General features: G+C 34.1%; 1 protein-coding gene across 2 annotated transcripts; it reads right to left on the reverse strand.

Moving 5' to 3' along the window:
• Positions 1–27,338: 27,338 nt before the first annotated feature.
• Positions 27,339–109,366, reverse strand: LOC139092369 (uncharacterized). 2 transcript variants are annotated; one of them, XM_070642724.1, is made up of 8 exons: positions 108,975–109,366; positions 75,000–75,361; positions 50,908–51,026; positions 50,673–50,789; positions 50,217–50,363; positions 31,727–32,231; positions 30,189–30,339; positions 27,339–29,922 (listed from the first exon to the last, which is right to left on the reverse strand). In XM_070642724.1, the coding sequence occupies exons 2-8, from the start codon at positions 75,130–75,132 to the stop codon at positions 29,778–29,780; spliced, it is 1,317 nt and encodes a 438-aa protein (XP_070498825.1). In that variant the 5' UTR covers positions 75,133–75,361; positions 108,975–109,366; the 3' UTR covers positions 27,339–29,777. The 2 variants fall into 2 exon arrangements, with proteins under 2 accessions (XP_070498825.1, XP_070498823.1); XM_070642722.1 differs by having other exon boundaries at positions 27,339–29,925.
• Between the last annotated feature and the right edge of the window lie 26,218 nt (positions 109,367–135,584).

Consider the following 135,584-nt stretch of genomic DNA (forward strand, 5'->3'; position numbering starts at 1 on the left):
ACGAAATCTTGCGTATACGAAATGTAACTGGGCACTTTGCAAGGTATATCAGATCTTATGAATTACTCGTGTCTTTGCAGAACGTGCTCGTGGTTCGGATCCAACTTTAAACTGTATGTCTAAAGGGTGTGTTACAACAGATTGTTAATTGCAGTGACTCAAGCTCATAAGGCTGGATTTCAAGCATTATATTATAAGACATTGATTACAAAGAACAGGGACGTAAGAAGGACATTTTTTTGAAGAATCTCTCAACCTGGCAGTCATATGCATGCCACAAGGAAAAGCCCCATGTCAGAACCTTCCTCGTTTATTTCCCTCGCACAAGCATTGCTGTTGCGAATTTAAAAAGCATTTAATATTCCATATAAAAAAGCCAAAATCAATGCCTTGAATGACAATCTTAAAACAAGAATTCAGTAAAGATTATTAATGACTTCCGAATTTCAATGAACGCAAATTCACCATAGCTATACATTTTTTTTGTTCCTACCATAGACATGTCAAGTGTGTCCATTAATATAGATTGAAGTGTAGAAAATTGTGTTAGGTGTCAGCGGGTATAACAATAATAATGGTGAAAAAATAACACAATAGAGCGAAAAATAATCCATTGTATTAAACTTTTGAGCACGCACAGTCCTCATATTACAAATCAAATCATTTTACTAGGAATATAATAACATTGAGTAGCAAGAAAACAAAAACAGCTCAAAATTGAGTCAAAAGGAATCTTTGTAACGCATAATAAAAATAACGGCTATAAAAATCAGTAAGCATAAAATAACAATAAATTTCTTTTTCACTTCTCTCGCGTGTGCGATTTTCTTGAAATTTTTTTGAAACCAAAATATTTTGGGGATATAAAAATGCGTTGAATACATTTACTTTTAGAGTCACACGGTGACGAAATTTTAAAACGTTATAAAAAAAGACCAGGATAATAAAAAAGACACTTTTTTTGGATTCTATGGCTTTTGTACACACATTCTCAATAGCTCCATCAGGAATTGATACAGATGAATAAAAGCTTTTTGATCTAATTTGACATACCTCGTTGGTTTGATCGAATGAGGTAAAAAGGAGGTACTTTTTGTAATTTTGTGACGTCAGTAAAGCATTTTTGGATAAATGGGTGAGCATAGTCTGAAGGTAGTCTTTTTTAATCTTCCCGAAACCCGAGCGATACAAATGAAGAAGTTTGAATTAAGGATAACAAGATTCAGCGGGTTTTAAGACTAAAAGGGTGGTTTCGAACCCACCCATCCCACTAAAAACGTTTCTGCTACTCCATGTTAGTTCTGTACCCTCAAGAGTATCTCATTCTCTAGTTGTTAAAGCTATTAAACAGCATACAATCACCAAAAGAGTTCATTTCAATCACATACATCCAACCGAATTTCAGTGAAATTGCATAACTTCAAGGAGATCAATTTCCACTCCAACAAACTCCAAGCTTGAAAAAAATTAATTTTCACATAGGAAATCCTCAACATTTGCTTTTAATTAAATTGAAAAAATGTGTCAATGACAATTGATTCATATTGTTTAATTAAGTACTTCATTTCAGAAAATTTAATTTAAATCTCAATATGATTAATTTTTTTTTATTCATTCATATTTACGAATGCTTGGTGGATCCCTAGAAGCGTGGGCGTATACGCACAGTATGACAGATATAAATACATTTATTGACTGCTGAATGGGAAGAGGATATAAAATAAAAAATGATAAAATAAGCAAAACCATTTAAAATGTTATCGATGAAGCGTATTGTAAATATTTGGTGATGAGTGGCTTGGACTAGTGGTGATTGTCAAGGATGACAGGGATGTTTATTGATTTTTTTTTTCGTTGATTTTTGTTGATTTTAAGTAGAATAGATTGATGGAAATTTTTTGAGTTTTTAGCGCATTTTTGAAATTTTTTTCAAAAAGGTAGCTTAATAAGACACTTTGTTCGTTCGTTTGTTCGGCTGGAACGCGAGATCTCGAAAACTAGACTTCGTAGAGAGCTCTGGTTTGTTTTAATAGCTTTGTTCTGTCAAGTTATTGGGTTATCGGTCATTTAAAAGTTTCAAATCAACGCATAAATACTATAATTAACAATTTTTCATTTTCATATACAACAACAACAAAAACATCAACACGTTTTTTCATTGTTCTACAGTGTTTTCAATGTTTGTCGATGTTTTTACAGTGTTTACTGAACAATGTTTGAATTTTTTTTTTGACGGTTATGAGGTTTGAATTATGAAAATCCGTTAAATGATGAAGTTCTTAAATTTATGGAAGTTATGTATGAATCTTGTTTTCTAGGCCTAAAAGTGACCTGGATCTTACTGGATCTTGGTTTTTAGGTCTGGAAGTTACCTGAATCATACTGGATCTTGGTTTTAGGTCTGGAAGTGACCTGGATCTTACTGAATCTTGTTTTTGACGTCTGGAAGTGATCTGGATCTTACTAGATCTTGGTTTTATGTGTCTGGAAGTTATATGGATCCAACTGGATCTCATTTTAATGTTCTGGAAGTGAACTGGATCTTACTGGATCTTGTGTTTTAGGTCTGGAAGTGACTTGTTAATCAATTACTGATCGCTGGGACAAAAATGCGCTCAAGTCCCTCGATCAATAACACGAGGACTTTTGTAATTTTTTGTTTATTTTGACACTGTAAGGATGGATATGACTTTTGAATATTCAATTTTAAAGCTGTGTAGCTTAGTAGCTGAATCACGAACACTGAGTCGTATCGGCACCTTAGCGACTACGTTCTTGTAAGGTACCTGACATAGAAATGATCGAAAATCAGTTCCAAGCTGGCTTAGCTCTTTCTTGAGGTCGGATTTCATCGAATATCGTCAAAAATTCAGTCCCAATCTAACATGACTCTGGTTCTAGGCCAGATTTGATGAAATCCGACCTCGAAGAAGGACTAAGTCAGCCTATGGACTGACTTTCAACCAATTCTTCTTCGTATTCTTCCTGGGATATTGTTTGTTGAATTAGTTTCCAATCCTAGAACAATTTCCCTTCATCCTGGATTTTTCCTACAAAACTCTATTACAGAATCTTAAAATCATCTCTGTAGGATTACGAAAGATTACCAAAATTAATCCTGACACCCCTGATTACCAACAAAAATGATCAATAAATCCCTAAAAATAAAAGAAAATTCCATCATGCAAACATAAATTGATTTATTGTTGCTTCAAAAGGATCCATTTTTATCTTATTTTAAGCAAACAAACATAAAAAGTTGAAAGCAAGTTCTTCCCTATTATCAATAAGACGTTTTCCTTCTTCTTTATGCATCCGTCGAGACGAGAATACAAAAAAAAAAATGAGGAGTGAAAATAAAAATCGATTTTTTTATTGTTGCTTCATATTTTCCACATTTCCGAGAATGCTATCGATAGTCTTAATGCTTTTTTGAACGTATTTGATGACCATAAATAGACTACATATGAGATATTTGTTATATTCACAATAATACATGCTTATTTTTCATTTCCTCAATTGCACACATGCATTAAATATAATCGTAAGGCATTCACAGTTCAACACAAGCTTTTTTATATTTTTCTGCACTTGCTTCCTTCTTTTTTTCTCTGAGGACCATTTTTTAGAGCAATTTGCTATGGCTGAAGAGGAAAAAATGATGTTATATCCATTTTGTCTATTTCTCTTGTTTCAACATTTTGATGCTTATGAGGAGAGAATCTTTTCTATTATGCGGAACTAGATTTAATAGATCCTATGGGGATATGTCGATATAATAAAAAAATATTGTTAGTTCTCAACTTTTTGTCAATCGCATGTTCTTGAAGAGGATTCAAGAAATTTCAAATTCTCATGTCTGAACACGATAAAAAGATGTTGAACATTAACATTTCGATGCTTTATAAAAAATTAATTCATTTTTGTATTTTTTATGTCTGAGCTGGAATGGAAATGACGGAGAAATTGCCAAAAATCAGGTCCCAGGGCAATTTGCCTTTAGTCGAGGGTCGAATCTCATTAAATATAGTCTGTAGCAAGAGTCACGCTTGCATGGGGCAACATGCGTGAGACACAATTCGGAGATTCGGTTCCCAAGAAGCACATGTCATTTAATTAATCGAATGTCCGGCTCAGGTCAAATTTACTCTGACCTAAGGCCGAATTTCATCGAATTCGAACCTGGGGTCAGTGTCATGCTGGCTTGCGGTAGTAATTTCAGCAATTTATACCATGCGCCTTCCGGAATACATTTCAATCCAATGATTAAAAACCTTAAGTCTGGCTTACCAAAATTATATGCGCTTCTCTATCTCCTTCCTTACATACTTACTTATTCCATCCAACATTCTCAAAACGATAGGCAGTGATGATGATAATAATAGTAGTAATAATGATTATTATCATCAGCAATGAAATAAAAATAATAATCATGTTATACATGAATGTTATATTTGGCAATATAAATTGCAGTCATATTATGTGATCTTGGGATTGTTTCGTGAATTGTTTTTGAAAGATGAAATTTTATTGTAAATGATTTGACTGAATTTGTTAGTTTGGCTTTATTAGTTTGGAAAAATTAGAGGATTTGGGAGATGGAATTGATTTTAGGCAGCATATAATGTGGCATAGGAGATGGAATTGGTTTAGGCAATGGAAAATATGGCAGAAGTATTGTTTTCCGGATTGAATAGGCATCCATTTTCAAAATCTTGACCAAAGTCGGCATGCCTATGACTTGGTAGCTGAATTAGCTACAATCCGACATCATGCCAGAATCAGGCTAGTCTTGTGCAGGATTTTGGATCGATTAACCGATTTGTGCTATTCAAGATCATTGTGAAGGACATTTGAACCTTAAAGTGAGTCACTCATACCCCAAAATCCACGGGACATAACAACAAAATCTTCCCAAAATCATGACTATGATCGAATAACTTTAAATTTGCCATTTGGCTTAATTTTATGCTGTCTCATACTTATCAATCATAAATTCATAAAATATGACGACACAATAAAATGAAAAGCAGTTTCTTCCGTCCTTATTAAAGCATAATATATTTTAGTTGTCATGAGTCAACGACAATCCATCATTATATCAACAATGAAAAATTTTAATGCCAACATACACAAAAAACGGAATCTCCTTAAAATAATATTATTAGCTAATTAATCCATCAAAAGTTCATATTTCAAGTCAAGCATAAAAAAATTATATATTGGAAATAATGTTGTGTCGCATAAATATCATTTTCTCGTCTTGTCTGCATGGAATATTAGCAATGGCTTGTGAATACCAGCTAATTACAATTTCCTATTCATTGATATTAACGTCATTATCGATTTGGATTTGATATAATCTTGTGTTTAATTATGTTGAGCTTTTTATGGATGTTTTGGGGTTTGGGATTCTTATTACTTTCTTGACAATCAAAAGAGCTGTTTATGAGGATGTCTGTGGAGGTTTTTTCAAGGTTGATAATACATCATTGACTTTCCTGGGATTGGATTTAGGAGAATTTAGAAGGAAATCAGGTATTTGATTGAATCTACACTATATTGACTGAAAAAAAGCTTATCTCTCGTAGATATTGCCTTTATGAATGCAAAAAGTTCCTTTTACGTATTATATTGTTGCTCTCTTTGTACAAGCTATGATGTATTATCGGCCTTGAGAAGCTAACATTGTAAATGGCCGGTTGTAAACCTTGTTATCCTTAGCTTGATTGTGGAGCTGCCACTCTTCAGATAAGGTGTTTTGGATAGGCTTTTAGTCTATCCATAAACGAATTTGTCTAGGTATTTCGCTCGGTCGACAGCGGTGTGTTTAGCGAAATTAGAGAATAGCATGAGAATGTGATTTGACATTTGGTCTTTTTTGGAGTCAGGTTTTGACTTTTCCCATCCCTAGAGCTCATTTTAAGCCATATCTAAGTTTTAATTGTGGCTAATAGAAAGCTACGTCTATGTTGATGAAGCTAGTAAATTTTCCAAGATTACCTGCCCAACATCACTAATCTAAGTTTTAATCAAAAATGCTGCTGGTCTGCTTACTTTAAACACAAGAAATGCAAACTTGCTGGTTTTTGAGATAATCCTAAGAGTCCATACACTTATTACATGCATGGAGAGCAAAAAGAGTGAGGATAAATCTGAATCAATGGAAATTCTGAGAATTGTGCTGTAAATCCGGTCTACATGCTTCCATAAAAAAATGAAAAAATCCAAGCGTTCATTAACATATGTCTACATACACCCCTGCATCCATCCACACAAAATCACCAACTATATCAAAATAATTTTCCCCCAAAAGAATTCCATACCTCACATACCTTTCATGAATAGCACATATTCATCTACGTGACAAGATGTTTAAATCATGAGCTTTATTAAGTATGAAGTAATTAGTTAAATACCATAAATTCTCCTTTATTTTCCATTCTCATTTTGACATTTCTGCATGAAGTCGACATCTTTTACACCATACCAAGCAATAGGCCATGAATGTATGAAGTCATTAGAATTCCACGGCATTCTGACTGTAATTTCCATTTGGAGCGTATAAAGTTAGCATAATGAACAGTAATTATCGTACCATGAAAAGGAAATATCTGTTTAGAAAAGATTCTTACTTCTTTTCTGTGTGGCACCAACACCTTCGCTTTCAACACAAAAATGGAATTAATGTCCTTTTTTGTGAATTTATTTGTATCCATTTTTCCTTTCTTTTGTTCATGTCTAATTAAAACGCAGTTATGCTCATTTCATGTATCTTAAAATTTATTTTTTCATGGTCGTTGTAGCGTTGGTTGTGCCTTAAAGGCGACAATAAAAATTAAAACAAAAGTCATTTGGATGTATAATTTTTTGGTGGGGATTCTATTTGTCTGTGTATGGGTGTTGAAGCATGATAAGATTGGGCGTTCTTAGGGCTAGACAAACTTACTTACTTCCTTCCAACTTCCTTCGCTGGTCGTCCAGATCAATTGTGATCCATGACCTCCACTAGATGTCGGCTGAAGCTGGCGTCAGCGATTGTCTTCAATCTGCAAAATCCTTCCACTTTTGAACTAGTCAAACAAAGCCTGTCCACATGGGTGATTGCATAATTTTCTAATAATTCTGAGTCGAAGTGTCTCGGTGATGTATTGGCTTCGTTATTTGGATTTTAGTCATTGTACATCGACTAAGTGTTCATGGGTACGAGACTCAGTATGGAAATATACAGTAAGAAAAGTCGTCAGAGAAACAGTTCGGATGTCATTTTGAACTGTAGATCTACAACGATCTGTAGAGTGCGGTGATTAGGTTTGAGTGCGAGAAGCTATACTCTGGAATTTGTAGGCCTGAATTATTAAAGGGTCCATTTATTACGGGACGTTCTTAGGGGAGGATTGTGAGGGTTGAGAGATTCTGTTAAGTCGTAAGCCTTAAGCCTCAAGCACACTTGTTACTAGAGGGGAGTGGTTGTGTCAAAAGTTGATTTTTTGCAATACTTAATGAGTGAATGGCCCATATAATTTATTTTTTTCGTATATTAAGTAGATATATCCATAAAATTCAAGAGCATTTGAGGTTAATGGTCTATTTTTTGACTCATTTTAACAAATTTTAATGGAGATTCTGAGATGATTAGTAGCAACGACATTACAAACTTCCAATTCATTTTCACAACAACATACCATCCACCCTTCCACTCATCCTACTTCCCCCAATATCAGACGATAATCTATTTTAGTAAACCATTTCCATTTCAACAACCACCGTCTGTTTGTATTGGTGAGTTTTGAGACACCAAACAGTAAAGAAAATTAAAGCAAATTTAAACCGACAGAAAGTAAAAGTCTTTAATTTAAAGTAAATACTCTCCACGACCTTTTCATTTCCTTTTCATTCTGATTTTCATAAATATAAATGAATCTCGATGGCAAAAATCAAGTAGAATTTCTGTTTCCCGTGCTTTGATGACTTTTGCCTCGTTAAGCATGAAAAAAATTTCTCGTTCCTTATGTCAAAAATTCTTCTTGATTCGCATGCTATAATTATGAATCGCTTAAAATTTTCATTATTAATAACCATGAAGCCCCTTCCTTTGCCATCAAGGGAGACATGGTAAAAAAAGGGTTGAAAAAATTGAAATCATGCCAAAACGGAAATGAATCCATTAGTAAAGCATCAAAAAAAGAGTCTTTTCCTCAGTGATTTTGTTAAAAAAATTTTCGATAAGAATTGGGGATTGTTTGAACGATGATGGAAGCCATTGAAGTGTGAATATATAGCAGAGTGAATATTAGTACAAAAATATTGGAACAGTTAATTAGAAAAAAAGGGATCAAGACTTGCCAATTATTTTTCTATTTGTCTACGCTCATCAAAATTAATTTAAATTATTTCTTTATTTTTCTTGATAGTTGGAAGGATTGTCATAAGTAAGTGGTTTGAAATTTTGAACCCTTTTTGGAACTTAAATAAGGAATAAAGACATTTTAAGAGAATTGAAAGAGCAAGGATGTAATCAAAATGTAGTGGGATGCTAATGGATGAGGAGGGGTTAAGGGGATTGTGTCAAATACTCTTTAAGGCTATTATGCATCGCAATGAGGAGTTGGATGAGTCAGAGTTCTTGGCAGAAAATTAATTTTTTAAACATATCTTGTCACAAAAATCAGCCAGGGAACTGAGGGAACTGAGATAGAGGTCAAATTAAACAACCCCTTTGGACAAAACCTCTTAAAGTGCTTTTTAGCAAAAGTATTAGCCAAAATTGTAATCCTCTCCCTTTTCTGAGGCAGTTCATTTTTTATTTAACTCTCTTTGAGATTTAGTTAGGGGAAGGAAGGTGCCAGAAAGTCAATTTTTCGTGTTCCGTAATAAGTGAACCGCTCCTTATTTGTTACATAATTTCCGAAGAGAAATTTTGAGAGTCTAAATCCTTTCTTTATAAAAAGCTCAGGAAAAATTCGATTTGTTCCTGTGAAAATCCAACAATTGCTAGAATATCCAGCAGACAAAGAGCGTGCTTTCAAGAGCAGAGCAAGCTAAAAGCAACGATCACGAGCATGCTCATCTGGTTTGTTTAAGATGAGTAATCTCTCGAAAGTATGTTCTTTGTCTGTCAGGGACAGATGCAGACATTCCTTCTCGAGAGCACAGACCTCCATTAAAAAGTCTCCTTTCATCCCCGCTAATCAAGTCTTTCCCCGAAATTGTCATCTTCCAAAATCTCCAACTTCCCTTCCAATTCCTCAATTCAATCATCTTATCTAAAATATCAAATTATCCCCTTTAGACTTGAGTTTAAAACTTTTAATTAAGTCATTACTGACTGCATTGAAAAATTTCCGCTGCATCCTTTGCAATTATATCTAATTGAAGACATTTCCGTTCACTGACGATATACCAGATTGAAATAATCTCAGAATAAGTTAAGGAAGAAGTTCTGAAACTAATTTTATTCGTGCAGTTGCTCATTTTCATCTTGAAAGTTCAATTAGATCGAATAAGTAGGATGAAGACGTGATTCACATACATCCTTTAGGCTGATTAATGTTCATTTGCCATTTGTTTGTCATGTTTGTATGAGTGTGTGATGCTGGTTGAAGTTTAGGATGAGTAATTGAGTCGTTGCACCTTTATTTTGTTATTTTTTTGGTTCTAAGATGTGCTGGTAGGTATGGTTATTGAGTATTGGGTCTTAATGCGTGTCAGATTGATGCATCTTGGACATTGTCGCTTCATGTCTCCATATTAAGTGTCATGAGCTCTTTTGATGCAAATAAACACCTAAAAAGCTGAAAACCTGCAATTTAATTCAACATTAAATCCACAAAACAGCGCTTCCTCCCCTCAGCAGCTTTAAACCGACCTCCAAACTCTCACCAACCTTCACAAACATAAATAATTTCATTACAAAATCATGACTTCCCTTTTTTTTCATTTTCAACTCATTTCATGATTTAATCTAATTCCATGTTCCGTGTTGATGTACTACAATGAAAATAGCGGCTAATGAAACGTCTGTAATGAATAAATTTTCTTTTATTTAATGTGCTGAATGTGAATTGAAAGTAAAATTAAAGGAGTTGTTGGAGTTGATATGAGAATTATTTTAAGGGAAGTTTATCAAGAAAGAAGTTGAGTTAATGAGGAAAATGGAAATTAATGATGAAGGACCTTGTAATTTGGACATACAGGACACACTGGACTTGAATACTGAATGAACCGGGTAACTTGGTTACTAGAGACTTAAATACTGATACTGATATTGTTACCTATCTTCCAGACGTTCCATTACCAAATATTTAATTACGTTTTGACATTCATGAACTCTGTCTTTAAATTCACGACCGAATTAATGTTATCACAACACCCATTAGAGATTACAACCGATTATAATCTTACCTTATACAATAACAATTCCTAGACAGCAATTTAAAGGTAAGCCTAAAATTAAAGCTGTTTAAAAGCTCTTTAATAGGTTGCGGAAATTTATTTCAAACTCAACATGCTTCAAACTTGAGTAATCCCTTTCATCGACACTCAACACTCAAAAAAATGAGAAATTTTTAATGACTTTTAAGTAGGGTTGGGCAAATATTCGAATATATTCGAATATATTCGAATGTGAACAAAAAAATATGCGAATATATTCGAATACATATTCGAATATGCATTATTCAAAAAAAAAATCCGTTGTATTTGAATTATTCAAAGAATCATTTCTTATCGCATTTGTGAAGTATGTAATTTCATACAAAATTTGATCAATAATCCTTTTTTTGCTTATTTTTGGCAAAAATGATAAAATCTTAGTTAATTTGTGTTAAAACATGTATCTATGACTCGGAATAATGTTCTTATGAAAGAATGATGATGCATTAATGCAATTTTATTAAGAATTTCTAATTTTTTGCCTAAAATAAGCAAAAAAAGGATTTTTGAACAACTTTTGTATGAAATTACATACTTCACAAATGTGATTAGAAATTGCTCTTTGAAGAAACCAATTGCAACGGAATTTTTTTGAATAATGCATATTCGAATATGATTCGAATATATTCGCATAAAATATTCGAATATTTGTATTCGAATATATTCGAATACGATTCTGCCCAACCCTACTTTTAAGCTTCTTTTTGCGTTACTGACAACTTGATGTGATTTAAAAATTGTGTTTAATATAATTAATTCAATTTAATATTGCCACTTAGGAGGTCGACGTAGGAAGACATTTTTTGAAGCATTAAATTTTAATCAACTTGTATGAATGTTTAATGAAAATTTTCAGATAAATCCTCTCCACAAGCTGCTTTTTAAATTTGAAAATAAAAAAGTTTAAAGTCTTTAAGATGAATTCTCAAGCATTTAATAATTCAGAACAAAAGACACAAAATTATCGAAGCGACAAGAAAATTTCTGAATTTTTTCAAAGACAATAAATTTTTAAGACAGTCTTTAGATATTTTTCTGCTCTGTAATTGTCGATTTTATTCAAAATTTTGCAAAACAATTTGAGTTTGAGATTTTTGGTGAACAGAAGATTCTTTAAAGCAAGAATTCAAGTTTTTGAAGCTTGATTATTAGCTTTTGGTTCAGACTACATTCTTTAATATGATCCAAAATAGAATTGATGAAAATTTTAAGCATAAATTGAATCATTTTGATCAATCCTTTCCCGAGTGACATGACATTAGTGGACTTTATGACTAGTATCATACTGGTGTCGCGAAGTTTAGTTTGAGAAACATTTTTATGGGATATTATCGGATATTATGGGTAATCTAAGCAGCGGAATGTATGCACCAAAATCCCGTTACGTCATTGCCTTAATAGCAATAAATCTCAACAATTCTCACTCCATTAAAACCACAATTCAAATAAAAATCAGTTCCAAATCTAAAATTCCTTAAAAAATTATAATGCACGCCATTCTATTCCTCTGCATTCATTTAGCAAAAAACTATTGAGAACATAATAAAAAATGCTTCATAAATTTCAATCGAATGCTCCGATGCTAATGTGAAATGTAGAAGAAGATGGAGAAAAATTAAAGGAGGAAGGAAAACAGTTTTTATGTCATTTACAGTCGTCAATCTATTTCACTCGACGGGTTTTCTTTTTGCTGTATATTTTATTATCCGACAATTTCTCATCTGCACTTTTTACAAAATATTATTTTCTCGCTTCCCGACTAATGTCAAAGGGAGGAACTTTTTTTATGTTTTTGTTTGTACTTTTTTGGAGTTAACGATAACTCCCTGTGCTGCTTTGTATATTTGGGATTTGCTGATTTTATGGATGCGAAAAGTTCAATCTTTGACGCTAATTTTATTCGATTTATTTACATTTTGTTTGAGTTTTGATATGAAAAAGTTTTGAATTTATTGAGGTTAATTTGAAATATTTTGTTATGGATCTTGTGGATGTTTAGTAAGAATTTATCGGAATTTGACTATTGGACTAAAATGAGTTGTAAATTCATCAAAACATTCATTTACCACTATTTACCTTTAAAAGTCCTTTAAAATTAATACAAGACACATTCTCAGGGTCATTGACAGTTAAAGATAGGTTATAAGGAGTGGAATTGTAAACCCGTGTAATCGCCTTCCGGTCCTTCCTGAACTCGCCTCTGCACCGACAAATTCACCAAAAATCCTTCAAAATTGTTATAAAACACAAATACAGGAGTAAAGCTAGAATTTTTGATATGCTGATAGGTACGGTAGGGATCAAACTCGGATAAATCTCCACATCAACTCGGGATAAAGCCAATGCATCTAGAAATTCATCAAAAAGTATTAAAATCCATTTAAAATTAATACATGAGACTTCTACAAGAGCGAAGCATGAAGTTTTTTGAAAGTTTGGGGTGGGGGAAGGAGTGGGAAGGTAAGTGTAAGTTAGTTGTGAGCAAATTCCCGCAAACTCACACTCCCCGGAATACGCCAAGCCACTCACAAATTCATAAAAAAAAAATCTTTAAAATATTTCCCTCAATTCCTAATCCAATCCACATCTTGACAAGTTCATCAAACTTGTAATTCACCATCAACTTGTCGTATCTACCATGACGAAGATTTTGTGAATTAATAAGCTCTAATCTTGTTAGACAACGAAGCTGAAAAGTACACAGCCAATATTACATCAATCCTATTATGAAGCTCAGGAGATATTAAGTCATTTCTAGGCCTCATTTTCTGATAATCTGATTTGTGGCAAAGACAATGCGCCTTTTGTCTTTAGAATCCATTAAACATTTCATGCCTTAAATCTCGTTATTTAAAATAATGTGCATGCATTCCGGAAGAATGAAAAAGTTTTTCTCTTGTTTGCTTGCTTGTTCCTTTCTCCCCTGAAGTGCTCACTTTTCGTTTCCGTTGTTGAATTAAATACAAAAGAAAAAGTTTTTTTTTTTACTCGGTGTACAGGAAGAATAGGAAGTGGATTTGATGTCGAAAAACTCAAAATCCCTTCCATTCTTCAAAAATTATTGATTCGTATTTTCTGTTCCTTTATATTAATCTCACTCTTTAATATTGGATTCGAGTTTATCGGAATTTCACAAACTTCTATTTATTAGGCAACAATGCAGTTGGGGATTTTTGAAATTTTTCATCTATAGACATTGCTGGGATTATGAGGTACGATTGGATGGCAAGTAAAATGGATGTTGGAGGTCAATGTAAGTCTTTGGAGAGGTTTAAGGCGCTGTTATTGGAGATGATGGTGAATTTTGAAGGGATTGGAAGTTTTTGAAGCATTTTTTATTCTTAGATCCGTTCTGTAATATTGACCACTAATTAAATGGTCATAGGTGATGTAATGCGTGGCTTTTATAGACCCCCTGATCTGTCCAGGTTCTGTAACAAAATCATATGTTTAGTAACCGATATGTGACCATCTCCTCTTAAGCTGGGCTTAATTTGAAATTATTCCCTAAATGACTTGATGCGCGCTCCTTACTTGGACAATCCAAAGAATAGGGAAGAGATGGGGGGACGAGCAGAGGATTGGTTGAAAGCTTGTCTAACCTTCAGTCCTTTTTTGGACAAAATTCATCAATTTCCCACAACTTCCTAAGAAAAATGACAAAATCCGCCCTAAATGCTGTCGTTTCACACAAAAAGCTTCAAACTCCCACTCAAAAAATGTCTAGCTATGCTTCCTGACTTACACCATGAAACTCCTACGAACAACTAAGATTCCGACAAAATGTCAACCTTCAAACACCCAAAAAAAGTAAGCTTCAATAAAATCGAGAATTAATAATAAGAAAAAGGGTCAGTCGATGTAAGGAAGTCAAACAATAGATGGATATAATACCTTAACTAAGGCACATGATGAAATTTTTTAAAGATAAAATTTTCAACATTCATTCTGCCTATTTCTGATGTTTTATGATATATTGACTTTTAAGGAATTGATTCGAGCAAGAAATCGTTTTGAAGGTGCCAGCATTGTCAAAGAAACTCACAATTGCGTGGGATTATTTTTACCTTTTTCACTTCCGCTTTTTTGAATTGAATTAAATTAAATTTACAATAAAAATGAGAAAGTCAAGATATATTTTCAATATAGGCACTGCGATTGTTCGTGTTGAATAATGTCAATGCTGTTTTTGTAATGTTCCTTAATTTTCGTGATAATTAAGGAATAATTATTGGAAATAGGTAAATGTGATTAAATAAGTGGGAATAAAATTTGGTTATTTTTGGCTTTGTGGCATGCACAAGTAGCACAAGTCGATCAACAATGTGGTACCAGATCTGCGCATCGCTGACCTAGTCCCGGATTCAAACCCAATTAGGCAACAAATCAGAGCAATAAATCAGAGTTACGAAGGCCAGGGGACGGTTTCTCGGTAAACACCTACTCCTACATCTAAACATGATGCATACTCTAGGGTAGGACTCTAGTAGGGTAGGACTATACTGTGTGTAAGGATAGTTGTATGCCAAGAAATTAATCCCTTGGACCAGATTTTTGATCGATTAGCCAATTTGTGTTGTTCGTCAAACTGATTCATGCATTTGGTATCGGTAATTGATAGAAGGAAGAAATCGATAGAGCCAGCTTAGGGAGAATTCTAAAGGAGGTCATGGATCGCAATTGATCCGTACAAATGACGAAGTAAGTAAGAAAGATCCAAAATTTACATATGGATGTGGTCAGAGGTTTTTGGTTGTTCCCAATGCCGAGACTCGACTTCCAAGTTAGTCTTAGTCTTGGTTCCGAGAAGAAATTCTCAGAGCTTAGACCAAGACTTCGGTTAACTCTCCTTGCAATGACTAAAGTCAATAAAGTTTGACATCACAAGAAATTCACTTGAAAAATCCCCATAGAATCAAAATCATCATCAAGAAACAAACCAAAATTTTCTTTTTACCAACATCCTGCATATAAATTTCCCAACATTATGACTTGAGAAATTATTAATTCATTTAGATTATGCATAACTTTACTATTTTCATAACAAATTCATGAAAATTCATTTCATTTTCAGTTTTATGCTGTTTGCACATCAACAGAGAAACTATTTACCATTAGCTTAATAAATGAATAAATGAATGACTAATTTAGAGTGTGGTGAAATGCTTCCATTTTTGTATAGTTTCTTGCTTGATTTTTATGAGAATTTTCAAAAGATTTTTCATGTTGATTACATTTACATAATTAATTTGAAGGATAAGAAGAGTCTTTAAAAGATGTCAAAATGGTAGAGTTGACACAAAATATCAGCTTACAGGTGGCTTTTGCTCATCATGGCTGTTGTCATTAGCATCCTATGTCAAGTCAAGTTTGTACTTTTTAATTAAAATTTTTTGAATTGATTTTTCAATGTTGGATGTCAGAAAAGTTATGTATGGTATTGGAATATAATTAATTTGCTTTAAGGGATTTTGGGGCTTTTTTGTGATGACGAGAAGGTTTTGGTATTTTTGGGGAATAAGAAGTTTGAGAAAATGATTGAATTTTATGCCTTCTTGGAATTGAAATGTCAATTTTTATTTGAAACGAAAGTAAAGAATTGAACTGAAAATTCATTGGAATTAATCTTAACGGTAGGGTTCGAACGTGGTCAATACAAAGAAGGATACAAATGAAGAAGGTTCCGTTTAGAAGGCTTTACCATTTCGTTGAAGGTCTCTTATTAACACTAATTGAAAGACATTTTCGGATGGCATCCAAATGTATGCCATGGATGGCAAAAGATCACGAGGGCATCCAAAGAACTCATGAAAGGAAGCAGTCGATAGACATGGTAGTGCGCTTGGAATCAGGAATTAGGTAGCCAGAGATAAAGCTAATTTTAAGCGACATCTATTAAAGATCATAGATTTAATTTGTCCCGTATTGTCAGCGAAGTAAGTAAGTAAACGAGAATTGGCACTCGACTTCCTACTTTGGCACTCCTACTCTTAGTTTGACATGCAAAAAGTACTCAAAAATCGGGTTGGATGCAAAACCAATGAGTATTCCAAAAAAAGCACTTGAATCTGACTAGAATGTCTATTAACCAACCCAAAAAGCATTCATAAAGATGAACATTTTACTATAACTTGAATGCAGCTGCATTAAAACTCAATTCCTCGTCTGAATTGCCACAAGATTTTAAATCATTTTTAACCTCACCTTAAACTCTCATTAAAAATATCTCATACATCACATCCAACTGCTACCAAGACTCTTAACCTAAAATCATTCATTCAGTTCCATCCACATGGTTTTTCATCTTAAAAAACTGTAAAGCAGTAGAAAAAAGTTTCATTTTAATAACATTGCTTAGTTGCTTAGTTATGCATTCATAAAATTATGCAAAAGATTTAAAAATTTCATTTCTGCATCAGCAACACTCACAGAATATTTATCGTATCAATGGGTTATGTATGGAGATGTAGATGAGTTTGAAATTTTGTAAATATGTACAGATGATAAAAATGTAAATTAGCATTAACATGATGTTTGTGATGTAAAGATGAAGAAAACATTTTTATTATTTATGACTTGATGAAATTGAGATGCAAAAGAAATTGAGATTCATGTGGAAAATTGATGAAAAGATGCTTGATTTGCTCCATATTGGTGATTTGGAATAGAGTTAATTGAGATGTGAATTCATTTGATTTGTTGGGATTAATTTTAGAAGTGTTAAGTTGATTGATACAAGATGACTAAGGGCTTATTCAGGGTGAGGAGAATGGTTTGGGTTTGACAGTCAATACTACTACTTTTTGGACAAATTTTTCCACACTTTTTCAAAACCGACCTCTCACCTACGCCTCTAATCATACACGTAACTCGATCAGCGCAACCAGAATGAAAGGATGCATAAGTAAAGTTTCACTATGCATCAATGCTCTTCACGTATATGTTATCTTTAGTGTATTATCTTAATATTTATAGTAAAAAGCCATACTATAAAATAAGAAACTTCCCACAAAAAATTTATAAACAAATATAAAATTTCAAATTGTAGATTGTGATGTTCATCATGGAAAAACCTCGAGCAACATGTTGCAACGAAAAGCAGTTTTCGATGTTATAATGATTTGAAGTCAGTGATCAGGATGCTGTCAGGACGTATTCAGAAGGGAGTTTTGGGTGTCAGGTGCCACCTTCTCCTCCCCTTTTTATTAAAAAACCAAGCTTCTCCTCAAAACATGTTTGGATACGCCCTGGGCAACTTCCCCCGGTCCTGGGCAACATCACCCTGCCCTGGGCATTATCACCCAGGCATCTTACTCTCATCAAACCTACCTGCCAAACCATTACCAAATACATTGTGCTGTTCGGTTATATGAAACTCAATTCCTCGACAGTATCTCGTGTTCTTTAAATAATTGAGTTTCTCATTTCAACTTTCTCAACGTGATGAAAATTTTCTTTAATGTTTATCATAAAGCTTTCATATTTTTCATCACAAACTTTATTTTTTTTTATCCTTTGTGGATGAACTTTTGCAGTTCTTTTTTTGTATCGAAAACAAAGACAATAATAAGTTTTATTGGATGGGTATCAGGGATGGATGTTGTGGAATTTTTGAAGGGGAATTTGATGGATTTTGTGGTTTTGGAATCAGGAATTGGAATGAATTTTTGAGTTTTTTGTAGGATTGGTCTAAATTTGCAGGCTTAAAACCTTGAACTAACAAGAGCTGTAGGTCTGCGCATTTAATATGCAGGAATGCGATTTTTGATCGAAAATTAGGGATTTTGCATTCTGGCTTGCTATATTTTGTATGAGAATGTCAAGTTTATTCAGTCTGACCTCATCCCTAGCGGCATAAAGGAAGAAGGCTCCGTCAAACCTCTTTTTGGTGTCAAATTTGGTGCCTTTATGGCTGCCAAATTTCTCTGGATCCATTTAGTGTTAGTAAGAGGTTTAGGGAGCCTGAACATTTCCGTGGCGGATCCTTCTTCATTTGTGTCACTCGACCATTCCTCCTAAAGATCCACCCCTGGACAGATAAAAATAAATTATATAAATGCACTGAAAACTTTGATGATATCCAATTTTTTTTAATAAAATTAATGGAGGTTGAAAAATATTGCAATTTGCTGACATTGTAAACTCAATCTAGATGGAAATATTATTGGCAAAATAATGACATTGTGTATCGCATATCCACAGACTATGGCTGTGATTGTTGCAAATATTAAAGCTTTTAAAGCATAATAAATTTTCATAAACTCGGCACTAGCTTTGCAAGTATTACAAATTCCATACTAAATATTTACTCATCTATGATCAAATTGTCGAGTATTCAATAATCACATTCTGCAATAAAATCATGCATAAATGAATTTTATGAATATTAATTCCGTTTCAAAGGCTCTCATCTGAATGTGCTTCAATTGTGGAACTTTTTCCTTCTATTTCCTATCTGAAATTAAATTTTTTTGTCGGATTTTTGTTTCTGTTTGGACTCAAAAAGAATTTGCAGTCACAGCATAGGAATAGGAAATGCAACTTTTTTTTTTGAATGAGATTTTATTCAATTTGTTAGAAATAATTATTTGTTGATAGGAAAGCTTTAGTCAAAGCTGGTGAATGATTATTCATACCCTAACAGGCATAGAGCGTGCTTTTAAGAGCAGAACAAACTGAGAGCATAGTTCGTGAGCATGCTGGTTTAGTTGTTGTAAGGAGAGCAAGGTCTCAAATGCATATGAGTGGAGTTCTAGCTCTTCTCTAAGCTACTTACTTACTTTCTTAGCTGGAAGGTACGTGAGCCTATTTCCGCGTGACGAGAACGTCTAAAGCCGGCTCTATCCTTTGAGAACTTCAGAATATTAAGGACTTCAGCTCTAAATCGAACTTAAGTACTAACTCCCTTTCATGCACGAGCACAATAACTAACCTCTAAACATCAGCATCAAAGCAATTCCAACAAACTTCGAGAAATAACCATAAATACTTTCTATTTTGGTGAACCAAAAATTAACCCACGATTCTAATGTTTTACGTGTTCAAAGATCCTTTAATAGTCAAACCTAGTCAAGAACACAGAAATTGCCAAAGGTAAAATTTTCCATATAATAATATCAAATTTGCTACAAATTAAAATGTGAATGTGAAGTGTACTTAACAAATTGGATAGATTTTATGAAGAAGTAAATTTTTGCCACATTTCACATCCATTTTCATTTTCAGACACACAAACCTTATCTCTTAGTCATATTTCAATTCCTCTTTGGATCATTTTGGAATTGATATAAAAGTACTTGCATTAGTTGATGCTCAAAAGAATGAAGCCAAAAAAATAAAATCTTTCAAATGAAGTGGATGAGTCGAAATCATGAGTAAGTGAAATTTGTGAGCTTGTGCTCTACTTTTTATGTCATCAAAAAATAACTCAAATTGCAAAAGAAGATGAAATGAATGGAAAGGACTTTTGATGAAGTTGAATATTGAGGAGTAGATTGATATTGAATGGAACTAATTTTCAAGAATGAAGATGAAGTTGAATCTACAAGTAAGTATTGAGAAATGTGAAGCATGTTTCAGGGTTTCAAGTTTGTTTTACTTTTCTTTTTGATTGTTTGGCTGCTTAAGTAATAGATGAGCATTTGGAATTAATTAAGGCTTATGATTCGTGCATGTGATCCATGAAGCTTCATTAAAAGTTTCTAAATATGACTTTAAAAATGCATAAGATCACGTGGACGGTAGAAGAACTTTTTGGGTTTTCGATGTGTTTTCTGAATAAATTCTTCAGACCTAGATTGTTAACAATACTAAAATATGTCTAAAGGCATATTCAATGGGACGGGAATCGAACCAGTTAAGTTAGAGTCAATAGGTAAACACTCTAAACACTAAGCCACTCCTGCTTGTTTAATGCCTAGACAAAATATTCTACATAAAGTAAAAAAATTGAAATTCTTAAATTTCACACATTTTTTACATCACATAGTGTCCTACTTTTGTTGAATATTGATTGGACATTTACATTATAAGCAAATATTGCAATTTTGTTGTCATAATTGAAATCAAATGAAATATTTGTGAAATAGAAGACAAAGCTTTTTTGCTACAAATGAAGAACAAATTACATTTCATGAATTTTTCAATCCAATTATTGGATATCCCTTTTTGTTGAACATTCGATGGATTAGTTCTAGTTTTGTTGCAATTGTTCTATAGCAGAATTTGCAATATTGTTGGCTATTTTTATACAAAAATGGTAATAAAAATCGGATTAGATGGAAGGTGCACGGTGTAGAAATGAATGAGAATCTGGAACTTGTTTGGGTGACTCAAAGGAAGAGGATTGACTCTGGATTTAGGTCACAATTACGCTGGCATGAGGTTTAATTTCTGGACATTCCTTTATCGTATGCTGAATGTCTTCAAAGGATTTGAGAATTTGAAATACTTTGAATATTTTATTGAATTTTAAGATTTTTTAGGTTAGAATCCTAAAATTTAGAAAGGGGAGGGGGAGTGAGGGGTTGTTCTTCAAAACCCCTCAAGTCACTCTTCTGTAACTTGACTCCTGCCTGAAACATAAAAGCAAAATAAAGGATAAAAATTTTAAAAAAAGAATTATTTTTTTAATTTTCAAAAGAAATATTTTTTTTTTATTAATTTGAAACAAAGAGGAAAAAATTTATGCTTTTTTTTACAATCCAACAAAAGGAACAAATTTATATATTTATTGGATCTTTTTTTGGGTTAGTTTGCAATGGCTTTTATCATTTTTAAATTTGTTTTGTGTTACACAATTTTTTAAATAATTTTTTTTTTGTTATGTGCTTTTTACATGTGAATAATTTTAATCTTTTGTTAGAAATTATTTTTTTATTTTTAAATGGGATTTTTAGGGATTTTTGTGAAATTTTTTTAAATTTCAATTTGAATGATTTTTTTTTTCAAATCTTCAATTCAAATTTTAATTTAAATTCAAATTTAAGTTTTGATTCAAATTTTAGTTTAAATTCAAATTTAAAATTTAAATTCAAATTTAAAGTTTAAATTCAAATTTAAAGTTTAAATTCAAATTTAAAGTTTAAATTCAAATTTAAAGTTTAAATTCAAATTTAAAGTTTAAATTCAAATTTAAAATTTAAAGTTTAAATTCAAATCTAAAGCTTGAATTCAAGTTGAATTTAAGTTTGAATTAAACTTCTCAAATTTGAATTGAATTTTTCAAATTTAAAATAAATTTTTCAATTTCAAATTTATTATAAATTGTTTAAAAAATCTCACAAAAATCTCCAAAAAACGATATTTAATGATTTTTTTTTTAAATTTTGCTAATTTAATTTAATTTAAATAGACTTTGACATGATAAAAAAAAGAACAAATAAAATTTAATTTAAATTTTTTTCATATTTAAAATTACATCTAGAACAGTTAACACCATCGAGCTTTTTTTGTTTTTTTATTTAATTTAATTTAATTTAATTTTTTTTTTATTTTTTGTTGTTACCAAAAATTTACGTTTATTAGTGAAATTTCACTTTGTTTTTGTTATTAAAACCGAAAAAAATAAATAAAAGTCGCATTTTTTGTATTTTTTTATATTAAATTTATTTTTATTTTTCAACATCTAAAAATTTTTTCTCTTCCCTTCCATTTTCAATTTTTCCTTTAATTTTCTCTCATTTTCATTAATTTTCACTTGCGATAAAATTTAATTGCATAATAAAAGTTTTTCTCACTTCTCTTTAATTTTTGTTAATTTATTTATTTTCTTCTTCTTTAATGCCACATTTCTTCAATTGTTATGGCTTCGTCTCCTTCTTGTTGCTCTCTTCTGTTCCTTTTTTACTTTCTTGTTCTTGTTCTTGTTTGTTTGTGCAAAAAAACATTTTTTTTCTTCTCTCTCAATTTCAATTTTTCTTTTTAAAAAGGAAAATATGTGCAAAATTTGATATAATTCTTTATGGGATGGTTGTCGTTGTTGCGCTTGGTTTGTGCTATATTTTGATGCATTTTAGGTAACTTTGTAGTTATGTAATTGAGGAATTGTACGAAATATTGACTAGATTGATTAGAGCTTGAAGTCGAGTCAACTTGATTCGACTTTTCCATACAAAATCCGACTCGATTTCGAGCTCTAACATGATGCGATGTTGCCCTTACCACATATCGTGTACTGACTAGAATTGTGCTGCTTGAATAAATTTTGGGCAGAAAACCTTATAGCAGATCTCGAATTTTGTATGAAAAATTCGACTCAAGTCGACTCGACTCCATTCAAATTTCAAGTCTTCTTCAAGCTCTCCTTTAAAGTTCCATCAACCATCCACTCCTCACTCATCTCAAATGCACACAATTTTCCCATTATCAATGCAAAAAATACAGCAAATCATCCACATCTGCTCGTAAATATTGACAAAAAAGTCGACCTATAAATTCCACCTATATCCAACAGATGCAAAAAGTTCTTCAAGTTCTTCATTCAAATCCAATCGAGATAAAAAAAAAATGGGAATAGGTAAACAGTTCCATGCAGAACATTGTGCAGATGATAAATTGGAAATTGCTTTTGAAAAGTTTTCTCAATTTTGTTTTCAATTTACTAACGTCATTTTGAATGGATATAGAAATGAGATTGTCATATGATGACATAAACATTTGAATTGAATTGAATTTTATTTATTTTAGCGGAAACGCGGGACAAACTATTTTTGCCTATGTGCTGATGGAGTTTTTTTTTGTACGGATGTTAATTTGACAAATTGAAATTAGATTTTAGTTGACAATTTTACAAATTTTTTTTTATATAAATTCAGTGGACATTTGTAAATTGGTGAGTTTTATGTGTTTTCTGATGAATTGGTTGACCGATTCAGAGTTGCACTCAAAGAGGGCCAAGAAGGAGGCAGAGGGAATAGAGCGGGAGGTCTAAAGCGTTTCTTTTTGGTAATGAATCTTCAATTTGATTGGTTTTTGATGAAAAACTTCCAAACCACCTCTTAATTTTTGCGATCTATTAAAAAACATTTTAAAGACTTCCTTTAAGGGTTCCCGGTACTGAGACCGAAACCGAGGATTCCTGGTTAATCTGAGACTTTCCGGATATCTCGAGAATTTGTCGAGACTTCGGGAAATCTTTCTAATTCCATCTAAGACCCCGAGTCTGAACCAATTCCTAATCAATGACAAACTTCTCAGCTTATGCCTGAGTTGTTGACCAAGACATTCAATTTGGAAGACCTGTCGAAGCTCCAATACACTAGATACTTAAATCAAATTTTGCTGATGCCTAAAGAACACTAGAAGTCCCCAAGAACTCATGGAGAGGAGTTGTCAATAGAGATAGCATTGGTTTTAGGTTTCAGTAATTGACAGATGGAAGCCTGCAAGAGCACCAGCTTTAGCACACATCTAAGGGAGGTCAAAAGGTCACGAGAACGTCCAAAGAATTCTTGGAGGGAAGTTGTTGGCAGATGCACAAAAGACCAGTTTCAGGTGACATCTGAGGGAAGCCATGGTTCACTTCAATTGATATGTACTTCCAGCTAAGTAAGTGAGTAAGTACAGGAGGTCATGGACAACTTATTGAGCAACACTGTATTCCAAAACATTTCAATTTGTCAGTAGCTTCCCATTGATTCCCAAAAAGCGGCACGGAAATTAAAATTTCAACAATTATTCGCACTGTCATGTCATAAAAACTGTGAAATTCGTGCATTTTAAAGCTCAAAAAAGACTTTTTCATTGCAATTTTATTATTTGCGCTTCTGTTTCGGCTGAAAAAGTTTTCAATAAAATATTGTTGGAAGTTCGTTTAATTGCTCATCCAGCCACAAATACACATTGCGAGATAAAGTTTCATGCTAAATGCTGTTTTTTTCGGCAGCGCAAAGCTTGCTGAATTTATGGAAAAAAGGATGAATTTTTCGGAAACAAATTATGCCTTAAAGCATGAGCAGGAAAAGGTATGTAGAACAAGTTTCATTTCGGATATATTGAAAGGGATCAAAAGTATCACAAACAGAGGAACTTACACGTTTGTTGCTTTTTTTTTGTGGATGTACACAAAAAAAAATAGAACATTCTTTCATCCCTTCTTGTTTTTACAATTCGCTTCATCCAATTAATCTTTTATTTGCCATGAAAACAGGATCAACTTTTCCTTTTGACCTTTTAAATTAATTCCACCTTGGTGAGCATGCATGAAGATGATGCAAATATGTATGAATAAATGGAATATAAATAAAGAGTTGGTAGATGTGAATGGAAGTGATGTTTTTGGTTGCATGATGTGTGGACTTGGATGGTTCGTGATGTGATTGAGAAGGAACTAACCTTGCAAGGCCTTGCAGCAGTCTGGAACGAATTTTGGAATCGTTTTTGGGAACTGATATCCAAAATTATTCATAAAATCCAAGAATTTTAAAGATTTTTGCGGAATTGAGTACCTGAGCCTTTTTTAGGAGGATTTTAAGGATTTTCCAGTATTGTGTACCTAAACATGTTCCAGAGTCTGTTGATAGAGGTATACATTTGGTAATGGTACTTATCACAAGCCCGAGTGGACAAAAATACGTTAAAACCAGTCAAAGGCAACTTAACTCTAGTTAATGACTTGTTCTAACAGGTTCACTCTGACTTGTACACTCGAGAAGCCAGCCAGGTATTAAGCCAGCTTTTGATGCCACCTAAGAGCGGCCATGGACCACAATTGATCTACTTGATCCTATTTGAACTCAATAAGCAATCTCAAGCATTCATTCCTTGCCAGAATTAATTTTCCAAAATTACCATCTTAAATTTTCTTAGAAATTAATGGCGTAAATGCCCTCAAGTGCTATGCTTTGTTGATCTTATCTTTATGGTCTGCTTCGCATTTCTTTTGTCTACGATGCATATACACACAAAGGCGGCAAAGTGTCTGACTTGATGACACAGAGTCAATTTTCTTAGAAATTATCTTAAACAGACATGATGTGCTGTGTTATTTAAGCTGCTTTTTCAGACTGTAAATATGAGTAAGTATGAGTTTGTGGTTGATTTCATTGATTGATTTTGAGTCGCGACGAGATTCTAAAGGTCAAGGGTAGAGGCGAAGGTTGAGGAATTGCTGAGAATCTCAGTGTTGAGGATAAATAGTGAAGTGGAAGGTTATCAAGTCTCTCAATTAAGGTTACCTGAAGTCTTTCGATGAATTTTCGAGTTTGAGACCAAGGTCAAGACTATAAAGGAGTTGTTGTCGATTAATCTCGAGAACAGGACTGGAAAGGACCAAGACTCGATCTCATAGTATCCCTTATTCCCCAAATACTCATCAATCCCAACTCACATCAATAAAAACTCCATCCAGAACATCCTCAATCTCCAAAAATTTCCATTGTCTTCCTAACTCATTCACATAAAGTAAACCCAATTTAATTCAATCTGTGTTGTCGAGCCTTTTTTCTCTCATCCAATAATTCTTGCTGCCTTTTTTGATAGTCTCATCTACTATTCTCCATTCTTTAACCTTACCAATCTCATATTGAGGAAAATTCAGCTTCATCCTTAAATTCAACAAGTTTTGTATTTCCCTTTTTTTTTGCTGCTCTTATGCCTATCTCCATCTCCTTTACACTCCTAACTAGGTTTATTTTCTCATTTCTTTTGGTATTGCACAACGTGTTACATTGAATGAAGGATGAATGGGATGAAATTATAAAGTAAATGGAGCTTGTGTGACTTTTGATCCTAGACTTCAATCTGTTCATGTTATGACTTGACTTTAATCATATTGTTGGAATGGAAATATTGTCTTGGAAATGCTCCATTCAGAAGTTATTGCTGAAATTGATTTTTTTCTATTCATTCATTCAAGAAACTGCGGATCCACTGACTATGGGATAAGAAGTAAACTTAAAGAAGAAAATTTGATTCAACAATGAAATTTAATTTCATCAAATTTGCTGCTTGTCTGCTTATTGAGAATTTTTTTATAATGTAATTCTCCTTGAAAAACAGCAATATTGTCTACAATGAGAGTCAATTTGTATGCTTGGACAAAGATTTTGTTTCTGTAGTTACGACATAATTGAATTTAAGATGCACACAATGTGAGAATATCGAGAGGATGCTTAAAAATTCTGCAAGAAATGTGAATGATGTTGTTGGGAGCTGAGGTTGAGTTGTGGTATGAGATTGAGTATTTTGAGGAATCAAATTCACACATCAAAATTCAAAAGTCAAAATTTTTAATTTCGAAGATTAAAAACTTAAATTTCGAAAGTTCAACTTTAAAAATCAAAATTCTCAATTTTAAAATTCAAAATCTTCAATTTCGAAAGTAAAAATCTTCAATTTCAAAAGTCAAAATCTTCAATTTCGAAATTCAGAATCTTCAATTTTAAAAGTCTAAATCTTGAATTTTAAAAGTCAAAATCTTCAATTTCAAAAGTCAAAATCTTCAATTTTAAAAGTCAAAATCTTCAATTTTAAAATTCAAAATCTTCAATTTCAAAACTCAAAATCTTCAATTTCAAAAGTCAAAATCTTCAATTTTGAAAGTTAAAATCTTGAATTTCGAAAGTCAAAATCTTCAATTTCGAAAGTCAAAATCTTCAATTTCGAAAGTCAAAATCTTTAATTTTGAAAGTTAAAATCTTCAATTTCGAAAGTCAAAATCTTCAATTTTGATAGCCGAAATATTCAATTTTGAAATTTAAAATCTTCAATTTTGAGAAGCTTTTATTCAATTTCGAAAGTTAAAATCTTCAATTTTGAAAGTCAAAATCTTCAATTTTAAAATTCAAAATTTTCAAAATTCAAAGTCCAAATCTTCAATTTTGAAAGTCAAAATCTTCAATTTCGAAATTCAGCAATTTTGATTGCAAACATTTCACCTATTTTTTCACATAACTTTCGATTATTAACTCAATTTCTATCCGAACCATTAAAATTGTAAAAAATGTTTCAGACATGATCGAAAAATATCAACAACACAAATTTATTTGCTGTATTTTTCTCCATTTTCATAGAAGTTGAAAATTCTCATAATTTAAAAATCAAACCAACGTAGCACAAACAACAAAACAACCATGTGGTTCAATGCTTTTTTATCCCAAAAAAACTTTATACATTTTAAATGTGAAAATTATAAAATTTTGTGTAAATTTTTAATCATCAAATTGTTTTAATTGCTGCGTCAAAATATTTTCCTCGCATAATTTTAATTGTTTTGAGAGTTTTTTTTTCAACTATTTTACATAATTATCATAAGCATAACATTGAAAATGATTACATCATCTCGACAAAGTTATTCAACCTTAATATATTTAGTAACGAAATATGAAAAAAAATTCCATCAATGCGATTTTAAAGCTTTAAAAATTGTAGAAAATGTGTTTAACCTTCATTGCCGTGTTTTTTTTTTTTTTGTATAAAATTGTTTAATTTGCTCATAAATTTTTTGTTTTCTTGTTCTTTATGTCATTAAATTGGCATTTATTCTTTTTGATCCTGTGCGGATGTTTTGTGGGAATTTTAGGGGAATTTTTGGAATTGAATTTTAAATGATTGAACATTTTCTGGTTTCTGAGTCATTTAAAGGGATTCGAATAGCACAAAATGATTAATCGATGAAATGTCCAGCCCAATGTTGGCGTAACGCTGACTTAGTACCGAATTCGGTTTAGCAAGTGCTATTCTGGCTTTTATGAACTTCATTAAGCTGATTTTGCCTAATTTGTGTCATTCAAGTCATCCTAACTAGCAAAAACCTCAATGAAACCCGACGCTAGGTTTAGAACCAGACATTGTTTGAGTTCAAGGTTGGATGACTGCTTGTCAAACCATTTGGGAGTCAATCCCCTCTGGAGTCAATCGATTCCTTCTAGGGGGTTCAACAAACAATCATCCAACCCCTGAACAAACCCCTAGTCAGGTCCATATCAAGCTGGATTCAGTATAGTATTTGCTCTAAATCGACATAATGCTGTCCTCTAGCTGTTTTTTGACCCTTTTGAGTCTGGCAATTTAGAAAATTTCAAAAAGTCCGCTCAAAAACTCCACAAAACATCCTCAACAAGGACACACTCAAAAATATTCCCCAAAAATTTTTCTTTTTCTTTTCATTATATTTCTCCAGTTTTTGTAAAATGCTTGCCTGCATACAGCCTTAATCGTTAATTTCGTGCTAGCTTTAACAAACACAAAAGAGTTAGAGAGAGAGAGAAGAAAAGTTGAAAAAGGGAGGAATTTTTTTCTAAATCATAAATCCTCTTTAATTTCACTTGTGTCTGCATATTTACAATGGAAAATGAAAGGAGGGGAAAGAAAAGAGTTATCTTGTATCGTTTGGGGCTGTTTGCTTGTTACGTAATGCTGACAAGGGTTGGAGGGACGGGGAAAGGGATGGCAAGTTACGTCATATGCTAGTGTTGTCCAACCTGTTTGTCTCAAAGCATTAATGCAGTAGAGGACAATCTTTGTGTCACGAAGCACTGTTACAGTTTTGTTTAAACTGAATACCGCAGGCTCCAAAGCACTAGTGCTTTGATTGACATCCTGTGTACCGCAAAGCACTATTGTAGTGGTGGAAACCCTGTGTGTCACGAAGCACTAGTGTAGCGTTGTCCTGACTGTGTGCCATTGATGCGAAACACTAGAACAGTGTTTGACAACATTTGTGTCTTAAAGCAGTGTTGCAGTGTTGTCCAAAATGTGTATCGCATGAAACGAACACCAGTGTAGTGATGGACCACTTGTGCTTGTCCTTGGACAGCAAAAAATGTTTGGAAATGTCATAAACCATGCCATGTGCACTTTCGGTCCATTCTTACCTCTAAGGTGTGTCTAGGCACAAAACAGTTTGAACAACATTACCATGAACAGTAAAAATTTTGCTAAGGAGGAGTGAGAAGGATGGCAAGAGTTACATAACAAGCAATCGACCCCATCTCTTAAATTTCTCTTTTTCTGTATTCCTTCTGTAAGCCTTATACACGATTACGTACATCAAAACGAGTAAAATTTCTTTCTGTGTGTAAATGTAATTCTCTCATCGAGATTCTCGGGGGTTTGAACGACAGAGACAGAACAAAAAAAAAAAGAGGGAAAAGATGAAAATTTAATCCACAATGTTGATTTTTATGAGAAACAACCAAAAAAAAAGGTAAAGAATTGAAAAGGAAAGAAAAAATGTAAAAATTTACGCCCGAAGCGACCGAGCTAACATTACATTACGAATATGTGTATCAATGTGAATCGTTGAGGAGGTCCAGGTCCACCTACCTACCCAACAAATCATTCGTGCGTATTATTTTCTTTCTGTCTGTCTTATGCTGGTTCAGCGGGGTGACATTATTGATTTATGCACCCTGTAGTAAATTTTCCTGTTTGATTGACTGTGGATTGTGTGCCGTTGATGGCTGTAATGTTGGTATGGCACTATTTGCGTGCAATACATGCTCCAATGTGGGTGGTATGATCAAAGGTGACGCTAGAAGCTGTAGACTACTGTAAAAAAAATGTCAAAAGAATAAAGGAATTATGTTAAGATGGGAATATGTCAATTTGTTAGATTTATTGGATATACGATACAAAATAATAAGACATAAAGGAATTCCAGTCAATCCCTCAAGACATAATTTCATTCCAAAACAATATTTTTTTATTCAATTGACAAAATTAAAAAATTTTTTTTACACAAAACCAAAAAAATAAAATTTGTTCCTCAAAAAAACAATAATCAAGTCAGTAACATTGTGACATAAACTCACTCGGTAATTGATGGACCGTTTGGATGGAAGCCATGCAATGCATTTGCGGCTTTTGCGCGGGCTAAAAGTGTCATTACTGTTCGTTTTGTTGGATTTGTTATGTTGTTGATTGTGCTGCACAATAGCGGTCTCTTTCGTCCTATTGAGCCGGCTGTTTGAGGGCGGAAATGGATATAATTAAAATAGAGAGAATATTAGATAGTTTGATGATAGTTATGGACGTCGTTTTTGTGGTTATTGGTATGAGTTTGGCAGTTGTTGGCATTGGCAACTATGTATGGCTGTTAATGGAACTGGAAGTTGATAACTATAGCTGTTGATAGAACTAGAAGTTGAGTCGAATTGCATATGAAGTTGAGTCAGTTTGTCCGTACAAAATCGCAGAGAAATGAGGCATTTTAGATCAATTCTGATTGAATTCGGGTCAGTTTTAGTGAATTCTGGGTAAATTCTATTAAGAAGAGATGTAAAGGCTTCCATGCACAGCTGCATCAAAGGTTAGAATCTATTCATTTTGTCTTACTAACTTCAGAGCTTAATAACGCTTTAAATTAGCATTTTGTCGAGCACTTCAGCAACCCTTGATAGCTTGGTGGTAAGAAGTCTTGCCACGGAAATCGTGGGACGTAGGTTCGATTCCCATATGGAACAAGGTGTATGAAAAGTGTCCCTTTTCTTCTACATAGTCAAGTCTTAAGTTTTTAAGTAGCCGAATGAAGCTTTCAGACTTAATCAAGTCATACAAAGCAATTGACACCTATATTCATCTTGAAAAAATCTAGACAAGGATTTGGTTATTGGATATGTCTAGCAGAGCTCAAAATCGGTCCAAATTTTGGATAGACAAGTCGATTCGATTTTGGCTGAAGCTAGACAGTATTTAGTGGTGTTTGTATGGAGTTGATGATATTGTCGACTAATTTTTCAGCCTGAAGTCATTGACATCTTCATAAACCTCCAAAAATTCCCACCCAAAATTATCAATCCTTCTTCATAACCTCTAAAATGTCATTAACGCTTTTGGTACCTTTTAAATGTCATTTACAAAATAATATATTGATAAATTCTGTCAATCTGATATGAAAAATATAAATTTTATTTGACATGGGTATGAGCCTGATAAAGGTATTGGCATGAAATAAATTTCAACTTCTTTTGTACACACCGAAACTGATTACGATGTGATGAAAGACTGAATAGAAATTTATTGTAATGTCTTTTTTTTCTAGCTATAAAAAATACCACAAATTGTTGACATTTAAAAAGAAATTGTAAAGCTGCCAAGTTGTTGGTTTTGAAGGTAATTAATTGGAAAGTCAATCAAATGTATTTCAGCAGTAAGTATGAAGGCAGCCTGACAATAGATGTAGAAAATTACAAAAATCTCATAGAAAAATTGACCAAAAACTCGAATTTAATCTTCAATGCCTTAATATACTTCAACTTCCAAACTCCTACATTAAAGCCTCATTAAACCCACAGCCGCACCGACCATCATAACAATCCACAAGTAAGTATATAAAAAAACAATACATTACCAATATTGACGCCTCTCAAAAGAGCATTTTGTTGATCGATTAATGTTACAGCAGCTGGAACGGCTTCTACGTCATTTCCTATATCCAGAGGTGTTGCTTTTGCTGCTGTTAATGGCTGATTATTATTTTTTATCGTATCACAGTTATTATTGTTAATTGCTATTGTGTTGTTATTGTTATGTTGTTGCGGTTGTTGAAGATGCTGCTGTTGTTGTTGTTGTTGTTGTTGACATCCATTAGATATAATTGATGATGCAGCCGAAATTGAACTACAATTGTCCATGCTGTAACAATGTTGATCTGTTAACATCCCTGTTTCACTGACAGCTGTTGATGACGCCCCTGATGATTGTTCCATAATAATGCTATTATTATGCTCATGTGTGTCATCTGTGCTGCTATTACTGTTGCTACTGCTCGCACTACTTAAACTGCTGTTTTGTGTTGTTGTTGAAAGTGCCTGCATTTCCCATTTTTGTTCTTGTCTGATGTCATCATGATGATCCTGTAAATTAAATTTAAATATATATAGTTAGTTAGGCATACAATGATGATTTGTGTGCTGGATAATTTTTTCATACGGGTGCAAACAGGAAGGCACAATGAGTGCGAGAAAAAAAATAAATTTTATATTTTCCTATGTTCCGTTCGTACATAAAACATCTCATTTTCCGCCTATGAGCCTGTATAAATATTAAATTCATTCATATCCACTCATTCAAGCATATTCATTATGATTCATCACATATTAAATAGCATTTTATATCTTTATTTCTGCTGGCGCGAATTATAAAATGGTACAAAGTTTCGGTTTGTCATACCCGAGTGACACAGGTGAAGACGGGTCTACAAAATTGCTTTTAAGGCTCTGCTTAAGCTCTTTTATTGACAACAAATGGAAGTTGCCTCCATTAGTCATGTATATGGGTGCTATTTGACCCACAAGACTACCATTAGATCCACATGACTGCAATTTGTTCCATATCACTGCCATTTGGTCCACATGGTTGCCATTTGGTCCATTTGGCTGCCATTTGATCCACACGGCTGCCATTGGATCCATAAGCCTATCATATGATCCACATGACTGCCATTTGCAATCAACGTGGCTACCACTTTTCCTCTTCATCATTGACCCTTCTTCATTCCTGTCGCTCGGGTTAAAGGCACACATATTCATATCATATGATCATTTTTCATTTATTCCACATATTTTTGTATGTTAATGAATTATGAATAACTCTTTTTTTTGTGAATAAAATTTTCTATTTTTCAACTCATACAGTCCTTTGGACTTCCGCCGTCTTTTGTTTAAATACCGCGAACGTGGAAATGTAAAATATGAATTATTCTGGACTAAACTTTCTCATTGTTCCTTTTTGATGTGTGTTAATATTTGTTCTGGCTTTTTGCAGGGGAATTTCAGTAGGGAACGGATTGTTTGGTTTATGACGGACTGTAGATCGAGCTATATAAATGAATAGGGTTTCTGATGCCGTTAACGAAAACGGAAAACGGGCCGTTTTTTCGAAAAAATAAAAACGGAAAACGGCCGTTTTTTGCTAGCTGTTTTTCCGTTTTTTAATATGAATTTTTCTCTGAATACTTGGAAAATTTTCAAAAATTTTATTAATTTTTCGACTCACAAAAGTTTTTAAATAATAATTTAAACTAAGAAAATTAATATTCGTCAATTTTTTTGGCCTGCAGTATACTTTTAGAGCAGAGTTGTCACCTATCGATTTGCTATAAAAGGCAAAAATCTATCACAGGCATTACCTATGTAAAGGCAAACAAATTTGCCTACTTGTAGGCTTACCTAGCCAAAGGCAAAATCTAGACAAAGGCACTGCCTAGCTAAAGGCAATAGTTTTTGCCTTTGCCTAGGCGCTGCCTATAATAGGCATGCCTGGGGCTAGGCAAACCTAGCGTAGATTTAGGTAGGTGCCTAGTGTTTTTAGTAAAAATGAGAAAAAATTACGCACCTACTCAAATCTATGCTAGGTTTGCCTAGCCACAGGCATGCCTATTATAGGCAGCGCCTAGGCAAAGGCAAAAACTATTGCCTTTAGCTAGGCAGTGCCTTTGTCTAGATTTTGCCTTTGGCTAGGTAAGCCTACAAGTAGGCAAATTTGTTTGCCTTTCCATAGGTAATGCCTAGACAAAGTCAAAAGCTACCATGATACAGTTAGGCACCTACCCACAGGCACCTATCTGACAACTTTGACTTTTAGAAGTAAATTTTTCGTTTATATATCTTGGCAAATCAAAAAGGACTTCAATTTGAATGCAACGTATTGTTTCCCTTTCATTAAAAAAACGGACCCGTTAACGGCCGTTTTTCAGAAAAAAACGGAAACGGCCGTTTTTTAGAAATGCCGTTTTTCAGAAACCCTATAAATGAAGGAGGCTCTACTGTGGAGGTTTAAAGGCTCCCCACGTGTGCTTTCCCAAACACCAAATAGAAGCTGCTTTCATTTGGCAGTCTTGACTTGACTCAGACCTGGCCTAGAATCAGAATCACTCAAGTCGTCAGGGACTCGATTTTCTGCTAATACTAACCCCTTCCGGGTTGGATACATAACTCATGAAATGAACTTACTAACATGCCTGTTTTAGTCACCGCAGTGCCCACTCTAGATTGTCAAAACGGAATAGTAACGACATTGACTCCAAAATTACAGTACAAATTCTAACTATCCTCAAAAATCCATAAAATGAACAAATTAATCTCCATTTCTATGACCACAAATACCATTATAATACATCCAATTTAGATAAGGCGCCAGCTGCTTCAAGGAAATTTCTTGTCAATTCCTCTATAATTTTCATTGCTCTAATTTTTAGGCAATTTATGGTGGTTGTAATGCTTAATTTCATATTGCTTAGCATCAAGATTTATGAACACAAACTTTGTCGTGTGCTGGATGTGCAAATAAAATTTATTTTATGGTTTCTATGGAAAAATTACTGCGCACGTGGATATTATTTGAGAATTTAAGCTAGAAATATTTAATAATCGTCGCTTTAATGGCTTCATCTGCATTATCTTTGAAAGTTTTTGGTGTAGCCTGAGTGATGCAAAGGAAGCCTTGAACCATGACTTCTGTATGGTCATCCAAATGACTGCCACTTGGACCATGATTGTTAAAGTTCATCAACAGCTCAAAGACAGCATTAAATCACTCAATAATCATCCAATTAACAGTATTTTCAATTTTCATCCATGATTCTCCAATAAAGATTAAATGGAATGTCCAAGACACTCAAATCTAAGTCCATAATTTTAATTCCATAGTTAATTTCCATAATTTTTCATTGTCCATTCCTACATGCTGCAGAAAAGTCATTGAAATGCTCATAAAAACATTAAATTTTGTGTCCAAAATTCGGATTCTTAATGCAGATTCTCTGACATGAACTTATTCCATTATTTTTATTCATGTGACATGTTCCATTCCAGTCGTACTTATTTACATTCATTATACTATTCAGAACCGTCATAACCCAGACATTTTTCCAGCACAGCATTACTACTTTCCATCCATTTTTATTAGAATCCATGCCTTTTCTGAAGATGAAAATGCCTGCAGGAGTCATAAAACTATTTTACAATTTTACATAAGACAGGCATGAATAGAGGAAGATTTCGGGTGTGTGCCGCCATAGTATTTCAATTTTTGAAGTGTATATAACCATTCATACACGTTTTATTATGATGTAGGAACGAGAAGAAAAAAATGTTCAAGCATCGACACAACATATATTCATTCAGCTTACAATAGCACTTAGTTAGGCATCCATAAAAAATATGTATGCTATGTGTGCAGTGTAGATGGAAAAAAGCCCTATGAAGCTTCTAAATCATTTTGTAGAACATTGAAAAACTTCTCACCGCATTTGCATGGGATTTTTGACGGCTTTTTTGAGTATGTGTTAGTCATTGGGGTTATTTTGTCAGGATTTGGTGGTTAAAATGATAGATTACGGATCTTAGTGGTTTGGAGGATAGGGTTCACCTCAAAATTTTGGCCTGCAGACAAAAAACGCAGGACTGCAGCATTGGACAAGCTATAAGGTTAAGTCAAAAATTGCAGGCAGGTGTCTAAAATGCAGGCTTGTAGTTCTTGACAAAATTCAACTTTTAGAGTTTATTACGGATTGGTCAATGTAAGTTCCGTCAGCCAGGTGCCGAATTTTGGAACGATTCACCATCATGAGCTTTATTGATCCTAAAATTCTTCAAAATTAGCTAATATCTACTAATAGGCCAAAGAGCAACAAGAGATCAAATAATAACAAATCTCAGTGGATAACTAAAGAGCACCCAAGGGTATACATACGAAGTATCCATGCCATTGCCTAAAACAAATAAAAATCCATTCCAGAACGGTCACCAGCCTCTCATTAGTAACTCATTCCGTCCATTTAAACATAACCAAAGCACATTTAACCTATTTAAACCCTCATCCAGACAAAATTTCCCCAAGGGAACCGAAAATAACAGCAAAAATAGCAAAACATCTAGAAGTAAGTGAAACAAGAGGAATAAAAAATACATAACGACCAAGAACAAGAAGATAATTTAATTTTCTGGGTGAATGATGCTCATCAGCAATATTTCTACCATAAAAAAAACTCTTTCCCTATCCAGTTATCCTTTATGCCATCATGCACCGACCATAAGTCTGAATGCGATAGTTTTATGGACACTTGTATGGCAATAATAAATGCTAAGGGTTATAGATGATCCTTTTTTTCCGTTAAAAAAGGAGGATGTATGCCATAGATTTGTCTTATTCGCCTCAAGCTATCCTCTACGGCATCCACAAATTTTTGGTTTAAATGTATACAAAAAAAATATCATATAATAATATTTATTTTCAGGTAGAGGAAATGCTGTATGCTTGAAAAGATACTTTAGCTGATTTTAATGGTCATGATATATATTTTACTTCCATTTCCATGTCCTATTTCGACCATCAGCTTATGTTTCATTTCGGTCGAGAGGAGAAATGTGGGCAACAAGATAAAGGCACAAAAAAAATCTCGACATTATCAAAATCTTAATTCTTATCCTGGCTACATAAAAATATACAGCCTCTGTATAACATAAAAATATATATCAAATAGCAAACAATAATTGAGTAGGGGTTATGGCATTTTGAATCAGTTATTGGATTGAACTTTATATGTAGAGTTTTGGCCGTAAAAAAATATAAGAAGTGGAAGGTAGGCACAGAAAAAAAAGGGTTTAATGTCTTCTTATTATTTTCTTTATGTTCGCATGCCAACAAACATTTTGGATATGAATGTAATGAAGCCGTTTTTGAATTGAAAATGAAATTGAAAAAATAATGATAATGTTGCTTTTTTTGGGGGGAATTGAGTTTGAAAAATGTTGGGAAATATGGAATGAGTGGTGAATAACAGCAATCTGGAGCTTTAGGTCTCGTCTAGTCGAGCTGATTTGGCACATTTTTGCCAATTGACTTGATTTGAAGTTAGTATGAGTTGGTTTGTCGTCGATTTAAGATGATTTGATATTCAAACCATCCATTAACGACATTACTGCCTGTAGAATACAAACGGAAGCTGTGAGCCGCATTTCCAGTGAATGAAAAAGGACTAGTGAAGTATTTCGCGTGTCAAGATTCGAACCCATGATTATTGAGTTGGTATACGATGTTCAAGTTCTCAAAAACGACAGAACTATGCAACTGAGCCACCTAAACTCAAAAATTTGGACTAAGACTTGGTTAAAATGGAAACAATTGGATCAAATCAGTTGTACAGTTCAATTATGATCCATGGCCTCCCTCAGATAGCACCTAAAGCTAACTCTATCGATGGCTTCCGCATAACCAATGCCAAGAACAATACTCCCTCAATCAACAGCCTCCTTCCAAGAATTCTTCGGAATTTCAAGCCTTTTTCCACAAAATTTTTCAAACCTCGATCTCCCCTTCCTTCATTTGAATATTCCAACATAAACTGATTGTATGTCAATTTTTTTTAAAATCAATGCGGCATATTATTATCTCACAAAAATAATATGAATGTTACACAAAAATTTTCCCACATGCTTGCCTTTTGGGGTACATTTCAAAACGATATTTTTGTTAAGCATACATATTTGACATTTTGTACTTTTTTTTCCAATCAGATTGAGATGGAGGAAAAAAATTTTCCATTTATTTTTTATTGGCAGTTATTTTATTGTGTAATAAGGATTGTGTTTTATGGAAGTCACATTTATGGAATCATGATTAGAAAAATTGCGTATCAATTATTTTTGATTTTAAGTGATTTTTGTAGATTTTTATGAGGGTTGATAAATATTTATAGTCAAATGAAGTTTAATTGATTGCAATAATGTTATTAGAGGGTGATAATATTGAGATTCCATCAATAATTGAGGAAAGAGAGGAGCTAGGTGTGAAATCTACAATGGAATATTCATAAAATGTTGATAATATTCATAAGAATATGGTTTAATTGTTTCCATCTAAGGTGCATGTGACTGAATTGGAGTCAGACAAGATGAATATGGCTAAATTGCAGACAGATCATGTGAATTTGGCTGAATTAGAGCCATATCTGTTGAATATGCCTGACTCGGAGTCAGATTTTTACCATTTTTACATTATGTCCTTTTTAGAAGTATTGATTATGAATAAAGTATCAATCCCAGAGTCAGGATATAGTCTATTAAAGTTTGAAGCTTAAATAATTGTTATTGACATCAAATACGGCCAATAACAACCCAACAAGACTGTCATGCAGCTCTTCAAGCACATCTTAAACTAAAAAAATCAATATTTATCCCTCCGACTACCCAAAAAAGCTCCCATAAACCATAAAAATCCATAGGACAGCTAGAAAATCTCTCAAAAGTAAATCCAGTGGGATTTTCAATTTATGTATTAGAGCTTAAACTATTGTCTATATCATTAAAAGATTTATTTGACTGAAATTTCTTCATCAAACTTTTCCTTATGTTTTAAGCCAAGCCAGAAGCTCCAGTAGTTAGGGATAAAAACAAGTCTTAATATTTGTAGCAAAAACACACATTTAAAAAAAAGTTTTTCAAAAGTTCTTCAAAATGGAAAGATTAATTTGCCAGTCCAAAAGATTTATAGAGCGAAAGCTCTTCTCGTAGAGCTTATCTATTTTATTTTGTTGAACCCTTTTTTGTTGCTGCTTATGTGTCAAAGTAGACGAAATGATATAAATTGAAAAATTGCCCAAATGTATAAAAGATAAACTCATTGTGTCTGTATCCGTACTCAAAAAAATATAAAGAAGAAACTTGACATGACTCCAATTGGACATGAAATGTTTTCATTTGGGATAAATTTGTACTTTACATCGAATTATTGATGCATAAATTAAATATCCATGTTATTCCTCATGTAATGTTAATGGATGAATTACACGAAGTTGAATAGGCAGGCACTAACATAATCCATAAGGAGGAGGAACAAGAGAGTCAAGTTAACAACTGTAATAAGCATAGAATAATGGATGAGAATATTATCCTTTGCCCCCCTCCATCCCATGATGATCACTTATTACTTATATTGTAAGTGTGCTGCTTGTATTACATTCATAAGCATGTACATGGGTATTAAACAATTCACAATGAACATTGACTTGGTGGAAATATGGTAAGTAAGGTTAGAGGTTGTGTCTAGTAGGCTACTTAAGCGCAACAAGGCATGGTATACGGTTGTTCATGGAATTTGGCAGCACATTAGTGTGTCGCGACACACAGGTTAACGACCACTGACTTAAAGTGTCGGAGTAGAGAGCCCCATCTGGGGTTTCGAGCCATGTGTAGGTAAATCTGTCACTCTGTCGCATTTGTGGCCGAGGACTTAGATAGTCGATCTGCAATTCTCCTTTGATGTCCACCAGATACCAATCTATCAAGCCATGACACATGGAGCTGTCAATATGACAATAATTCGCACATACTACATTACCCTAACACCAAATCACTCAATTCCAATCTATCACACATTCTCAATGTCCAATTTCCCATCTCAAACAAACCATCAATCCCCAAAAAACAAGAAGAACCCAGACCGACAAAACTCGTGCTCGATTTCCTTCCACTCCATAAAATCTTGTCTACACACACAAAAAAAAAACTGTGACATTAATGTTGTCTTAGGTCATCTGCCTAACATGTACACGTAGATTGAATTAAATGACTTCTATTTTTATAAGCTATTGCATGTCGTCGTACGATACTAGACGTAGAAGAAAAGAAGGTATAAAGACAGGAAGGAAGGACGGCATTAAGCTCATGTTACATCTATAGCTGTGGCATCACACATAATAGTGTGTTATAATAACAATTAAGGATCGACCACAAATACTATGCATGAATATTTAATACAATGAACATTGTGATTATTATCATGAGAATGTACAGATATCATGAAAGTGCACTTATGTATTCTCCTTAGAATCCTGTACATTCTATGTTCCTTTTGTTTCCATTTAATTCATGTTAAAATTTTCTCGAGGATGTTCAACTCATTCTTATATCCCTAAAGAAATATTATGCATGAAAATTAACTTGTCTTGTTCAGCATCTTCTTATTTAAATAAAATTTGTCTTGCCTTTATATGCTTTATCTTATCATATAAGATGACGATATAGCATAAAATGATATGTGGATATGGAAGAAGACATGAAGAGAATGAGAAAGAAATTAGCATTAATATCAAATATATTTTGTGATTAAGAAGAGCAACATGCTTACTTGGAATCATAAAAATGAGCATTATAGAATTAGTTACTGAATTTATGTGGTTGTTGCTCTTGTGATGATGTTGTTGTGTTGGTGATATTGGAGGAATAATTTAGTATTGAAGTGAGGGAGGAGGATGGGGGCTCATTAATTAGAATATTAGGAAGACTGCAATAGTAATCACATTTGGTCTGAAAATTATGAATATTAAGACTGAAAGACAAAGAACTGAGAGGTCGATGTCGACTTGAATTCGCTCTAGTTAGCTAAAAATCGATTCAAATGCACTTGAAGACTTTTCTGTTTTGTCTTGTGAAGTATGTAATTTCATACAAATTTCAATCGGTATTTGAACAACTGAAGCGAATTCGTGTCGAATTCGCCTTCTGAGACCAGCTTTTAAGCTCCCAAACTGCACAAATCAGCTAATTCCCGGATCAGGATGATGTTACTTAAATTTGGTGCCAAATAGATTTAAATCCAGCAATATACCAGAATCTCGCAGCCCTGGTGTCGGATTTCGAATAATTAAACTATTGAACTGAGCCCTTAACCTAGCTATACCAGCTGAAGAAACACAGAAAACCATGTCAAGATCACAACATTCCATTCCATCCAACAAAGCAAAATCCATCCCCAAGCATTCTTAATAACCCTTCAAGTATCTCAAAACTAATATTAAATGCAAACAATTTCATAAGCCAATTCCTCATTGTATCATCAATGACCAGAATATTCAAGTATATTGCACATATAATACAATTTTTCAATGACCACACACATTCAAAGTTTACGTTCAGCATTAACAAGTCATTCAGGTCAACAGACATGCCATCATAATGGTATCCATAAAATCCCATTGACCATAATAGTGTTTGTCAAATATGTTTATGCACTTTATGGACCGGACACTTCAATTTATATATGTGCATTGAATATATTCATGGTTGTACTACATATAATAAATGCTTGGATTGTATTCAAGGTAGAAAATGCCATAAATAATTTTATTTGAATGTAAATTGGCAGGATTTGTTAAAAATATTTTTTATTCGATTCCAATGGAGGACTTGACATGAGTGGATTGAAGTGGAGGGAATTGTGGATTAAAGGTGACTTAAATCTAGTACGGAGAGCTTATGATAGAGTTATAGACGCCAACTGAGAGAGACCACGGATCACAGATGATCTGTAATGTCTGCGAAGTATCTATATGCAAATCCCTGCGACATTCTGCATCAATTCCCGACTGCTGACCTAAAAACAACCGATTTGGTTCCATCAGTGCACCGTCATGACATTCAGGCGTTTTGCCAACCCAACGACTGCATAGCATTGCTTTAAATACTACTTAGTGCCTGTCGGGATATAAACTTCAAATTCACCACCAATTCTTATAAATCCTCAACTTCCATAACTCACCCAACCACAAACTAACCCAGCAACAGCGTATACTTAATTAAAAAGTTCCCCCTAGCACTACATTAATCTGCTTCTGTCACATTTTGAAGTAAATGACGCAAATGATTTTTTTATTCTCTCAAAATTCGCCATAACAACAATAATCTCAACCGTAATCACATGCAGATGACTCAATTCGATCCATGAAAAAATGGCGAATGTCAAAACCAAATTCACAGGTTTTATGAAGATCCCGTGGCGTTTTGTGTCTGTTGAGATGGCAATTAAATTATGATGCGAATGGTAACAAACTCGTGGCATATTTGCATCTGCCATATCGATGCTGGTGGCATTTGTGGCTGTTCAATTTTTTGGGAAAAATTAAAAAGCTTTATAATGTTGAAGTTTATGGACGCGACGGAAATTAATTATATTTTATATGAAATTTGGATTTTGGTCAGTAAATTGATTTTGGGGATCATCCATGAATGACGTCTATTTGTCTTAGCAACTCCATACATTGACTGACTTGTCCCAGGACCTAACAAAGCTACTCACAGTCTCAAACCATATTCTGTCTTCAATATTGAACGTCATTGCTGTGTTCCCAACTCTATAACCACATAAGTATGCTCCATTAATTAATCCACAGCTCCACAGCCCAGAAAAATCGTAAATTGCACTTAACAACGCAGAAAAACAGCATCAGTAATTTAAATTTACTGTCAATTTCAGCTATCGATGAGATAATCTTGAAAATTTAATTACTGAGCACACACAATCCACTTAATAGTCCGATAGATTCTTCAAAAGGATAAAAATGCAAATAAAAATGTTTTTTACGTAAGGCCATCGTCATGTAATTAAAAATATCGAGTGTCATCTACGATAAAAGCTTTATTTTTACTATAGTCATAGAAAGTGCTCATGGCAGGTCATCAGAACCGAGTGAGACAGGCTGCATTGAGTCGACTCTATGTGTAGTTTCATATTAACATGATCTGTCGTGGTTAGTTCCACAAGTCACGATCAATGACGTTGCCTGAGCAAGAAGAGAGACTTGTTGGATGCAGTTCTCCTATTTTGATCAAAATTCTTCAATTTTCCCTGATTTTTCAAGTCCAATATCTCAAAACCCATCCTAAATCCCCAAAACATCGACCCATCCCACTCTGTGCCACTCGGGACACTAAATGAAAATTCCACACGAATCAAGAGAATGCCATTGGATATGTTCATCTACTATACTATCGAGAATAGCAACGATCGGTGACATTTGACCAGGTAAATGTCATGCTTAATCTACATATTTGTGATGCTGTAAAAATTCAAACATATTCTTCCTTTATTTCATGAATATGCTCTCTGACACTTCCATTAAATATCTTGTTAAGGTTTCGATATGGATGAAATGGATGAAATTTTTGTATTGTTGGAGGATTGCGAGTGACATATCGCCTCGAAATTGTATGGAAATTGTAATGGAGTGTCAAACAATGTATTTAATAAAGGAAGTGGAATTTTGGATTGTGAGGAAAATGAAAGGTTGTAAGGATGCAGTTTTGAAACTGTAAAAGTAGAAGTTGAATCAAATTTTGGATGAATTTATTCGAATTTTCGATGCTGAAGAGCAAAATACCTCAAGCTATGCTTTAATAGGCAATGAAAGGCCAATTCATGGGATTTTCAAAAAAATGGTCATCCAGTTTGAAAAACACTAGCATATGTAGTGTATTTAGGCATCTATGGCATCGAATACAAGCCTGATTCTGTGAAATTTGGTTCCACGGTCTAAATACTAGTTTGTAGTAAGTCTCGAACTAATTCGCACTCGGCAAACGGTTCATGACATTTTCCATTAACGTGGTGCAGCACACAGGTTCCCCATCACTGCATTAGAGCGTTCATAGTAGCTGCACAGTCCAATAAGTAATTTCCAAGCACATACAAATATACATAAAATCCTTAATTAAGTCAACAACACAATAAAATATTTAAATACCAGTAAAACTCTGCCCAAACTCCCCTCATCACTTAATCATTTCATAGCCAAGCTTACAAATTAAATTATTCAAATTAAATTCAACAAAATTTGTCTAAAAGTTATGAGAAAGTCGTTAAAAAAGAACTTTTTTTGTGTCCAATTCCGAAATCAGAAAGCACAAAAGAGACTTTATCATCTAATTGTATATCCCCATCGAACTATAAAGTTTTGTGACAAGTTAACAGAAACTATAAATGTGCTTAATTTACATAAAACATTTATGAAACATAAACACAATAAATTGAGCATATAAAGAACCAAAACTTTTTTTAAAACTTTATTCCACATTTGTTGCTTACTTTTTCATTTTTGAGTCGTAAAAATGAATCTGGCACAATGTTGTGCCTCGTTTATATCCAGAATAAACTTTTTCTGTGACTATACATTCATTTTTATCATATTTCAAGGAAGCCTGACATTGTAACACATTTTGACAACACGGACGAGATAAAATTCGTCCATTTTTATGTCATAGTCGGTGGATTTAACGTAATGTAACTGATATTAATGAAACTGATGACCCAAACAGTCAACCATGGTGAAAAACCTCGTAAATAAAGTAAATGCTGTGGACATTATTACTAAATTACTCATCCGCAGTCATCAGAGAGTGAAAATGATAAAAATAAGTACGAAGGGTTGGTTAATCTCATCACTTGACAGACATTCTTTATATGAATGACTTTATTAACCTTGTGGACAGTCCCATGTAATAACTGTGTTGTGTTTATATTTATTATTTTATTAACGTTGTCTATCCATTACATTAGTGATGGGTAAACTTTATGCCGCAATCTGTGTATGTTTTGTACCTTATCGGTCGAGGTATATGGATGGGATTGGGGTATCAGAAATCTGGGTGATGACACCGTTGGCCGAAAATAGCTGGTACAAAGAAAGCAACATAAGGTAATATGGAATGAAGTAACCACGACGATCCAACACAAACGACAACAAAGCTGTGCCGTGACACAAAAAAGTTCGATAATACTGTATCAGAGTATATCCTAAGGTTTACCCGAGAAATCAGTGTAAATAAGCAAATAAGCACCGACCGTCACACGCTTGAAAATTATCCACAGATCAGTCAACTAGACAGTCTGATTATACATAATGTATACCAGTCCGGTAACGTTCTTACTGCAACTAGTTCCTCACCTAAGTCATTAAAAATCTTCCAAACTGTTCTAAAACTTCAAAATTCCTTCAAATTTCCCATAAAATATTCGACAAAATTGCTCAAAAAACTTTCAACTCAAAAAACTTCCATTCCAAAAATTCAATTCACATGCCTAACATGCTGCTTTAACAACAGAAATATTTCATATTCATCATCTCATTTCCATTCAGTCATATTATGTAAATATGTGTTGCTCACACATTCCTTACAAAGAAATTCTTTATCATCAGCATTATCATCATCCCCAACATCAACATCATTACTTTTTCCACATACGTAAATTCCCTACGGAGAAAATGTAAAATGTTTTTCAACTTCAGAGCAGCTAAAAGAGCAAGTTCCAACTTTTTCACACTTTTTTTTGTGTTCAGTTTTACAATGAAATAAATTTTATATACAAAGGAATTCATAGTAAGTACGTGTGCATGTGTACACTTTTTAATTGAAGTTGAGACAAGAGATCAAAGAGTGTAGAATGCAAATATTGATGCTTATTTTTGATGTCTTTGAAGTTTGAAGTTGATAAGTTTTGTCAAGATAAATGATTGTGGTTACCAAAGTGATTGCTGAACTTGCTGGAAGGAATGTTTTATGGATTTTGTAATTTTAGAGACTTTCATGTCGTAAATGAGGTTTGGATTGGGCTTTGCTTGTCAAAAAGCACCTCATCCCAAGCAGGAATCGAACCTCGCACTTCTCGATTGTCAGCCAAGTACTCAAACCACTAACCTATTAGGAATCGAAGGCATCCAATAGCTCAAACGACATACTAAGTCAAATCTGATTAAAAGTCGTCAAATTGATTGCAATCAGCCGTAAAGTCACACTTATGTCTTTCATAAGTTTGTCCTTAATACGACGTCCACTATCGCTTACATTTTTTAATCCCGGGATTGAAAACCCCACAAGTTAGCAGCAGTAAAATTCCAGTAATTACTTAGAAATTAGAAGAAGGTGCTATGACACTTCAGTGTGTCGTGGAACATAGCTTCAGCAGCACTGCCCTAGCTACAAAATTTAAATTTCCAACATTCCTAAAAACCCAAGAAAAACAATTTAATTCCTCATCAAAAAAGGGACTTTTAAGCCTATATTAATGTAATTTTATTACAAACATCCGTGAACTTTACTGTCTCATAATTTACTTCCTCCCGCAACGAATTAAAAACCGCATACAAAAATATTTTTCCAACTTTCTCTTTTATATTTTCAATTTTCAGCATCAACCTTTTTTTTTGTGTGCCTTTAATGTAACATAAGTGAAGTAAAAATGGCATGTCTTGTACATGAGACTAAATGGATATATATGTTTTGTATGATGAGAAATGAAAATGACATTCACGTCATATACATTCATTTACACAATTTTCAGTCTTATAGCTTGTTAGCACTCGACATTGCTGTTACTGTACATTCAACATGCAATTTTGATGTGTCAACATGGTCGTATGCTCTCACTTAAGCTCCTCGTACTTCTTCTTCGTTTTTCATTTTGCTATGGATAATTACAGCTACTCTAAAGCATCTCCTAAAACTCAAACTCAAATGAGTGGAAGGAATTAATTAAAACGATAAATCAACGAGACGATATATGATACGTATGAGAATGTATGAAGCACATATTGAGTTTATTGTTCCTTTAGCATTAGAAGTGAATTATAAATTTGTCACATGGGCGACAGTCGACGACTAGGAAGAGACGACTTTAATGTTTATGTTCGAGAATAATATTACATGCCTAACCTAGCAATTAGATTTAAAGCCTACTAAAATGACATCTGGTTTTACAGAAGACTGAGTGATAATTAAGCTTGAAATAAGAGTTATTGGTTTGGCTTTAATTAATTTAGAGACACTTGATGGCTTTATTTCTCTGGGATGTAAGGTTTTTTGAATGGAAAATGATCGGATTTTCAATTAAAAGTTTTAGTTCCGATGCTTGCAGTTATTGACTGATTTGCAATGCAGAACATGAGTTAGTTTATAACTGTAGGATGCTCGGAAGGCTTATGGCTTAGAAATGGCTGAAAATCCGTTTCCAGAACAGCGTTACTCCAGATCTGCTCAAAATTCGATCAAATCCGGACTCAAGCTAGTCAAATTGGCCTCAAAACTCTCTTAAATATCCATCATTATTCCCATAACTTCAAGCCACATCCAATCAATTCTCTAATTTACATTCACAGCTTTTAAAGCCAACACACTTCAGCTATTAAATAAAATTTCAATTTAAATTCTTAATGAAAACATCTGTTGTGTAGTTCCTTATTGTCAAGACAAATTTTTGTCTTCATTCATCGCTCTCGTTTCTAAAAGAGATTTCCTAATTAAGAAGTTTTTAATCTGACGAAATGTCGAAAAAAGTTTAAGGAAGAATTTTTAAGAAGTTTTTTTGGGTGTTTTTGCGTTAATTGACGTTGAAATAAGACTTTAATTTATTTGGAAGATTTAAAGGTTAATTTGGAGGTGGCATTAGATAGACGTAACGAGATCAGGTTTTAATTCGAGGTCTGAGATACGATGGATTGAGGAAGAGGTCAGAAACTGGCAGATTAGTGGGATGCAGAGGAACAAAAGTTACTAGATTACCTAAATATTGGAATATTGTAGAGATAGAGTTTGACTAAGAACCGCTAATCTGCGTTTCCTGCAATTTAGATGAGCAAGCAGGCAGTTATAGACTGTACTTTTAGTTTCTCTAAAGCTGCAAGGTCTGCGTTTTTTGTCTACAATTTTATACAAATCCAAGAATATTGATAGAACCTCGGATTAAACGGACCTGAAGGTACCACGTAATGGCAATCAAAGAACGGAACGAAAACTGGATCATTTGACAAAATCCATGGATTGCTCTAGGTATTCTGATCTGCAAAATCTAGAGCTTCGTATTAAATCCGCATCAGGATTAATCACAACTTAACAAGTGAGTGTTCGTCAAGCTCACTGATTTGTACTCAAGCCTACACCTACACCTACATAGTAAAATTCAATTTAATTCATGACTTCCATACCTAATTCCATAGCATTAGTAAGCAAATATTCAATTTACACCAATAATAATTCAAAATTAATTCAATTCATACTCAATATCAAGTCTAATGATCCAAAATACCCTAAAGCATCTACAGCATCAAAAAAAACTGTTAATCTCCATAATTTTCACCTCAAAATAAATCTCTATTATCCTAAATTCACATCCATACAGTGATTTGTGTCAATAAATATGATATTTTATCTAATATAGCAAATTATAACCACCTGTTTAAAAATTATCCACAATTTACGGTTTTGAAAAAAACAAACTTTATCTATTTAATAATGCTGCCACCAGGCAGTGCTAATATCATAAATATTAGAGTCTTTTATAATAACAAATAATTGACAGTCTATGTCGAAAAATTGTGAGCATTTTTTTTTTAAATATCCAATTTATTTTCACGATTATATAGCACATCAGGCATTAAATTTATCTAACTATAGTGCTAGATATATTAAATAAAAATTTATGAACTCTGAAAAAGTTCACACCATAAAGTTTTTTGTCGATGCTGATATCAGATCCATGATTATATATTAAAATAATTTTACACATTAAAATTTGATTCATTTTTCATTAGCATGATATATAGTAATTTATACAGGATGTTAAAATATTAGCTGTAAAACTGATACAAGTTGAGTGATGTTGAGGAAATTAAATTTTAGCTCAATTACGGGATTCATGCAATATGTTGGATAATTTTGTTAATATTATTGTACAACATACATACACACAGCAGTGAATAAAAACGTAAGGAAATAATTTTCTATTGTTAACAAATTCATCCTCGTTTCAATTCTCGGCAGATACCTCAAAAGGAGGATTATTTTTTTGGGGAGCGCATGAAATGCGAACTTCGTTTAATGAAGTTAGGGTTAAAATGTGAAATTTACTATCGAGAGCGCATATGAGCTGTGTAGGGTTAGCATACTTGGGATTCTATTGATATTGAATTGTAAAGGCAATCTTGAAACTTTAGTTCCTATTTTTCCTGCCTCATTTCACTCTATAGCAATTAAACCTCGGAACTATCTAGATGGAAGTGACGTAAATGTTGAAAACAAAGAACTTGTGGCTATAGTTAAACAATAAGACCAAAAAACTCCTGGAAGGAAGATGTCGATAGAGATAACAGTGCACTTGGTAAGTAAGTAAGTTTAGCTATAAGTGCCAGTAACTCAGTAAAATCGTTATTATCAATCACATAAGGCCACATCAATCATTCAAACAATTCCTGGAAGGTATAAGACGTAGAAATGGCCAAGAATTCAGTTTTAAGCCAGCATAATTCTTCCTTCAGTTTAAATTAGACGAAATCCGACCTCGGTCCATAGTTAAGTTGGCCAATAATCGTATTTTCTGTCATTTTTACGAAGTATGCTTTTTCGGGGTTTACGGTCTCATTCTTCAAATACCTTGTATGTTTATGTCATAGTTCCCAAACTTAAATACCAAACCCCGAGAGCAAAATGCCTACTTATTAAAGTTGTATGAACAAATTCTTTCATTCAACACTAAAAATTTGAATTATATCGTTCAAAGTGGACATAAATACGTTAGAACTAGTCATCAAATGAGCATTAACTTGCAATCAACTAGTTATAACATATTGTTACCCAATCTAGTGTATTCTATTCCTAGACAGCAAGACAAATCAGCCAACAACTCCTCCCTAATCACCAAAAATAAATTCTATCCAACAAAAATTCCCCGAAATGAGTGAAAAGAAATGAAAATGAAAAGATAGTAATCAGCATTTTGATCACGTAAAAGGATGGATGAAACTTTTTTTTTCTGTGAAACTTCTCGCTCGGATCGCTGGCAGTCTTAAATATATATTCATGTACTAATGAATGAATTAAATTTTAATATTGGCATGAGGCTGTATAGACTTGTTCCTACATAATCCTATTGGCATAATTTTAAAAAATTTGAGAATATTTTCATAGAGGGTCGAGCTATGGTTGTCCATATCTCATTTCACATTCAAACAATCATCATAAAAATAATAATAATAATAAGTAATGGATATGCAATAATCAGGTAGATAAAATACTTACGGGAACAAGAAATCGTCTAACTTCGGCTAGAGCATAAGCAATTCTTGCATGAGCTTCAGCAGGTGGTGCAAATGTTTGTATCTCTACGTGCAGGTCCTCTGATAAATGTGAATATTTGTATTCTCCACTTAGTCTCAATTCTTCTTCCTGCACATAATCAAAAAAATAAGAGAAAATTGGAAAATTTCATTTAGTCATAAAATGTTTTTAAGAAAATTGGAATAGATTATTATACTGATGGATTCCAGTTTAATCAAAGATATTGCGGGTAATTTCGGTTAATGTAAATTCTGATGAAAATGTTGAAATGCTTTAAATAAGCCATGATACAGTTCAGAGAACTGAACAAAATGAAAATGTCATGAGAATTGAACTTTACAAGCTTACAGCAACATCCATAATTAAATACCAAATCACAATTTTCATTTCCTGCATCATCATTATTTAATTACTCACCTTTTTTCTATCCCTCATCGATCCACGTCCAAGAACTGACATTTTACACATTGTGTCTTCCTGTAGTCTCTTAAGTGAGTTGCCTTTTGGTCCCAATAGCTTTCCAACAAAATTAAACTGCAATGGAACAGCATGTAATTACGGTGAAAATTCTAGTATATAGATTCGGATCATTGAACTTGGCATTTATGCAACGTCATCATAGCAATCCCCTAAACATTACATTGCAACTTACCTTTGGATGGTCACGAACGGGCACGGCAACACGTACAGTTATCTTAATCGGTTTGTCACGTGTTATGTCTATCATTTTACTCTTTTCGTATGGTATGTGAGGCATTGAGGACGGTGAACCTAATAATATAAATGAGAAAGTAAAAAAAAAACATGAATTTATGTCAGATTTATGTCTCATTCTTGTCATCATAGCCAATCAATTGTAATGGATAGGAGGACTTTAAGAGGAGGTGTTTGCCTTTTTCGATTTTGACTTCATATTGATGCTGTATTATTCAAAAGGGTTTTTTACTTTTGATACATGACAATCTCTTGAGGTTAAGAGTCTTGTTTTTGTCTTGTAGATGTCAAGTTTTACAGGGTTGAACAGGACTAGAAGGACAATTTGTTGATTAATTGTTGATTTTGTAGATTTGAGAACTATGATGCAACTATGAAGCTCTGGGAGATCAATGCGGTGCCGTCAGAGCCAGTTTGCGTCTTATGGTTAATGCAGTCATGCAGGGATGCCCTTTATAGATGGAAAAAGGGCGTGAGGGCAGCTAAAGAGCTCTTAGAAAGAGGTTCCTGATAGAGACAGTGGAGCAAAGGGCAGCCAGCGATAGAGTCAGGTAAAGACGTCATCTAAGTTAGGCCATGAATCGAAATTGATCTGTATGAACAACGAAAGACATAAGTAAGTATGAGGTGCCCTAGCAAACACATTATGATGCTTGGAAATCTTACATATCTTTACTATTTTTGTCATAAACCCACCTAATCTACTCCTTGATCCCTTAACATATTCAAAATAAAACAACCAAACTCCTGACTGACCTCTTCCTTCATTCAAATTCCTACAGCTTTAATCAACTCGTAAAATATTATTCATCCTGATTTTTATCACATATTGACTCAATTTTTCCCACAAAATAAACTTTTCAGAATATTTTCATCTTGATTACAAATGGAACTGAATTTTTCATTTTAATCAACAAAATGGCTTCATCAGTAGTCATTCATACTATTTATTTACATTGTGTCGAGAATGCAACTTAAATAAAATATTGAAAAATTGATGAAGCAATTCTTTACAATTTTTACACATCCACATACGTTGAAAATAAAAAATAGAATCCGAAGTAATTTTTGGTTTTTGATAAGAAGGGTAAAAGAAAGGAATCATTCATGATGTTCGATAAAATGTAACGAGAAAAAATGCCATAAAGAAGATGAAACATCTCGTTTAGGCTTGAAGCAGCAAATTCTCTTCTTTTCAATCTGCCTGTCAATTCCGATTGATAAGAAAGAAGAACAAAAAAAAAACAGAATGTAAAGAATGGATACAGGAATGTCATTGACAACATCAGATGCAAGGGAGGGAGGAATGATTTTGTATTTCTGCAGATGAAGGATTTTTTCTTTGAGAAATAGCAATGCTTTGTTTCTATTTTTTTGAAGGGGAGATTAGAATGTTGACGTACTTGAGGCTGTCATGTAATGGATTATGAAGATGTCGAAATGGAGGAATGTAAATTGCTGTAAGTCTCTGCAGGTGATGGATTTGAGTGGGATATTTCGTCGATATGATTAGTATTGTTTATTTATGGATCTAAATGGCTGAATAGCTAATTAGGAAGGCATATAACGTAAGAAAGATGGAATTATTCCTGGAACTCTTGTTCTGAGTCGAATTCGGAATAACTTAATTCCTATTCTGGATCCCATGGAGTCGTGGATAGCTTAACTGTTTCGAAGTAATAGATCCAGTTCGAAATAGCATAACTTTAATGCCTGAATAGCACAAGTCGGTTAATTGATCCAAAATATGACGTCATGTCAGCATGACTCTGGTATGATGTTGAATTTAAGTCAAAGTTGACACTAAGGCAGAGTCATGGCTGTTTGGGACCGGTTTCTAGATATACACCTACTCTTACACCCACACTTGATACATACCATTTATTATACCTCAGGGTATGGTCAGTTTGGTATTGGGGAAGGTGGAGGATTAAGTGTATATCGATAAATCGGTCTTAAGCCTCCTAAATCTGCCTTGGCGTCAGCTTCGGTTTAAATTTGGTACCATATCAGAGTGACGTCGACATGACGCCATATTTTGGATCAATTAACCGACATGCACTGTTCAGGTTCTCAACACTACACAATCTAGCAATCTTCGTACAATTTTACTTGCTCCACCCAGCAGTAACTTAACACATAAGTCATAAATAGTTGCAATGAGTCGCATTACCCTCTTCAGTCATAAACTATCAAAAGTACCACAAACAAAATCTTCAAACTTTATAGTTTTACATTTCCACAAGTTAATCTACTCCCATTCTCCTACATCTCATTTCCTCTGAATTATTTCAGTGCCATTGTCTACAATTGTTAGTTTTAAGTGGCATTCTTAAGCATCTCTCAGCAAATTTAATTAGAGTACTTATCAACAATGCAGTAAGAATTAGAAGCAATCAGAATAAAAAAAGCTCATTCCAGTTAATTGTAAGGAATTAATGTAAGAAAATTATTGAGAATAAGTTAGTCTGGAGTGTTTGCTCCTTGAGACTGATGAATGTCTTATAACAAGACAATAGCTTTCAATTTAAAGCATAAAAAATAGCATCAGAACGTAAACATCACTAAATCAATATCAGACAGCGATAATAAAAAAATTATGCAGGAAGTAAATCAATATCTCATAAATGCCAATGACCTTCGAAGGAGAGAAAGTTTTATACAGCATAAAGATTTATATCGGTCGATTCCTATAAAAAATGAGAAACCTTTCATCATCTTACAAATAAGCACAAGCTAGGCCTTTCTATTATATCTGATGATGTATGTGTAACTACATTACATCGCCTCAAGCGACTTTTTCCTTCCCATCCACTTCCATCATATATTGCTGACGAGATATAGTTATGCATATAGAAACAAAAACTTCTTCCCCTTTTACTCAATTGCTGTTCTTTTATTCTTTCATCGTTTTATCATACATACGTCGATGAGAAGAGAAAGAATTTCTGTTTTTCCTTTACATGTCGTCATGCCATCAATGCCAATGCATATATTATTGTATAATAAGATAGAAAAACGAGAAAAATTGTAACAGAATATTCACTGAACATTGAAATATGTGCTTACAAACAACAAAGAAGTTGGGATGGTAGGAAGGGATAGTTGTGGTTTGTGACGCATTGTTTTAGAGGAGTTTAGGGTTTGAATATTGGTGCAGAGTGGGGTCTTAGGTATGCTAATAAGGTGCACACTAGGTATGCACTAGAATGCAATAATACTCATGTGTGATGCCCCTAATACTCATTTAAGACTCTGTTACTGTTGAACATGTAATTGAAGGGTTTAAGAGGAAGTTTAAGAAAGATAAGAAGGAAGGAGCAGGCGCCGAAGTGCAGGACTTGTTAAAAGGAAGCAATCTTAAGTCAGGAACTTACATCTGATTTTCTAGGTGACTTAGATTACATAGGAATTCATGGAATGGATGTTTGGTGTTAAAAATAGTATTTTAGGTGATATTGAGGATTAGCAAGGAATATCCAGCATCAGACAGTGTCTAAAGAATGATATTAGCAAGCATAAACCAAATTCAGGTGGCTTCTAAAGGACGAAATTGGTCTCAATTGATTTGTATGGCCACCAATTAATATAATCAAATAAGTAAGTAATCTGCAAGTGTAAGCCAAAGGCTTTTGTAGTTCCGAGGTTAAGCAAGAGACCAAAATTGTTTAGGAACTCCTAATTGTGAAGAAATATGTTCGATTCCCATTAAAAATTCAGGTGTCAAACCACAAATCTAAAGAGTTATTTCAACTCTTTGATCCATTACATTTAAATCTGTATTCAGGATTACTTACAAGACAGAGCATAGCTTAACATTTTTACGAGCAAGAACCTGAGTCAGAGAGTATGACTCTCCTTCCAGGATGTCACAAATGAATGAATTCCCAATCCAATGACATCTATATCCTCAAAAAAAAAAAAAGATAATTCCTAACATGAAACAAAATAAATCATGATGCAGTTCCTGTATGTTTGTATCACACATGAATGACATCAGTTCCCATAAATCTCAAAACAAAGCAGTAAAAACAAAAGCGACAAAATGCAGTAACTCTTGCATCATTTATCACAAGATAAACTTTCTTTCTCAACCACAAATAAACAAGAAGTTGAAAGAAAAAGGAAAAGAAGAAATATGAGTTGCCGTAAAAGTGGCATCGTCTAAAACAACAATGGAAATCGATTTGAATGGTTGAAAAGATACACAAAAGAAGAAGTAAGGATGGAGATAGATATTGAGTGAGATATGCGAGAGTATGTTGAGTTATCTGCCGATTAAATCACATTTATTGGATTCTAGAATTCCTTTTTGTGGTATCCATGCTGCACAAGCTTCCTTCCGAGCTTTTGTATAAACATCTTTATCATTTTTCCATTCATTCCGATTAGGATGAGATATATATACATGGATATTCCAGAAAAAAAAGTAACTGCTGTATACCGTCATTATTCATACACAATGTATGCACAGAGAATTTAAAGTACAATTTAATCTCAGTCCGTTCTGTATACTGCTGCTTTATTATAGATTGAAGATCATATATAATATAATGGAAGCTCTTAACATACCGTTTAAGCTTTACTCACTTTAATACCCTCATTCTTTACTCAACATAAACTCAACTCTAGGCAAGGATTCACTGCAGGATGACAAAAAGGAGGGATTTTGATTTTTGGGGTTTGTTCAAAAATGCTGTCAAGGAAATGAAGGTGGTCTATCTCAATAGGTAGCCATAGTCAGTGGTTGAGGACAATTTGAAATATACTGAGAATCAGGGAAACTCTGGCAATAATCTGTCAAAGTCTGCCAAGAATCTGACAAAGTCTGGCATAATCGGGAAGGAATCTGTCAAAATCAGTCGAAAAACTGACAATGTCTGCCAAGAATCTGTCAAAGTCTCCCAAAAATCTGACAAAATCCACCAAAAAACTGTCAAACGCATTTTCACGTCCTTCAGTCATAGCCTTTTCATACAGTGTCACACAGCTTAATACCCCTCATTTTCTACAACTCTATAAATACCACACATCATTTGCAATCCAATCCTTTCCATCGTATTGACGTTTCTGCTACTTATTTCATCCCTCCTATTTACCCTCACACACACACACAAACACAAATTGTTGCATTCTTGCTGTGCTTTTGTTATTCAAATTCCAAAGTGGTTATGGAAAAACATACACAAAACCGCATTTTACATTCTCACAAATTGTGAACATGCAATACAACTCCTGCAAAATCAAGTTTTCTTTTCTATTTATTTAAATTTGTACTTTATGTATGTAAATATTTTGGTGCTCAAATTTTGTTCCTTCACTTTTTCGCTTTGTTCTTTTGTTGAGTGAATTTTTGGTTCGTTTCAGTTGTTACGTCCTTTAGCAAAAAAAAAATAAGCTTTGAGAATTGCATATTCAAAAGAGGAAAATAATTGAAATGATAAAGCAATGCAACATGTTATTGTGAATTATGCTTCACAAAAGAGCTTTTGAGTAATTACTTCAAAGTGCTTTTTTTTTTGCTTTGATAGATTTTGGCTTAGTTTTGTGTGGATATGAGAGAGAGTTGCTTTTAGACATGTGCTCTGTGATTGTAGGCCAATTTAGTGGCATTGTTGCAGGGGTGGAAAAAGGGCGAAGGGCTGATTCCACAACCTATTTGGATTCCCCAACCATATTAATCCACAACCTCACCATACACTCATTCACTCAGAAATTCTTTTCTCCAGATATTCCTAACTACACCTCTGCATGATTGATAATTGGAATTGAAATTTGATTAGCTTTTGAAATCGTTAAAGGCACATTTTGTGAATGAAAAGTGAATAAAGTTCATCTTTTGAAGCAATTTTGGAATAACTAGCAACAATTTAGTTCAAACTCTAATCAAACAAATTACTAAATCATCAATAATAGATCAGGTGAACCCTAATCAGCCATGTGGATGCAAAATTTAGATGCATTACATTTGGTGTTTATGAAAGAGTTTTAGCGGAGCCTATAGGGTTCCATTCTGGGAAAGAGGCTGTTTGTAAAGACAATTTAGCACTTGACAATTGGCAAAGTACAACCAGCGATAGAGCCAGTTTTAGACGTCAACTGAGAAAGGCCATAGATCACGGATGATTTTTACGACCACCAAAGTAAGTAAGAAAGTAGAGTTCCATGACGTAGCCTTCTGCATTTGTGACGTTCGGGAAAAGCTGAATTACTTCCAATGAAGCTAATGCTTTACATCTTGATGCTAACTTTTCTAATTTAAAGATTCATCAACAAAAACAAGAACCATTTCTCAAAATTCCACGTATAAACGAAGCAAAACTTATCTAATCCATCAACTGTCAGTTAAAACCATGCCACAAAAATGCTTGTTAACGTCAAGACTATGCAAAATAATTTGAAATTTATATATTTTCACAGAACATCCATTTTGTACAGCTACAGCATCGAAATTAACCCACCATGTACAAAAAATATGTATAAATTTTATTTTATTTCCCTCTCACATGCCTGATGATGTCATAAGTGTCACAATTAATAAAATATTTTACATGTGCACTTCTTGTTGGCACTTCCAACTCGGTCGTTTGCCATAATGCACTCACCTATATAAAAAAAAATATTGTACTTATTGTCGTACGAAAGAGCCAGAACATTTATGAGGAAAGTTTTACTCGTCTTTGATATGATTAATGATGACACAAACAGATGTAACAGTATCAGACAGCGATGCAATATGTTGTCACTATAACTGTATCTGTATCATACGATGCCATATTTATTCTACATGAATGCACTCACAAAGTGCCATTGTAAATGATGCATTAGATGTACTTTTTAATGTTTGTCTTACTCAATCTTTTTTATTTAAAGATATTAGAGTGAGTTTGAGGATTATTTGTGGGTAATGTGGTATTATAGACGCATTAAGATAGTTGGAACATGAAATTGTCTTTTAAGGATGTGAAAATGACTTGAAAATTAGGTATTTTGTTATTATAGAAAAATAACGAACTTTTGAAATTCAAATTTCCAAGATTTCAAAAATTTTAACTTTTGTCAATCAAAAAGCTATCATGATACAATCTAGACACATTCAGACATTCAGGCACTGTAGAACAGTGGTGCACAACCTTTTATTTTGCAGCAAACCTTTTTGGTAAGCCGTGAACGGAAATCGATCAGAGCATACGATTCATGACATTTTAGCAGCACACAAGTGTGCCACACCACACATGTTGTCCACCTCTGCAATAAATCATAGAAAACTCTTCAAAAGCACCCATAATTACACTCACATAATCATACCCAATTAAGGCAACAATAAAGGATGCAAAAGCAGACGGAAGTTTCTAGTTTATGTCTCTTAATGGAACAGAAACTATCGATAGAACAGAAGAAATGCTTCCTGGCAATTTAACAAAAAGGCAATTAAAAGGAACAAAATGACAGGAAAAACTTGCTGCTTAAAAAAAGGGCTAAATTGAGGTTATTATAAAAAAGAACTCACTTCCTCTTCCTCTTCTGCGTTATTTATCCGCGTGTATCGTTTCCATGGAGATATTATAGAATTTCACTTCCGTTTTTGTACCTTTTTTAGAAACATTCTTTTCAACGCTTCATTTCTTTTCGATAGAAAAAAAATTTCTTTAAAGGCAAGAGAATTTGAAAAAAAAAAATGAAAAACTTATCTGCTTCTCATTCCAGTCATTTTAAAATTCTCGTAGCTATCTATGCTATATTTCTGACTTTTTGATATAACTTTTCGATGCTGGTATGCTATTGCATTGTTGTATTTATGTCGGTTTAAAGGTATATGTGGGTTAAATTGGCACATTTGTTTTGTTGCTACAACAGATGAAATGTTTGGATGGTTTTAAAGAGATGATGATTTATTTAAAGCTATGTTGTGCAATTGAGAAATTGGAAATTTACTAATTTTTGAGTATTGTGGGTCTAGTCGCTTCTAGCCTAATTCTAGCTCCACCATGTGCCAACCTCGTTCTATTCCCACTTGGGATCCGTTATTCTTATCGGCCAATTTTAAAAACCAAAATTTAAGTCCAAAAGCTCTTCAAGCTACTTAACATAAAACAGTGATGAAAGAATGTGCAACAGACGGAGAATTGGCTTAGGTTGCTCAAAGTATTTGCCAGATTTCGAAGTCGACTCGGATTTTATATGGAATAGTCTTGAGCTCGACTCGACCTCGACTTTCTGGTATTTGCTACCTAACTGTTCAACATTAGAATTAATTCGTCAATGATCAGCATCAAAAAACACAGCATTTAAGTCACATTGTCTTCAAATCCGCCTTGAATCATTTAATTCCCTCTTAAAAACATCTGACAAAAGTTCATCCATTCATTATTCACAAAAACTTTTATTCCTTCCTGACTGAACACATTTCGTTTGCCTCCATACTCATCAATTTATGAAATGAAATGTGAAAAAGGCAAGAGAAGAACAATTTTTATCAGACTAGACATGAATATAAAAATAAATTTGATGATATTTTCTTTTCTTAACGAAAAAACATGTTCTTGATATTTTGGAATTAAGTTGGAGTGAGGCAATCACTATTTGCTTAAGATTTCTTTCATTAGAATGCTCGAATTTTCTGTGAGGTTTCTTAAAAATTTTCAATATTTGAAAATTGAAATTAAAATTTTAAATATAAATAAGATTTCCTTTATTGCTTTTGAATTGGAATATTTTTATGGGATGTGAGGTTTTGAAATTAAATTTAAATTGAGTCAACAAAAGGAAAATTCGTGGAAATATGCGAGGTATTGCGGGAGTTAATATTGATTTTTTATTAGGCGTTGTTATTTCAAGATTAGATTTCAAATTTGAGTTTGTTTGAATAGACTTGATGATTAGTTTCTTTTGATCTAGTTTGAATTGTAAGGCATTAATTAAACGGTTGAATGGGTTTATGATCTAGGGGTGAACCAGATACTTCTGTTGAAATTGTTGGATTTACTGCTTGATTCAATATAACGTTGATAGCTGTGCAATGAGGACTATATAGAGAAGGAATGCTTAAATTGGCACTTTGCCATGTTCCTACAGATTTCCTGATGTCTAAGGAGGTTAAAGCACCGGCGTGACTCTAACTTGGAGCTATATTCGGTTTTACGCAATCTGCCACGATGTTTGAGTTAGGATCCTGATTTCAAGAGTCCGTGACTCAAAGAATTCTGACCGAATTCGACTCAAAGTTAAAGTCACGCTGGCCAGAGACTGTATTTTTGATAGATTAACCGGTTTGTGCTATTCGGGATACAATGTTGAAAATCTGTCAAAATTTAAATTTTTGAACTTTTCTTGCAAGAATTATTTCTTATTTCCTGAACTTCAACAAACAATTTTGCCACTCATTTCCTCAACATTCCTCAAGAATCTCAAGTCATTACCTCCAAAATCTACCTCAAAATCAGCAAAAAAAGGCATCTAATTCAATTGAAGATTCACATCCATAAGCAAAAATAACCACAAAAAAATTCTTACAAAAATATCCCAAACTTATTTTCACACAGGTAAGACAGCAGCAAAAGAAGCTGCAAAGTTATGTGATTGCTTTTACTCAATAAATTCTTCCCTAACATTCCAACTTTGGCATTAGATGAATTTTTATGAAGAAGCTAAAACTACTAAAAGAACTAAGAAGTAATTTTTTTGTAGGCAGTAATAAGACCCAAGTATCGCCAAGCAAGCAATAAGGAACTTTGGAAGTAAAGGAAATATCCATAAAAGAAAAACACCAAAATAGTACATCATGGATAGATGGGAGCAGTAAAAGTGAATGTTCCTCAAGTATTTTATGTTGATGTGAAAGGAACGAAAGGTACGAAGAAGAACAAACAGCAACAGAAGTACAAAATGATGGAGAAAAAAGGTCAACAAAAGTTGTTTCGAGATGAATTTTTTTTGTTTTTCTTGTGGTTGCTCCTTCCAGCCAATAATATCGTGATGTATATTCGCATTCACAAGAAATTCTATACATTATTGAATCTGCTGACTCATGATTAAATATTTGAATTTATTTTTTATTTTTGCGTATAAGCTGCATATTTTCAATTCGTTTCCTTTTCTTTTTCGGTTCTAAATCAAAATGCTTCTGGCTGAATTAATTCGAATATTTTCATCATTCGGCATTTCAATAAATTGTTTTCTTGTGAAATAGAATTTTTTGCTTGCTTCTTTGTGGGGGCTGTTTGGATGTGGTGGAGCAGATTCGGCTTCAAAGGCTTGACAATCTTGAAGTATGTATCTGTTTTAAGATTTTTCAATAGATTCACTTAAGACAGAACTAAGGGAAATTTGAGGAGGATTGGGGAAGCCAAAGCCTGACTCCGAAGCTGATCTAGTACCAAGTATACCTTCTCGTGGCATATTCTGGCGTCGGAGCTATTTGCTAAAATTAGTTCATTAAAGAATAGAGTAAGACTATTCAAACCAGCTCGTTGACCGGTGGCAGCCCAACAATACTATTATGAATGGTTTACAATCGACTCAGAAAGCAATAAAGCAACATAAGGAAAACCTAAAACTAGAGTCAGGCCAAGAACCGCGGACCTGCATTCCCTTCATTTCATATGAGCAGTGCTGCAGTTTACGGCTGTACCTTTTAGTTTGAACATTGCTTAATTCCTGCAATTTTGTACTAATATTAGTTGAAACTGGATTTTTTGGAATTCTATCATATAACATGCATCATGGTTGTGCCCTTTGATGCCCTTCTGATTTGTCAAATCCTAAATCTTCTCTTTCTACATCCCACAACATCCAACCGACCCCTCATCCAAAAATTCATTTCATATTTTTTCAAATTGATTGACTCAAAAGAGATAAAAGGGAGAAAAATTATTCATCGTTAAGTCTGCATGCTTCAACGTTTTGTTCATCTCTTTTTATTTAAATAGGAAAACAAGATATATTTTGTCATCAATGATGTATTATTATTGTAATGTCGAGTTGTAGCAAATAAAGCGAACATTAATAGCATTATGAGTATGACGTGTGTTGTCTATGCTTAGGATAAGAACTCGTTCTTTTTTAATAGAATTTATATGTGGGTTGATCAAATTTTGATTGTTGTATTATTATTTTTTGAAGAGGATGTACAGAGGCTGGTTTATGATTGGAGAATTTGATATTAATTCAACTGAAGCTTCATGAATAAATTTTTTTATTTACTTTTGAGATATAGAATTGATATGGCTGTGGGCATTGAGAAATTGATGAATGAATCTAATATTTGATGATTTGGTTGAAATTGGGGATGTTTGGGGTCATAAAGCGATATGTTCTCATTTTGTCTTACACTGAAATAGCACTACATTGAGAAAAAGAGTGGAATTAGCTTGAACAGTCAAGTAACATGCTCATGAATTTAATATTGATGGTCAATCGCCAAAACGAACCCAGAACGATCACTATTTAAGGTAGTATGAAACAAACGTTGCAAGATAGGTATTGTTTTGGATCGTAAACAGCAAAAGGTAATTCTCAGTGAATAAATAGGAACTAGTTATGATCAAAACTAACCCTAATATCACAAATCAGTTAATCGATCCAAAATCCGGCTTTAAGATGACGAGACTTGGATTTGATGCTGGATTTGCTTTAATTCGGCATCATGATATAGGTACGCCAGTCTAATTTCGAAGTTTGGATCAATCAACCGACCAGTGCTACTCTGAAAGCTCAATACTGTCTCTATCAACAGTATGAAACTCATCAACCTTACCCCATCCAATATTCTCTGCTATGTCGTTAACTAAGCATACCCTTTCTAATAATCATTAAATAAAATATATTTTCAATACTTCCTCGTCCTTAAATTTCTTTCAAGAATTTAAAATACTTTTTTTGAACTCACATCAATCCTCATGACCCTCCCAGTCGATAACAATGCTAATATCAAAAAATTACAGTCAAGGAAGACTTTTATTCAATAATACCCAATAAAACATCCTCTTGGTAAAATAATATGGACGACCTCTTCCTCCTCTTGAATATGTTTCCTTTTTTTATATCCCATCCTTTTTATTCTATTATTAAGGACTTCACTCATAGAATTATTTAAAGGCAAAAAGTATAAGTAAGGAAGAAGACAATAACAATAAAACATTATTCCATAAATTCATGTTAACAACAGCAGAAAAAAATTTTTTATCTTATTTGTAAGGCATAACAAGATAGTTGAGTAGGAGAGGAAATAAAACATGATAAAAGAAGTTGAAACAACTTTTTATTTGCTATGGGACACAGAACTTACTAAGTATAGTGTTAAAAAAAACTGGCATACAAATGCAGATTTTTATTCTGTATTCTTTTAGCCCAGTGGTGGACAAGCTGTGTGCTGCGGGACACAAATATGCCGCCAAAATCCTATGAACCGTACACCGTGTGCGGTTCGATCCCAGAGAAAGTCTAGTCGGATTTGGGTGCTTTTTCGCTGTTTCTAGGCACATCCACTCGGTTTGTGTATTCGCGGCACACACATTGTGGCTAGGTGCATTGCATTGGTATATCCTAAGCCATGCAACTGTGCAGAATTGCAAGAAAGCAACAGCCATTTAGGACCAATCATCAAGTATGCCGTGTGCGGTTTCGGTAGAGGCTTATCACTAAGATATCCCACGAAAACCAAAAGGTTGTCCACCACTGCTTTATACATTACAATACTCTTCAGACGGGCCGTCTCGAATGACTTGTTAAAAGTACGTCTTTCCATTCATTTCTTTACTTATTCTTCTTTATTGCTTCAGGAGAGGACACAAAAAAAAGGGAAGGCAAAAAGTTCCTCCGATGTAACTAAAAGAAGCAAATTTGACAAGAAGGAAGCATGTTTGTGTACGAAATGACAAATTTTTTAATGATTGTTGAAAGCTACTTTGTATTATGGAAAAGTTTTGAAGGACTTTTTTTTTTATTTCGTTGGACATGATGATAAGGAATGGTAATAGAAGTGATTTGGAATTTAATTTAGAGAAATGATGATTTTGAGTGCCACAGAAATGAAGAAAATGGAATTTTATGAGGAGAGTTTGAAGTAATTTCTTAGAATTGAAGGATTTTGATTCTGTAGGAAGTAGCTTTGTCAAATTTGAAGGATGTGTACTTGAGTATTAAATGATAATGCTTGAAATATTGTAAATTTGTGCAATGGAAATGCTATTTTTATGGGAATATGAAGGAAAATAACTCAAGAAGAGACTTTGTGTGTTCCGCATGATTTTCATTGTAGCGAACGTGACTGCTAATCGTTTGATTGTTTATCTCCTGAGCTACCAACTGTCTACTACTGCTAAGCGAAAGTCACGTGTTTCTTACTATGTTTACTAACAGACAGTGAGCACATTCAGCTAAATGAGCGTGCAAATTAATACATTCAATCAATATAGATAAACATGCTCAATTTTAGGAACATGCTTCTCGAATACCCCCTCACACTTGTCTCCCTCGTTTCCCTCTGAATACAATTCTGTCACCCGATTGATTTAAAGCTCTACTTTTAAAATTTTCTGAATTTTTCTCCGGAAAAAACTCAATTAAGAAGATTAAAAAATGTCAATAAATTTATTTTTTCTGATGAAGCGCCAAAATGGAAAGTTTTTTTTTAATTCATATTGATGGGCGTATCCCAATGTGTTCATTAATCATTGAAAATTAATATTGATCGATTTATTACTGTGTAAATATTTTGTTCTAGTTGTTGCTCGCTATGGATATGATATAAAAAAGTGAAATATAAGCAGCTCGAATTGAATTAACTGATAAAGTAATATTGGACTAATAATGGATATGGATTATCATCTTATTGATTAATAATTATTTTGGGGGGGATTTTTGTAAGTTATGGTAATGTAAAATTGGATTTTATAGGTTATAAAGGTTTGTTATATTTGTTGAACTTATTAGAATAGCACAAGTCGGCTAGTCGGTCGAAAATCAGGTGCAAGGCCGATGTGACTCTAGCAGAGGCCTGAGTACGAAAGGCAAAAGTCTTAGATGTGGCAGAAAGTCTAGCCTCAAGCCGAAATGACCGGAATTCATCGAATCTGGACTTAGATAAAGTTATGCTGCCTTGAAGTGATAACACTTCTTATAACTCAATTCAACCTTAAACGTGAACGTTAAAGTTAATGAATCCATATTATTGCTACATAATGCTCTCTAACCATCCAATAGCCTTCAATATTGGCAATAAAACCAATATTGCTCATCATTTCTCTGAATACAAAATTTTACAAATTCAACCCAACAAGTTTTACATCTAAAATATTCCCTAAAATTGCCAATTAAAATAAAATATCGACCACAAAACATTTTATTGAACTAATCGTCCATTAATTACACATTGAGCATTTGAAAATTCAACATGCTGTTACTATCATTTGCCTCTTAGAATATTAATGCTACTCAATTAGTAATAAATTATTAAATAATTCAATCCAGTTGTGAATTTTTGAAAAATCTTTTTTTTCTTGAATATTTTAAATTAAATACTTCTGTTGCTTCATCCTTGCTTAATGTTTTTCAACACAAAAATAATTTAATGGCTATATACAATATTTCTCAGCCAACATAAAGTATTTATTTTAAGAAGAAGACGATAAGGAAAAGAAAAATGTTCATTTGTTCTTAATTGTTTTTATTAAAATGCCTCTTTTTAATGGAAATGCCATTTTCTGAGTGGGTCGATAATTTTATTTAAATTCAGGGTTGGGATTTTGGTGATTTTAATATGGAATTGTGTGCGATGAAAGATGTGAGCTAGAGTGGCTCGATGGATTGAAGGTTTTGTGAGTTAGTGACTAGAAATTAAAATTTTTGGCTCAGCAAGCCGAAGTTCGAATCTCAAGCATGATCGTTTTCAAAAAAAAGAAGCTAATTTCTATATCCTGGATTAATCTGAATAACCCAAGTCGATTAGTCGATCCATAATATGGCACCAGTGAGTCATAATTCTGGCATTAATTGGAATTTAAACCAAATTCAACACTAACTCATAATCACACCGACCCGTTGCCAGACTTTTGATCGATTAACCGATTTCAGGCCTTCCATGGATAGCAAAAAAGGTCAATCATTAAAAAATCCGATTCTAGTCGGCCGGCATGACTCTGAGTTTATGCGGGATCCGGTTTACCATGCAGAGTCATGCCAGTTAGGTAGTGAGAGATAAACCGACTTGTGCTAGGGTCAACTCTGCATATAATCGGATTCAGTATGGAACTGGCTCCTTATTATCAAATACTTCCTTAACACCACACTTCCGATCCGTCGTGTGTCATCCAAGAATTAAGCAACAAAATCAACAAATCATTTAAAATTCACCCCCTACACAAAAATCATCAACTCTGCACCTTAACTTTCATTAGCGAAACAAAAAAAAAAGGCACACAAATGAAGGAAGCTGAGAAGAAAATTCATTTTGTGAGATATTAAAAATGTATGTGCTGTCGGCTATTAAGAAAATGTTTAACAATTAACACTCTAATTAATTAGACAATTAACGTATTTTTTCGGGGTACTTTTTTTCGCACATCATTAGACTTTCATCATATGCAATTTGGCCTATTCATTCATAAGACTAGACAGACGATCCTCAACTGGCGTGTTTGAAGTAATGAATTATTGGTATAATGAGGCAATTTCTCTCGAAAGGAGACAGGCAACAAAAAAGTAAGAATCTACTAGAAAATTAAGACATTTTTTTGTTGTTGTTTGGTTTCAACAATGGAAGTATGAAGATGTATCTTCTGTGCAAATATTTGATTTCATCACTTCGTTATCTTCTTTCATACTTTTTTTTGTGTCTTCCTTTCTTCTTTGCTTTTGCTACTGCACGACTTCAACCGGTAACAACTGTGTATATTCTACTTCTTTTCTGATGCTTGCTCGTGTACCGGGGACTGTGGCATGTCTTATGTGTATCATCATTATCGTTGAAATATTTCCTCTCATACATTCATTTCACCTTTTTTTTTTTGCAGCAGCAGCAATCACACAATGTGTTCAAAAAAAAAGAAAAGTTTGAAAAATGTCTACAATTATGAAGCGCATCTGCTACTTAAGTACGTCATAACAATATAGTTTGCTTGTTTATGGTCAATTATGAAGGGGTTTCTTTGTCCAGCATAGATGATAATGTAGTCATAAAGTTCAAGATAAGGGAATTATTGGAGGGGGATGAATGATAATTATTTGGGTTATTGAAACTTTTACTGAGTGGACGAAAGACACATTCGAATGGCACGTCCGATGACCCTTTTCAGAACAAAAACAAGATTATTTATGGAATGCAAGAGGATAAATGTTTTTGGATGGAGAAAAAAGAAAAAAGTTTGGTCATTTTTTTCGGAATTAACGGGACGATATTTTGATCAATTAATCACTTAAAGTAGACAAATTACCCCAAAAATTAACAAAACAATTAACTCAGCTATTCTAATTCATCAAAGACAATTTGTTAAATAATTCAAATATATCAAAAGTCAAGGAGACAAATCACATGAAACAGAAAACACGAAAAAAATCTGTGAGATGAAAAAAAAGAAATCACACAAGTGACAGTGCATTACTCTTTCATTTTTATTATCAAACACTTTTAGTGCGACATATTCAAAATAAACATTGTCGAATTTTACGAGAATCACAAAATAGAGAAGAAAAAAAGTCATAAAATGTCTGAGATAGAAAAAATGTTTTTTTTTTATTACTGTTATTTCCACTACAAACATTGTGACTCTATGTCTCATTGGAATTGTAGTTTTTTTTTCTAGTTAGGAAAACAATGAAATGTGATTGTGGATAATGATGACGTAGAGAATGAGATATGAAGATGTAGAATAAAGAAATAAAAGTTTAAACATGAATCTGTGGGTGCTGAAATATGTCATCAATTTTCATCCTTATCTCGAAAAAGTTTGGTGATTTTTTTTTCATACTTTTTCACCAGAATTCCATTTGTTTTGTTAAGGGGTTGATTGTAAATGATGTCGAGCGTCTCTCTCTTTAATGGAGAGTTGCTGATGAGCTGATTCAGAGTTTGGAGGACTTTGAAGGTTCAGACTCTAATTTAGATGCCTCCACTTTGAAGTCCTGCCTACCCTGGTCTGGTAATTGACTTTTGACTCAAAACCAGGTCATGTTTCGATTTAAGAGCTCAAAAAGCAGTAAAATTGAAGAATAACTGAGCTACTGTGTCAATTTTCAACGTAACAAGCCCTGCCTCACTGAACCTAAAGTATGATGCAGAACTGATCAGTTCCGATTCTTCCTGACCCTCCCGCCCTGCATTTATAGGTTTTTCACGAATGTACAACATCATAACCGACCATCTCCCCACTCCCCCCAAAATTCTTAATCAAAAACCACTCAAATCCAACATTTTCAAGTGTACAGGCTCAACAGTAATGAGTAAATAATGTTAAACGATGACATAAATAAGCGAAAAAGGAAGTTGAATGAACAAAAAAAAGCATGACAACAGACAGTAGCTGACAAGAATGGATGAGCAGGCAAAACAGTCGAGGAAACGTCAATATGATAAGAATAAAAACGACATCAACGGCAGTTTAAGCATAAAAAAAATGGAAAGCGGAAAAAATAGAAAAATAAATTCCGGTTTGTTTATCGCAAACAAAGCATGGATAATTTTCGTTTTTTTTTCATCATCGTGCGATATTGTTTATGGTCGAGAGGTATAATAATTCTGAGGGGCGAGAAATGAAATACGGAAATAATAAAAATGAAAAGTCAACTATTAATAATATATAAGCTGGAATGTACATATTGTAATGAAATAAGTCGTGGTTGGATGATTTCATTTAATTAGAATTTATTGCTATGGCGATGAGAGATGTTTTGGATATCTGGAGAGGAGCAAAGACGGGATTAAAAATTTTAAGGGGAGTCATCTTGTTCTTAAACATGTCATTTTATCCAATTTATGACCTAGATTGTAATAGAATGACCTAGAACTCTTATCCTTAATGTCAAATCCGACATAATTTAGCATTTTAGACATGTATCTAGTGTCTTGCAGACGGTGGCAGGCTCAATAACAGTTCCAAGTAGAACCCGGCTTCACATCGACTCCTAGTTACATCATACCAGAGCTTGAAGTTGTCTAGATTTTGTATGGAGTCTTGTCTGAATGTCCATACAAGATACAACTAAGCTTCTTGCTCTAAACTGTACAGAATAGCTTAAATGAACAAAAACCCGGTCTTTTATCCGCATGACTTTAGTATTGTGTCTGATTTAAATCGATTCCATTATCATGCCGTCTTGGTGGTTGGGTGATGATCGACTATCCGACTTGAGTTATTTGGGATACTGCCCGGAAAGCACACGACGTAAAAATGACCGAAAATTCAATCCTAGGTCATCGCTACTCTAACTCAAGGCCAAATTCGATGAATCCGAGTCAATTTTACGTCTATTTCTAAGCTGTGTGCTTTTCGGATTACTCCCAGAATTATGATAGCATTAAGACTCATAATCTTTATTTTTAAAAAATCATCTACCGAAGATAATCTGTATTTATTACAATTATCCTATTCAAAATTATTTGGCATGAGCCACAATCTACACTCATAACTTGATGTTATATTTGTCAGTAAATTTTCCATGCTTCTGTTGTCAATGTTTATTGTCTAATAGAATACAAATTAATTTTGACAAATTTTAATTAAAAATATTAACAGTAATGGGCTTTCATGAAAATGCTTTTGCCTCATGGGTCATGTGTCAAATTATTGTTAATTAAATGGCATGTTAAATAATGTTAAATAATTGATATTAAGTGCTACATGTGTAATGGAAGATGATAAGGGCTTATGGAAAATTGACATTTTTGGAAATTGAGAATGCCAACCCTTGTTGTGTTGTTGTTTTGGGTGAGAATGAGTGTGAAATTTATTTTTAATTTCTAACGGTCATTTTTATTTTGAATTTTTTAAAGAAATTGGAATTAACAAATTCAAATTTCTTTTGACCGGTATTTTTTAATTTTGTAAAAGTTTGATTTCTAACGGAATTTTTAATTTGAATATTTGAGCTAAATAAAAAATTGAAAATTCAAAATAATTTTAACCGTTATTTTTTAAAATTCATTTCTGATGATTTTGAGCATGAAACTCGACTTTTTCACAACCGTTTATCAGAATTACATCAATAAATTTAATCATTAATTTCTCAATATCCCATAATCTATCCATAAATCATTTCAATAGTAAAAATATTGAAAATCGTAAAATTTTTCACAGCCTTTGTTGATTTAACGATCATGAATGTCCGCATTTTGCCAATATTCTTTGCAATAAATACCGAAAAAAATTAATGCATTGACGTTTAAAGATCACAAACCCACAATTTTTTTTCTCCGAATAAATATCTGTCAGCTATCCTCAAATAGAATGCAAAATTGTTGTTGGACGATTCATCGATTTTCTTTCATTTTTTCGTGTTTTTTATCAAACAAAACTATTATTTATTGAATCATAAATCATCAAAATCATCAATTTCGGTTCTTATTTTTTTTTTCTGCATTACACTTCAAAGAAATGAGAAGCTGATGGGCATTCAGACGCGTGCGACTGTGCTGAAAATAAATATTCTTGCTTTTTTTGATGACTAATAAATGGCTTGTGATTCACATTTTAAGGCACAGACACAAAAAAATTGTAAATTGTAAATGTAAAATCGCTTTGAATTGTTGCGTTAATTTAGAAAAAATGGGAATAAAATTGATGGATAATAAATTAAATTTTGGCAATGAAATTTATGGATCATAAGTTGAGATCAAAGGAGATGAGTTCTATTGTAATGAAAAATTTTTGGCAATGATAACCAGTAATGGTCGGATATGTAATAAAATGTGAGAATTTTTATGTGAATCAACTTGTTGATGTCGATTTTGGGTGAATATGTAGGGTAAATTAGAGATCCTTTTTAAGATGCTTGAACTCATTAGAGAGGCATGCTGTGGAAAATCTGATTGCTTGCTTGTTTTTAAGACATTTTATTTCTATAGCATCTAAGCTTTAAAGAGATTGGAGTTTAAGATGATTCTATAGCAGATTCTCAAAATCTACTCGGATTTTGTATGAAGAAGTCAACCAAAGTCAACTCGACTCCAGTGCAAATTCGAATCGACTTAGAGCACTGTTATTTAGGAGTACACTATGACTGGCTTGACCTACCCTTGAAAGCTTGCCCACAAGAGCAGAGTAGAGTGAATGTAACGCTTGTATGCATGATCAACTAGTATATTTCCGGAGACCAAGCTCTAGAAAGCATGTTCTTTGCCTGTTAGAGCTTTACTTGGTGTCACTCGGGTAATAATCTCGAAAATTCAAAAGAAAAATTGAGAATCTTAGCCAGAAACTTTTTCAGAGGGTTTTGAGTAGATTAAACAATTTTTATATGAAATCCTATAAAATTAGGAGTATTTGGAGGGTGGCAGGATTTGCCGGTCATTCTGTTGTCTCCAAAAATCCAAGCAAATTGAAGAATCACACTCGCTTGTCCTTTAATATGCCCTTACTAAGATTATAAACTAGATATACTGACACCTAATCAAGATTCATATCAATTACCCATATCCATCTACTAACTATCCATAACTCATTCCATTTCAAAAGGTGTACGTCACCATTTCACTCAATTACAGCTCAATTGCTTAATAATAACCTTCATACACCTAACTTCAAAGTCTTATTCAAATCTTTGATAAATCTTAAACATTTCTACCTGAAAATTCAAATTGTAAACAAATGAGATCATCAACCTCATTTAGTCTAGCTCCATAATTAAGTCTTTAACCAGCCAACTTGTTGACATGATGGAAATTACAAAAAAATATCAAAAAAATGTCATGACTTGACGATTGAAGCAACTGACAAAATTAAAGCAAAAACGTTTCTTATATGATAATAAATTATCATCATGTGCCATCCGCCAAAGTATACAATGAATTTTCAAGCTATTTACCCATACAGATAGATTGTGCATCGCAAGCAAATTAATTTCTCATGACACTTTCTCCTCTTCTTTTATTCATTATTTTTCATACGTCCGCGACTATTACACAGCATCGAAATTATGTGAAACTGCGAGTATGAGTCTGAAGTTAATTGATTCCTTGCCAACTTATGAATTCATTCGTAAAAAACACACAGTCAAGAGATAAAAAAAAATGTTTTTCGCTTAATAAAAATTGAGGGAAAATGAAGATAATTTAATTTAATTTAAATTTCACAGGTACTACGCGCTTTTGCAATTACCATGAAAATTACAGTCGTTTTGCAGTTGCTATTTTATGCTTAATACTTGATTATATTACATTAGATTAATTTTGCTCATTTCTTTATTGCATGCAATGGAAAATTCTTCATTTTAATGCGATATTTCCGTCTAAAAATATTATTCAACTCATTTTCATGCTCATTTGAGAAGAAAAATATGATAAATTATTGGAAGAATGTAAGAATTTTGCTTTTATGGCGGAGATTCAATTAGCATGTGTACTTATGTTTATGATGTTACGTATTGTAGATGATTTTTCATAGAATTTATGAATTTTTTTGAAATTATTTATAATTTAGTATGATTTTATGATTGATTATTGTAGGAGTTAGAAGTAAATGCATGGATTTAATGGCTTACCGTGTAGGAATGTTGTTTAATTGCTTTTTAGAAGACATTCTTGAAGATTTGAGGTACAAACTTGAAAATATTTATTTTTTGAAGTTTTGTTGATAATAAAACTATGTTTTACTGCTTTTGTGCTTGATTTGTTTATGAATCTTGAATAATTTGCATTTTAAAACCTTCTTACACTGTATTTAACAACTTTTTCCCTAATTTAATACTTTAATTCTTCAATAATTTAGTAAATTTCTGTGTTTACTATGATTTTTTGCACAATTTTCTTTTCGTAAAACTGAACGAAAAACTTTGAAACCGTACAAATGTTTCGTCAAGATCAAAAGTTTATATGGTTTTGAGAGTTTGAATTAAATTTAACCGTTAATCCCAAAAGAACTTAAATTTAAATAAAATTGCTAGAAATTCTGTTTTAAATCTCATCAAAATGAATTGTAAGACAATTTAAAACCTCCGTCTCATCTAAAAACGGCTGAAATTCAAATTAAATCTCAAAAACATGAATTATGCTTATGAAATTTTAAATTGAGAAAAATTTTCACCATTTTTCATCATTTACATCACTCCACATTCCCTGCGCCGAGACATATTAACCTAATAAACGTCATTAGCACTAATATCATAAGAGGAGTGAGTCAGACAGAGAAGAAAATTATAAAAGAATATTCAGAAAGCAGAAACAATTTTGATTTCATTTCTTTTTCTTTCAACTCAATATTCAAAGCGTTTTTCGCATGAAAAGAATTTTCATTCGTGTTTTTCTTCATGTATGTAAATTGATGTATGTGGAAATTGTCGCGAATGCTATTTCTCGCAACGTTTACGTTCATAAACATTTTTTCATTCTTCTCATAAGGCTTTGTAAACATTTTTTTTATTCCTGTTTCGTATGCATTTACAGTAGCATATAAAAAAGTTGTGTGACTATATACAGGCAGGATAAAGTGTTCCGCAATGCGATTTTTTTCAACACTAATTCTCTCCTTTTCACACAAACTTGTAAGCAATGTGAAAATTACCATCACTTTATAGTTGATGATTCAATGAATGCAAGAGACACACAGTGAGAGAGATTATGTAGCGGTTATGGAAAAGGCCCAAGGATATCTTAACAATGTTTATTATTGCGACAATGATGATGATGATGGTACGGTGACGATGGTCTTACGTAATGGCAAGAAGAACATTTTCATTTACGGATCTTAATGGCTTTTAGGCGCTTATAGATAACGAACGTGGATGATGAATTAAAATAAGTGAATTAAGGATGAATGAACAGCATTTTTGGATGTTTATTGGAAGATTGGTGTTGTTTTTAGTGTTTGTAGCGCTTAGTATAATAGAATGCAGCAAAACGGCTGCAGGAACAATTTTTTGTTGGAATTTCCTTGAGCATCACAGTTCGCCATAATTTCGTCGTTATTGTCAGTTCAATATAGATTTTTAAGAAGCTTTAGTTTGAAATTTTGGAAAAAATGGAAGCAGTTTAAGAGTTTTGTCTCATAAAATCCAAGAAACAATGAATTTGGTATTTTTTGGTCCCCAAAATTCACCTCAATCTGGACGCATCATATTCAGGAATACACATGACGTAGAATTGGTCAAAAATCAGTCACTAGGGCAGCTTGACAGTAGCACCAAGCCGGAATAAATGAAATCTGGACTCAAGTATTGCTCAAGTCACAGTCAAGTCGGTCTGAGGCCTGATTTTTGAGTTTGTCTACATAGAAACCAAGGAGCCAGAATAGGAAGAATGTTTTGTGATTAGCAGTTGCAACAAATAGTTGATTGGCTTACAATTCATTGCCGTATATAATTAGCATTCACTGCCTAGCGGATATTCTTTTGTTTCTAATTAAACTGTCCGATTAGCCGTCATTTAGACAACATTCCAATTAGTACCTATCGAGTATGAATCCTTCAATCAGTACAGCTACAAATTCAACATTACCCATAATTGCAGCATAAGTTTCTAATCACATATAATTGCCTTGTCCCCCCATACGACACATATCAACCATATCATCAATAAAAAGTCATTTTATGCCCCACCAATCAATCAAGTGTCCCCCAACCAAAGACAAACAATAGACAAATAATAGCCAATATTTACCAGAAAATTACACATCGGTGTGAAAAACACATAAAAGCAATCAATTGACACTAAATGAAATAGAAATTTCCATTGAATCATTGAGTATAAGACAAGTCAAAAATCGAAATCGACAGGATTGTAAATGGAGGAGAAATGTATAAGATTACAATCAATAAATCAACATTAAAGTGGCTGAGGGCAATTTAGGGCATCTACTGGAAATGAAAAAAAATCAATAAACTCACTCGAATTACTGCTGCTTCCGTTCTTCATTATGCGCTCGTCATGACTAAATGATCCTTTCAGATGACCTTGTCCATTTGTAAGTGCTTGTCCATTAAGGATATCCATCTTATTTGATTTGAAATTTTGAAACATTCACTAAATTCTAATTAAGCTAAAAGCAGCAGATCTACACACAAAAAAACTAGATTTTTTTGTTTATTTTACTTTATTTTTTTGTTTATTTGTAAATAAGTTTTTCGGAGTTTCTTTCTCTTTTTTATTAGCTCAGCATATATCCATAAATCTTTCTCTTAATTTTATATTCTGTGTAATTTGTTATTTGTTGTACATGTGTTTTTTTCTTACTTCATCTTAATCACATCTGTAAATAGACGAAAAGAAAGTAAAAGAAAAAATATTAGATTTTGAGATATGAAAATGAAGATCATTAAATTGTTTTCCCGTGCGACGTGTTCCGTCAGACTCAAAATAAGATAAAAAATATGTATATAAAAAAGTTTTCCTCTTCTTCAGGGATGGAATCAGGCATTTGTATGTGAGTAGCAGTAATGTTTCTAAAAAATGATGTTTTTCTTAACCTGGAATGCATTTGGCGTAGTTAGGGGAAAAATCCAGTATCAGGTAGCCCGGATTTCATCAAAAATGATCTAATCTCAGAGTCACTTCGACTTTGCACCCGAAGTCCTAGTCTGAGAATAGTCTGGATCCAGTTTAAGAAACTCCAAGTAAGTAGTGGTCCAGATCCAGTTTAAGGAGATCAAGGATAGCCGGTTTTAGTTCAGGAAAGCTTTTACACAATTCAAGAGGGTCTTTACATCATCTAAGAGGGTCTTGTCACCGTCCATGAGGATCTTGTCACTGTTAAAGAGGGTCTTGTCACTGTTCAAGAGGGTCTTGTCACCGTCCAAGAAGGTCTTGGCACCGTTCAAGAGAGTTTAAGTACATCTTAAAGCTCAAGCCGCGGTAAACCGAATCGAAACAGAGATCAAGTTGCTCTAAAAACGTTCAATCGAGATCTAAATAGCCCTTGATGGCATATGACGTCGAAAATTTCAAAAAGTTGACTTTTTTCATCGATAGAGTTTCATATAAATCTAATCATGGTACAAAAAGACTTAAGAAGATTCAGTCAGAGTTCAAGAAATCAAAATCCACCTATTGTTCCCCCTAGCTACACCCCTGCACTCCTTCTTCTTCCTCATTCTTATTCAAAACATAAATAATAAAAGAAATCAAAATAAAAAAAAAATTTGCAATTCAATTCCTCTCCTCCTTCCTTTTTTGAAGATATTTCAATCAATGAATGAAAACGAAAAGTTAGTGAAGTGTACTAGAGATATGGAAATTTATGTATATATCACATGATATATGATGCAGAAACTTTTAATTATGTTGATTTTTTAGAATATATATTTGCATTTCCTAGAAAATTATTTAAGATGAAGGATGTGAAGGAATGAAAAACACTTTGGGACGTTATGCTAAAATTTATGGAAAAAATATTAAATTTTTGAATTTTTGAGACGAAGGAGTTTTTATTGATGTTATGTGGGGGGCGTTGTGGTGTCTTAGGTAACAATTGGTATGATGAAGGGACTAGAGATGCTTAGTGACTGAATGATGCTCTGTTTCGTTGGATTTTTTAAATTTTTGAAGACAATAATGCACTTTTAAGGAGCAATTCACTAGTTGAGCTAGTGATAAAGCATTAAGATGGCCAAATTCAAGTCACGCAGGTGCGATTTGTGCCAAAATCATGCAAACTAGTCGAAATAGTCAAATTTTTAGATTTTGAGCTGATTTTGAGTGTCTTTTCTCTAAAATTCCTAGAAAATTGATGAATTTGGGGAATTTGAGGGGTTTGACCTCCAACCTACCCTTCTTCCTCCTGCCTCTGAATACGCTCCTGTAGTCAAATGAGAAATTCTGTCCCAGAAAGCAAGAATGGGGAAAAATACAACATTTGGTAGACGTCCAGTCCTTTTGAATCTAGATTCAACAGAGACCAGACATCAAGTTAATATAGCACAGTCCCCATGCCACATTCAACACCATGCATTAATCGATCTCAATCCCACACACACTCTTTAAGTTGCCTTCATCCTTCATCCTTCCATCCACTAATCTATTGACTCTGATCACTCTTTAATATTCATCATATATCCTCTCCAAAACAAAAGAACCTTGAGAACATACATACACAACAGACTAAAAAGCAGACAACACGCTCCACCCTTAAGAGAATTCCCCAAGAAAATTTATGATAACCTCGACGAAGAAAATCAAAATTTATGATTCAAAACATGAAACTTGATCCAGTCTACAGCATAACATTTAATAAATGATTTTTATGATTTTCATGTCAGAAAATTTTTAAGGCTGAATTTAAAACATTTTTTTCTATTTTTAATTTTCATTTTTTTCTCTTAAAATTTTGTTATTAATCTGTGCAATTAATCAAAGATGATGGAATATAAAACTAGAAGTTTTATGGACTTACTTTATGTATTTTATGATATTTTGAGAGAAACATTTTCTTCAACCTACGTGTTTTGTGTTTTTTATGAGTCTTAAGTTTCTTTATTGATTGTTTTTAAGACGAAATTTTAGCGATTATATGCGTGTCAAGATGCTCCCTGGAGGGTATTTCGTATGGTTTATTGGGTATGATATGGAGATTAGCATATAGAGGCATATTTGTAGAGTTAGAGGTTGAAAATTGAGGGATCTACCAGACCACACAAATGAGAAAGGTTACATTGTGGACTTATAAGCAAGGGGTAACCCGGTTCACTCCTTGTGGCTCTATATGGGTCCTGCTTAGGATCAATGTATGCATTCGTGGCAAAAACCTTAACGGAGCCTTTTCGTTTGTGATTTTCGAGCTGCTTAATTTAGACACAAATTAAAATCAACCCCGAGCAGCATGATGAAACAATTTGGGCACCACTACTTCACTATGTTAACGGCAGGCCGTAGAAGTGACCCAGGGACGTATTTAGGGAATGGGGAAGAAAGAGTCAACCCCTCTTTTCTCAAAATATTTGGGTTCTATATCAAAAAATGTTTAAGCTGCCCTAAAGGCTCTCCTTGGCTACGCTTCTAGCGTACCTTTAGTCATACTAGTGCGTCGTGTCACTCTAGTGCGTCGTGTCACTTCGCTTCTAGCGAAGAAGACTCTCATGCTGGAGTTTTTCGAGATAACGGCTATATTTGGCTCATTTTCACGGCAGCAACGAAATTCAACGCATTGAGCTGTTCTGGAATAATTCTAGAAATCTTTGAACCATCAAAAATATGCAATATGAAACCAGAACAGCTATTTATACAGCACACACATACCAAGTCATGCTTATTCACCCCCTCAATAATTCCACATCACCCTTGGAATCCATTTTATTAAAAAAATTCTGGAGAATGTCAAGTTGACTTTGAATATTCCTTATTTATAGACCCAAAACCTCCTTCTTTTCCATTCCATACCACCGCATATCTTAGTAACTAAACATAACTCCTACAATAAATTTCAATATATCTTGCACAGAAGAGTTCCAATGTAATATAATCCTTCAATTATAATAAATAATTTTTTTGTAACTTGATAACTTGATATTTCCCTTTTATTGCCGAGCATAGAGCATGAATCAATTATAATTTATTGCCATTCTCTCAACTTACATGCATGTAATAATAAATGCAAAGCAGGAAGAAAGTTTTATTTCCAATAAACGAAAGAAAAATAGGCCAAATAATAATTTATGTAAAATTCTTTTGTACTTTACATTAGCATGAGAGGTTTGGGCAGGGATGGACGATCTGTGTGTTGCGGAACCATCATTCTAGTGCGTGGTGTCACTCTAGTGCGTCTTGTCATTCTAGTGCGTCATGACACATTAATGCATTGTGACACATTAATGCATTGTGACACATTAATGCATTGTGACACATTAATGCATTGTGGCACACTAGTGCGTCGTGTCATTCTAGTACGTCGTGTCACTTTAATGCGTCGTGTCAAACTAGAGCGTCTTGTCACTCTAATGTGTCTTGCTACTCTAGTGCGTCGTGTCACACTAGTGCGTCATGTCACTCTAGTGCGTCGTGTCACTCTAGTGCGTCGTGTCACACTAGTGCGTCATGTCACTCTAGTGCGTCGTGTCACTCTAGTGCGTCGTGTAACTCTAGTGCATCGTGTCATTCGAGTGCGTCATGTCACTCGAGTGCGTCGTGTCACTATAATGCGTTATGTCACTCTAGTGCATCGTGTCACTCTAGTGCGTCGTGTCACTCTAGTGCGTCGTGTCACTCTAGTGCGTCGTGTCACTCTAGTGCGTCATGTCACTCTAGTGCGTCGTGTAACTCTAGTGCATCGTGTCATTCGAGTGCGTCATGTCACTCGAGTGCGTCGTGTCACTATAATGCGTTATGTCACTCTAGTGCGTTGTGCAACTCTAGTGCGTTGTGCCACTCTAATGCGTCGTAACTCACCAGTGCGTCGCAACACACAAGTCACCCACCCCTGCCTCAGTTGTTTATGTTTTTGCTCCCTTCCATCCAGTTTTAACTGCCACGAAAGTTAAAAACAACATCAATTCATAAATTTTATAACAGAAAAATTGTCGGTAGGAGTTTGAATATAATTTGCATAAGTCATGTTTGTTGTTTATGCCTTCATTGCCTAACTGCCTTCATTTTCAAAAATAAAAATAAAAATAACATAGGGAAGTTGAAAAACAAGCAATGATGACGATGATATTGTTGAAAATACACATAAGAAGCATCAATTGATGAGATTGTGCAAAATACACAGTCATTGTTGTTGTTGTTTGCCGCTTGACTCATTTTTTCTTACGTCTCATTCGTGAACTTGCTGTTTGCCATTTGATGATGAAAATAATAAAGAGTAGCAATTCAGGTAATGGGACGAAAAAAAATTGCTTGTTTTGTGCTTTTAATATCATAAAGATGTGGAACTGAATGATAATGTTCTTAAGAGCATGTTCAACACTTTCTGGCTTTTAAGACAATGTGGAAAGTTTTGAGACTAATTTATTGCTGGTAGTTGAGCAGTAAATTGTGACATTTAGGTGTTAAGATATGTTGGAAGGAGTTTAATTTGTGGCTTTTGATGATTATTAGGGTTCTAGCTTTAATTAGCTACAGCAAGAATGTATGCAGTTATAGGCTGTAGATTTTGGATGATTATTAGGGTTTTTGGCTTTTATAAGCTACAGCAAGTATGTAAGTAGTTATAGGCTGTGGATTTTGGACCCAAATAGCATGTTTCTCAAATTAGGAGAAGGTTAGTTGGAGCTTTAGACACAAGCTCCTTCTTACAATGGATTAAAGTGAGCAGCAGTCGAGGAAGTAACCCTAGCAACACACTATGGTCAATAGTACCCATTTGAGTCGTTGTGTTGATGATAAGACGTTCAATTCCCTTGACGGCAATATGTAAGCTGCTTTTGGGAAAATGGGACAAAATCAGCCATCATGGTGTCGTCAGGAGAAGCTACTGTCTTACCATTGATACATCATCATAGCGGTACCTAGGCGAACATGTTGTGCGGATTGTCATTCATACTTGCTAATGACCACACGGCCACGAACAAGAGCAAGAGAATCTGATTTGTCATTGTGACGGAAACAAGCTTTAGGCATCATCTGAGAGAAGCCATGGACCACAACTAATCTGTTGAGTAATGTTTGAAGTCAACCTTCAATTTACCAAAATAAACACATCATTTGTGGATGTTCCCCTCAAACAATTAACCTTTTAATCCGAATAAGTTCAGCAATCTATTCTCAACATAATTCATCCACACATCACAAAACTTTTACCAATAAATCCCTCAACTGCCAAATTATTAACAATCCATTTCCATGACACACAAAAAAAATAATATTAAACTCAAGATTTCAGCACCGCTAATGGATTGAAAAAATTTTCTACATTACATTATGGATATCCATTAAATATTTATCGATTCACTCCTTTTTGATATTATTTCATTTTCTGTTCATTTATTTTACGTCTCACATAACCGCTGCCGCTGCTTTAAGTGTAAAATGAGTACTCTATCAGCAGTAGATGTGCTGCTAAAATACCACATTTGCCGCACAGCATGAAAGCTTTCTAAAAATTCAGAAAAGAGTGTTTCCTTTCTATTTTTGCTTGACTGACTGACTGAATAGTCGGAGAAAGGTGTAATTTATTATGTTGTGCCTGTATGTTCAGCTAATAATAATAACAATATGCAGCGCTAGATGTAGAAGCAGGGGGAGTTTAAATCCCCACCCAAAAAACACATTCCTGCTTTCATCTCAACTCGACTGCCTTAAATATTGATTTTTTGGATTTATTCAGTCATTCATGCTTTGTTTCCTTCCACATGATGCTCAACACAACTGCTATACACATGTAAATGCATGTTTGAACATATTTGAGGATGAACATGAGCCACATTTGTGTTATGATCGAAGAAATCAAACATTTAGCTGATTTATTCATTCCTAAATCCTTTCATATTTAATTTCTCATTTACAGTTCACTTCATTCCTCTTGATGCTTACTGTTCGTGATGTTTTTAAATGGATTCGCGGTTTTTAAAGTTGTGAGACATGAAAGACGTGAAATTTATGCTTCGAGGTTTAATTTTACTTCAGATAGAAGTTTTCAATTTTAAACTCGATAAGAATTTGTGTTAATAAATAGAACCTGAAGGCATTTGTAAGAAAGTTTGATAACAAGTTTAAAGATTTTTTGAGAATCTCATTAATTATTTTGGCTTTCAATGTTTTTTTGAGGTTTGCTGTTGATTATCAATGAAATTTTTCATTTAATTCTCGAAAATTTCCGATCTTTATAATCCGATCTAAAGATGAGAATGGATTGAGGGTTTGAAGTTAAAGGTTGAGGATTAAAGGCTTTTCTGGTTCAGAATTTTTGTAGTTTAGTTTATTTTCCAAAAAAATGAGCCGAACAGAGCTGAATATAGTCGAGTTTAGTCGAGTTGATCCAAACTTAGTCAAGTCGAACTGAGCTAACCCGAGCCTAACCGAGTTGAGCCGAACCGAACCGAACCGAAACGAACAGAGCCGAGCTGTAGAGTAGAGTAGAGTCGAATCAATTCGAGCTGAGCAGAACTGAGCCGAGCCGAGCCAAGCTGCGCTGAGTCGAGTAATGCTGAGCAAACCCGAGCCGAGCCGAGCAGAATTGAGCTGACTCGAGTCAAATCAAGATGAGCCAAGTCGAGCTGAGTTGAGCAGAGTCGAGTCGAGCTTCGTAGAGTCGAATCGACCTTCTAAAATAGAATATTGATCATAATCATGGTGTACAATCAGCATAGTAAGTAAATAGTCTACTAAGCTTGATAAACCATTCACATGTTCTATTCAAATTTTCCTCTTTATTTCCGACACAAGAGAAAATTTACATTCGTGCCTACCTAATAACTCATAAAATATATTCAACCAATTTTCAACATCCATTTTACATGAAATTTGTTGAAAAATATTTAGCCTGAAATGATGATGAGGTGTCGACGAATGAGAATTATGATTGAAACATATTTTTTATTATGTGGCAATCTATCATCAACAATTTACTGTCATTATTAATAATTTTCCGTTTTTTTCACATCTCTTTTTTTTTATGAGTCAGAATTTACGGATAACAATTTAAATGTAAATAATTGTCTGTACTGTACTGTACTGTATATATGGATGATTGTTATAAAAAATTGCAGGGAATTTTCATTTCTTTTACGATTTTCACTGATTTTTGATCCGACGGAGTTAATGTATACATTATATTGAATTTATAGGCAGATTTACTGGCACTTAGCCATGTGTTAATAATTTCAAATCATTACTAGAAATAGATTAATTGAATTATTTCTCTCATGTAGTGATTTTCATTTTGGTTAATGCTGTGAATTAAAAGAAATATATTGAAGATAAAGGGAGATGGGTTGGAAAATCTAAAATAATTTTTTATGCGCTTAGATTTCAAAGAAAGAATATTTAGTAGTGATTAAATTGTGAAATATTGAGCATTAGTGCTGGGTTAAATGTTATAAATTGGAATTTTTCTTTCTAAAATAAGATTTATAGTATTTTTGTCTCGGGTATAGGCGTTTTAATGTAAAAATGAATCAACACAGCCCGACTTTACTTAGCTAGACTTTACTTAGCTCGAGTTTACTCAGTTCGACTTTACCTAGCTCGACTTTACTCAGCTCGACGTTACCTAGCTCGACTTTACTCAGCTCTTTTTAACTCAAGTCAGCTCGAATAGACTCGAAACAGCTTGACTCAACTTGGCTCAGCTCGATTCTGCTTCTGTCAGCTTAACTCGAATCAGTTCGGCTCTGTTTGACTCGAAAATTAAATTCTTTTTATAAATTCTTGAATGTACCTTTAATAAACTCAATTTGAAATTGAATCAAATTTGAAAAATCTAATGACAAACATGCTTTTAGAAAGTAAATTATTCCTCAATATGAAATGACTTTTCAAACTTCTTTACTTCAAATTCACAAAGATTCTAAATAATTTATTCATTTTCAGACAAACTAAATTATCCATTTTCAGATTTCAAAAGCAAAGAACATCCATACAGTCAAATATCGTTTCGCATCTCATCTCATTTTCCTTAACAAATTGCAAGTTACCTGCTTGAAAAGCAAAATCATTCGAGACTAAAACTGAATTTTTTTCCTGTTTAATTCATCTTTGTAACGAACTGCACACGAAATGTCAACTTGTGACAAAATAAAAAATGAAGTACGAATCAGTCTCAGGAGGAAGAAAAAAATTTCAAAATTCATTTCATGTTTAGCAAATGCTGAATTTTGCATCATTTTTCAAAAGAATCGCAGTATAAACTTTACATTTTCATGAAAATCATGGCTCATATTTGTGTAAATAAACATAACAGCGTGAAATGTAATGCAGTAGCATTGGATGAAGAAGGCAAACTGTGCACAAAAAAAAGTATCACATGGAATTATAATTTAAAATGTTTATATGGATGTAAAATTAAGGGGTGTAACTAGGAAGTTGACACTGGGGTAAAAACTGGCTTTAAGACAGTCGTTTAGCCAGTAACTTTAAGAATCTCTTGCTTGGGCATACAAATTAGATGCCATGCCATGTACCTAAGTGTAACTGCATGACAATCCACTTCCATCCGTGTCTAACACTCTTAATCTAGTGGTGGACAACCTTTTTTACGCCTCAACTCTAGGAAAATGTTCACAGAAACGTACCGCGGATCACAAGTTGTCCACCACTGCTTTAATGTCAACTTCCTCCTAAGCCTGGAGTGTCCAAACTATATGTCGCGGTACACCAGTGCCCCTAACATGGTTAGATGGTGTTATAGACATTAAGCTTGCTCATAAGTATGTTATCGCTCCTTATCTGTTCGAGAGCATACCCTCACCACATCCCTGTATAAACATGTATGTAAACACATACATCCATCTCCCAGCTATCGCATGTTACTACAATAATATTTGTACTTCATTCCTTCAACTCTTTCTTTTCTTCTTTTACTTTTATTTCTGAATTTAATGCGCTCATGATTGCATGCAATATGAAAATCACATCATATCATTTCTGTATAAAATATGTACTTTATTTATTTCATAAATATGAAACGCGAGGAACAGCAAATGTTTGTTTTCGCTTGTTGCATGCACATCGTAAAGAGAATGTTTCTTATAAAAAATTTCAACATGCTATTTTCTTTCTTTTATTCATTACGATGATCAGTGTGTGCATTAACAGTTTTATTTCTAGTTTCATGTCATCTTTTAGTAATTTTCATAATTTTCATAATTTTTTTTTAATGTTGAATTAAGTTGACTCGGGGAATTATTTAGAGATGGAGTTAGGAAGGTAGACTGTTGGGTGTTATTTAGGTGATTTTAATGAATTTGACTTATGCGGCTGCTATAGGGTATCTATGCGACTGTCATATAGTGTCCATGCAACTGCCATATGGAGTCCATGCGAATATCGTATAGAGTCCATGTGGTTGCCATAGTGTTTCCATGCGACTGCTATATGGAGTCCATGCAACTGTCATAAAGTATCCATGCGGCTGCCATATGGTGTCCATGCGACTGCCATGTGGAGTCCATGCGAATGTCATATGGAGTCCATGCAATTGTCATAAGGTTTCCATATGACTGCCATATGGAGTCCATGCGAATGTCACATGGATTCCATGCGACTGTCACAAGGTTTCCATGCGGTTGACATATGGAGTCCATGCGACTGCCATATACTGTCTATGCGAATTTCATATGGTGTCCATGCGAATGTCATATGGAGTCCATGCGACTGTCATAAAGTATCCATGCGGCTGCCATATGGAGTCCATGCGAATTTCATATGGTGTCCATGCGATTGTCATAAAGGAAGCAGAGCTGCTCATATGAGCATATGAGCATAACCCCTCCTAAATAACTCCCTGTTCCCTCTAATTCAATGACTTTAATGCGCCATCACCACTCACATCTCATGCGTCACATTTTCCTGTCTAATTTTTCTTCAAAGACTCTTTTCGTTTTTTTTTTTTTAATTTTTCTTTTATTTACTCATAATGTATGAATTGCCGATAATAAAACCTGTCGCTTCACAAATAAAAAAGCAATTTTAGAGTCATAAGAAGACGAGATAAAAATATAGAATCGCATGAAGAGATCATCAAGGAAAAATAAAAAATTTTCTTTCTTCCTCTGCAATATTTTTTATGACTTTTTTTCGTTGCCTCATAATTTTTTTCCTGCTTCTTTTCTACCTGCTACATACATAATTTCTGTCTACACCCTTCCCCCTGCAGCAACAGAAACACCAGACACATATTTTTTTCTTGTATGAATTGGGGAGAAATTTTATCTCTTTTATTGATTACCGTAAATCATTTTAATTTTCTGCTTCCTATCTTATTTTCCTCTAAGTTTGCTGCGAGTGGAATTAAATTAGTGAAATTTGGGGTTGTTTGGATGTTAGGTAGCTTTGGGATAAGTCACTTAGTCGCTAAGTCGAGCTCTAGTTGAGCTATAGTCGAGCTCTAGTTGAGCTATAGTCGAGCTCTAGTCGAGCTCTAGTCGAACTCTAGTCGAGCTCTAGTCGAGCTCTAGTCGAACTCTAGTCGAGCTCTAGTCGAACTCTAGTCGAGCTCTAGTCGAACTCTAGTCGAGCTCTAGTCAAGCTATAGTCGTGTTCTAGTCGAGCTCTAGTCGAGCTATAGTCGAGCTATAATCGAGCTATAGTCGAGCTCTATTCGAGCTATAGTCGAGCTCTAGTCAAGCTATAGTAGAGCTCTAGTCGAGCTATAGTAGAGCTCTAGTCGAGCTCTAGTCGAGCTATAGTAGAGCTCTAGTCGAGCTCTAGTCGAGCTATAGTCGAGCATTAGTCGAGCTTTAGTCGAGTCTTGTCGACTAATTTGTCCCCTAACATCCAGAGAACCCCCTTCTTCTTTTCATAACTCCTCATAATTCTTCTCAACTTCCCTTAATCTCTGTTTCATGTCAGAATGTATGAAAAACACACACATACACTAACAAAACTTATTTTTCAGAAGTAAATGAAAGTAACACGTAAAAGTTTCAGTCAAAATTTATGCTTGTTTAGATGATGATGAACAAAAAGAGTTTCAGATCGTAAAAATTTTCAAAGCTATTCTTTTAATTAAAGACTTGAGTCTTGATACACACGAGAAGAATTTTCATTCATTTATCTAGTCATAAATTTACGGATCTTCGTTTTACATCCATCGTCTCAAAAGTTTTATTATTGGGATTCAATCTTCAATGAATATTCGAAGGAAATTTATTGGACTTCTTTTGATATGTTCCTTACTTCTTGGAAAATGGAGAGAAAAGTTTGCTTGTTGATTAATATTACTTGTAGATTTATGAAAAGGATGTCTGAAGATTCTATCGCTTTAGTTATGGAGTTGGAAGGGTTTTGAGATTCTAAATAGTTTGCTTCTAAATTATGCTGTCTTTTAGTCCTCAAATCCGTTAATCTGTTTGCTAGTCAGTCTGTAAGTCCGTTGATCCGTCTGTCTGTTCGGACAGTTCGTCTGTCACTCCGTCTGTTGGTCCATTTGTTAGTCCGACTATCAGTCCGTCTGTCATTTCGTATCTCAGTCTATCTGTAAGTCCGTTTGTTAATCCGACTCTTAGTTCGTTCGGTAGTCCATCAGCTAGTTTGTCTGTTAGTCCGTCTGTCATTCTGTTTATTAGTCCGATTGTTAAACCGACCGTTATTCAGTCTGTGAATCCGCCTGTCAGTTTTTCTGTCAATCCGTAATTCAGTCTGTATGCTAGTCCGCCTGTTAGTTCGTCTGTCAGTGCGTTTGATTTTCCGTGCGTCTGTTAGTTGTTTTGTCCGTCTTTCTGTTTGTCCGTCTTCTGTTAGTCAGTCTTTCTACTAGTCCGTCTGACGGTTTGTCTGATTGCCTATTAGTCCATCTGTCTGCCTATTAGTCCGTCTGTTTGTTAATCCTTCTGACAGACTATCTGTTAGCTTATCTGTCAGTTCATATGCCTACCCTACCTAGTATATGACTTACATATTCCCTGTATTAACCTTTAGAATTCTGATCCTAGACACATAATTCAATTTTAAAGACGTAACAATAAGTTGAAAAGCACTTAACACACTACCTTTCATAGACAAACTTTATAGACCATAATTCAACTAATTTCCTTTCTTAACCCTTTCTTAATCCTACATCCCCCTCACTCCTCAAGTGTTCATAATCGACAGAATGATTCCTTACGAACACCTTAAACTACTTAATCATTCTAAAATTGTCGGCTATAAATTTTCTGCTAAAATCAGACCAAAGAGAAAGTTGTTTAAAGGAACCTAAACAACAAACAAAAAGTAATTAAGATAAACGTACGAAAAAAAAGAATGTAGAGGAGATCTTTCAACAGCTTTGCCTCATTTTCATAGCAATTTTTTTTGTTCCTTTACACAAAAAATAAAATAAAGTAAAAAACTTTTTTTTTCTTGTTCCTACACCCCATATTGAGACTGCTACACATTGTAAGTGCTTAGAGGAAGCATTAAAGCGAGAATGTTTGCGTTGAAAAAATAATTGTTTTAAATTACATTACAAAAAAATAAGTTTATTTTCTAATACAAAACTTGAATAGCTTAGCTATTGTGGTCGAGGCATAATTACATGCTGTATTTACTCAATGTCACTCGAAATGTGACCGGAGGCAATTTAAAAAATATTTTGACAGAAACATTTGTTTGCTATTTAGAAGCTTGTTTGTAGTATGAGAGATTTAAGGTAAGTTGTAAGCCGTTGTAAGTTGTAAGTTGTCAGTTTGTAGCACGATTGGCACCTTAGTTACGATACTTAGTAATGCTTACAGTTAAATAATGTGAGAATTCTTCTGCTTAATTCTTTAAGTGCTTCAATTTTCGACATCCAGTTGATGATTTTTGAGACTGAGACTGGGACTAAGACCTAGACTAGGATCAAGACCAAGATTGGAACCTGAACAAGATTGGGACCAAAAACGAGACTGTAATCAATACTTAGACTGGGACCAAGACGGAGACTGAGACCAAGACCGAGACTGAGACCAAGACCGAGACTGAGACCAAGACCGAGACTGAGACTGACACCAAGAACGAGACTGGGACTATAACCGAGACTGGGACCAAGACCGAAACTGGGACCAAGACCGAGAATGGGACCAAGAACGAGACTGGGACCATGACCGAGACTGGGACCAAGACCGAGACTGGGACCATGACCGAGACTGGGACCAAGACCGAGACTGGGACCAATACCGAGACTGGGACCAAGACCGAGACTGAGACCAAAACCGAGACTGGGACCAAGACCGAAACTGGGACCAAGACCGAGAATGGGACCAAGAACGAGACTGGGACCAAGACCGAGACTGAGACCAAAACCTTGACGCTAGACCGAAAATGGGGCTAAGACCGAGTTTTTAGCCAAGACCGAGACTGTAAGGGAATTCTTCGGGAACCTTTACTGAATTTCTGCAGATTAGGGTGTCAAACTACACAAAAAGACTAATTTGACATGATGTTTTACAGCCACAAAAATTTCAAAAAAATCTCAAAACAACTCTTACAAAAATGTGAAATTCATCAAAAACTTACATAAGAGCACTTACTTAACATCAAATCAACGTCAAGAATCTTATTTGAAATATGATGATGAAAGATAAGAAGATTTTTCTGTTCCTCATGTACGAGAGAAGTATGAGAAGATGAAAAATAAATAGATATGGTGAGGCATACAGGAGAAGTAGATGAAAGTGAGAAAATGATAATGGTGTCATAACTTATCTCCTTAAAAATATATTTTTTTCATATTTTAGTGTGCGATGACTTTCTCTTCCATTACTGCGACATTGTGTACCCAAATATATTTCATCTTTTAAGTCAGTGGTGGGCAACCTGTGTGCTGAGGCACAGAAAATTTTGGATTTGTCATGAACCGTAACATTCGGAACTGGCAGAAATTGTCAAGAGATTTAGCCGGCTTTAAACGTTCTGTACGCGCGGCAATGGAACCATAGCCAAGGATGTAAGTAAGGATGTCATGGTGTCGTGGTCTAGAGGTGTTCCGCGAAGAATAATAGGTTGCCCACCACTGGAAATGCCAAGAACCGTATGGCATTTCCAATTTCAGTGGAAGCTTCCCCCCCCAAAAAATGTCCCATAGCACACACATGTTCCCCACCACTGTATTCTAACTTTGTAAAATAAATTTCTCGAAAAAATATTGGCTTTCTTTCCTTGCTGCTTCCACCTTTGAGACATTAAGACTGCCATCTTCAATATTTTCCAGAGTAAAAAAACATAATTCATGTTTAACGTCCCATTTTTATTTTTTTGTTGAGTGTCTTTACCTTAAGGGTAAGCTGAATGTTTTAAAAAATATTTTACATGCTTTTAGGTAGTTGTATATTCAGGAATTTCAACTAAGACTTGTGTATAAATATTTTATTGCATAAAAGTATTGTTCATGGATGTAATTTTAACAGAAGATATAATGAGATGTATATTGGCAGATATTGGGTTTCAAGGGGAGGTGGGTCTATACAAGTCTTTTAAGATTGAATATAAATTCATCGATGATGAGTATCTTAATAAATTTCTGCTTGATTGCTTAATCAGGTTTAGTGCTTGTTTAAGGTTTTTGTATTTTCTAATTTATAGAGTCATGCAGGGTCGTGAGCATTGGATGACTCCTTGTCATATAGACGATGTACTTTGGGATTATTTAGAGATCATCCTCTCATAAGAATTGAACTGACGACCTTTTAGAAGGCGAATGTGCAGATTTACAGTCTGTTGCCTAACCTCTCGGTCACAAAGCCTTACTTCTGCTTTGACAGATTTGTCCATATGACTCGATATCTCGAAAGAGCGTGACTTACTGTCACCATATTCTTATATGGAGCTCAGGATACAACAAAAGGCTTTGCATCTGACTCTGTTGCTGGATCTGTCACCTAGTTGGTGCAAATTGACTTTCTGCACATTAAGTTGGCCCTAACAGGCAAAAAGACCCTATTTAGGTACCGTAGTGGTATTTCTGTATCATAAAACATGCTTTATGCCTGTTAGAGTGACATTCTCTCATCGCAGCTTGGCGAAAAGCTGCTTTTAGAGCTCTTGATCGAGATTTTTCCATTTTTATTCCAGCCAAGAGCAATCTTGTGTTTCTGTCCCAGCAATGATATTTTCTAATTGCTCTAGAAATTGAATGAAGCACCTTACAGTCATCATCAATAATTCATTAAATTTCAAACCAGTTTAACTTCATTTTAAACTTTAAAACTTCATTCCTATCTCATTATAACCAATCTCATTACTATGCATTGCACGATGCAGTAATGATTCATTAAAACGTTTATTTACGAACAAAGCGATGATAACAAAGTGGTTTTATACTAACAACAAAAGCATAGACCCCCCGCAGTAACAATACATAATTATTATTTAATCTTCCGTTCGAGCATGCTTACATACATATTGAAAATATTAGCATTAATGCTCAAAACAACAATCAAATAACAATAAATCTCATAAGCTTCTCTAATGTATGTAGCTATTAAATTCTAATTATCATCATCATCAATAGTTGCAAGTAATTTTTTCGCATTTGCATTCATATGATATTGTTACGGTGTGCGATGAATAGGAATTAAGAAGCAGGATGACTGGTAATTGATGATTAATGGTAGGATGGATAATGAGGTTGGGGGGTTTTTGAGATGGGAGGGCTGTGAATGGTCGGGGGTAGGTTGGAAAATAGGTGAAAATCTTGGATTTTGGTAGGTTATGTCCATTGGCTAGCTAGAATAGGCTCATTTTCGATATTTAAGATGAGCAGGGGCATTTTCAGGGGGAGATGGAGGTAGGGGATGGTGATTTGGGAGTCATGGAGGTATTGGATGATGGGTTAAGAGTAAGGGGGTAGAGGATGGTGGTTTGGGAGTCAGGTGGGTATGGGATGGTGATCTGAGAGTCAGGAGGGTATTGGGTGGTTTAAGAGTAAGGTGATAGAAACTGATGGTTTGGGAGTCAAGAAGGCTGGTGATTAGGGTGTTTACTGACTGAGATCCTGTTCAAGGGAGAGTAGGGTTTAGGACTCAGTTGTGTTGGGTTTGGGGCTTTCTGAACTCTACTCCTGAATCACCTAAATGACATAAATTAGTCCGATCAGTCTTACAATGTCTTACAAGATCTTAACAAAGTGTTCGAGGGGTGTGTGTTCAGGATAGAAGTGATTTAGGAATCTGGGGGCTGAGTTTGGGTGGGAAAACTGGTGAACTGGGGATTTAATCGCTACGCTCCTACTCATGAACTATCTAAATGACTCAAAACATTCCGTTCTGCCACCGATGTCCCACAAGATCTTGACAAACACCCATTAATCTTACAGATAATCGCATTCAAATTCCTAATTATCACGAATATTTTACATTGATTCAAATCTCAAAGATTAGCTTAAATTCATGACACAAAACAAAACACCAAGCATAAATCTTCTCGCACAGAGAAATCACCTAAACATTATCAAGTGATTCAGCAATGTAAAAAATCATATAAATTGTTTAACTTAATTACTAACAGAATTAATCCCGAATATTTCTCATACTCGTACGGTAGACAAATATTCATTGTGATTCGAAGTCATGTGAAGCAATTAGCAAAAGAGAGATTTTTTTGTGTGACGAGAATCAAGTCAGAGACTAATTTTATTATTATTTTCCTTCGCAATAGACCTTACAAATTGTGAATATATATAAAAGCCCACTCACTCAGGTGTCTATGAAGATATTTTTAGGAAATCCACTCGTAAAGAAATGTGATATAGATAATCTTGGACAAATCAGATCACAGTGTATCCACATAAAGTTGAAGAAAAAATATTTAAAAAAAAATAAGAAAATTTGACATTTCAACATATTGTGGAGATTAAAGCTGTGAGTGGAATGAGCTGTGAACGAAGAAAGAAGTCATTGAAATTGAAATAAACAGAAATAAGCTTCATAAATTTTCGCATGATTGCTCCGAGATTTTGACATTTGATTCGAATGGCTGTTTGACTTAGTTGGCAAACTTTAAATTGTATAGATTTTATGAGGAGATTTTAAGATTTGGAGGATTCGGACTTGAATTTCGAATAATTCAGACTTGAATTTCGAATGATTTGGTTTATAATTTTGGATTATTTGGATTTGAATTTCGAAAAATTCGAACTTGTTTTCGAACTTAATTTCGAATATTTTGAATATTTGGACATGAATTTTGAATGGTTCTGATTTGATTTTCGATTTTAATTTCATTTAATTTGAGCTTAAATTTCTGAATTCGAACATAAAGTTCGAAAATTTTCGAAAATCATTATGGACTTTTAGTCATCCAGTCCCCAAAAAGACCAATCCACAGTCTCGCCTTCCTAATATCTTTCATTCCCTTCCATTTCATTGAAGATGATGACAAAAAAATGAAATTTATTGGAACCAGTCCACAAAACATCAACAAGTCTTTTTTTCTCCGATATTAAAAGAAAAAAATCCATGCCAAAATTGACAGTGCGTGAAACGGGAAGAAAAAAAAAATTCCACTATAATTGCTTACAGATAATCTGTATAATGAATTCTTTTCTAAAAATATTCACAATTTTTTTTCTTTTTTTCTCATTTCTTTAAAGAATATAATTTCTTTTTTATATGTTTGACTTAAAAATAATTTTTTTCTTTTCCTTCTTCTTGCTCATAAACCAAATGAGTGTGTGGGGCTTCAAAATTTTCATATTTTTCTATCCATTTTCCTTTCCTGTTTGGTTCAAAATTATCTCATTCATTAATCTTTAGATAATAAATCATTTAAATGAAAAGAAAACAAATGAGAAGTGTTATGAATTTGAAAATATTTCTTTTTAGAGGTTTATAGACGCATTTTTGTGGTTTTTGGGGTGGATAGAAACATGTCGACTTAGTAGTTCAGAGATTAAGTGATTTAATTAAATGCATTTGTTTGGTTCAGGGTTCGAAACTCAGCAAGAACTCATATTTATTTAATTAAAATTTGAAGACTAATTCTTACAGGCTGAATTAAGCTTGATATTGGAAATTGACAAGCATATATCAGTGACGGGCAACCTGTGTGCAGGGGCAGACTAGTATGCTGCCAAAAACGTCTCACTTGTTTTCTCTTGAATTATATAGTCAGCATTAGATGTCATCTAAGGAATGCTTTGAAGCATAACTAGTCTGTTCGGACAGTAAATCAACCATAAGTACACATTGCATAAAAATGACTAAAAATCCAGCCTTAGACGAGCGTGAATTTGACTTAATTCCAGATTTGGTGCAATCCGATCTCAGTTAAGAGCCTAGTCAACTGGATTATTAGCCATTTCTATGCACTGTGTCCTTCGGAATACATTACCGACCTTACAAACTAGTTGTGATTCAAGGTATTTCTTTGATGGCATCTAATTTATTCGCCATGTGCTTTCCAACAAACCGGACAAGAAGTGTCCGGTGAAGTGTGCAAATTCTGTACAATTATTCAGAAACTTTGTCTTGAAATAGCTCAAATTGGATAATGTACCACAATCAACTTCTACCAGAGGCATGCCTAGGAGGATGCTAATGAGAAAGAGTGAGGGGTTAGCTTCAACACCCCCTTTTCTCCCCCTTTCCACGATTTGCACCAAATTATTCAATTCCTTAAGGTTTTATGATGTAATCAATAAATTTCTGGATTTATCCCTTCCCACCCTCTATACTATGTTCCTGTCTTCCACAATCTTTACTAAACTCAGAATTCCCACCATCTTTCAACATATGAATCCCCTTTTTGAATTTAAATCCACAAAAAAAGTATAAAAAAATATTCAAATCAGTATTCATGACAATACGCTTCCCGAAAATTTCAACAACTTACATCACAATAAAAAAATGCGTGAACATTTTACACGCAGCAAAAAAAAACTTCCTTACACTGTGGTATAGCGATTAACCCACATTCGTGCGTGTCTGCAATGACAACCGAGTCTGAAAAAATATGAAAAGTTCCCATACCACATGCTATATATTAAATGAATATTTAATTCGATTAAAAAACAATTACAGCATATATATCTCATTATATTGATAGTTTGTCATTTTAACATACTTTATAATTTATGATGTTGTATGTTTTTCTTGATGCTTCACAAATTTGTGAACGTAATGAAAATGAAAATAATTTATGGTGACTGATTTTCGTCTGTCTTTTCTATTTCTTGTGTGATCAAAATGATTTTAAATGATCTAAGAAAATATTCATCAGAAACAGACACTTCGGTTAGGTAGAAGTAAAGTTTTTATTATGTTTTTTTATGAGTGGGCATGTTGGGTATTTGGAATCGACAAGAGAGAAAGGAATGGAATTTTAATTATTGTAGTTTTAGTGATGCAATAAAAAATTATGACAAATTATGTGAAAATGCTATCTGTTATTTGAAATGTCTTACAAAGTATAGGTATGGGAGATATGGGGGGTATGGGATGAATTATGTTGAAGTTTCAAGAAGTAATCCCATGCCAGAAGGGCTAAAGTTAGCAATTTTGTAAGAATTTCCATTTTGAGACAAATTATTATGTTGTTGGAAATTCGGTCGCAGGCAGAAGTGACTCTGACTCCGGATCAGACTCTGTCTCTGACTCAGGCTTTGTCTCCGGCTCAGACTCTGTGTTCGGCTCGGATTTTGACTCCGGCTCAGACTCAGGCTCCAGTTCTGATCCCAGATTTCAATTAATTTACCGACTTGTAACATTCGGGATAAGCAAGCAATTCAAAATCATGTCAGGCTATTTACGCCATCAATAGAAGACTGGACTCAAATAGGATTCAAACTCATCTGCTTCTAAAATCAGGAAATTCAATCCAGGGGAACGCATGGCTTCATTTGAACGAAACACAACATTTAGAGATCACTAAGATTCGGTAGAATTCAATACAGATTCTTTTGGATTTGTATTCTCATCAATTAGGTAAGAGCATGCTTTTTGAGCATTAGAGTATGTTACAGCTTTGCTGCAGATAAAGCTTTTATTCGACTCAAAAAAGGCTTACTTTTTCCTTTTTGCAGATTGGTCTACACCAATATATCAATACATCATAATATACACATTAAAAATTATGATCCTTCCCCTACCTGAATTATTTTTCTATCTAACTTCACTTTAAGCTGCCTATAATGTGCCTTTTAACCTATAATTTTTCATAAATTCTACAACTCGACATACTTTCCTTGATATATGCTCATCATTTTACCCCTCATTTAATCCAACAAATCTAATCAAATGAAAATGACGGCTTGCTCCAATTGAACACGAATGATGCAATAAATAATATTAAAAATTATTTCAATTCCTCAAACTCTTTCCATCAATAATATCAAACTAACTGCTTTGAATGTCGGTAAATGTTCCGTATCAAATTAAATAACATTCTTTACATAAGCTATGCCTTATTTCTATATATAACACCGAGGATTTTTTTTGTGTATAAAATTCCATAATTGACGTTTCACGACTGCAATCTACACAGCACATGAATATCGAGGAATTCTTTGCTTTTTACGTCGAAATTTTTGTAAGTAAATCGAAATAAAAAAAAAAAACATTTTCTTCAACTTTTTCTTGTCAAATTAACAAGTCACGTAAGCCTATTTTCACTTCCTGCCTTTCATCTATATACTCGATATACTCCACCACCCCAAAGGGGTTGTTGATTCTTACTTTTTTGAACAGAAATTTAATTTTGAATTTATCAATATTTAAGTCGATGTCTATGTTGAATGTGTTTTAAAGGAACATGACAGTTTAGAGTCATTGGGGAATTTTGAAGAAAATGAAGAAATTAATGGGACATTTTGTGATGTAATGGAGCTACTCGGGGGGATGCATGGCTCATTGGAAATGCTGTATGTGATGATTGTTGATTTTTGGAGCTTATGGAAGGCTTTCGAGGCATGTCTTTTTTGAAATCGATTGATTGACATTGACAATGTTGCAATTTAGGATGTAGAATCAAGTTTTATACTTAGATGCTGTTTCTAGAGACTGCTCCTTTCGATATGGTAAGGAATAGGCAAATTTCCCCTCTCCCGATCTCAATAAGTTTCTGGCTATCTCTGGCCACTAGATAGAGTCATGTTTCAAGTATCAAGAAGTGATAGCTACCTTTCCAAAAAATTCACATCAAATAAGGCATACCCTGAGGTAACATTCCAACAACCTTCCTCGATAAAGCACAGTCAAATCCAATAAGAGTCGAATTCAATTACTACAAATACTTTAAAACTTTACTACATCCTCACGAGAACAATGACATGAAAGAAATATGCTATAAATTGCCCAAAATCCAAGCATTTATCCCAGCTTTTCTCTTCATCCTTTAAATATTGTAACGAAATATTGCTTTAAAGGATCCCGAGTTGCACAATTTTGTGAGCTACATGTTTTATCTTGTCAAAATCAGATGCCGTCCGGGCAAATTCGTATCTTACCCTCTAGCAGGCAAGGAACGTGCACTCTAGAGCAGAACAAGCTGAGAGTAACGCTAGTCAGCATGCTCAACTAGCATTCATACTTATTTCCTTGACTAAGACGCATATAGGCGAATTTCCGTGTGGATAGAACGTCTAAAGCCGGCTAAATTCTTCGAGAATTTCTGCCATTTCGAAATGTTAAGGACAGTAGCTTTCTTTTCTACACATCCAATCCAGGAATTCTTTGGTCTCTCTCGAGATGCTCAAAAAGTATGTTTAAGTAGAGTTAGCTCTTGATAGCAAGCATTTTGCCTGTTCAGGATCGTTAATATGGTGACCAACCGATGCCTTAGCATATACAGTGTGCTGTTCGGGACAACTTAAAGTTACTTTTCATACAATTTCATTTAATACGTCACGTCAAATGTGATTTAATTTTCAATAAAAACAAAATCATGCCAAAATTCAGTCTTGATTCGTAAGACGTGATTAAATAAATAAAAAACAAACACGAAACGTATTTTTTTTTCTTTTACTTTTTTCTAGCATGAAACTGCAAAAAATATATATCATCCTGAATGCCATTGCCTTGGATTAATTTATTTGTTTTTTTTTTTTAAATTTATAGTCTCGTGATTGAAATTAATAATGTCGATTGAATTTACAGCATTAATTGAAATGATTAATCATTTTATTGTCGAGGATTTAATTGAAATTTTATTGGATATTAAGTATTTCATTTTTGATTGCGGAAGTTGTTCCTTTTTGCTACTTTTATGGGCAGTTTATGTGAAAGAGTTATGGATTTATGTAGATTTTTGGGCTGTTGATTGGATTTTATGGGTTTTTGGGTTAATCTTAAGCTTAGTTGAGTTAAGATAAGGATTGATGGCAAGAATAAATGGATATAGAATTTGAAGGCACAAGGCATAGAAGCACAAAGTATAGAAATGACCAAAAATCTAACACTAAGCCAGCTTGACTCTAGTCCTTAGCCAGATTCGATAAAATCCACCTCAGACCAGAATCAAGTCAGGATGGGTCCGGATTTTAGGAAATTGCTATTTCATGTGCCTTCCGAGTCAGTCACTTTGACAACTAGTCAGTAGAACTCTGAAGATGTAATGACTACATTGTCCCTGATGTGTCATTCATTATGTTTGCAATTTGGAGAATGCATTCTAAAATTTGATTTTTGCGACACACCATGAGTGACTCCACCTATTCTTCCTAACGATCCTTAAGAAGATATTCCCCATTATCCCCATAAATCTCCCAAATTTTAGCTGACGTTGCATTAAAATTCACTAAAACTCCTAAGATAATCACAATAAATTGACCATCGTAAACTCCAATCTACTCCATAAAATCCACCAAACCTCCAAAGCAAACCAACTCCAAAATCAGCAGAAAAAAAAGAGAATTCAATTCACAGAAAAAAAAAAAAAATCTTCATCTTTTACGACACTAAGAGTATCCATAATACAATTCCACATCGTAATCTGAACAATTTAATCAAATGTCCTTCCATGAATAAATTTTAATCCACCCCACAGTGAGTAAGTGAGGAAGAAAAAAAAATCACAAGAGGAAAAAGATAAACCTTCTGTTCCACTAATTCCGTTAAGTAGACAATGTTTCGCATGGAAATAAAAAAAAATGTCCATAAACAACTCATTCATTGCTCTTTTATGATTGCGATACATTAAATTAAAAAATTAATCAGCGTAAAGAGAAGGACGAAGGAAGAATAATAATAAAAAATAATGAGGTGTTGTTATTTGTGTTGCAAGTGCGAGTGGGAAGTGGAAGTAGAAGGAAAGAACTTGCTGATATTGAGTGGCTTCAGCGCATTTTTATTCCAGCTGCTCTTATCAATGAGAAATTGAATGTTTAACGGCTTTTTGCAATTCAAATTTTCTAACAGTTTAGAAAAATTTGAAGATTTTCTCTTAAAATTGTTAATTAATGCAGAGTTGGCAATTGACTGACGGCAATCAGCGAATGCCCGCCAAATATCATCTGGTATGGGCAGTCACAGGTCGACGACAACTGTTGACCTAGCAACGATTATTCGAAATTCAAATTTTCGATTAAAACCAGAGCTCGAAGTCGACTCGAGTCGACAAGAAAAAACGAACTCGACTTCGAGTCGACTCAAGTCGAGTTCTTTTTTTTAGACGACTTCGAGTCGACTCGAGTCGAGTGTTTTTTTTCAAGTCGACTCGAAGTCGACTCCGAGTCGACTTCAATTCTCCAAGAAAAATAATTTTTTCTTAATCAAACTCATTTCTGTTTGCGCTTGTGAAGTATATATTTACATATAAAAAGATTGCAAAATCTACTTTTTTTCAAATTTTTAATTCTTTTCTGATTCTTTATGCAAGATACTTTCAAAAAATTAATGAAATAGGAATTTCTTCAGCTTTTTACAGAAAGAAATTTAGAAAAAGTTTATAAATCTCTTAATTTATTTTTTATTTGTTATTTTTATCATAATGTTTTAAAATTAAACAAGATAATCAATTAATGACTATTAGTTATTTATTTTTTGAAAGTTTTTTGCTTGAAAAAAATCAAAAAAGAATAAATGAACTCGGAAAAATTTGATTTGGTAATTTTTTTGCATGTAAATATATACTTCACAAGCGCAAACAGAAATGAGTTTCGTTAACAAAAAATTATTTTTCTTGGAGACTTGAAGTCGACTCGGAGTCGACTTCGAGTCGACTTGAAAAAAAACACTCGACTCGAGTCGACTCAAAGTCGATTAAAAAAAATGAACTCGACTTGAGTCGACTTGAAGTTTAGTGTTTTTGAGTCGAGTCGAGTCGACTCAAGTCGACTTCAACCATATCGACTTCGAGCTCTGATTAAAACCATTCATTTGCAGCCAACTTCAGTTATGTTTATTGTTTTTAAATGAAAATTGAGTGAAATTGCATCTTTAACTCAATAAAATTGATCATACAAGACTTATTTGGGCTCTCTACATTGCCTGGCTAATGGTAACCGACCAACCAGCCAAAACATCACATTATTCTCCCATTTATTCTCAAAAACACTGAAAAATAAGAAAATAAAATGAAAATTATGTGAGAGCGCCATTCAGGAGAGGTTACGGTAAGGATAATAAATTGGATTTCTGTTACTTACACTTGAAAAGCCAAAAAAAGAAAGGAGAATGGAAGGTTTCAAATTGTTTTCTTTATTTTCAAATTTATTATGTGGTGGAAATGGAATTGAAAAAGAATAGGAAAAGAAAATTTCTCTGCCGGATATACGAAGGCAGCGAGCAGGAAATATTTACACAAAATAAATTTCATCATTGCCTCTTTTTTTGTGCTATCTATAAAGTCACTATGTTGAGTACTAGGAAAATAATTAATGAATTCTGATTTACTGAGCTTATGTACAAATATCCCTTTTTTTGGAGGAAGTGGATATGATTGACTGCTTTATGAAGATGCTTGATTGTGATTCAGGGTTGATTATTTAGTGGATGTGGAATTGAATTTTGAATTGTTTTCATTACTAAAGACGGGAATGAATGAAAAGAATCTGAATACGGAATGCTGGATGATAACTGGAAGGGGTGATAATTTGTCATTAACATCCTGAAGTCCAATGACACCTTAGCTGTGCTTTTGGCTGCATTTGGCTCTGTCCTAATGATTTGATTAAATGTAGTCTTAATATATCGATTTAGTCGAAGGCAGGGAAAATGCAGCAATGGCCTAGTGGTTAAAGTGTCGGCCTACCGATCCTAACGACCCAGGTTCGATTCCAGGTTCTAAATTCTAATCGGATTTGCTTTTTCGCTGTTTCTAGTTACATGAACGACATGAGATGCTTTTTTCATGCGTGTCGCTTGGTTGTAGGTCCATTGGATTGGTATATTCTGGATCATGCAACTGTGCAGAGTTGGACAAAAGCAAAACGTCAAATACACTTCAAAATTCGACTCTACCATCGCAGCAGGACGACCTTGCAACACTGTTCCTTGACAATGCTCAAAAAGATCTCTTGTAGACCACCCTCCCCACTCAATCCCCACCCCTGCTACCCGTTTTCAATCATAATTCCTTAAAATATTTCTATAAAATCACGTCTATTACGAACTGTTGTAAATAAAACAATACAATAATGTCCTGGATTAACCAAAAAACACGAAAGTGAGATAAAGAAGAAAAATGTAAATGACAAAAGAATATTCTGTGAAAAACATGCTCATAAACATGACAGCAAGAATGCGAAAGTAAGTTTTCCTTTACATTTCATTATGTCGTGAGTTTGAAAGATGATATTGAAGTGGATGTTGTAAAAAAAGGGAAAAGACGGCATGCGTCTAGTCAAAACAAGCCATTATATATCATTATTTTCCTCTCCCTTTATTGCCAGTGCCTGTCTTTTTATCGTTGTTGCGCAACTCCAGCTGAAAAATTTATGAATAATTTTTAGTTCCCCTCTTCAAGCTACAAATGGAGATTTGAGATCTTCATTTACTTCCTAACGATTGTCTATTTTTCATCACACATGCATGTGCTGTATACTTGATGTACATACTTGATACATTGTATCAGCCATAACTCATGTGTCTGCTTGTTTTTAGAAAATTGTTCGCTAATTTAATTGAGTTAAATGAATCGCATCGCACAAATTTTCTAGAATGCTGTGACTATATTCAGACATCAGACATTAATAAGATAAGATACTGGCTGATTTCATCATTTTTTATTTCACGTAGTAATAAGAAGTAGAAATAAACAACCCAAACAATCTTTTTAAAATGAAAATTTCAAAACATTTCAAATGCTTCTGACATCTGACATGAGCTTTGCAGGGAAATGAACATTATTTTTTTTTTTGTACTAGGATGATATATTGCCAGTCATGAGAACTATAAATATTGTCTGTGATGACTTTTGCTTTCGGAGAATTGTCTAGAATGGGATTGGATTTTGGGGAGTTTTAGGAGTCAAGTTGAACCGAGTGGCACAATGGGGTGAAGCACGTTCCATGTTTTGCCTTTAAATTGGGTCCGAATTGCATTGTCATGGTGCCGTCAGGGTCACTACAAGTCAGACTAGTGTCAAAACGACGAAAAAGTGCTCTAGGGAACACTGTGTGCTTTGTAGTGACGCTGGTTGACCTTTTGTGCAAAATTAGAGCCGATTTTGAGTTTTTGACTTTAAGCAAAGGTTGTTATTGCTGGAATTTGGCTTTCTCCGAATCGGACAAACCGGACGAATCATAGGCCAACATGACTATGACTTTGTGTTGAATTCGGTTTAAATGCGTCTCAATGCTAGAGTCACCCCGACCTGGGGCCAAATTTAGGATAGTCTAGCGTAATTGGTGCTATTTGGTTGGATTATCTTGAAAATCAAGGTTTGCGAGTATTGTCTGGTCGAGCAAGAATTTAAGAATGGTGACTTACTAGATCTACGCACCGTACATTATCCAGAGCCTCATTTGACTCCGTATCACTATGTAGCTTGGATTGGCGGTCGTTTTGTCGCGAGAAGGTGAGATTGTTACATGGTGGAGTTAACCTAAGCATGTGACATAGCAGATTTGCTTCACATTGATGAATTTCCATGACAAACTATCCAAAAAAGCACTAAAAACCAATCCATATTAATCATTCCCCATCCAACATTTGATAACTAAGCTAACAACCTCATCTAAATTGTCATTCTTTCTAAACCAGCTAATAATGATCCAACAATCTCTATAATCATGACACTTAAGATATTTTAGACAAACCTGTCGGATGTCACTTCAGAATCTCACTCATCACAAACAACTTAAAGCAGTTAAGTGGAAGTAAAAGAGAATTGAATTTCACTTTCTAACTAGTTTTTCAAAAATATCCACTTTATTCTTGGCAAGTGATTAATTTTCAAAAAAAAAAAACAACAAAAAATCACTTTTTTTGACTAGAAATGATGCTTAATGCAATGATAAATTTTAAAAGAACTAAATGGATTCAATCAGAATGACTAATGTAATGTAATATGAAAAATGCTTAAATTACAAAAACTCACAGAAACTGAAGAGTTATTAAAAGAACAAGAAGAAGAGCAAATTATAGCCTGCTTAGAGGAACAGAGATGAAAAATGAAAATCATCAAGTACTTTACAAATCTCAATGAGATGAGAAAAAAGTTAAATAAAATGTAAATAATTTTCATACATTTTAATTGGATTTATAATTCTTGTTTATAAGTGGGTTGTGAATAGACGAAATAATTAATTAGGTCTAAAGGCAATTGGTGAGGAGATTCAGTGGTGTAGTCGGGCGAGAGTGGAGAGAGCAGAGACAGCCAAAAGTGCGGAGAGAACCAAGAGAGCGGAGAGAACCAAGAGAGCGGAGAGAACCAAGAGAGTGGAGAGAACCAAGAGAGCGGAGAGAACCAAGAGAGTGGAGAGAACTGAAAGAGCAGAGAAACTTAAAGAGCGGAGAGACCAAAGAGAGCTGAGAGACCGAAGAGAGCTGAGAGACCAAAGAGAGCTGAGAGACCAAAGAGAGCTGAGAGACCAAAGAAGCTGAGAGAACCAAGAGAGCTGAGAGATCAAAGAGAGCTGAGAGACTAAAAAGAGCTGAGAGACCAAAGAGAGCTGAGAGACCAAAGGTGCTGAGAGAACCAAGAGTGCTGAGAGAACCAAGAGAGCAGAGAGAACCAAGAGAGCGGAGAGAACCAAGAGAGCTGAGAGAACCAAGAGAGCGGAGAGAACCGAGAGAGCGGAGAGAACCAAAAAAGCGGAGAGAATCAAGAGAGCGAAGAGAACCAAGTAAGTGGAGAGAACCAAGAGAGCGGAGAGAACCAAGAGAGCGGAGAGAACCAAAAAAGCGGAGAGAATCAAGAGAGCGAAGAGAACCAAGAGAGCGGAGACAGCCAAGAGAGCGAAAAGAACCAAAAGAATGGAAAGAGCAAAGAGAAGGTAAGGCTGTTCGACATTCAAAACCTCCCCCTTGATGCATCCCTGACTCGATCCCAACACAATTCTTCCTACAATTTTCAAGGATTCTTTCCCATGAAAGTATTTAAATATTCATTACTACTAACTCATTGTCATCCTGAAGTCTAATGAACTACGCAATTAGACTCGATCTCGTTAAAATTTTAGTGGGCGGACGTACTTACTAAGATTCATTGTCTAATTTTAAATAAAATTACATAAAAATATTCCTTGTGGGCACAAAACTTGAGACACATCGGACATTTTTAAATGTGTAGTTTCAACAACAATGAGTCACTGCTGCTATTGTTTTGAAGTACAACAATAGAAATTCTTTATTGGACATAAAATGAGCAATTAAGCATTGAGTGATATTAATTTTATTGCAATTGACGTCAATAATAAATTGAAGGTCAGGCTGATGCGGGAATTTATTAATCATAAATAATTGTTATCAACTATCGTATATCCTGCAAAATATATCAAAACTCTATATTTATAAATTGAGCACACGCAAATTTTCTATCAGAAAATCGTGAGGTGCTACATTTTATTGGCTATAATTAATAGTCTGGGTTTTGATGCTTCTTATTTGCAATAAAATATGAAAAAAATTTCAAGTTCATATTTTAGTCGTGGATATAGATCAAGATTATGTGAGTAATGCTCAAACTCAGTGGTGAGCTGTCGTCGGACGAGATTAAAGATTGAAAATTTTCATGGGTTGGTGGATATGACCTATAAAAGGAGGATTTATCAAGGATCAGACACTTCAATAGAGTCGACTCTATAAATTGTCGCAAGGCTCAGTCAATCAAGACAGTCAAGTGGTTGACATATGGCGTACAAGTGACTGTCATATGGCATTTATGTGACTGTCATATGGCATTCATGCGACTGTCATATGACATTTATGTGGCTGTCATATGGCTGTCATATGGCATTCATGTGATTGTCATATGGCATTCATGTGACATTCATGTGGCTGACATATAGCATTTATGTGACTGTCATATGGCATGTATGTGACTGCCATATGGAGCGTTCAAGTGGCATTCGTGTTGCATTCATGTGGTTGTCATATGACATTTATGTGAATGTCACATGGCGTCCAAAAGGCAATTTTCATGTTAAGTGTCATAAAAAATGCCGCTTAGATATCATGTATCTTTAAATAATCAATTTACCTTCGAAAAATCTCACAAATTTTAAATCTTTAACTAATTTTCTCTTTTCAAAAAAATAAAGTGGAAATTGCCTGTAGAGCAAGACAACCAGGAAGAAGAAATGAAAATAAACTTTTTAAATGTAAATCACATCATCGTCAATTTTATCATCATCACTACTGTAGATCATTTCGACTTAAAACGATTTTAGAAGACCAGAAAAAATAAGGTAAGTCATTCATTAAAAATACAAAATTTTTGACAGCTTCAATACAGCAACAACAAAAAAGAGAAAAATATTACCTCAGCATGTTTCTCATAAGCAAACAGCAAAGTGGGAATTAAGTAAAGCAACAAAAATTGTATTTTGATGAGATATGACATTGAAAATAAATTGGTTTGAGGATTATAATGAAGTATGTTTGGTGTGTTTGCGGTCGATTTATACGTGATTCAATCGTTAATGATTATGAAAATAGTCTATAGAGAATAGACACATGTATGTGGCATGCTGAATAAAGTGAAAGATAAATAGATAGGAATAAAAAGAGAGATAGAGAGTCAGATTTAGGAATGACAGAGACACCTGATGCATGAAATTTTTCTTTTCACATTCCTTTAAGCTCAAATAATTCATGCCTTTTTATTCATGTATGGCGTATGTCGACGCACATATGTTGGATGGATGTACATTATATGCACAGGGGTGTAAACAGGAAATTAAGAGAAACTCATGAAAGGATAGAGACAGTATTGCATTTGGTACTGGATATTTACAAATTAATAGCTAGTAATAGAGAAATGTTCAGATGACATTTGAGGCCATAGATCACAATTGCTCTGTGAAGTAAGCAAGTAGTAAACAGAAAGTGATGAATCGGATTCAAATGTTCAAACTGGAACTGTTTTAGAAACAATTCGAGAATCACCAAAAACGTTGCAGTAATCTGGGCTATAATGGATAGACTGTCGATGAAATAAATGAAAAGATTCACTGTAACTGACCGAGTTCGAGAGAGATCATCTTACTTCAAATACAGGAGAATCCGTGTTCTTTTCAATCGACTACAAACGTCGACTAATATATGCCATGGATTGCTGCTTGTTTCTTTCTATAATGGAAGTGTCAGCAAAATGCTGATATGCTTCGGACTTCTCGTATCGCAACCTAAACGCTCATGGATCCCGAGATTATCCTGGATCCTGAGATTAAACTGGATCCCGAGATTATCCTGGATCATACTGGAATGCAAAATGCGACTAATCGTATTCTTCATCGGAAAAATGGATCAAAATCAGCCGTCACAGTCTAATCAAAGCAATTTCACGTCTTCGTCTTAATATGACGACTTATCGGTGTCCTAATGAACACGTGGTACTGTTCGAGGATGCAACAAAAACCCAAGCTATCGTCCAGTGGACCCAAATGTCCAAAACAAGTGGAAAATCAAAAGATACACGAAATTCCAATTTGCGGCACGTTCTCTTATTAGGTAATGTTCTTAGGGGGAGGAGAAATTGAGAATTTACTATGCCCCGAGTCGAGATTTGAAGTAGCAGGAGCTCAAAATGCCGATTTTCCACGTTACATAAGTGACCAGCCCCTTACATTACATTACATCATAACTACAGACTGAATAAAAACAAAAATTAATTTCCTTCACACATTAACGATGATGGCAGTGATGATATTCTTATTGCCATAACTAAGCCCCTTATGACGACATAAATTTTTCGCCAATGAAAAATTAAAAATTTTTAAATTCTTAGTGACGAAAACCAGACACGTAAAAGTTTTGTGTATGCATTACGACTCTCGCATTTTCCTTTCACTTTTTATTCATTCCGTTTGTGTGTTTTTTGGATTTGAAAAATTGATGAAATATTCATGGTTTATTGAAGAAGTTGTTTTTTTAATTTTGTGGAAATTAAGACTTTAAACTCAATGTTTATATCAGCCACGACGACTTGAAAGAAAAAGAAAAAAAATTTTTTTCTTGTCTATTCCATCAACATGAACCGGCATTTCTTCTTACTTCCATTTTTACGTCTTATAAGACTCCCCTCAGCTTTTTATTTTATTGCTTAAAAGCCTAAGACATAAGAGGCATGAAGAAGAAGATCTTAAGTGAAAAGGAAGTAGAATGAAGAACAAGTAAGGAAAACAATGACATGAAAATGTTTGGAAGTCTAGAAAATTCGCTACAAAGAAGATTGAAGTGTTCGCTTTTTGAAAGGAAAAAATTTAATTTTCCGAGAAATAAAGGAAAAGAGATTCTTTTGAGGGAAAAGTTGTTTGATTTATTAATTGCTAGGGGGAGATTAGGTGTGTAAGGGTATGAAATGACTTTGTTGTTTTTAGAAATTATGTTGAATGTGGATTAAGAAAGTTCATCATTTTTGAAATATTTGTTATGATTTACTGGTTAATAAGCACTTGGGAATTGTTTTCAAAACTATGAGCAGTAAGAGTTTCTCCTAGAACTTGAAATTGCCTCAAATTTTGTAGAAAAATGTGGAAATTTTGACTCAAATCTGTTCGAATCCATATTGAAATCTAGTCGACTTCGAATTCTGTCTCTTACTTACTTTACTGGCCACACAGGTCAACTACAATACATTGTCTCACTTAATTGCAGTCTGAAACTGGTTCTAGTTGTGCCACGAAATGTTTGAAAATTTTAGAATTTTGATTCTATTTAAGGCTAAATTTCATGGAATTTGGTCTAAATATTTCCTAGGGTTCGAGTCATGCTAGCTTAATTTGGTTTTTGACCACTTCTACGCCATGTTCCTTCTTAACTATCAGATAAGAAGATTAATTAGATTTTTAACAACAATTTTCGTTTAATTTTCACTAGAAATCATCCCATTGAACGAGACCGAGAATGAGACCGACACTACAAGAGAATTCTTGGAAGTCTCAGTTTAGACAAATCTTGAAACAGTGGATTAGGAAGTCTTGAACTCGGTTTAAAGAACTCTTAGACACTCACTTTTGAATAAATTCTATGAATTTGCACCAATTTGTCAATCACAAAATCTTAAATTTTTAAAATTATTTTCAATTTTTATTAGATAAATCTCAATTGAGTCAGTTAATCGATCCAAAATTCATCCTATGTCACGATCTAAATCGAATCAAGCCAGCCTTAAATGCAAATTTTAAGTTTGGATCTTAAATTTCAATTTTGAAGGAATTCAAATTTTTTGAACACAAAATTCAGAATCCTCAAAAAATCGCATTTTAAAATCTTCTGTTAAACTGACTACAATCTCCCAAAAGATTAATAAATATTCCTTTTGAATCTTCCTCCAAAAATGTATTCAACATCCAAGTAAACCCTTTACACATTTTCTTAAAATCTAGATAATAATAAAATTAAATCACAATTCAACTTAAATTTACGACGATTTCAGGCACAAATACCAAAAAAAAAAAGTTATTTAATGTTACTTAATTCGTATGACCCACTGCGCTAGATGATGAAAAGTAAGACTTAACTCACGTATTTATCGTAAAATTCATGAGACTAGAATTTTAAAAAAATAAGCACGGTTGACTTCTGATTTATAACAAAAAAAAACATGTCCATTTTACCCGCTAAGAAATAAGCAAAAAGTTTGTCCCAAAGACACACGAGAAAAAAAGGCCCAAAAAGGAGAAGAGAAGAAAAATAATTTTTTTTTGGATGTTGATGAAGAAGAGGAAGAACTAGAAGGAAAAAAAAGACGAGAAATCGATAACACTTATTTACCTTTTTACAATGCGAAATGAAATTGCCGCTGAGATAAACTTTTTTTTTCCTCTCTTGTCACTTTCTTTTATGACTTTCTCTTTTTATTCCTGACAGCGAAATTATTTTATGATATTTTTTTTCTTTTCCTTTAGCTTTAAGTTTACTTAAACTTCCGGGTGGGAACACGTATGTCACTTTCAAAACAATTCACTTTACTCGTGCCTTTATTTATTTCTATTTCACATGAATTTCTAAGCCTTTTTTGACTTTTTATAGCCTTTTAAGCAATTAACACAAATGATATAAATTCACACATTCCTTAATTCTTTTAATTATGTTCACAATTCTTTAATATTTTTGCATTTCACCGCACACACAAAAATGTCCACCAAAACGACTGTTTCTCACGAGATCTCGTCTGAAACTGAGAAGAAAATGTGAAATTTGGAAAAATTTAATTTTTCTTTTCACTGATTCTGTAGACAATTGTGTATTTCCAATGGCAAGGTGGAAAATGTTTGTTAGACTCGTGAGAGTCGCTCTCACATTGGAAAGTCAAAATCATTCCATTCCATTTCTGTTTACTATGTTTCATGCGGCTGCTTTCCACATGGAAAATGATTTTCTTCTTTGGCTGACTTTATTATGAACGGAAATAAACGAAGAGGATGAAGAAAATTTTTTTGCGTTTCTCTTTTGTTGTTGTTGTTGTTGATTATGAATGATAATGTCTTTAATTAAGAATTATGACATATTGCATGCTATACGAGACGAGAAAAAAAAAATATTATTCATGATTATATCATGAATGCCGAAATTTCCATTTATTCACATTATGCAGTGTGGGTGGCAATAATGTTAAATTAATAATAATCTTGTGTACTTTCAAGTGATGCTCAATTGAAGATTTGGGATTTTTAAAATATTGAGTTTAAAGCGCATTTTTAAGGAGTTAAATGAATGTTTACCTCAACTTCCGAAGACCGAAAACCGAATAGACCGAAGACCGAAGACCGAAGTGTCCGACGAATAAAGAGACCGAAAACCGAAGAAATCGAAAATCGAAGAGACCAAAGACCGATGAAACCAAAGAGACCGAAGGCCGAAGACCGAATACAGAAAACTGAAGACCTAAGACCGAAGCCCGAAGAGACCCAAAACCGAATTCCAAAAACCGAAGACCGAAAAGGCTGAAGACCGAAGTCCAAAGAGATCGAAGACCGAAGACCGAAGATACCACATATGCCGAAGACCGAAGACTGAAGACCGAAGAACAAAGTCCGAATAGACTGAAGAATGAAGAAACCGAAGACCAAAGACCGAAGATCGAAGATCGAAGACCGAAGATCGAAGATCGAAGACCGAAGATCGAAGATTGAAAATCGAAGAGATCGAAAAGTAAAGAGTTCGAAGACAGAAAGACCGAAGACCGAGGAAATCGAAGACCAAAGTGACCGAAGAGACCGAAGACCGAAGACCGAATACCGAAGAACGAAAAGATCGAAGTCCGAAAAGAATACCAAAGAGACCAAGATCGAATAATGTCTCAAGATCCTTGGATTTTGAATCGATTAACTCAACTATATCCCATAAATAATTCACAAATCCAACACACAAAATAAACAGAATTACCTCAACAACATCAATCAACTCTCAAAAAGACATTTAAAATCAGCCAGACAAAACAAACAATCGACAGCATCATCCACATCATCAAGATTTATGCGCCATGCGAAATAAATAAAAATTGCATTTCACTTCAAAGACATTAAATGCAATAAATGTCATGGCAGTCTTAAGATTTCCTTCTAATTTATTACTTTCAATTTCATTCTTTGGTGCTTGCTGCTTTAAAATTGCACATCAATTTTACCTACACAATGCACTTCAGCATATTAACGACCTACGGATCAACTGGCGGGGAAAAATTTAATTAAAAAGTTTTGCTTCTTATTTTTTGGCGTTAATGAGTTAGAGTTTAGCGAATGTTTGTTGTTTGTTTTGGTGGATTAGATGTTGATTGGGATGTTTCGATGAATAGGAAGTGAATGGTGTGGAGTTTTGTATTTCTTGGCACTTTCTTTGAGTTTTTTGGATGTTTAGGGAAGTTTTGATTATTATTTGTGGAGTTATTTTGGAGTCAGGTGGCTTTAATGAGTGGTGGCATGACCCGAGTGACACATATGGATTCCAAATGGACAACAAGCTCATTTTGGCTTCTAATTGGGTGTCTTATGCAGTATTGTGTGGCATGGGGTAAGGATTCGAATGACGAATAATATCGATGATATAACCCGAGTGACATGTGTTACACTGGTGAGGATCTCGAGCGACATAAAAAAAGAAAGTTCCTTCACGGATATTTAAGCTAATTCCAAATAGAAGAAGCCTCTTGATTGAGAGGACAAATGGCATCTTAGCCTCAGTGAGGAAACCAAATGGAAGCCGCCTCGCAGGGAAAGCCAAATGACAGCTTAACTTCGGTGGGGAAGCCATATAGGTGCTTAACAGAATCGTCTTCTATTTAGTATTAATAAATGCATCTGTGACAGTCACATTTTATGCATTCATGTCAGAGAATTCTTCATTTGTGTCGCTCGGGGTAACGATGGTGGGAAGGAGTTGGTGGATCATTAAAAGTAAACCTCAGAGCAAATCCTTCAAAATCTGAATATTTCATAATAATCCAGAATTAGAGTGAAAACATTCCAAGGATATTCCCTTCAGTACCACCCCGCATACCTCAATTACCTTACATTCTAGATCATATTTTACATCTGCATCCCCCACTGGAGTTACACATAGATACAGCATGTAATGTTTTTAAATTATTTAATTTATATGCTCTTCACAACTTTTTTTTACAACAATCCTTTAAGTTTGCAATAAAAATTTATTTTTTTTCCCACTCCCTCTCGATGTAACATTTTGATGATATTTATTGCATTTTATCTCTCTCCTGTTTTTCCCTTTTTGCTGTCCTTCTGCATAAAATGTAATAAATTTGATTTTGTTTTGCAATTTTTTTTTTATTTCTATCTTTATTTAAGTTTGGTATTTCTGTGCATTTCGATATGAACATTAATGATAGTTTTGTAATATTAATTCTCGACACATACAATTTTGCCACAAAGTTGCTCTACCACTCTTGCCATTTACGGTTGACGCTCATTTGCACATAAAATTTAGTGCATTTTTTATGACTGAATAATTTTTTTTTTTTTTTGTGGGGGATGAAATTTTTTAGTATTTAAATAAAGTTGAATGTTGGATGGTTAAATTTGATGGAATAGTGGAGTCAGGGATGTAGACAGGAATTTTTAAGGAGGGAATTTGGGGAATTTCAGCTTGGATTTTGACAATTTAGGAATTCATTAAAATTTTGCTGTTTTCACAAGAAATCCGAAAAAAAAAAAATTAATAGTTTTTTGCTAAAGAGAGGTATTTGACCATTAATCCTTGATTCCTTCCCCTCATTCCAATTCCCTTTAAGCTTTCATCAACTATTCCTACTTTTCCTTCACTCTCCTATCAATCATTCCCTTCATCCCTCCACCAACACTTCCCCCTTCCCCTAATCCTCTCACAAACCCTTTCCACCTTTCCTACATCCCCTCATCCCCTCAAACCCTTCGTACTGTCTTATCATTCCCACGCCAACCCTTCTTCCCTTCTCCTCATCCCGCTACCCTTGGATCCTCTAAATATGCCCCTAAATTGAGTGGTTATGATACATTTTTCCAACAATTGGAGATATTTGACGTACAACCCAGATTCTCACCTAGAACACCCTGCTAATTGGAGTACTTATGATACTTTATTCCAAAAGGGAGTGGTGGTCGATATGGGTGATTGACCATCAAACCTTCTCCATCCCCTCACGTTGAATATTCTGAAAACGTTACAAATTGGAGTAGTTATGATACCATTCCTTCCACCTTGAACAACCTGAATTCACCCCCAACTGGAGTAGATATGATACTACATGCCCAATTGTATGTCATAACCGCGCAAAAAACGAGAACTCTTTTTTTACCTCATTTTATTTTAAATTATCTCCAACTTTTTTTGTGTCTACATTTTATTTCCCTCACAGATTTTTTTGGTATGCAACACAGTAACATTCATGTGAATATAATTAAAATGTTTTTCGCATATGAAAGTTTTTAATTTAAATTGCGGTATAAAAAAAAAGAAACAAAACTTGACCGAAATATCTTGGCTAAAGGATCATGAAAATTCTCGTCTAGCACACACAACCAACAAGTTCAGGATGAATATTGTAGGTACATTAATAAATTATGTGATGCATAGACTTCCGGGGTTTTGCTTTAAAGGCACTTTTGAGGTGAGTTGAAATAAAATTTGCATATCCATTAATTCTAGTTGTTTAAACGAAAAAAAACGAGGTAAAAAGGCATCAAAAGAGCTGTTGGGAAGGAAGTGTTCAAGTGGTTATAAAATTTTAATTTTATTCAATTTAATGCACTTAATAGAGTCGTTGAATTTATTGCTGTAATTGCTTTATTTTTATCATAAAATGAGATTTACTTTTTAATTTTTAATTTACATATTTGATGGAATTGCAATTATTTTAATATCAACGGATATTTTAATTATTGGATATTTTTTTGATTCCAATTAAATTGAAATTGAAATATAAATTGATGAATATTCAGCCCGGGCTGATAATGATTTGGAGGTGATATCAAATTAGACAGCATCAAATTTCATATAATTTTGAATGAATTTCGCAAGAATTTGCGATAAAAGCTGGTCAGATTTCACCCTAGGGCTTCAATTCCAATACTGGATTGTATCACGAAATTGGCTATTCGATCACAAGTCCGGCACCAAGCTTTCATAATTCTAATTTGGTGCTATATTCGTTTCAATCTGTCATAACGGTTGATTTATGTTTGGCACCTGATTTTGGTTCGGTTAACTAACTTTGTGCATCTTAGGATCATTCTCATAATTATTGATGGGATTCGAGCCCATGTTCTATGATTTTTTATTGCATTCTCCTACCCTTGATAGGCCATCACAATTATCCCATTCTAACAACCTCGTTATGCAGCAATCTTGAACAACACACAGTGTTAACTTGGGCATCTATGCATTGCCCTATTAACGAAAAGGCGCTAAGTTACTCTGGTAAATCCGTAACATTGTGGGACGTTTCGAAGGTCTAGTATAAACAATTTCTTCCTCTTCCCCTTGGTGAAGGCGCTCTATAGCCAAATTTAGAGTTCATCGAAAGCTGGATCTGTCTTTAGTGACTGACTTCTGCCAGTTTCTAATTTCCAATAATTTTACATCGTTCCTCAGACAGTTATCCCATGAACTCTTAGGCAACTCTCAACATGAGATCTCTTTCCATCTAGATGTTCATAAGTTCTTGTTATTAACCAATTATGTCAAATTGTCAACTAAAGGTGATGTCGGATTCTGAATAATTTTTATTGCGAATAATACGGATCATCACATTGTGCTGCTCATGAATGCCCAGTAATAGAGATTACCCTTCAGAGATTTGATATGGCATCCAAAAACATCCACATTATTGTTCGGGATTTCACAACAATATTATTGCGATAAAATTGCATAATTACCATCAATCATGCCAATTAAAATTGAATAGGATTAAATCAGTTGCAAATTATCAATTCAGGATTATAATTAATTATATGTATCATATTACAATTTCAATCATCACAAAATTCATGGAAATTTCATTTGAATTATTCATTCAGACCCAAAATCGCAATTCACACTCAATTTGACTTTACTATAATTCCAGCACGAGAAATTATTTCGATTAACCCAGCTCGTCATCATGAATTAGTTATCGATTATTGCTTTTACCTTTTGCATACTCACCACCTTCAATATCAATCTGTTCTTACTACTGCTCACATCGATTAATCTCATTGATTGAATGATTTTCTTTCCAACACTAACCAGCATAAAAAAGGGTCTCTGCCACGATTGACTATGTATACAATCCAGTATGTTAATTTATTGTTGCTTCATAGCACATAAGGACTAAGGCTGGAAAAATTATTTATAAAATTGACCCAAAAGAAAAATAAATTTTCACTCTTATGCCTTTTAAGAAAGACGAATGAGTGGGGGAATTACCGAAGCGTGTTTGCTATCAGATTTTTCCATCCTTACTCAATTTTCCATGGCAGGCATTCTTCTTTTTTTCGACTTTTGCTACCACATTGTGTGCTCATGTTGTGAATATTGTAAATCACGCAAATATGCATTTCAATGTGGAATGTCCAGAAATAATTTTTACCCGTGGGCAGCGCAATTGATGTACTTCCATTTTTTATTTCTTTCCATTTTTACGTATGGTATAGAGTGTGTGACATTATGGGTTGTGTATTAAAAAAAAAGTTTGTACGGTGATGGAGTTATGAGTTGTTCAGGCACTAGCTTATGTGCTTAGTCTTGTAATTTGCTGAATGTTCATGGAGGTTGATGAGGGATGGGTTGAAATTAATTTGTAGTTGATAAGCGAGTAAAGGGGTAGATTGTAGTTTTATATGCATTATATTTAGGTCAAATTTGGGTGAAAAAACCTTAAAAATCGTGATTTTTAAGGGTAAAAGGTAATTTTCCGGTAAAAGACTGGGCTTGGCATCGGATTGAAACATACTTCAACCCTAAGTAAAAGTCACGCTCGCCTGAAACTAGAGATTTGATCGATTTGTTCGATTTGTGCTATTAGGGCTATGTCCAGTTATCCATTCAATCGACTTTATATTCCCTTAGATCGACCCCCCAAGTGTAGGATTCCAAATCCTTAACCACTACGTCACATCTCCTTTCAATGCTCTCATTTCAACAATAATATCAATGAAAATTTGAATAAAAATTTCTCAAATATCATCACCGACCTACACAGCAGCAAGGATATTTTCCCAAAATTTACATGAGCTTTCATTTATTGTTATTCTTAACGCCCCCATACGATTCTAATTTCCTACAGTAAAGAGTAAGTATTACGCAAACACAATTTCATTCTCTTTTTTTTGTTTCTCATTGCATGGCAAATGAATGATGGCTGAATAATGGATTGGAAACCTTAACAAAACTTAATTTTTGTCGATAATCAAATTTTCTTATTTTTGGTTCCTTTACCCTCAATTTTGTTTATGCAAAAAGCATTGTGAATTAATTCGTTTTTGCTAATCAGCAACGGTCAGTTAATTGTTTGACTTAATGTAAAGGCAAAACCAAGAAAGAGAAAAGTTTTTTTTTGTTATTAAGGCACAAGAAAAGTATACATTCTTGTAGATTTTTACTTAATCCTGTAATTTGTAAGCACACAACAAGATTCAACAAATTGTCACGTACTTTGTGTATTGAAACTCAATATGAGTCAAATTATGCTGGTTTTGGATGAGAAAGAAGTTCCTTCTTTCCATTAAAAAAAGTTTCTAAGGCTTTAAATTTTTGATGATACCTCAAAAATCCTCTCGTAAATTTTAAACCTCGATTAGTGCTTAAAAGCTGAATGAAAAATTTGTGAAATTATTTTTGGTGTTAAATATTAAGATATTAAATAACAAGAACGCACTTTAATGGAGGTGTCGATAAAAAGGTGTCTGAACTCAATTTTTCGGATCGTAAATAAATTTATCTTGTTCAGTCATTTTGTTACCTTATAGTCTAATACGATTTTGGTAAACTATGTAGTAAAATAGATGTAGTGCATCAAAAAAATGTTAATGATCCTTTAAAGAATGTCTTAAAATTTATGAGAAAAAGTGTAATGAATTAATACAGAGTTGATACTGAAAAGACATAAAGCTTTATACAACTTTTACTGAAACAGAAGCATACATAAAGCATACATATGAAATACTTGAATCGTCATTTGTAAGCCAAACCGTGTTTAAACTCCATATGGATTCCTCCGAACAGCACAAATCGGTTAATCGATCAAAAATCGGATTCCAGGCTGGTGTGACTCTGACTTGGTCACCTCATCAGATTTGGATTAGATCGGTGCCAAATTAAGGGTCGATTAACCGACTTGTACAATGAGCAGTTGTGGTTCAGTGTTGGTTTAATACTTCAGTGCGAAATTATTAAAAAACCGGAGATTTTGTATTCGAGGCTTAATTTGACTTCATTTATGGATAAAGTCTGTAGTATAAATAATTGAAAATTAGACCTTTAAATAGTATTTAATATATACCGAAGGGGTTGTTGTTCAAATTTTTCCAGGGGTCCCAAGAAGACTAACTACATTCTTGCTTAGTAGCCGTTCTCGAGGTATCCTAAAAGTATTGCTCCAAAAACCAACCCTGAATCAAAAGAATCCCAAATTAAAATTTTCCCAAGATGAATTTTCCCTCTTGATAGTTTACTAAAAAAAACTATAAAAAATTTTCATGCTTATCCAACTGTTTTTGTTTTCTATTGAAGCTTTTGTTATGCTATATGTATATGACATCATAAAAATTGCACACATGCTGTTCATTTGAGACTCTTTTTTTGTACATATTATCGATGGGAATATTTCATAAATAGCAACAAAAAAAGTAATATTAAAATTTAACAAAACATGTGCAGAACTTGAGAACATATTCTTTAAAGTTTGAATATGGAAGCTTTTGGGAAAGTCAGGAAGGGATTCTTGTGTGGCTCTTGGAGTCTATTTCAAGTGATGCAAGTCTTCATTTTGCAGTAATTTAGAAGCCACACTGAGTTTCGAGGGTATCTGGAGTTTCATATGAAATCTTTAGGGATTCTTCAGCTTGCAATGGGTCTTTGGTGATGAAAATTGAACTGGTCGGAATTGCACAAGTCAGTTAATCGATCCAAAATCGGGCACCAGGCTGAAGTGACTCTGGCAGTTTTCGGATTTGATTTAAGTCAAGTCAAGTCGATCTGAGACCAGATTTGTGATCGATTATCCAATTTGTACTTTTTGGTCAGTTTATTTGGGTTCGAAATCCAAAAATAATATGGGATTATGCCAACCTGGTACTGTTGCCTGGCCTGGACCAGTAACACAAAGACAGAACTCGAATTTGACTCGGAATTTATTTAGAAATGTCGATTCAAGTCGACTCGAAATCATAAAAAATTCAAGTAAACTTCGAGCTCCACCCAAAGTAAAGCACAACCTTCCTCCTTATCAACTCAATCATACTAACTCCACCCCTGCAACACTTAAATCATTACTACACAACTGTGCACATAATAACAATAAAAAAAGCAAAGTAACTTTTTACGATGTCTTTACATTTCCATTAAAAATTTGTTTCTAGTTACTACAATCAATTTATATATCTTTAATTCCACACAAAATACTTTTAATAAAAAAATGCAACAGTTTTATGTAGTCATGCTCACAAACTAGTTCAATGCCTTCGAGTATTTAAAAACATCAGCACATACATAAACTGCTTATATTTTTTTTGATAGTTCCAATAAACTTTCTATATTCAGCATGCATAATAAACTATGATTAACATAGAAATATGGATAAATTCAAGCTGTTTCTAATAAAATTCGACATCCATTAGGGTAATGTCCTTCATCAAATATAATTCGGCAGTAATAAAAGGATGTAACGATAGCAACAATATGGCAGTTCCAAATATGTTTGATGTATTTCAATAATAACAAAATTATGAGCAACAAGACATAAAGGTTAAGGACTTTATTCCTATTGTTTGGTGCTCTACATTACAAAAGTCATTAAGATTAAGGTATGATTAAAATAGAAACAGAAGCAGACCCAAAAAAAATAGACAAAAACATTCAATTTGACATTATTAGATGTGGAATTGGAAGTAGGCATAAAAGGGACAAAAGGGATTTAAGGGTGGGGATTAGATGATGAAATGAAAAGGATGGATATAAAGAAATATATTGAAAAGGTATTTTGGAGATGAGCTTAAAGTTCCTCTCGAAATTCATGTGAGGAAAATAAATAGAAAATTTAAGTTAATTGAGTGTCACAAAGGGAAAGACGACAAATTTCGAGTTTTTTGTGATGATGTGAATGAATCAATGGGATTTTTAGATAGGATAGAATGTATTCAGACGACTTCCTGTTAAATAAAAGCTATTGATGTTTAAAGGTTGAAGTAAGTTTGTTGACATTTTGTCCTTTAGTCTGTTTTATGCATTTTTTAGTATGGCTTTATTTTGGTGTTCTGAGATCAGTTCCTGGGTATGTAATTCTATTTTAGGCTTTTTCGAGAATGAATTCCTAATAATTTAGACATATTAGTGTTGTATACCATTCTGGTAGTCTATATTGTCAAGAGCTTATTTAGTACAACCCTGTAGAATAGCATTGGGTCAAACTAGATACACACCATCGCGATTAGGCAAAGCACCTTGTCCCAGACAAGCTTGACTCTAGTCTGGATCCAGATTTGATGAAATCCGGCAGCAAGCCAGACCTACGTCAAGTATTTACTTGAGCGGTTTGCCTTTTGCACGACATTTGATTTCCTCGTGAATACTTACTTCTTACTTCCTTGGGGGCCCATAGCCGCGTTTTAACAACGTCTGTAGACAGCTCTATCTTTCGATAACTTCTGCCATTTCGGGATAAGTGAGAATATTAGAGTCCTTATCAACACATCCAATCCAGGACATTTTCGGTCTTTCTCTCGATCTTTTGCCGTCCACAAAGTCTACAATGTCTGCAAAGGTTACTCTATCTACTGGGACATCATGTCACACGAAGAATCTTTTGGGTAGAACTAGAGTAAGGTCAGCGATGCTCATAAACATAATCTAGGTTCAAGCAGCAGTATCCAGATGTGTAAATCGATGATTCTTTATGAAATTCAACATAATTTTAACAAATGCGCAACATACATACTTCTATCTCTCCCTAATCCACCCAAATCTAACCAAAAAATCAATTTACTTTTCAATATTAATCTTCCATATCCATATATCATTCCATCGAACCACACTGAAGGGTGAAAAAAAAATTACAAAAACTCATTAAGTATTCTTACAAACTTTTAGTTTATTGTTCATCAATCCAATTTTCGTTTTCCTTTCCTGTCATGCCCCATTAGCAAAATCTACATTTACATTTCCAAAAAATCAATCAAATGAACCGAAATAAAATGAAATGAAGATGAGCAAATGAGTATAAATAAAAGATTAAGGAGGAAAGTTTCATGACATCAAACATAATAAATACTATTTTCATTGATGAAATTAGCAATCGCTTCTATCGGCGTATTGATGAACATGATGTGCACTTTTTCACTTATTATACTCAGATCTTGTGTATAATGTACAAACTGGATGGAGCAGAGTTGATAAGAACTTGTTGTAAGCGGGTGTAAAATTTCTCATAAAATAATCAGCCACGACTAGTGCAAGTGTAATGAAAACCGACAGTTTTATTGAGTAGATAGCATCGTGGGATGTTAAAGCTTCAATGATTTTAATCTTTTTCAATTATGATATTTTATGTGGACTTGAAATGTGAAGAATGGAATTATTGATTTATTTATGGTGTTATTGACTGATTTTTTGGGATTGGGAGGTTTTGAGGAATTGTGAAGGAGGCTAAGGATCACACTTGATCTGTACGACCGAAGTGAGTAGTGAGGAAATTGCCAAAATATGGGAGATTTCCGAGTGGCCAGAAATACGTTACAAATAGTTGATGGCAAGTTAATGCCCAGTTGATGACTTGTTCTAACACAAATCAGGCCAATCAGACTTACTTTGAACCAGAGCTTGAATTTGGCTCGAAATTTATATGGAGCTTTATCGATTTACATCGACTTTTCCATACAAAATCCGGATGAACTTTAAGCTGGGCTATGGATTTTAATTATTATGACCAGAGAATGGAATTAAGGATGTAGAATAGTACAACTCAGACCAGGAGAGTGCTCAGCCAGAAGGGTGCTTGGCCATGAGGATGCTCAGTTCATCTAGATTCACACTTCTGGCTAGGCTCTTGCCGGAAGGAATTCGAATCGAGAATCTGGGAGTAAACTCAAATTTAGTAGACAAAAGGCAGACCAAAAGTTCAGTTTTTTCTTAAATTTCATATCACTGTCTTTACCTGCTTCCTGTCACTTATCTTAATTCATCTAAACCATAGAACCTTAATTCATAGAAAACAAAGCTTAAATCCACAACTCTGCAACTAAAAAATCAATTTATGATTTATTCACACTGCATCGCCATTTATCCCATTTATCCATGCCTTCCCAAAAAAAATCTTATCACTGATATGTAGAAGTTAAACAATTTAGCTAAAGAAAGCAAAACTAAAAGTATAAATCTTACCACAAGTAAAACTTTCTTTCCACTTTTCTAATTAATTTAGTTTTCGACTGTGTACAAGAAAAAATTTTTATTCAATTTATCTCCCCTTCATTTTCATTAATTGCATTAGCATGGAAAATGCTGTGCAAAAAAGAAGTTCGATGTCGTAGATAATCTTTGCTTCATTTGACAAAAATTTATTGCTTCTTACTAAAAGTTTTTTGGGAATTTTTGTAGGTTATGGTAGTGGTGGGCAACCTTTGTGCCGCGGCACACCTTGATGGTAATCTTCGACCAAAACCGCACACGACATACGGTCCATGGCATTTCCAAATGTTTTTCACGGTACACAAGTGTGTCACGGCATACAACTGTGTCACGTCGCACAAGTGTGTCACGGCACAAAATTGTGTCATGTCACATAACTGCTTCACGGAACATAAGTGTGTCACGTCAAACAACTGTGTCACAGCACACAAGTGTGTCACATCACACAACTGTGTCACAGCACACAATTGTGTCACAGCACATAACTATGTCACGTCACACAACTTTGTCACAGCACACAACTATGTCACGTCATACAACTGTGTCACAACATACAACTGTGTCACAGCACACAACCGTGTCACGGCATACGAATTGCCAACCACTGGATCATAGGGTGGATGGATGTTATAACTTAATATTAAGTTGCACTAATTGCAGTCTTAATGGATATAGTTCCAAAAGCGCACTTTTCAGTTCAAAATATTGGAAAATTAACATAAAAATTTACAAAATAATAAAAGCATGTTTATTTAAAGCATGTTCTAAACTACTTGCTAACAAAACTCATTCAGGCAAAACTTTCCAAATCAAAAGCATGTCCGTGGATTAAAATTCAATAAAATGAAGTTTCAAACAACCATGACAGACAAAGTTTTATGCAACTGTAATAATCGCACTCAGTTTACAACACGATAGAACAGGGGTGGACAACCTGTGTGATGTGGCACACCAGTGTGGAGTCAAAAATTATTGGAAATGACATGAAACGTGTTGATAGGGTCGAGGCTCACCATCAAGGTATGCCGCGAAGAACAAAAGGTTGTCCATCACTGCAAAAAAGACGATCGATGATTGAGAAATTTCCATAAAAAAATATATTCTTTTTACCACTATAGAGTTTGCAAGATACGTGCAACATTATACTTTGAGAGTTTTTCTTCTACAGATTCATCATCTTCTTCTGTTACGTAAGACTTACGAAAAAACTTTAGACGAAGTATTTAAGTGCAGTTCTGAATATTTTACTATGCACTTTAGAAATTCGATGCACAGAAACAAAGAAGGTTGGGAAAAAAAATCATGTCAATGATAAAAAATGTATTCGTACATCAGAGGGGGGCAGGCAGCTTAAGTGGTATGTGACAAAGTGTGGCATGTGACAAAGTGTGGCATGTGACCATACTGGACATTACATGCTGTACGTTGAGTACTGTACTGTCTTGTACACTGTCTTGACTTAAAATGCTTGACACTTGGACTATAAGGACACAACTCACAAACTCTGTCCCCTAAGTTGCCTGCCCCCCTGCCTATACATCCAACATAAAAAGCAAATTCAAAGGAAAAATAAAAAGTTTTTGAAATTCTTTATGCACGAGCTGCAAACTTGATAGAAAATGTAACATAGGATAGAATTGTCAACAAATATTATGGAATGTGATTTTGCACAGACTTGTATTCCCACATACATACATGCACGACGACATGACATACTGTCAAAATAAATCTTCCTATACTTAATGTAAATTACACTTTTCATTTGTTTTTTTGATGTTGGGTAATGTGAGGAACATGCTGATTGTTTTGAGGATTTTGAGGCTTACTTAAGGTGGGCTTGAACGGAATGGTGCTGTCTATAATGGTGTATGACGTACTTTCCATCCCTGACACTCCAGAATCAATTGTGATCCATGATCGACTGATGCTGACGCTCGTGTCAATCCACACAACAGCCAACTGTCTACGCCCCCCTGACCGATACCATATCAAAATCATCTCTGCATCTCAATCGACTATCATCCTAAAATAAGAGAAAGTTTGAATATTTTTAAATCCAGATGCAACCTTGCCCGGAAACATTTTTCACCATTCACTCTGATTTAATTTATAGCCACAATATCGGAGATGAGGAATAATATGAATGAAAATGAGAAGCAAGGTTGGTTTCAGATTGCAAAAATTTTCATATATTTATATGCATCAGCATGCCTTTTTTTTTTGTGTGTGGCATTTTCCATTTTCTTATGAAGAAACGAGAGTTGGGAATGAGGGTTGTTCATGCCGAGATTATGGCTTTTTGGGATTAGGACTTGGGAATTTGTTAAGGGTTGAGGACTTTGGGGAATTCTCTTACAGTCTCGGTTCCGGTCTCGGTTCTGACTCGGTCTGGAGATTTGTCGAGAATTTGGTTGGTTCCTTAATAGTCTCGGTCCCTTTCTCGGTCCTGTTCTCGGTCCTGTTCTCGGTCCTGTTCTCGGTCCTGTTCTCGGTCCTGTTCTCGGCCCTGTTCTGAGTCCTGTTCTCGGTCCTCTTCTCAGCCCTGTTCTCGGTCCTGCTTTCGGTCCCTTTCTCAGTCCTGCTCTCGATCCTGTCTTAGGTACTATTCTTGATCTTGTTCTCGGTTCCGTTCTCAGTCCTGTTCTCGGCCCTGTTCTCGGTTCCATTCTCAATCCTGTTCTCGGTCCCGTTCTCGGTTCCGTTCTCGGTCTTGTTCTCGGCCCTATTCTCGGTTCCATTCTCAGTCCTGTTCTCGGCCCCGTTCTCAGTCCTGATTCTCGGTTCCGTTCTCAGTCCTGTTCTCGGTTCCGTTCTTGGTCCTGATTCTCGGTTCCGTTCTCGGTCCCGTTCTCAGTCCTGTTCTCAGTCTCTTTGTTGGTCCTGTCCTCGGTTCAGTTCTCGTTTCCAGATTTTCTCGAGACATCCCGAAACATCGAGCACCCCTACCCAGGATGGGAAGACATAATATCAAATTCATAAATGTCCTCGTGCATGAATAGAGAAATTCTCATATATACCCCAAAAAAGAAAGGAAAATATTGTGGTGAAAAATTCAATTAAGGTGTCTCATGTTCATGGCAGAGTCATTTTGCATAAATACGTGCCAAAAATTAAGCCACACACTCATAAAATTTTTGATGAAATATTTTTGACATTTGGAAATTTTCTCACTCGTCCTGCATTTCGTCACTTGCATTAAAATCTCAGATATTAAATACTCTGTTGAGTTTGTTGACTTTCCAATCATTCAAAAATGCTCCTCGACTCGGTTTTTTACAGACTGAAGATGGACATCATAATGGAGAACGGATAAGTAATGTAGAGTGAATTAAGGGTCAATATTTTCAAGCGGATATACATTGAGTCACATATCAACTTCCTTATATCCATTGTCTCGTTTTATATTTTGAATTTAATATGGACCTTTTTGGTGAATTTTTGAAGGAAAAGGCAGATTGGTAAGACATTTTGTCTGGTCGGTCGGCTGCAGTTGAAAACATGTTGGTCAGGCATCGTAAAGAACCCAAATTAGCTTAGAATGGGCTATAATCTTGTGATCATTCCTAAATTCAATAATTAATGACTTCAATTTCATTTATAAACATACCTGAAGTTGGCTACGATTGAAAAATTTTACTCAAAAATTTGAATTTCGAATAACCGTTACAAATATTATCAATCTTCTATAGAAAAATTTCAAATTTTTGCAGAATTTTTTTCAAAATTTCAAAAACCGTTAAAAATTTAAAACTCCTAAAAACCGTTAATTGATCAAATTCAGATCATCAAGACATAAATGCGTTTCAGCTCCTCGATAGGAACGACCACTTTCTTGATTCTTCTCATATGTACGTCGGGATGCTTGTAAATAAATTCAATTCCATGACCCAAAAAAAAAGAAAGACTATAAGAAATAAAAGTTTTTAAATTGGCCTAAAAGGAAGGAAGATATGTCAAAAGATTGCCCGACCAAACTTTCCCATCCATGACGAAATAAAAAAGTTTTTGTGACATTGACTTGTTTGAGTTATTCTCCAAACCGTCATCAATTTCGATCATCTTTTTTGTCATCCTTTAAAGGATGATACAAAATTTGATTTTATTGAGTAAACTGAACAACATGTAAAGATTTACAAGTCGCAAATGTTAGGAGCTATTTTTCAAAATTTTTTCGTTGCAAATTATACAACATAAATCTGATTGTGAAATTTTTAATACGAGCATAAGTGTCAAAATGGAAAATTTATACGTGAAAACTGTCTAACACTTAAAATATGTAAGTGAGAAAAATTGCAATAAAAGTGAGCAGCATTTGCTGAATTTTTATTTGGAAATTTTCATATTTTTTTGGTGGAAATTTATGGTTGTGATATACTGGATTGTTTGTTTTTAATATGTGAAGCTGGATTTAGAGGTTATCTGAGGGTTATTAAACAAAATTGAGTGAAAGTGTGTAAAACTGGTCGAAACTGAGCAAAAATGTCCGAAACTGAGCAACAATAATCCAAACTGAGCAACAAATCAAGACTGGATTTAAAAATTAGTAAAACTGGCCGAAAAAAGCCATTTCTGAAGATAAGCTATCGTGACTGGCTGAAATAATTGAAACAAGTCGAATACTATCAAAACTGGCCGAAAACAGTCTTTACTAAAAAAACTGGCCAAAAACCCAAACTGGCCGAAAATGATTAAAACTAGTCGAAAATTATTAACAGTAGCCGAAAACAGTCATTATTGAAGGAAACTGGCCGAAAATGATTGAAATTAATCAAATTTTATTAGAACTGGCCGAAAAAAGTCATTATTGAAGGAAACTGGCCGAAATTGATCAAACAAGCAACACATTTGCATTATCCTGACTCAATTTACCTTACAAAATCACTAACAACTCAATTATCAACACAATCAGCAAACTGCCAAGCAACAACACTGAAAAACGTTATATAAGAACTATCAGCTCCCCCTTCTTCATCCTCCCCGTCCAAGTTATCGTCAGTCATACCATGAATACATTTACCTTCTTATTACTTCTGTCAATTTTCTTTTGAAATAAAAAAACAAAATACACAATGTATATTCAACGTAATGTAGAATGAAAGAAAAAGAATGGAAAGTAATTTATGGATGTATCAAAAAAGGGTGCTATGGAACAGTAAATCATTCGATATTGCAGGATCATCAGATTAATAGATAATAAATATATGTATAAGGTCTCCTTTTCATTCTTATTCCGAGACCAGGATATATTATGGCAGGGAAGGGCAAACTTTTGTTCACGGCACGCATTGGTCGTGAGCCTCGACCGGAACCATACAAATTGTACGGTTCATGAAGATTGCAAGCACTTTTTTGGTGGTGCCACGACACGTAGGTTGCCCACCACTGCCTCATACAAATCAGATTCTCGCAAAATGTTTATTCATCATTGAGTTAGTGATGTGCTTGTCCAAATAAATACAATGGCTAATTTTTGTTTATAAAAATATGAAAAATAATCCTCAATTTTTTTACATAAAAAGTGCATAAACTTATAATAATATTATTGATCAGCAGGAAGGAAGCTTGAGAGATGATACAGAAGATGAAATATAGCAGAAGCAGAGTGTGAAACTGTAAAAAGCAGAAGGGATTTAATATGATAAATGTGGATTTCATAAGTGTTTATATCTCTTTATAAACAATTGTGTCAGGTATGACTGCTGATGTAATGGATGCATTTAAGTTTGTCTTTCAACTAACGCTGGATAGCTTCTTTTTTTTGATAAATTCAAAATGATATAGTGTGAAATGTAAACTCATGGAATTATCTCATGGAGCGGGTATCACTTTTCATGTGTTTAGAACTTTATATGAGATCTGACGTTGTTTAGTGATGATGCAAAATGGTGCTTTTGTGAGTTTGAAATTGATATTGTTGATAAAAACGGATTATAATGTGAAGTTTAGTCTCTAGATGGTTTCTCGAGTTTAGCATGGTGCATATGTACATCTTTTATATACTTCCTGGTAATCTACAATCTAAGATATCGGCCACAAGACCTCCTTATACACTGTTTGAATACACGCTTCATCTGAATATCAGAACTAGTTAATAAATTAAGCTTTTCTCCTCTTTAGTGAAACAAAAACAGAAGTGACAATGTCGCAAGGACATCTACTAGTCATTTTGATATTTTAGCGTCAACACGGTAAGATAGCGATGCTTCAACGATTATCCAAGGAAAAAATGACAAAGAAAATGCAGAAAATCCAGTTCCATTACGGATTGACTCTAGATCTTGAATGGGCTTGATCTGGCCATAGCTAAATATCATTAGGACTGGATTTACGACCATTTCTAGCGTGTTATCCGTATTCTTTCCGGTAACTTCGTTTATACTTTTTAAACGACAATGCACTCAACTTGAGCCTCTGCTTCAATTACATGACACATCGCAACGTTGTCTAAACTAGACGCTATGTCTGAGATTACCGCGTAAACAGTAATAAACCTAAGTAATTAAATGATTAGAGCATCCGGAAATCTTGAGGACGAGTGTACAATTCCCGGTTAGTACAAAGTTTGAACTTTCCTAAAACGGAACATAATCTCCGAACATCCATTATATGACTAATTACTCCATTGTAGAGCAAATCACAAAATCAACTTCAACTTGAATTCAAGCCTTAAATTAAAATTATCTTCCACTACATCATCTATATCCATCCAGTCGTCTAATAGCTTTCCATCCCCCTCACAATTCACAAAAATGTCAAAATGATATTCAACTTTGTCTCTTTGCAAACCCACGTAAAAGCATCTACAAAAGACTCTTTCGTGGAAAAATTAAATTGACATTTCCGATGATTAAAAATATTTTCGTCTGAAACATCCAACAAAAGGAATTATTAATAGGCTATCAATTTCCATTGAATTGTCATTAATTTATATTCGTAGAAGACCAAAATTAGCAGGAAAACTTTTTTGTTCAATCGTGGGACGACATCTTAAGGTCAAGAGTAGCTTGAAGGTTTTGCCAAACATTAAATTAATGTCAAGAAGCCTTGACTGCATAAAAGTCATGACAATTTATAAAAATTAAATTTTTTTTCGTTTTCTTATCACTTAAAATCTCAATTATCATCAACTGTCGTCGGCTATCGGACCAGGACACAAAAGGAAAATAAATTTCATAATCCACTCTACACCTTAATGATACAATTTATAAAAATTGTCCTTCTTCATGTCCATTCCGGTGTTGAAAGACGGAAAAAGACAATAAACATTTATTTTTATTTGTGCTTCTCGCTGTGGCTTCATGTCGTTCACTTTTCACTTCTCTCAAACAATTTTTTGATACGCATATACGGTAAAAATAAACTTTTATGCTGAATGTGTGGGTTCATTTAAGGGGAGAAGAAGGACAAAATAGAAAAATATTATGTCCATTTTTCATCTCGGATGAGGAAGATACCTAAGAGGAAAAAAAAATGCTGAAAGTACAAGAATTTCAGTAAATGTGTCATTTCGACAAACAATTTATCAGAGAAATGGAAAGAAAAAGAAAATAAGTTGTGTGACCTCACTTTACTTATGGACGTTTTTATAGCTCAATTTACTGGAAGGAAATGTAAAATATTAGGGGAATCACTTTGGATGATTTGGGTTTGTATCGAAATTGCAGGCTCGATGACAATAAATGCAGGAATGTAGCCTTCGATGAACTGTAATTTATTGGCAAAAACTGCAGATCTGTACACATTTTAGAAGAGTGTTGGTGGGACTTTGGGAGTCCGGACTCCAAGATTCGAAAAGCCTGGTCTCCAGGAAGTCTCCACTATTTTTGGAAGTCCAATGTAATCCGAACCTTAATGGAGTCCGGACCTTAATTGACTCCACTTTGGAGTCCTGTTAACTTTACCTGCACATTTAAAATGCTTTAAATGCAGGATTTCGGTACTTTGCCAATAACTTGGACTCTAGTGGGTAATGGAAAGTGGAAAAAGGGGAAAAACAATTAAAACCTCATTACCCTTCAACTCAGCTGGGGGATTGAGAAAGCTGCAATCTGACTGATGACCAAATGTCAAGTACATACACTATCATGGTAATCCCTGTCACCATTAAATGAACTTCGACTACCATCGAGTTCTGTACTGGGATATGTACTTGAAATGATACATCAATAGCTTACAATCGACCATCTCCGAACCCAAAATAGGCCAAAATGTACAAAGTCAGCAACAGAATTCAAATAGGACTGAATAACCAACGACGACCCAACCCAACTATCCCCCTATATCATCTTTTAGACTTTCTCTTCAAAAATGCGCCTATTACACAATCCATCCCTACTCCATACCTTACCCAATATCATAAAAGAATGAAAAAATATTTGAACGACAAAACTTCTTATTTTTCATCAAAAAAATACTTCTGTTATCATCAAATCCATCACGATTTTAATTTAACACGAGATTTGCTGCAAGTCAAAAAACCAAGAATGGAATAAAAATCCAGAAAAATTTGATTTAAGGCTTTACGAAGAAATATTGCTGTCATTTCCATCACATGTCGCATTATGAATATCATAAAAGGCAACACATTTCGTCATCACGCGATTCAAATGACTGAGTAAAGGCAAAACTTTATTAAAAAAAAAAAAGTATGAAAATTATGAGGCGCGCAAGACGTCACGTCACAGCAATTAAGAATGGAAATATAATACACAACGTACATAATGATTTCATTTCATGTATGCGGTGACGGCAGAAAAAAAAGTTTATTTTCCCTCAACCACGACTCAGTCTTTCCCTGCTCAATTCTCATTCAACACAATCAACATCACCCGAGATACACAAATGAAGGAGGGTCTGTCGTGAAGCTTTTAGGGCTCTTATAAAGCTTATGTGAAGGCAAATGGCAGTCTTATGGACTTTAAATGGATAACGCCTCAATGTGGTGGTTAAAAGGCAGTCATATGGATGCCAAATGGATGCTACCTCCACGTAGAGGCATAGTAGAGGCCAAAAGGCAGTTATTTGAATGCCAAATGTAACCATCCTCCATGTAGAGACCAAAGGCAGCCACATGGTTGTTAAATGGATGCTGCCTCTCCGTAGAGGCCTAGTAAAGGCCGAAAAGCAGTCATATGGATGCCAAATGGAAGCAGTCTCCATTAAGAGGCCAAAAGACATCCACGAGGACGTCAAATGGACGCTGCCACCATGTAGAGATCAAGTAGAGATCAAAAGACAGCAATATGGATGTCAGTTGAAAGCTTATTCCATGTAGAGTCCAAAAGGTAGTCATATGAGTCTCAAATTGAAGCTGCCTCCAAGTAGAGACTAAAAAGCAGCCATTTGGATGCTGAAATTGAACTGTTTTCATGTAGAGGCAAAAAGGCAGTCATTTGGATGCCAAATGGATGCTGCCTCCATATAGAAGCCAGAAGCTCCATGGCAGTCCGTCATTTGTGTCACTCGGTTCAACATCCCTTAATGTTTAGCAATTTTTTGGAGAAATATCTTTCCAACATTCTAATTAAGGATGACATAGTTGAAGTGATTAAAAATAAAGAGCTGCATAATTAGGAAGGATGAATTTGTTACACAAAATATAAAAAGCAACTTTTTTTTTGTGGTGGATTTTACCGTACAAATTAATGAGTGAGATGCAAGCATTTGTTTGCTCGGTTTTAGCCGTTTTACTGGCTTGACTTTTTTTTTTTTTGTTGTGTGGAGAAGTTTTGTTGCTAATTTGTATAAGCTTGTTTGTTTGTGGAATTTATTTTCGAAAAGTTTTAAGTAAATTTTACTCTTGTTTTGTTGCCTTTTTTTAGTTGTTGTTGTGCCACAAAAGTTTATGACATGAAAATTTTCTTAATGCAAATGACTTGTTGATAATTTTAACGCTTGTGTTAGAGCTGTACTTAGAATGTTTAATTGATGAGGTTGATCTGGAGTGGTTTCAGAGTCTTTAAGTTAGCATTAGTCATATTATTCAGTAAAGCTAGGATAATGGCGAGAAATAAATTCATGGAATCGATTATTCGGTAATTATCTTTATTACTTACTTTGATACTGCTGGATGTTGCCTAAAACATGCTCTTTCGCTGCTTACCGCCTGTCATTTCCTCATTCCAAGTGTCTCGATCGACAGAATCAGTCAATGAGTTCTTTGGACGTCTATGGTGGCTCTAGCTGCTCCTAGCTTAATTTAACGGTATGAAGGTGATTTTGCATGCATGCGCATGCATGCGCATGTGAACGAACCCTAATTTAATCATATCCAACTTCACCTTCTCGTGGAGAAAGACTTCAATCCAAGCCATGTAGTAGATCGCAGTCAAATGAGGCTCTGGTTATGGCATGGTGCGTTAACTTAATGTTTTTGATGTCTGAGCAAGTACTTCACTAAATATATACGCATCTCTAAACTCCATTCCTTAAAAATAACATCCAAATCCACAGGAAGAGCTTTAATTTGTCTTTAAAACTCCCATTCCTCTCCCAGACTCACAATTAAAAACCATAAAACAAGGTAGATTTATGTTTTCACATTTTTAAGCCACAAATGCTCAAGATAGTTGATGAGTTTTGTTTCATTGTCATGCAAGATGTTACAATTTTTAAAGAATTAAATGAAAAATTCAGCCAAATTATTCATTGCCAAAAGGTGATTGCCATAAACTTTCCCTAATGACTCTATCTATCTTAATGTCTATGAATAAAATTTAAAAAGGGGTTATTAAATTAATTAACGGATTATATGGCCTGGTTGTAATAAAATAAATAGGAAAGCTTCCTCTATTAAGTCATTATAGTCCACAAAGAATCGTCACAAATCACGCTAAATTAGGAGGAGATTTATATTAATTAATAGTTTATTTTTTGGCAATTCCGCACTTTAACTTTCAATTTGGAAGCATTTTAAAGGATAGAAAAGACATTGAATTTTTTCTTAAATCCTTTCCATTATTCTCTGTTCTTCTTTTTGTTAATGACCCAAATTCTACAACAAAACAGGAATTCAATTCCTTCTTCTTTCATTCGACCCTTTTCATCTACAATGTGACATCTTAAAATTGTGAAAATGTGAATCATTCTGAGTAATTATCATTAGTGATTGTTCCGAGGTTGCTCATTTAATGGAAAGAATCTTAAAGTGATGCTCTTCTTGCATGAATCTATCTAGTGCTTTCAATGGAAACGTTTTGTGCATTTATGAAAAAATGCTTCACCTGAATATAAGTAGCATTCAATGTCCATACTAAGTCAAAACTTAAGTTAATAATTCCAAATACTCGGAAAGCACAAGACTTGGAAATGATGGAAAATCCTTTGTAAAATCCGATTTCATCGAATTAGACTCACGCCGGCCTTTTTTACGCCGCGTGCCTTCTGGGAATTACGGTAAAGTACATTGCATTGATGTACATTTGGTCGTGCAAACTTCTTCATTGACATAAATTTAGAATCTACAGTTGTTCTGTGAATTGTCAGAATTCAGAATGAGTTCTCAAGCCAATTTAAATCAGGTGCATAGGAAGAATTTGATCAGTATTAGAGGATATAACATGAATTTCTGTCAAAAGCTTACTTACTTACTTACTTACTTCGCTGGCCGTACAGATCAATTTTGATCCGTGGCCTCCGTCAGATGTCGCCTAAAGTTGGTTCTATCGCCGGCTTCCGCCTGCCAATCGCCATTACCAAATGCAATGTTGTCTCTACCGACAGCTTCTTTCCAGGATAAGCTTATTTGAGAATATTGGATTTTGTATTGGAAAGTATCAGATTATATCCAGCGAACTTCGAGTGACATCAAAAGAGGACCATGAATCACAATCGATCTGAACTGCTTGATTACGAGTAGAGATTCGAACTCATGACCTACGATTTCCGTCGCATGCTCCTATTACTGAGCTATCAGAGTCTACTCGACTATATGGTAAAGTGTATTAACATACATATGAAGCTCCCTTACTACTGCACTTTAAATGATCTACCGTTGAAAAGTCCATTACAGAAATCCAATTCCAAAAAAAATTAATCCTTTTAAACCATGCTCCTATTATACACTTTTCATATCCACTCATAATAAAGAAATTGAGAAACTTTTCATTCTCTCATCACCTGAAAGAATTCATCATAAAGCTAAATGGAAATAGTAAAGTTATATTTAACCACAACCTTCATAAATAAATAGTTCCTCGAGGCATAGCAGGGGTGGATTCAGGAGGAAGACAAGGCATAGCAGAGGTGTATTCAGGATTAAAGAGGTGGGAGTTAAGAGCGGGGCCGGGGATTAAGAGTGGGGATTAGGAGTCAACCTCTATTTTTTGGACAAACTTTATTAATTTGCTTCCCTCTTGATCCCTTTCATTTTTAAAGGATTTCATGTCCAATTAACACAAACACCTTCAAAACCCTCTCCTTAAAAATATTTACAGCTTAACCCCCAGGCCATACCATGATGAATTTTTCCCTTTTCTCCTGCATTTTTCCTTTTATCACTTTCCTTTCCTAGCCATCATCATTACCATCATTATTATTACAGTCTATTGCAAATGCCTGTTGTGAACTAAAAAACTTTTCTCATCTACTTCTTACAGAGGTTTTAAAAAGTCTCTTATGTACGCAGAAATGAGACTATTGAAGAGGAAAAAGTTATTATTACTTTTGAGATCTTTGTACATATTGATTGTAGATTATTGGCTCGAACTTTTGAAATGGATATTGTTTGTTGATATTGATAAGGAACTTATTTGATTTCAGTGGCTTGATTTGGATTGTTATTTGATATCTTTAATGTGAATTTTTTAAAGGTTGTGGCTGTGATATTTAAAGGTTATCTTATGTCTCTGATCTAGAGCGTGTTTTGAGTTGATGTTAGACTAATTTGAATAAATTAGGGTATTTATGGAGTCTATTAGTAAATTGGGGGAGGGAAGGTTGAATCTGATGCTGTTTGGGGCAATTTTTAGGGAAATAATTGACACATGGATCGAATTTCGAAGTTATTGGTGACAAATGTGCAGAATTACAGCAAAGACGTATAAATTAGATCAGAAGTAGGCAAACTGTGAGCCGCGACACGCTTAAATGACGATATAAATGTTTGAAAATGCCATGAACCGTGTGCCAATTTGATCGAGGCTTTCAATCATGGTCTGCAGTCAAAAATCAAAGGTTGCGCACCAATGTATTAGATAGTAAGCTATTTCAAAATGCACATAAAGGAAAATCTATCAAAAATCAATCTCTAACTTGGTGCCGGGTTCTATTTAAATCTAATACCATGTCAGAGTCACGCTTACCTGGTTCTGGAATTTGGATCAATTTGCCGACTTGTGCTATTCGGTAATGAACAGCAAGCACAAATCAGTGGAAGCAGAATTTCTTAAAAACCCACAAACTTCCATTATCTAAGTTCCAAACTCAACAATCACCAAAATTCTACCTGATAATTACCTGACACCTAATGAATAAACATTCATAGCAAGCTTTAATTCCAACATCCAAAAGCTGATCCAACGTATGAATGAACCTGTCGAAAATTGGATTCATTTATGATACCGGCACCAACATACAAAATTTGTCAACGCAAACATTTTATTCATTCCATTGCCATCCTTTAGTATTTTATGTAAATAAATGAAGAGCATAGTCACATCTAGAATAGCTGAATAAATACACATTTTATTTCATTTTCTCTCTCATTCCAGTCTCGTCTCTTCCAAAACCATTTTTCTGCCTTATTAATTTTCGTTTTAATTTTCTATACTGTATTTAATTTATTTTTGTTTCATGGCTGGCTGTGCAAATTTGTTCGTTAAATTGTCGCAACAAAAAGAGCTTCGAGGAGAGAAGCTGTAAATAGACACAAAACCCAACAGAGAGCAAGTAATGCATGCACAACAATAAAATAGGAATTTTAAAATCAATTACGGAATGATTAAGTTGGGGCGTTTAAGTTGACTTTTGTAATTAAGGAATTTCTGTGATTACAAATAGTTGGCAATGGAAATAGAAATTGCATGTGCTAATTAAATCAATATATTATCTTTAATTTTATTGTGTAGTCTTGGAAATGAATCATTAGTGACTTGATTTAATTCATTAAAAAAAAGGAATTTAAAACAATCAGAGTCAATTATCTGTGCATTTCTAATCACCTTGATGTCTATTTGAATGGAAATAATTAGAGAATATTAAGCATTAATTGTTGTCAACGATGATTTAATCTTGGGTATTATATTGATTGATATGGTTTAATATCCCGATTAGGACATATTGAATTTTCGG

The sequence above is a fragment of the Chironomus tepperi genome, unplaced genomic scaffold (assembly GCF_022539635.2).
Source record: "Chironomus tepperi strain 1889 unplaced genomic scaffold, CSIRO-AGI_Ctep_v1 contig_298, whole genome shotgun sequence".
NCBI classification, from domain to species: Eukaryota; Metazoa; Arthropoda; class Insecta; order Diptera; family Chironomidae; genus Chironomus; species Chironomus tepperi.

What these genes read in the sequence shown, in the direction of transcription:
- LOC139092369 (XM_070642722.1), bottom strand. Translation starts at nt 75,132, where the DNA reads ATGTTTCAAAATTTCAAATCAAATAAGATGGATATCCTTAATGGACAA. An exon ending in CGGAAGCAGCAGTAATTCGA is followed by an intron (nt 51,027 to 74,999) that starts GTGAGTTTATTG and finishes TTATATTATTAG; the next exon opens with GTTCACCGTCCTCAATGCCT. An exon ending in AACGGTCCATCAATTACCGA is followed by an intron (nt 29,926 to 30,188) that starts GTGAGTTTATGT and finishes TTTTTTTTACAG; the next exon opens with TAGTCTACAGCTTCTAGCGT.